This window comes from Pongo pygmaeus, chromosome 1 (genome assembly GCF_028885625.2).
Source record: "Pongo pygmaeus isolate AG05252 chromosome 1, NHGRI_mPonPyg2-v2.0_pri, whole genome shotgun sequence".
Taxonomy (NCBI): domain Eukaryota; kingdom Metazoa; phylum Chordata; class Mammalia; order Primates; family Hominidae; genus Pongo; species Pongo pygmaeus.
Window position 1 is genome coordinate 91,599,814 of NC_072373.2, and position 144,179 is coordinate 91,743,992.

The 144,179-nt window shown below is 37.1% G+C and overlaps 4 protein-coding genes across 4 annotated transcripts; 3 read left to right on the forward strand and 1 right to left on the reverse strand.

Moving 5' to 3' along the window:
* Positions 1 to 8,509: 8,509 nt before the first annotated feature.
* Positions 8,510 to 93,462, forward strand: SPTA1 (spectrin alpha, erythrocytic 1). The gene is made up of 52 exons (XM_054497331.1): positions 8,510 to 8,746; positions 9,894 to 10,133; positions 11,750 to 11,875; positions 13,577 to 13,717; positions 14,513 to 14,659; positions 24,487 to 24,620; positions 25,187 to 25,331; positions 26,722 to 26,876; positions 28,341 to 28,476; positions 28,586 to 28,687; positions 30,794 to 30,931; positions 31,537 to 31,647; positions 33,200 to 33,277; positions 33,423 to 33,578; positions 34,911 to 35,115; positions 36,519 to 36,700; positions 40,153 to 40,396; positions 41,690 to 41,812; positions 45,079 to 45,296; positions 46,117 to 46,209; positions 48,015 to 48,152; positions 49,337 to 49,488; positions 50,109 to 50,295; positions 51,316 to 51,417; positions 52,842 to 52,933; positions 54,135 to 54,279; positions 55,068 to 55,249; positions 57,192 to 57,291; positions 57,401 to 57,598; positions 58,390 to 58,533; positions 59,364 to 59,467; positions 59,813 to 59,975; positions 60,248 to 60,379; positions 62,748 to 62,885; positions 63,069 to 63,173; positions 64,513 to 64,721; positions 65,867 to 65,987; positions 66,595 to 66,716; positions 67,949 to 68,081; positions 74,900 to 74,998; positions 75,717 to 75,885; positions 76,509 to 76,585; positions 81,195 to 81,404; positions 83,701 to 83,997; positions 84,841 to 84,953; positions 86,117 to 86,134; positions 86,585 to 86,636; positions 88,768 to 88,955; positions 89,863 to 89,916; positions 90,302 to 90,448; positions 91,208 to 91,352; positions 92,786 to 93,462. The coding sequence occupies exons 1-52, from the start codon at positions 8,723 to 8,725 to the stop codon at positions 92,909 to 92,911; spliced, it is 7,260 nt and encodes a 2,419-aa protein (XP_054353306.1). The 5' UTR covers positions 8,510 to 8,722; the 3' UTR covers positions 92,912 to 93,462.
* Positions 93,463 to 96,806: 3,344 nt separating this feature from the next.
* LOC129039780 (olfactory receptor 10Z1) lies at positions 96,807 to 97,781 on the reverse strand. Its single transcript, XM_054493646.1, has one exon. The coding sequence runs from the start codon at positions 97,779 to 97,781 to the stop codon at positions 96,807 to 96,809; it is 975 nt and encodes a 324-aa protein (XP_054349621.1).
* A 25,701-nt stretch (positions 97,782 to 123,482) lies between these two features.
* LOC129021987 (olfactory receptor 10X1) lies at positions 123,483 to 124,462 on the forward strand. Its single transcript, XM_054468100.1, is given in 2 exon segments — positions 123,483 to 123,798; positions 123,801 to 124,462. Coding segments are annotated over 2 exon segments (978 nt in total).
* A 14,285-nt stretch (positions 124,463 to 138,747) lies between these two features.
* On the forward strand, positions 138,748 to 139,701 carry LOC129010890 (olfactory receptor 6P1). The gene has a single exon (XM_054445551.1). The coding sequence runs from the start codon at positions 138,748 to 138,750 to the stop codon at positions 139,699 to 139,701; it is 954 nt and encodes a 317-aa protein (XP_054301526.1).
* The last annotated feature ends 4,478 nt before the right edge of the window (positions 139,702 to 144,179 follow it).

Consider the following 144,179-nt stretch of genomic DNA (forward strand, 5'->3'; position numbering starts at 1 on the left):
CGGCATCACTGAGGTTTGCTTGCTCACCACCATGGCTATGGACAGATACCTGGCCATCTGTAATCCCCTTTGCTGCCCCACAGTCATGACACCTTAGCTCTACACTCAGGTGATTCTGGGTTGTTGCATCTGTGGCATTTTCACTCTGCTCCATGAGATTGCTTGGATATCCACACTGCCATTTTGTGGTCCAAATCAAATCCAGAATATTTTCTGTGACCTTGATCCTATCCTGAATCTATCATGTGTGGACACTGGCCCAGTTGTATTAATCAAGGTTGTGGACGTTGTACATGCTGTGGAGATCATCACAGCTATAATGCTTGTGACTTTGGCTTACGTCCAGATTATTGCAGTGATCCTAAGAAACTGCTCTGCTGATGGATGCCAAAAGGCATTTTCTACCTATACTTTCCACCTTGCTATTTTCTTAATCTTTTTTGGAAGTGTAGCCCTGATGTACCTGCTCTTCTCCGCCAAGCACTCCTTTTTCTGGGACACAACCATCAGCCTAATGTTTGCAGTGCTGTCACCGACACAATTATCTGTAGTCTGAGGAATAAAGAGATAAAGGAAGCAATAAAAAAGCACATGCGCCAATCAATGATATGCACACATCATGTCAAATAAGACCAAATACACACCTCTTAATTACCAAAGAATATTTATGCAAATATTTACATTAATACGTTCAGTGTGTTTGTTGCTGCTGTGCTTCCTTTTTTGGTGTACAGGTAGTAAATGATGTTTAGCAGTTCTTATTATCTCTGTGGACTTAGTAAATGTCCTCAGAGGTTGATTAACCATAGAATTCAAAGAAAGTAAGATAAAACTGTACACAGGTCCTTGGTTTATTATTTTTTGAATTCAGCGAGAGTCATAAAATATTGTCTCTCCCCTGAGGTCTTCTCCAGCTTATCATAGAGCAGTAAACACCCATTTCTTTGTTTCTATAACACATTGTTTGGACCCTCTATTTGGCATGATTTTTATACTTTCTTATGTCACAGTTTATATATCTTATGTTTTTCTAATTTGTATGCTACTTGAAAGAAGGTATCTTACTTTGTTTATCTCCACATTCCCAATGCTTAACAGAATGCTTTGCCTGTAGAAACTCGCTATAATAGTTTGCTGAATGAGTAAATGAATAATTAGAGGCAGCCTTTATCTCTTGAAGCTATACATTATAGAAAAGGAAACTCAGACTATTTTCATATTCAACAGAAAATGGCAGGGATGGGGAGAGAATGCGTAACGATAAGATGCAGAGTATATTTTCACTTAAAGACAATTTTTTTTGTTGTTAAGACAGAATCTTGCCCTGTCCCTCAGACCAAAGTGCAGTGGCACAATCTCTGTTCACTGCAACCTCAGCCTCCCTGGGTTCCAGTGAACCTTGAGTAACTGGGATTACAGGTATTCACCACCATGCCCGGCTAATTTTTGTTTTGTTGTTTGTTCTGTTTTGTTTTGTTTTAGTAGAGACGAGGTTTCACCATATTGCCCAGGCTAGTCTTGAACTCCTGACCTTAAGTCATCCACCTACTTCAGCCTCCCAAAGTGCTGGGATTACAGGCATGAGTCACAGCACCTGGCACATAAGAGACAATTTTTAATGGTAAAATGAAGCTATACAACAGGTAATCCACTTAGATTTGTATGACTGACATAAACCTAGATGTTAAATGGGGCTTTCATTAATATCTTGAGACTCTAGTACCATCGACATAGTAATTAAACTTCATAGTTTAGTCATGGCTTTGAAGGCAATGATACATTTAGTTCCACACTTGGCTTTATTTCCTACTTGCCTCTATTCAAATGAGAAATTATATTCTTCCATTGAGCTCTTTTTAAGTTTATTTCCCTGAGTGGGACCACATCACCAAGTATGCTGGTTTTGTAAAGCTTCTGAAAATTTAGGCTTAGATAATTCCCTTCAGGGTTGCTGTAATCAGAGATAATTATTAGCGGACAGGAGCATGAAGCAATTTTATGCAAGATATGCTAATGATACATTGCAAAATTATTCTTTAAGAGATAAGTACTTAGCTTTATGAGAAATTATCCCATATCAAATCCCTGTCCTTTACATTCTGGTTTTCAAAATTGAATGATTCACAATGAAATGTATAAATTTAAAGGCTTAAATGTATGTGGTTGACATTATTCAAATCAGTTTACAATAATAATTATTTTACTATGTAGACTTACATGCAAATGCTTTTTAGTCTGCCACCTAAATTGAGCCATATAATGATTTTCTGGAATAGGGATTAGTCATTACTGTACTTATTATATGCTTAATATATTTTAAGTAATTTATTTTTTATTAAGTAATATATTTTAAGTAAATTTCCAATAATCTGATCATTAAATGCTGGAACCAGAACTTAAATCAGTGTATGTTCTGTTGGCCTAAGCTGTCTTCCAATTTCAATTACATAGTTAATTGCATTAAAGAAAACCATGGTTTTAGGGTTTTTCTTACTCAAAGCAGTAAAACCAAATAAGTCAACGGAAAGATAATAAAATAAATAAGAAAGTGAGAGATGATTAAGATAGGAAAAGAAAAGAGTTCTATTTCATTGATTAGAGAATTATAAATGAGCAATATATACATCCGATAACTTATATATTGCTCAAGTTTGCAGTTCTGAAAGCAAAGAGTCAAGGGACAAACAACCTTAGAAGACCTAAAGTGATAAATCAAGGTGGCTACAGTAAACTGCAAAAGGCCTTGTAAAATTTTTTGAATGACATTACCTACTGTTCTAACCCATTTATAAGTCAAAATTGGAGGAATTTTAAAACAAAAACTATTTCTGGAGAAACACAAAGTAAAAATTTAAAATAATAAAACTTTTATGAGAAAAAATAGTTTTACATTTAAGTTACAATATTTGTCTTTATTGGTAATCAGCAGAAAAAGCTGAACTCCAAAAGATCCACAGAAAATAGGTACGGATTTTAGTGATTCCAGTTGAGAAGACTTTAGAATTTTTGGATATAAAGCATCTCTTAAAGTTTCTGAGTCTAGGAGAAGATCAAACAGATCACTTTGCTCTGATGCCTAAACAGAGGCTGAGGTAAGCTGTTCAGTGCTGATTAAACTATCATGTAAAGTACAGACCCTCCCAGAGGTGATAACCATGGCCAAATACAGCAGCCCTCCAAATTATTCCTGCCCTTGTAAAGTGGTGTAAAATATATCTAAATATATAATTCTCATTTTAAAATCTCTTTAATTTTTGACTTCTAAATGGGCCAGAGCATTTAGATAATACAATTCAAAAAATAGTTTTTTTTTGTTTTGTTTTTTGTTTTTTGCAGATAACTGTATTCACTTTAACTTCACTTCAGGTCCTCTAAGATTATTTACCCCTTAACTTTATTTGAAAATTTACTTATTACTCAAGTTCGTAATTCTCTAATAAAAAAATAGAACTCTTTTCCAATTTTTTAAAAATAATCTGTCTGTAACAAACCCTAGTGTCTCCTGTAACCTCTCAGCACCAATTTATATAGCATAGCATGCGGTTTTTATTCATTTTATTTTATTTATTTTACTTTACGTTATGGGATACATGTGCAGAACATGCAGGTTTGTTACATAGGAATACATGTGCCACGGTGTTTTGCTGCACCTATCAACCCATCATCTAGGTTTTAAGCCCCGCGTGTATTAGGTATTTGTCCTAATGTTCTCCCTCCCCTTGCCCCTCACCCTATGACAGTCCCCAGTGTGTGATGTTTCCCTTCCTGTGTCCATGTGTTCTTTGTTCAACTCCCACTTGTGAGTGAGAACATGCAGTGTTTGGTTTTCTGTTTCTTTTAGTTTGCTGAGGATGATGACTTCCAGCTTCACCAATGTCCCTGCAAAGGACATGAACTCATTCTTTTTTATGGCTGTATAATATTCCATGGTGTATATGTGCCACATTTTCTTTATCCAGTCTATCATTGATGGGCATTTGGGGCATGCAGTTTTATAGATTGTACTTCCTTTTATACTTCCATGGTATTTGCCATCCATTTTTTTTTCCTGAGTCCTTTTAAATAAGGGTATCTATGTGATCAGAGCCAATGAATATTCTTGGGAGACTGTAGAAGTATAAGAAGAAAGTCAGAGGTCCAAGTGTTAAACCACCAAGGTATAAGACTTTTTCATCATGCCCTTCCTTCTATCTCAGCGACATGCCTTGTTATGTGGACTAATAATCATAAACAATGCTTAGAGACTGGAGAATCAATGTTAGTTTCAAGGGACTTTGAGTGCACGATGGGACTGAATTTTAAGTCACTAAATGCCAGAGTAGCAGCCAGAGTACTGTCAGAGCAAACTTTACCATGAATCTCTGCTGTCTACAACGACGGAAAACTCAAGGAACTCACCAGTTTTAATGTATCAAAACTTTCCCCTGAATGTCTCCTGTGTACTTCCATATTGCAGTTTTGCTCTAAAGACTATGATTCTGGCCAGGTGTGGTGGCTCACTCCTGTAATCCCAGCCCTTTGGGAGGCCGAGGCAAGTGGATCACCTGAGATCAGGAGTTCGAAACCAGCCTGGCCAACATGATGAAACCCTGTCTCTACTAAAAATACAAAATTAGCCGGGTATGGTGGTGCATGCCTGTAATCCCAGCTACTATGGGGGCTGAGTCAGGAGGATCACTTGAACCTGGGAGGTGGAGGTTGTGGTGAAGTGAGATCGTGCCACTGCACCCCAGCCTGGGCAAAAGAGCAAGACTCCACCTCAAAAAAAAAAAACCAAACAAACAAAAACAACCAACCAACCAATCAAACAAACAAAAAAACCTCTATGATTCTTATACACTTCGTTTTCTAATGTGGTGAGAAACTTAACATGAGATCTATCCTCTTAACACATTTTGAAGTGTACAATACTGTATTGTTAACACTTATACGACGTGTTGTACAGCACAGCTCTAGAATTCAATCATCTTTCATGGATAAAACTTCATACCTACTTAATACCTATTTTTCCTTCCCTCAGCCTCTGACAAGCACTATTTACTCTGTTTCTATGAGTTGGACTATTTTATATACTTCATATAAGTAGTATCATGCAGTATTTGTCTTTCTGTGACTGGCTTATTTCAGTTAGCATAATTTCGTCAAGGTTCACTCGTGTTGTCATATGTGACAGGATTCCATTTGTTATTATGACTGAATTATTTCAATTGTATATACATGCCACTTTCATCAGTCATAGACATTTCAATTGTTTCCATTTCTTGACTTTTGTTAATAGTGCTGCGATAAACATAAAAGTGCAAAAGTGCAAATACCTCCTTACAATCCCGATTTTAATTCTTTTGGCTGTATACCCAGAAGGGGGACTGCTAGACTGTATGATAGGTCTATTTTTAGTTTTTAGGCAATGCTACATTGTTTTCCACAGTGGCTGCACCATTTTACATTTCTATCAACAGTGTACAATTGTTCCAATTTCTCCACATTTTCAGCAGTACTTATTTTTCTATTCCTTTGAGAGTAGCCATCCTAACAGATGTGAGATAATATCTCAGTATCGCTTTGATTTGCATTTCCCTGATAATTAGTGATGTTGAGCACATTTTCTTATACCTGTCAGCCAATTGTATATCTTCTTTGGAAAATCTGTTCAAGTCCTTTGCTCATTTTCTAATTTTCATTTTTGTTATAGATTTGAAGAAGCTCCTTGTATATTTTGGATTTTAACCTCTTGTTAGATGTATGCAAATATTTTCTTCCATTCCATAAGAGAACTTTTTTTTATTGTTTATTGTTTTCTTTGCTGTGCAGAAGATGTTTAATTTGATGTAGTCCAATTTGTCTATTTTTGCTTTTGTTGCGTTTGTTTCTGGTACCGTATCCAAGAAGTACTTGGCAAGACCAAACAGATCACTTTGCTCTGATGCCTGAGCCGCGGCTGAGGCAAGCTGCTCAGTACTGATTAAACTACTATGTAAAGTACAAACCCTCCCTGAGGTGATAACCATGGCCAGATACAACAGCCCTCCAAATTATCCCCACCCTTTTAAAACTGTATAATATGCTAAATATATAATTCTTATTATATATGATAAAAGTCATGAATCTTTTTCCTTGTGTTTTTTTCCCAGGAGTTTTACAGTTTCAGGTTGTAATTTAAGTCTTTAATCCCATTTGAGTTGATTTTTGTACATAACATAAGGGTCCAATTTCATTTTTTTATGTGAATATGCAATTTTTCCAACACATATGTTGAAAAGACACTTTTATTTCCTTATGATCAGTTCTGCTGATTGGGCCATGCTATTTCTTTTTTTTAAATAAACATTATAGAATTAGTAAGCATTTTTACTTTCTTTTTATTGTGATGATTATACTTTAGTTCTAGGACACATATGCAGAACATGCAGGTTTGTTACATAGGTATACACATGCCATGGTTGTTTGCTGCACCCATCAACCTGTCATCTACATTAGGTATTTCTCCTAATGCTATCCGTCCCCAGCCCACCACCCCCGCAACAGGCTTCAGGGTGTGATGTTTCCCTCCCTGTGTCCATGTGTTCTTATTGTTCAACTCCCACTTATGAGTGAAAACATGTGGTGTTTGGTTTTCTGTCCTTATGATAGTTTGCTGAGAATGATGGTTTTCAGCTTCATCCATATCCCTGCAAAGGACATGAACTCATCCTTTTTTACGGCTGCATAGTATTCCATGGTGTATAGGTACCACATTTTCTTTAGCCAGTCTTTCATTGATAGGCATTCAGGTTGGTTCCAAAGGGCTAATATCCAGAATCTATAAGGAACTCAAACAAATTTACAAGAAAAAAACAAATGACCCCATCAAAAAGTGGGCAAAGGATATGAATAGACATTTCTCAAAAGAAGACATTTATGCAGCCAGCAAACATATGAAAAAAAGCTCATCATAACTTGTCATTAGAGAAATGCAAATCAAAACCACAATGAGATACCATCTCACGCCAGTTAGAATGGCGATCATTAAAAAGTCAGGAAACAGCAGATGCTGGAGACAATGTGGAGAAATAGGAATGCTTTTACACAGTTGGTGGGAGTGTAAGTTAGTTCAACCATTGTGGAAGACAGTGTGGCAATTCCTCGAGGATCTAGAACCATAAATACCATTTGACCCAGCAATCCCATTACTGGGTATATACCCAAAGGATTATAAATCATTCTACTATAAAGACACATGCACACATATGTTTATTGTGGCACTATTCACAACGGGCCATACTATTTCTTTGGTCACAAGGTTATCACATGTTTGGCATTCTTGCTAAGATGATTCTGGAACAGGGAAACAGAACAAACAATGTTGATGGACTAAGAGAAGATTGACTAAAAAAATGAGGAGCAGAGTGCCATGATAGTCACATTGATATAGATTTGACTATTTAAATACTTTCAAACCAAATAACCATAGAATGAAACTTTTTTAGGGACTGTTTTCTCATATAAAAATGGGTATGATAATACTGCCTCACGGAATTTTTAAAGATTAGAAATTAATGTAAATTGATCATGTTAATATATAAATATTTCATAGATGTTGGTTCTTTTCTCTTAAAGATAAAATAATTTCCTCTCCTTATCCCAACTTCAGACAAATGTTCCTCAGTGCATGTGTTATAGTGCAGTATCTAAAATTATGTTCTTTACTACTAAATTTGACTTGAATATAATGAAACTATATGGAAAAGTAAAGTAATCCAGACTTTCAAGAAGAGAATGTAAAGGACTCTCAGTTTTTCTATGTGGGATCCAAGAACAGGGGAAACCACAAATGTAGAATCAAAATCTTCTCTTGTAGATCATGGAAGTTAGATTATTCAAGCTGTATTTACACTGGAATGAAGTTTGGCATGGATAGCCCCACTGGCTTGTAGAAAGGTCTAAGAGCGCCCCACTATTTTCTTTTTTGCTTGTTTGTTTCATTTTTGTAAGTTAGTCTAAAATAACTATGCCTATGGAAAAAGTCTACCTACTTTTGTTCTCCATTAAAATTAATACATACAGTAGGATGATTTATACCATATATATCAGAAGTCAGCCATATTTTCAACTTCTTTGTGACATCATTAGTTTGTCAAATAAGGTATCCTAATTTTTGTTTTACAAAATATTAATGAACACATCATATAACTTTTTTTGTTCCTTCCATTTAAATGATTAAGAGTACAATTAATCAGATTTTTAAAGACCAAATTGATGAGGTTAGGAATAAAATCTTATTTTGTGAAAGACTCTATAGAAAAAGCCAGGATAATTCGTTGACTTAAAGACTGTGAAAAATCTGCAGTTGAGTTGGATGAAGTTGTTGAGCTGTATTTCCTAGAAATATACGGGGTTTTTTTTCTAATTTTTCATCCAAAAACTTTACTTTCATTTTTTAAGTCTTATTGAGTAACTTTGAAAGCCAGAGTCTCCCAAAACTGCTGAGTCACCCAGTATCTGTAAAAGTTAGCAGTTGCCTCAGCTAAGTATGTCTTCTAAAGATAATGTCGATTGTGTATGGCTGATGGGATTCTAGGACCAAGCAAAAAGTTTTTTTCCCCCCCCCCCCACATACTTAACGTTTCTATATTTCTATTTGAATTCGACTGGACAGTTCCATTTGAATTATTTCTCTCTCTCTCTCTCTCTCTCTCTCTTTCTGACACATTTTATCTCGCCAGGTTCTAAACCTTTAGGAAAAATGGAGCAATTTCCAAAGGAAACCGTGAGTACATATTTCTCTTCCATGCAATTTGTCACTAATATTATTAGGAAAGATGTTTCCTTTAAACTTTCTATACTATCTTTCCCAGGAACATTAATAATTATTTTGGCTTTTAACAAGTAGGTAATTTTAATTTTAACTATTTTTTGTGAACAATAACCTTGAGCTTATGTCTGTGCAGCACCAAGACCCAGTAATGACTTAAGTCGGTTCCCATAGAGAATAAGTAGGGAGCTTGAAGCAAAATAACACCTAGTAACAACGTGAGTCTCCATGGAATGATCTAATTCTATAGCCATGCCGGTAATGGCAATTCACAGAGTAGCAATTATACTTAGGAGGAATAATGGGAGATTAAAATTTAAACTTTATGTTAAACATTTTGGCTGAGGTAAGCTAGGGAAAATGGTATCCATATCCAGATGAATGAAGGTGAACCCTATGGTGATTTTGCTGGATATTGTCACAAACAGGTTGGCTCCCTCTCTGGGAAAAGGATACTTATATATTGTTTTAGAGTAAAAGGTTTTATATTTCAAAAATCAATTGCAGACATGCTAATAATTTGAAATTTATGATAATTGGGCAGAAGATAGCTGAACTTTTGATTTATAGTGTTTGTGAGTAAAGCAAGTAAAGAGTAAATATATGAGATTTATTTTTAAGTATGAAGAAAACAAAATTTTCAAACTGTTGCATATACCATTAACTAAACTAATTGCAAGCCATTCTTAATTATTTATTAAATTAAGTTAAAAATAATAAGCACTTCTCAACACCTTTTTAGCCCTTGAAAGCAATAACATTGTATTTCTTTTTATCTATCTGAAATTATGTGATTTTGCTAATTTAAACTTGCTCCATGATCAGTCCAATTTAATTCTATCTGTAGAACTTAAATGCTAGCACAAATTTAGGTAAAAAGTGGGGAGAGTCTTCTGGATAATCAAGAATTTTTAACCTAAACAGTAGCTATGTCTGGTTAAAAATTACATAAATATACTACAGCTCTTCTGACAATAGTCCCTACAGACTTCAGGATATCTGAATATAGGTCCAACATGAGTAAACACCTTGACACATATAAGCGGGGCAACACGTTAAATATTTGAGAACTAGCAATTAACAGAATCTTGTTAACTTGCAGGTTGTGGAGAGCAGTGGGCCAAAGGTTTTGGAAACAGCAGAAGAGATCCAGGAGAGGCGTCAGGAAGTGTTGACTCGGTATCAAAGGTTCAAGGAGCGGGTCGCTGAGAGGGGTCAGAAGCTTGAGGATTCCTATCACTTACAAGTTTTCAAGCGAGATGCAGATGATCTGGGGAAGTGGATCATGGAGAAAGTCAATATTTTAACCGATAAGAGCTATGAAGACCCAACTAATATACAGGTCACTCAGTTCTCTTGATTGCCCCAGAGCAGACCCTAAGATCTCTAGAGAAGGAAATAGGTTTTTCTTTATGTTAATGTTAATGGATATGTGTGGGTACAATTAGATTCCATTTAGAAACAAAAATAAGTCGGTGGAGTGGGAAGTTAAAGAAATGAATTAATAGAAAATCTAAAAGTGCATTTTCCCTTATGAAGTTGGAGAGGTGAGACTGAGAAAATAAGAATCAAACAAAAAGCGGCAGTTTTTCAGTTATTGAAAACACAGAACTGTTTCTTACAATGAACTTCCATTCAGAATATACATTTTTTAATCATTAACCAAGGATATTGCTTATTGATAAGGGCATAGGATACTTTTCATATTTTCATGGTGAAGCATTCATCAATGCCAAAAGTAAAAAATTACATCAATTTTTTTTTCAGATCCAGCACAAATATTATGGTAATGTAAGTGTATATCTGGTTAACTGTAGTGGGAGTGATGTAATAGAAAAATTAGACTGTCTGTTAGAAACAGTAATTCTGCCTCTAAATAGTCCATGTCTTCAACTTCATAAACATCAGGGTGTTATTTGCAAAGGAGATTTATTCTATATAGAATTTGATGGTTACAATACTCATCTGAAATTGATCTATAGGCAAAACAGCAACTGCAAATTCAGGAAATTTCTGACAAACCATGTGATTTTTGATATTTTGGGACATTAAGAAGGGAAATAGAGTGAAGAGTCATCAATGCTTCTGAAGCAACTGTTCTCCACTCTTCTCAGAAAGATAAGAGTTAACCAGGTTAACTAAAATCCAATTTAGTTAACCTGGTTAACTCAATTGCTATTCATGGCTCTTAAGTTTTTCCTAAAATGTTACTCATGGGTCTCAAGTTCTAATGAGAGGTTTCAGTAGAAGTTTGGTGAAAGCTCCTACCCGTTTCTGATCACCTAAAATTATAGCATGTGATACCTGTTCTCTACTCTTCTCAGAAAGCTGAGTTAACCAGAGTTTTTTTTTTTTTCCCCCTAAATTGCTATTCAAGGCTCTTAACTTCAAAAGAGAGGTTTCAGTAGAAGAAATTTGGTGAAAGCGCCTACTCCTTTCTGTTCACCTAAAATTATAGCATGTGGTGTTGTCATAATCAGAAGCAATTGATGTTGGACAGGAAACACCTAGAACAAGAGCAAAATAATGTGCTATATTGAATTGATCAATTTATAGATTACAAGAACAGGCACAGCATGCAAAAAAAAACTCTCAATTTTTTTTAAAAAAAACCATTATTATAACTATCATCTTTCTCATTGTGCTCTACTTCCAAAAAAAATCAGTTATTCCTCTTTTCTGATGAGGAAGGACACTGTGTGTTACACTCTTTTATTCCTATGGCAGTCTATTGAGCCTTTAAAATAAGGCTCGGCATAGGTCATAAGGCTCAACATAGCTCAGGACAGTATTTACTGAAAACTTCCTAAAGCCAGTGGGGACAGGAAAACACTCTTTATGGCCTCTAACTGAGTCTGGGACCCTTTGAGAACCTGTGTTTGGTGGCTCTACATAGAGTGAACATTTCCCATGAAGACTGTGCTTCATTAGCCAAAAACTCTGATTTCTAAACTTTAGGGGAAATATCAGAAGCATCAATCCTTTGAAGCAGAGGTGCAAACAAAATCAAGACTCATGTCTGAACTGGAAAAAACAAGGGAAGAACGATTTACTATGGGTCATTCTGCCCACGAAGAAACGAAGGTATATGTATGGGCCCTTGAAGTTTCCAATTATTGATTATGTAATCAGGGTTTTAATTGATTATATGAGATATAAACCTTGAGGTGGCTGGCTTGTACCCAGGACTCCTGCCTCTTATCTTCCCCTGGGGTTGAGGCAGAAAAAATGATGGGATATCTTTGTGTTTCCTGGTGTGAAGAGAGCTGTGATATTAAAGCTGTCATTAAATGGCATAAAATTCCTCCTATAACAGTGCAGGATAATTTGGCTGAAGATCAAGCCCACTTAAACCTGTTCCACATTATCCAGATCAATTAGTTTTTTCCATTGTTCTTTCTAATTATTTCCTCTAACCTCAATGTCCTTTTCTCTTAACTTCTCCAAAGAAGGAATGCTCTCTCATTTGAATGTTTTCCAAAGTATTTTTCTTTTGTCTATGATGCCTCTTTCTTTTCACGCACCATTCCCTATGACTACTATTGCACCTCTCCAAACTGTCCCTTCTTATTACTTCTAAAAACTCCTAAATGTCATGTATTCAGAAAATTTTCTCTGAACATCTAGAACTGAAGATCATCACTATTTCAATAAGCATTCATACTCTCTAACCTATTATTAATGTAACAGCTATTTTTGGACTCAATCTATGAACTCTTCCAAATGTTTGTGCTAATATTGTCAATTCAGTTTTTTTGTGTGTGAGTGAACTTTTTACTGTTTATGTATTTTTTAAATTGTCAAAACAAATTTGCATTATGTATCTTAAAACTGGGTCTGGTCTTTCTATATATAGCATAAAAATTCTAGCCCATTCTGTCATCAAAATATGGTCAAGGAACACAGATTTTAGCCAGAATAGAATCTTATTTTAAAGAAGAACCCATAAAAGGAAAATTTCAAAACTTGTTTATTTGTATAAACTATAAGTAACTTTTGTATTATGCACAGTTTTGCATATAACCAGCATCTACATTAATTACAATATTTGAGAAATGTTTGAAACATCTTCATTTCTGTCAGAATCACTGGGGCTATAGCAAATGGTACCATTTCAGGGTTTAAAGACATATGTGGTCCACACGCTACCCAGAGCAATGCAGTAGTTGAAAAATATAAGATTCTTGAAGATATGACATAGGTGACAATTTCAGTTATATAAGACAGGTAATACATAATGTTCCAAGTTAATCTGGCATTCAAAGCCCTCTGTAGAGTCTCAAACTGTATAGTCCCAAAACACTATTATTGTTTTGGTGCCAATGATTTCCTTATAACTTATAAAAATTATAGCTCTCACACTTTCTGGCAGACAATTCATGCTAAGTTTCTCCTATGCCTTTGCTATTGCTGTTTGCTCTTCTTAGAACACGCTACGCTTATTATTGACCTGTCAGAAATCTTTCTGCTCCATAAGGCTGAGTTCAGATGAACACTTTTCCATGCTTTCTTCCTCCTTCCCATCTTCTTGTTTGTAATTATTCCATTCTTTAAAACTGCAAAGCATTTTTACAAATTGTTCTCTTATGTAAGATCACATTTGGCTTGGCTTATTAGCTATTTCCATATATCTATCCTATTTCCTCTTTTAAATATTTGTTGAGCAACTAATGCATTAGTAACTAGGAGAAGAATTTTTATCCAGGTCTCTTTCTGCACAAGTCTCTGAGTGTTTCCCTGCTCCCAGTGTCTGTGGCTGAGTGGTTCTGCCCCTCTTTCCTAAAGGCCCATATAGAGGAGCTACGCCGCCTGTGGGACCTGCTGTTAGAGCTGACCCTGGAGAAGGGTGCCCTGTTGCTGCGGGCCCTGAAGTTCCAGCAGTACATACAGGAGTGTGCTGACATCTTAGAGTGGATTGGAGACAAGGTATCGAACTTAAAACAGCAATCACATAGGGCCTCCCACTCCTCTGTCCCAGGTACCCCATAGCAAATTACCACAGACTACTCACAAGGAAGTCAGGTTGTCTGTTCCTGGCCTTTGTTCTTTGGAACAAGAGGAAATTGGGGCCAAAATTTAGGGGTATCTGGAGATTAACATTGTATGGAAGTAAGTCTTAACATATGGATCTGAATATGAAAAAGGCAAGACTTACACAAAGACCATGCAATGAAAGATAATTAGGCTCATCCCTCTTCCACTTTCATGATTTTTAACTCCTTTTCCTATGTTTTTGCTCTTACTCTGGAGTCTGGCTGAGAGTATTAACAGCTCTTTTTCTAATCCTTTGTGTCTCAGTGCCTATAAAGATGGAGGGTTTTATTTTTCTAAATACTTAAGGAATAATTTAATAGTTAGGACTAAAGATTTAGATAAGCAAATGCCAAACAAAATACTTTCGTAGATACTATGTTGAATTGAGTAGAAACAGGATGAATTTATCCCTCATGTTTCAAAACACAAAAGGGTACTTTCAGGGTCTCTTTCCAGTAATGCCACAAACTTGCTAAAGAACTGCCCGAAAGAGCACTTTCCCTTGTGCCAAGGTGCTACCTTAAGAAATATACTTCTGCTGCTGGCCTTTCCCAGGAGAGCTTCTCCCAGTCTCCCCCAGTATCTCCATTTGGGTTATCCTGGGAATGCAAGCAGGAGTTTTGAGTTTTTGACCTACAGAAACTCCTAAATGTTTGCTGGCAACTCAATAAACTTATGTGTCTACAGGAGGCTATAGCGACATCAGTGGAGCTAGGTGAAGACTGGGAGCGCACAGAGGTTCTACATAAGAAATTTGAAGACTTCCAAGTGGAGCTGGTAGCTAAAGAAGGGAGAGTTGATGAAGTGAACCAATATGCCAATGAGTGTGCCGAGGTGAGGTGGGAGCAAAATATTCACTCCGTGCAAAGGGTTTTGATCCTTAAGAATAACTTCTGGCCATTAGTAGATGGATATGAAGGAGATGGGGCATTGTGAGAAAACAGAGGTTGGCATGTCCCTGGAGTAACACACTCTGAGCAGTTTCCTCTCCCCTGTGGACCCACCCCTTACAAGTCTATTGAAATGGAGGGTTGAGAGAGAAAGAGAGAGTGTGTTTTTGTGTGTTTGGAGGAATTAAATACACAATGGGCAGTGAAGCTATTGCCATTTATAGTAGCTCCTGTACCATGCAGTACACTGATTACTCATGTTAATGGGGCGCTCTTTATTTATTTATTTATTTATTCATTTATTTATTTATTTATTATTATTATTACACTTTAGGTTTTAGGGTACATGTGCGCAATGTGCAGGTTAGTTACATATGTATACATGTGCCATGCTGGTGCGCTGCACCCACTAACTCATCATCTAGCATTAGGTATATCTCCCAATGCTACCCCTCCCCCCTCCCCCCACCCCACAACAGTCCCCAGAGTGTGATGTTCCCCTTCCTGTGTCCATGTGTTCTCATTGTTCAATTCCCACCTATGAGTGAGAATATGCGCTGTTTGGTTTTTTGTTCTTGCGATAGTTTACTGAGAATGATGATTTCCAATTTCATCCATGTCCCTACAAAGGACATGAACTCATCATTTTTTATGGCGGCATAGTATTTCATGGTGTATATGTGCCACATTTTCTTAATCCAGTCTATCATTGTTGGACATTTGGGTTGGTTCCAAGTCTTTGCTATTGTGAATAGTGCCGCAATAAACATACGTGTGCATGTGTCTTTATAGTAGCATGATTTATAGTCCTTTGGGTATATACCCAGTAATGGGATGGCTGGGTCAAATAGTATTTCTAGTTCTGGATCCCTGAGGAATCGCCACACTGACTTCCACAATGGTTGAACTAGTTTACACTCCCACCAACAGTGTAAAAGTGTTCTTATTTCTCCACATCCTCACCAGCACCTGTTGTTTCCTGACTTTTTAATGATTGCCATTCTAACTGGTGTAAGATGATATCTCATTGTGGTTTTGATTTGCGTTTCTCTGATGGCCAGTGATGGTGAGCATTTTTTCATGTGTTTTTTGGCTGCATAAATGTCTTCTTTTGAGAAGTGTCTGTTCACATCCTTCGCCCACTTTTTGATGGGGTTGTTTGTTTTTTTCTTGTAAATTTGTTGGAGTTCATTGTAGATTCTGGATATTAGCCCTTTGTCAGATGAGTAGGTTGTGAAAATTTTCTCCCATTTTGTAGGTTGCCTGTTCACTCTGATGGTAGTTTCTTTTGCTGTGCAGAAGCTCTTGAGTTTAATTAGATCCCATTTGTCAATTTTGGCTTTTGTTGCCATTGCTTTTGGTGTTTTAGACATGAAGTCCTTGCCCATGCCTATGTCCTGAATGGTATTGCCTAGGTTTTCCTCTAGGGTTTTTATGGTTTTAGGTCTACCATGTAAGTCTTTAATCCATCTTGAATTACTTTTTGTATAAGGTGTAAGGAAGGGATCCAGTTTCAGCTTTCTACATATGGCTAGCCAGTTTTCCCAGCACCATTTATTAAATAGGGAATCCTTTCCCCATTGCTTGTTTTTCTCAGGTTTGTCAAAGATCAGATAGTTGTAGATATGTGGCATTATTTCTGAGGGCTCTGTTCTGTTCCATTGATCTACATCTCTGTTTTGGTACCAGTACCATGCTGTTTTGGTTACTGTAGCCTTGTAGTATAGTTTGGAGTCAGGTAGAGTGATGCCTCCAGCTTTGTTCTTTTGGCTTAGGATTGACTTGGCGATGCGGGCTCTTTTTTGGTTCCATATGAAGTTTAAAGTAGTTTTTTCCAATTCTGTGAAGAAAGTCATTGGTAGCTTGATGGGGATGGCATTGAATCTGTAATTACCTTGGGCAGTACGGCCATTTTCACGATACTGATTCTTCCTACCCATGATCATGGAATGTTCTTCCATTTGTTAGTATCCTCTTTTATTTCCTTGAGCAGTGGTTTGTAGTTCTCCTTGAAGAGGTCCTTCACATCCCTCGTAAGTTGGATTGTTAGGTATTTTATTCTCTTTGAAGCAATTGTGAATGGGAGTTCACTCATGATTTGGCTCTCTGTCTGTTGCTGGTGTATAAGAATGCTTGTGATTTTTGTACATTGATTTTGTATCCTGAGGCTTTGCTGAAGTTGCTTATCAGCTTAAGGAGATTTTGGGCTGAGACAATGGGGTTTTCTAGATATACAATCATGTCGTCTGCAAACAGGGACAATTTGACTTCCTCTTTTCCTAATTGAATACCCATTATTTCCTTCTCCTGCCTAATTACCCTGGCCAGAACTTCCAACACTATGTTGAATAGGAGTGGTGAGAGAGGGCATCCCTGTCTTGTGCCAGTTTTCAAAGGGAATGCTTCCGGTTTTTGCCCATTCAGTATGATATTGGCTGTGGGTTTGTCATAGATAGCTCTTATTATTTTGAGATACATCCCATCAATACCTAATTTATTGAGAGTTTTTAGCATGAAGGGTTGTTGAATTTTGTCAAAGGCTTTTTCTGCATCTATTGAGATAATCATGTGGTTTTTGTCTTTGGTGCTGTTTATATGCTGGATTACATTTATTGATTTGCATATATTGAACCAGCCTTGCATCCCAGGGATGAAGCCCACTTGATTATGGTGGATAAGCTTTTTGATGTGCTGCTGGATTCGGTTTGCCGGTATTTTATTGAGGATTTTTGCATCAATTTTCATCAAGGATATTGATCTAAAATTCTCCTTTTTGGTTGTGTCTCTGCCCAGCTTTGGTATCAGGATGATGCTGGCCTCATAAAATGAGTTAGGGAGGATTCCCTCTTTTTCTATTGATTGGAATAGTTTCAGAAGGAATGGTACCAGTTCCTCCTTCTACCTCTGGTACAATCCGGCTGTGAATCCATCTGGTCCTGGACTCTTTTTGTTGGTAAGCTATTGATTATTGCCACAATTTCCGCTCCTGTTATTGGTCTATTCAGAGATTCAACTTCTTCCTGGTTTAGTCTTGGGAGAGTGTATGTGTCGAGGAATTTATCCATTTCTTCTAGATTTTCTAGTTTACTTGCATAGAGGTGTTTGTAGTATTCTCTGATGGTAGTTTGTATTTCTGTGGGATCGGTGGTGATATCCCCTTTATCATTTTTTTTTGCATCTATTTGATTCTTCTCTCTTTTTTTCTTTATTAGTCTTGCTAGTGGTCTATCAATTTTTTTGATCTTTTCAAAAAACCAGCTCCTGGATTCATTAATTTTTTGAAGGGTTTTTTGTGTCTCTATTTCCTTCAGTTCTGCTCTGATTTTAGTTATTTCTTGCCTTCTGCTAGCTTTTGAATGTGTTTGCTCTTGCTTTTCTAGTTCTTTTAATTGTGATGTTAGGGTGTCAATTTTGGATCTTTCCTGCTTTCTCTTGTGGGCATTTAGTGCTATAAATTTGCCTCTACACACTGCTTTGAATGTGTCCCAAAGATTCTGGTGTGTTGTGTCTTTGTTCTCGTTGGTTTCAAAGAACATCTTTGTTTCTGCCTTCATTTCGTTATGTACCCAGTAGTCATTCAGGAGCAGGTTGTTCAGTTTCCATGTAGTTGAGCGGTTTTGAGTGAGATTCTTAATCCTGAGTTCTAGCTTGATTGCACTGTGGTCTGAGACACAGTTTGTTATAATTTCTGTTCTTTTCCATTTGCTGAAGGAGAGCTTTACTTCCAAGTATGTGGTCAATTTTGGAATAGGTGTGGTGTGGTGCTGAAAAAATGTATATTCTGTTGATTTGGGGTGGAGAGTTCTGTAGATGTCTATTAGGTCCACTTGGTGCAGAGCTGAGTTCAATTCCTGGGTATCCTTGTTGACTTTCTGTCTCATTGATCTGTCTAATGTTGACAGTGGGGTGTTAAAGTCTCCCATTATTAATGTGTGGGAGTCTAAGTCTCTTTGTAGGTCACTCAGGACTTGCTTTATGAATCTGGGTGCTCCTGTATTGGGTGCATATATATTTAGGATAGTTAGCTCTTCTTGTTGAATTGATCCCTTTACCATTATGTAATGGCCTTCTTTGTCTCTTTTGATCTTTGTTGGTTTAAAGTCTGTTTTATCAGAGACTAGGATTGCAACCCCTGCCTTTTTTTGCTTTCCATTTGCTTGGTAGATCTTCCTCCATCCTTTTATTTTGAGCCTATGTGTGTCTCTGCACGTGAGATGGGTTTCCTGAATATAGCACACTGATGGGTCTTGGGTCTTTATCCAATTTGCCAGTCTGTGTCTTTTAATTGGAGCATTTAGTCCATTTACATTTAAAGTTAATATTGTTATGTGTGAATTTGATCCTGTCATTATGATGTTTGCTGGTTATTTTGCTCGTTAGTTGATGCAGTCTCTTCCTAGTCTCGATGGTCTTTACATTTTGGCATGATTTTACAGTGGCTGGTACCGGTTGTTCCTTTCCATGTTTAGCGCTTCCTTCAGGAGCTCTTTTAGGGCAGGCCTGGTGGTGACAAAATCTCTCAGCATTTGCTTGTCTGTAAAGTATTTTATTTCTCCTTCACTTATGAAGCTTAGTTTGGCTGGATATGAAATTCTGGGTTGGAAATTCTTTTCTTTAAGAATGTTGATTTGCATTTCTCTGATGGCCAGTGACGGTGAGCATTTTTTCATGTGTTTGTTGGCTGCATAAATGTCTTCTTTTGAGAAGTGTCTGTTCATGTCCTTCGCCCACTTTTTGATGGGGTTGTTTGTTTTTTTCTTGTAAATTTGTTGGAGTTCATTGTAGATTCTGGATATTAGCCCTTTGTCAGATGAGTAGGTTGCGAAAATTTTCTCCCATTTTGTAGGTTGCCTGTTCACTCTGATGGTAGTTTCTTTTGCTGTGCAGAAGCTCTTGAGTTTAATTAGATCCCATTTGTCAATTTTGGCTTTTGTTGCCATTGCTTTTGGTGTTTTAGACATGAAGTCCTTGCCCATGCCTATGTCCTGAATGGTAATGCCTAGGTTTTCTTCTAGGGTTTTTATGGTTTTAGGTCTAACATTTAAGTCTTTAATCCATCTTGAATTGATTTTTGTATAGGGTGTAAGGAAGGGATCCAGTTTCAGCTTTCTACATATGGCTAGCCAGTTTTCCCAGCACCATTTATTAAATAGGGAATCCTTTCCCCATTGCTTGTTTTTGTCAGGTTTGTCAAAGATCAGATACTTGTAGATATGTGGCATTATTTCTGACGGCTCTGTTCTGTTCCATTGATCTATATCTCTGTTTTGGTACCAGCACCATGCTGTTTTGGTTACTGTAGCCTTGTAGTATAGTTTGAAGTCAGGTAGTGTGATGCCTCCAGCTTTGTTCTTTTGGCTTAGGATTGACTTGGCGATGCGGGCTCTTTTTTGGTTCCATATGAACTTTAAAGTAGTTTTTTCCAATTCTGTGAAGAAAGTCATTGGTAGCTTGATGGGGATGGCATTGAATCTGTAAATTACCTTGGGAAGGATGGCCATTTTCATGATATTGATTCTTCCTACCCATGAGCATGGAATGTTCTTCCATTTGTTTGTATCCTCTTTTATTTCCTTGAGCAGTGGTTTGTAGTTCTCCTTGAAGAGGTCTTTCACATCCCTTGTAAGTTGGATTCCTAGGTATTTTATTCTCTTTGAAGCAATTGTGAATGGGAGTTCACTCATGATTTGGCTCTCTGTTTGTCTGTTATTGATGTATAAGAATGCTTGTGATTTTTGCACATTGATTTTGTATCCTGAGACTTTGCTGAAGTTGCTTATCAGCTTAAGGAGATTTTGGGCTGAGACAATGGGGTTTTCTAGATATACTATCATGTCATCTGCAAACAGGGACAATTTGACTTCCTCTTTTCCTAATTGAATACCCTTGATTTCCTTCTCCTGCCTAATTGCAAATCAAAACCACAATGAGATACCATCTCACACCAGTTAGAATGGCAATCATTAAAAAGTCAGGAAACAACAGGTGCTGGAGAGGATGTGGAGAAATAGGGACACTTTTACACTGTTGGTGGGACTGTAAACTAGTTCAACCCTTGTGGAAGTCAGTGTGGCGATTCCTCAGGGATCTAGAAGTAGAAATTCCATTCGACCCAGCCATTCCATTACTGGGTATATACCCAAAGGACTATAAATCATGCTGCTATAAAGACACATGCACACGTATGTTTATTGCCGCATTATTCACAATAGCAAAGACTTGGAACCAACCCAAATGTCCAACAATGATAGACTGGATTAAGAAAATGTGGCACATATACACCATGGAATACTATGCAGCCATAAAAAATGATGAGTTCACGTCCTTTGTAGGGACATGGATGAAATTGGAAATCATCATTCTCAGTAAACTATCGCAAGAACAAAAAACCAAACACCGCATATTCTCACTCATAGGTGGGAATTGAACAATGAGAACACATGGACACAGGAAGGGGAACATCACACTCTGGGGACTGTTGTGGGGTGGGGGGAGGGGGGAGGGATAGCATTGGGAGATATACCTAATGCTAGATGACGGGTTGGTGGGTGCAGCGCACCAGCATGGCACATGTATACATATGTAACTTACCTGCACATTGCGCACATGTACCATAAAACCTAAAGTATAATAATAATAATAATAATAATAATAATAATAAAAGAAAAAAAAAAAAAAGAACATCCATGGAAAAAAATAAAATAAAATAAAATAAAATAAAATAAAAAAAAAAAAAAAAAAAAAAAAAAAAAAGAATGTTGAATATTGGCCCCCACTCTCTTCTGGCTTGTAGAGTTTCTGCCGAGAGATCCGCTGTTAGTCTGATGGGCTTCCCTTTGAGGGTAACCCGACCTTTCTCTCTGGCTGCCCTTAACATTTTTTCCTTCATTTCAACTTTGGTGAATCTGACAATGATGTGTCTTGGAGTTGCTCTTCTCGAGGAGTATCTTTGTGGCGTTCTCTGTATTTCCTGAATCTGAATGTTGAACTGCCTTGCTAGATTGGGGAAGTTCTCCTGGATAATATCCTGCAGAGTGTTTTCCAACTTGGTTCCATTCTCCCCATCAGTTTCAGGTACACAAATCAGACATAGATTTGGTCTTTTCACATAGTCCCACATTTCTTGGAGGCTTTGCTCGTTTCTTTTTATTCTTTTTTCTCTAAAATTCCCTTCTCACTTCATTTCATTCATTTCATCTTCCATAGCTGATACCCTTTCTTCCAGTTGATCGCATCGGCTCGTGAGGCTTCTGCATTCTTCACGTAGTTCTCGAGCCTTGGTTTTCAGCTCCATCAGCTCCCTTAAGCACTTCCCTGTATTGATTATTCTAGTTATACATTCTTCTAAATTTTTTTCAAAGTTTTCAACTTCTTTGCCTTTGGTTTGAATATCCTCCCGTAGCTCGGAGTAATTTGATCGTCTGAAGCCTTCTTCTCTCAGCTCGTCAAAGTCATTCTCCGTCCAGCTTTGTTCTGTTGCTGGTGAGGAACTGTGTTCCTTTTGAGGAGGAGAAGCGCTCTGCTTTTTAGAGTTTCCAGTTTTTCTGCTCTGTTTTTTCCCCATCTTTGTGGTTTTATCTACTTTGGGTCTTTGATGATGGTGATGTACAGATGGATTTTTGGTGTGGATGTCCTTTCTGTTTGTTAGTTTTCCTTCTAGCAGACAGGACCCTCAGCTGCAGGTCTGTTGGAGTACCTGGCCGTGTGAGGTGTCAGTCTGCCCCTTCTGGGGGGTGCCTCCCAATTAGGCTGCTTGGGGGTCAGGGGTCAGGGGTCAGGGACCCACTTGAGGAGGCAGTCTGCCCGTTCTCAGATCTCCAGCTGCTTGCTGGAAGAACCACTGCTCTCTTCAAAGCTGTCAGACAGGGACATTTAAGTCTGCAGAGGTTACTGCTATCTTTTTGTTTGTCTGTGCCCTGCCCCCAGAGGTGGAGCCTACAGAGGCAGGCAGGCCTCCTTGAGCTGTGGTGGGCTCCACCCAGTTCGAGCTTCCTGGCTGCTTTGTTTACCTAAGGAAGCCTGGGCAATGACGGGTGCCCCTCCCAATGGGGCACTTTTTCTTCATGAAAAAACTCAAAAATAAAGTAGCAGAGCATATAAAATAATGTTGAGCTATCATTATTTATACATATATATGCATAGGTAATATCATTATACAAGATTATTTCGGAGGATTGAGGAAGGAAAGGAAGCAGTTTTACTTTTATTTACTTAAGAAAATACTTAAGTTTTTGATGTATATATATATAAGTTTACATGTGTACGTAAGTATATAGATGTAAAATAAATAAACTCCAACAGTTGGCTATATTTTGCTTTTCCATTTATAGTTTCATTATGATTGCAGCTCTATAGTGAGAATGATTTTCCTGACTTAATAAAAAGAAGACTTCAGAATGAATGAGTGCTGGAGTAGGAAAATAACCTATGTTTTCCTATTTTTCTTTCAGGCCATATTTCCAGTAGTTTCTAAATTTTCTACCTCCATCACTTTTCTCTTGCTGTGGAAGTTTTTCATTTATCTATTACTGTCTAACTAATCAAGAAATTTAACATCTTACTTGTTAATGACTTTGTGAGTCAGATGATTGAGCTGCTCTGCTGGGCTGTTTTCCTGATGTTACCTAGCATTTTTATGTGTCTGAAGTTATCAGGTGGCTCAGCTGGGGTGAAGAATCTAAGGTGGCCTCAATCCCACGTCTGGGGCCCTGATGAGGATGATTTGGGAGGATTGAGGAGATCTCTGGGTGACCTCTCATCATGCAGTAGACGATGCTTCTTACATACCAGTGTTACAAGAGTATGAGAGTAGAAAATGAAAGTTTTCTTGAGGTCTAGGTGCTGGAACTCATAGAAAATTACTTCTGCTACTTTCTATCAGTAAGCAAGTTAAAGACCATCCAAGATCCAAGACTTGAGGAAACATACTCTACCTTTTGAAGGGATGAGCAGCAAAATAGCATGCCATTTTTTTTCCAATCTATCACAGAAAGAATAAATCCAACACAGCTAGATTATATTCTGTACTCTTGAGTGGGGCCTACACTGCTGTAATAGAAAGAACCATGTACATGAGAAGGAGAATGTAGAAAATTCTGTCTGGAGAGACTTGGGAATGGGAATGAAAATGGAGAGAAACAGGGACAGGAAGAGTAAGGAGACTTAGGCATATGGGAATGCCTCAAAATTGCAAAGTATCAAAACAGACTGATGCTTCCAGCTTAATCTAGTATTCACAGATCTCACTACTTTGGATGGTTTGCAAAAATGCCTGAAATTTTATGCAAAATCGTATGTGAAAGCATGTGTGTATAATTCTGGGAAGAGAAAAATAGCTTTTATTGGATTCTCAAAGGTGTGAGGACCACAAAAAAGTTAAGACCCACAGTACTAGTCTTTGAGAAAATTAAGTCATATTTCATAAAAGGAATTTCCTCTTCTTTTCCTTGGTTTCCAGGATTTCAAGGAGATTTCAAGCATTGACAAGGTGGAGCTCTAAAAATAACATTAGGGCTGGGCAACCTGTGCTAATAGGCTAGTCCACTGCTGTGGGCACAGATACAACATCTGGCAGGTTTTTTTTCTAGGTTTTGGTAATGTACATCAAGTTGGAGCTAGGGAGGAGGGCTATGATGAAGTTCAGTGCCTGGCTACAATGGTCAGTTTTCACTTCTGAAAAAGTATGAACTAATGTAAAATGAAAAGTGTTTGAATAATTTTTTAAATATAATCTCTTCTCTGTGTAACTCCAGTGTTGTTTTCCTTCAACAGGGAAACCATCCTGACCTACCCTTAATTCAGTTTAAGCAAAATGAGGTGAATGCTGCCTGGGAGCGCCTTCGTGGTTTGGCTCTCCAGAGACAGAAAGCTCTGTCCAATGCTGCAGACTTACAACGATTCAAAAGGTATGGATCTGGCCACTGCTTTATGGAAAACTTTGAAGTGCTTTATAAAAACTGTGTCTTTGTATTAGGCTCTTTCCACTTCTGTTAGCAATTAGTGGTCAACACTTCAAACAAAAGTGGATCATGTACTTGCCTTTGGGACAGCAAAGGGGAATGTAAAGAAATCTGTGACCTCCTCTATGGCCAAGGATGTAGAGATTGGAGATCAAAATAACTAAAAAAGTAGCACTGGTGACTTAGGAATGGAAGCGCTGCAAAGGGAAGGGAAGCAGGTTAATAATTAAATGGAAGATGGAGTTAGGAAGAAGAAAAGCATTCCTAAAGAGCTGACCCAGATATGGAACATATCTCTAGAGGCTCAGCTGTCAAGAAGCCCAGGACCTTAACATCTTAATAGAAATAACCATTAAGTAAGAACATTTTATATTACTTTTTGCTAGTATGTAGGAAGAAAGGATAATTGCTCCTGGGTCAACTAGGATGGTCCTTGCTGTGAGTTCTGTTGGACTGTTTGCCCTGTAATGCCTGCTGTCTTCTTTGGTTGGAGCTCTTGTTAATGTCTGCAGGGATGTGACTGAAGCCATCCAGTGGATCAAGGAGAAGGAACCTGTACTCACCTCTGAGGACTATGGCAAAGACCTTGTTGCCTCTGAAGCACTGTTTCACAGTCACAAGGGACTTGAGAGAAATCTTGCAGTCATGAGTGACAAGGTAAGGCGCTGTTAGAGAAATGGCTAGCCCATTGAGCTAGAAGAGGCAATTGTTGATTATCTTGCCTATTACCATGCCTCCAGAGGGCACAATAAGTTCACTGTTTTCAATGGAGAAGAAATTGTGTGCACTTGAATACGCTTCTTCCTTCCAGTTCTTAACTTATACGTGGATACTGGATATACCTTATTTTCATTTGAATTATTTTTATTTAAATATACACATATGTTTTATATGCTCTTGTGATTTCCTAACTTATTTCACAATTTAAAAACAAAACAAATATACCTCCAAGGTTGATTCCTAATCTCACTGAGTAAAATACACCGTGGCCAGACTCTACCCTTTCATCTAACCACATTTTGTTCTGTTGCAGCTGAATCCTGATTCTTTTTGTACTCAGTAGATCAGAAAAGCATTGTCTTCTCCTTTTAAAATAAACTTCAAGACACTTAATGCTAAACCTACCTTTAGGTTTCCTTTTAAAACCTGGAAAATCTCAGGCACACTAGAACTTAGAACAAGCCTATTTTCTTAAATGATTTCCATCCTTTACTTCTTCCCCTCACAAATGTAGCCAGAACGTAAACCAATTACTATTGAGAGTGCACAGGGGAGTCAGCCCACAGAAAGATCCACATTTGCTGTAATTTAATTTTAGGCCTATCCGTGTTTCCAGTTTCTGCAAACTTCCACCATTCTACTTTTTCTTTCATTCTTCCTTTTTGTTGTTGTTGTTTTGGTCTTTTTCTCTAATAATGAATAATAAAACCCATAATTTGACAAATAATGGTGTGGAAATTCCAATCCCTAGACATCATCTGGTTATAGTCGAGTATAATGAAAGGGCTAATAACATGTGAAAAGCCACCCATGTCCACATTTTGCCCTAGTAACCCTGCTCCTCAGAGGTTGTGCTGAAAATGATCCAGCATTACTGAAATTTTCTTGGCCTTGTGGACAGAAATGTCTTTCTGCCTCCCACAGTAATATTTAGGGAAATGGCATAGAGGGGTGGGGAAGGAAAAACTTAGTTCGGAACCTTGCTTCTGACGTTTTCTAGCTGAATGATCTTAAGCAAATAAAATACTTAATCTCTCAGTTTTCACATAAAAGAAAAATAAGAACAATTGCTACCTCATGGTATTATTAAATGAATAATATAAAATGAGAACATTCATGTAAAGTACTTAGCATAATGAGAGACTGAAAATTACTTAGTGAATTGTAATTATCAATATAGTACATTAGTATATTAATAGAAATCTATTCGTATGTCTATGTCTAAATTATTATTATTCATATGACTTTTTATACCTCTCCCACAAAGCTTTGCCAGGGGGAGTCAGAGTACTTGGATTTCCTACTAGGTTTCTTTTTCATCCCAAAGGTGAAGGAGTTATGTGCTAAAGCAGAGAAGCTGACACTTTCCCATCCTTCAGATGCACCTCAGATCCAGGAGATGAAAGAAGATCTGGTCTCCAACTGGGAGCACATTCGTGCCCTGGCCACCAGCAGATATGAAAAACTGCAGGCTACTTATTGGTGGGAAATCCCTCCCCTTTATTGCTCTACCTATCTCTACAGGGCCCACATGTAATAGCAAGAGAAGAAATAAGAGTAAAGGAAGTCAAATAGCGAGAGAATCAGCTCTCCTGCCTGCTCAGTAGAGACGAAAGATTTAAGTTGCCAAAGGAAGTCCTTTGTGACTGATATAATATAGTAGTACCCCCTTATCTGTGGTTTCAGTTAACAGCAGTCAACCACAGTTTGAAAATGTTAAATGGAAAATTCCAGTAATAAATAACTTACAAGTTTTAAATTGCTTATTATTCAAAGAGGCATTATAAAATTTCTGGCTGGTCCACTTTGTCCCACTGGAAGATGAATCATTCCTTTGTCCAGCATATCCTTGCTGTATATCTACTCACTCGTTAGTCACTTAGTAGCAGTCTAAGTTATGGATTGACTGTCTTAGTATCACAGTGCTTATGTTTAAATAATTCTTATTTTATTTAATTGTTCTATTTTATCATTAGTTATTGTTGTTAATCTCTTGCTGTACTTAACTTATAAATCATACTCTATTATAGGCATATAGGTATAAGAAAAAATGTAGTGTATATAGTGTTTGGTACTATCTGCAGTTTCTGGCACCTGCTGGGCATATTGAAATGTATCTCCCACAAATAAAAGGAGACTACTGTGATCAGCATCACACCTCCACTCATCTGCAAATTTCCATCTTCCCCTGCTTGTATTATTGTGGGATGCTATGAAGTGGCTCAAAAAGCTGGAAAAGCAACTGAAGAAACATTTCAAAATTCTGACTCTAGATAAGGAACTGAAAGACATGAAATACAAGCTGAAGAGCATCAAAATAACTTCAGTATTATTTCCTGAATGTGGATTACAAGCTTACAAAAACCCCTAATAACCAGGCATCATTTCAGTATTAATTCTTATGGTTAGTCCTTAAATACCCAGAGGACAGTGCTTGTCATATGGTTATGATTTCAAAACAAAAGATGAGCATTTAACTTTTTAAAACAGGTAACTGTTTTGCAGCTCTTGCTTCTTATTAACAGGGTTAAAGATGAGCTAGATACACGAGGAATCCTAACGCTAATTCTAGTTCTTCCTTCCCACAAGGTGATTCTTATTTATATAGCAACACGTATTGTTTGTTGGTTGCATTGTGAGCACCTTACTCCATTTTAAGTACCTCTAGGGTAGGTGTGACCCTGAGGTGGTGGAGGTGTAATGCTCATGGGTCACATCCCACAGTGACATACCTACCCTAGAAATATAAAACCTGGGGTGAAGGACTTACAACCTGCACCACTAATCTCTGACTGTAAGTAACAGGAAATAATCAGGAAAAAGGGAACCTAGGATTAGAGTAAGGAGCAACTCATACATCTTACCTCAACCCAAACCTAAATCTTTGTTCAATGTCCTTTCATATCTGGTTTCTCCTTCCTGTCTTTTACCTCACTTTTCCCACAGGTACCATCGATTCTCATCTGACTTTGATGAACTCTCAGGCTGGATGAAGGAGAAGACTGCTGCGATCAATGCTGATGAGCTGCCAACAGATGTGGCTGGTGGAGAAGTTCTGCTGGACAGGCATCAGCAGCATAAGGTAGAGAAGAAAGGCTCGCCAGTAGGAGGAGGGGGCAGGTTATTTGGCTGAATACCAGAAATGCCAGGTTTCTTGCTGCATTTTGAGACATTTTGTTTTGTGGCCACAGCATGAGATTGACTCTTACCATGACCGATTTCAATCTGCTGCTGAGACTGGTCGAGACCTCCTGGATGCCAATCATGAAGCCTCCGATGAAGTTCGGGAAAAGGTAATCTAGTTTAATAGAGTTTGTTAAATTCCAATTATATATGTAGTCTTTACATAATCTCACAATAATATGATAATCTCTGAATGGGAAAAGGATAGAAGTCATTTAAACATGTTAATAATATGAATCAAACTTTTACACTGCTTCCTTTCATATACAGTTATCACTTATTATCCATGGGGCATTGGTTCCAGGACCTCCCTCAGGTGCCAAAATCTGCAGATGCTCAAGAAACGGCATAATATTTGCATACGATGCATGTACATTCTCCTGTACACTTTAAATTATCTTCAGATTACTTATAATACTTCATACAATGTAAATGCTATGTAAATAATTGTTATACTGTATTATTTAGGGAATAAGCAAAAAGTCTGTACATGTTCAATAGAGATGGAATTTTTAAAAAATATTTTATACCCATGGTTGGTTAAATCTACAGGTGTGGAGCCTACAGATATGGGGAGTTAACTCTACTGTTTTGCTAAATTGAGTCACTTGGAATTTTCAAGACATGATGTGTGCTTCCTCATTTCTGAGCCTTTATTTCATCAACCCTCTGACTTCTACCTAATTTGAAACCTCCATTCCATTTTGCCTCCTGACATATGCCCAGTTTCGTGACCTTCCCATGCTCATCTCTAGACTGTAAACTCCAGGAGGACTGCACCTGATTCATCTCTGGGTCCCCCACAGTGCCTCTGCATGTTCTTCTTTCCTCTATCCAATCTCAAATTAAGCTGACATTCCTGCATCTGTGATTTTCAAATTTACATTAAATAACAGGACAATCTTAAACACCCAGAATTCCACTGAATGAAGAAATCAGTTTTATCATCATCCTAACCTCCTACATCACAGGGCTTCACCTCTGCACCTTGACCCAGAGAGATTTTGCACCAGTGGCAGAGTCTAGGCACACCTTGGAATGATAGTTACAGTAAGATCCACATGCCTCTTTGCATCTCACTAGATGCCAAGCACAGCCTCTAGCACTGTTCAGTGGATGAGGTTGAGATGACCAAGTTTTGATTTCTCCCAGAACTCTGTGGGGGACATTATAATACAGTTTTGTTTGTTTTTTTTTTTTTTTTAACAAGGCTCTGTCAAAGAAAAAGCAGAACTCAAAGAAGTCCTTAAAAACTTAACAGTTATCCTGGGATTCTGATAGTTTATTCTGCTTTTTTGTTGTTGTTGACAGAGTATCACTCTGTCGCCCAGGCTGGAGTACAGTGGCCAATCTCAGTTCACTGCAGCCTCTGCCTCCTGAGTTCCAGTGATTCTCCTGCCTCAGCCTCCTGAATAGCTGGGACTAGAAGTGTGCACCACCACATCTGGCTAATTTTTGTATTTTGTATTTTGTATTTTATTTTATTTTACTTTTTTTTTTGTTGGCCAGGCTGGTTTTGAACTCCTGACCTCAAGTGATCCACCCACCTTGGCCCCCCAAAGTGCTGGTATTACAGGCGTGAATCACCGCACCTGGCCCTATTCTGCTTTTTTGATGGAGATAATACAGTTGCAGGTGTAACAAGCTGGAAATTCTTAGGCATATGCTTGACCAGAAACAAAGGCTTTTTCATGTGTTTGAGAATGTCTCTTCTCTCTTTCCCTGATGGTTTTTGTTTGTTTTGGGAATAAAATGCAAACTTCTCAGTGTGATGTTTTATGTGCTCTATGAACTTGGATTTCATCGACTGTCTACACTTTTTTAGACACTGCACTTTTCTCTAGCTCACATTACATTATCTAACAATTATTTGCAGTTCATTTGCTTATGGCATTAAGTCCTGATACCCATTCCCTACCTTTTAAATCTCTGTTTGGTATGAGATTTTCCATGCTTTCCCATGCTTCTACTTCCTGGCTCTCTTAATTAGAATTAGTCTTTTTCATTTCCTTATACATATAGTGTTTTACCTCTTTTATGGAATTTATCCCATTCTTCCTATAATACAATCATTTGCTTAAATGTTGGAATCTTAAAAGCCCATTTGCTGTTTATTTTTTTATCCTTAAATGGCTTTGCATTTATTATATGCATAATAAATATAGAATAAAATAAATGAATTATCTTCCATATACATTATCTCCTTCTTTCCAAAGATGGAAATACTTGCCAACAACTGGGCTGCCCTGCTGGAACTGTGGGAAAAGCGTCATCATCAGTATGAGCAGTGCTTGGACTTTCATCTCTTCTACCGAGACAGTGAGCAAGTGGACAGTTGGATGAGTAGACAAGAGGTAACGGGAGGGGTCCATGCCATCTCTAGAAGTCATTTCTCTCACCCTTCATTTGCCACCATGACTACCGTGAGTTCCCTCACAACCACTCCTGTGAGTCAAAGCTTGTCTTGGGAACTAGAGGGTGATCCACAAGAAAAAGAAAAGATGGGCCCTTTCTATAAGGCTCCTACAATTCCCTCATCAACAAAAGCATATATACTTAAATACATAGCAGAGAGGCTTTAACTACAATTGAAATAAAGCAAAATAAATATCAAATTGGTAAAGGGTCAGGAAGAAAAAACTGATGAGTCAGGCAGGGTACACCATAGTGGAGGTGAGTAGGCCACTTGAGGCAGTTTTGAGAGCTCAGTATAATGTCTAGACTGGTTGAGGAATTCCATGTGGACAGACCCAGAAACATAGGTGAGAAAATTGTATGAGAGTGTCAGGAAGGAGGCCTGAAGCTCCTGCTGTTTAAAGTTAATCTCTACCCATTATCATAATGTGTGCTAATTCCCACCTTGTTCCCTCCTGCCTTAGTCCTTGTCTCAGAGATATGCCAAGAGGAATGTTTCTTACTGGTCAGACGCAGCTTAGGTGTGTCTTTCTGTCTTCTACAGGCCTTCCTGGAAAACGAGGATCTGGGAAACTCACTGGGCAGTGCAGAAGCCCTTCTTCAGAAGCATGATGACTTTGAGGAAGCCTTTATTGCCCAGGAAGAGAAGATCATAGTAAGAAATGGGCCCTAGTTTGGGCATTGGCTCCCTCTCTGTATACATAATTTTACACAATACTTGTCCCCAGACAGCATTGCTCCTGTAACTACCAGACATAGCCTGAGCATTATCCATAATCAAGTTGCATCTCTTCTTTCATTGTTGGTGTGTTTATTTGTGTGTTTTTCAAACTCTTTAATTTTATAAACATAAAATGTTTATATAGTGAGAAAGCCAAAACCTAATACTAATCTTTAGGAAAAAAGTGAAAATAGCCAGAAAAATACTTATACCAATTTTTATCACACAATTCTTGTTCTACAAAGGATATTTGGAAAGTTTTTCTAGATGATAGGCCATGTTTTTTTTTTTCTGATGAAGTGTATGATTTTGTTTTATATTTTCTGCAGTGTAAATAGAAATTATTGAATTCTTATTCAGTATAGAATCATTACTTAGAAATTTTATTTTTTTCATTTCTTACTCTCTAGCAATCTTTTAATATAATTTTCTCTTCCTTGGTAACATCTAGATATCTAAGTACTGTCTACTCTTTTCCTTTGCAGCATATTTTTCCTTTATAGTATATCTTTATCTCTGTTTTTCATCAAATACAACTACAGAGTTTTCCTGTGAGCCTTAAGTTACAATGTCCCAGAAAGCTGGTGAATGTAAAGGCAGGACTCAGAGAAGTGAAAGGAAGACTTCATGGGTCCAATACATTGTATGTCTCTGGCTGTTCCTAGGATGCTGCTGACTTTAACACCACCCTTGCCACATACACATACATACCACTACCTCCACCACCAGCAGCAGCAACAACAAAAATAACAGGCAAATTCCTAGTCTTCTCTGTTAATCTTAAATCAATATGGTGAAGAGGTGGAAGTCCAATTAATATCAAGTCCCTCATTAATTGATATGTGTGTCCTTTCTGTTGATTCTCATTGGTCAAAGCTAACAGTGTAAAATAATTTATTGTTTATAAAGTGTTATCATTTATTTTAGATCATTTTCTTATTCCAATCAATTAATTCTGAGCTCTAGTAATTTGGGGGATTTCTGATTAAACAAGGGTGAAAACTTACCTCTACAATTTCTGACTCTTCTCCTATGTAACTGGAGATAGAGATAGAGATATAGCTAGAGCTAGAGATAGAAGGAGATAGAGATAGAGGTAGAGATAGAGATAGAGATATATTTGAGAGATGAATACATGGATAGATAGATAGATGGACAGACTGGCTATGGACATGGCTATATCATTGGTAGTGCTTACTCTTGAAGACAAGAATAAATCAATCATCTCATAGCGACATCTGCATTCATTTACTGTAACCTGTATTTAAAAAATATTGTGGTACAGAGAATGTAATTGACATGGCCTGAGGTATATATTTTGAAATACAATTTATAACAGAAACCTGAATAAGGACTTACATCTGCTGGCCTTCAAACTTCTCTTCCCACATTGCTATGCTTCATCTTTAAACAGCTACCCAAACTGTGGCCACTTACTCAGTGGTCACTGAGGGAATAGCATTCATTTTTATTTTTATTTTTTCAGACTGTAGACAAGACTGCAACCAAATTGATTGATGATGACCATTATGATTCAGAGAACATCACTGCTATCCGTGACGGGGTATGTCCAAGGGCCTAGAGCTTCTGTGTGCCTATGCACCAGAATCAAGAAGAGTTTTGGTGGGCATGGTGACCAGGGTGGTCAGAAAATCTCACGTGTCCATATTTGGTTTTGCTGACAGTAAGTTTGCTCGTGGTTTTTGCAGCTGTTAGCCCGGCGGAATGCACTACGTGAAAAGGCTGCCACTAGACGTAGATTGCTGAAGGATTCATTGCTTCTGCAAAAACTGTATCAGGACTCAGATGACCTAAAGAACTGGATCAACAAGAAGAAAAAGTTGGCAGATGATGAAGATTACAAGGTAGGCAGAGTTTTCAGCAGCTGGATGTAGTCATCAGGAGTTCCTTTCTTTGGAAGTACAGTCTTGAAGTAAAATGAACTTTAGCATTCAGCTGCTGATCCTCATTTTATAGATGACAAAACAGAGGCTCAGAAAAGGGCAATGACTCCCTGAAGGCTATTTATACAGTTAAATATCAAGGATCTAGATTTTGGTTTTCCTATACTCTGATGTTCTTCACCTCTTTCCTCTGGCACAATTTTTGGTGATTCTTAGCCAAATGGGGGAAAGTAGGGAATGTTCCTTATTAAGCTGCTTATTGCCCTTTTCTCACCTTTTCTGCTCCTCTCTGCATCCCTATAGTACGTAAATGTTGTGTCTAATCCCACCAATACATTTAAAGTTTGTGAAAACTACTAGGAACTCAAAAGTAACCTAAATATTTGGTATAATATAAACTTATAAAATGTTGTAGCTGGAAGAGAACAGCCCCTTATTTTATAGTTAAAGAAACCAGGATCTGAGTTGCCCAAAGTTATCCAGTTATTTAGAAGGTGGTTTAACAAAAAGTTAGAAGCATGAACTCTGGAGCAGGTAAACCTGGGCTTGAATTTTTGCTTTAGTTTGTTTATGGAAATTCCTGAATTATCTCTGTGCCATAGATTCCTCTTCCTTAGGGTTGTACTAACACATATATTGCACTCAAAAATATTATATAATATAAACTATTATGTACACACTTGTATGTTTACAAACCTTCACATTTACCATCAGGACGAGAATTAGGCTTTTGATTTCTAGGCCAGTATCTATTGAAAGTATTTATTTTCCTTATATTATTTAGTCTTAAATGTATACTTCTGATCCTTTTGTTCTTATATCTTGATAGAGCTATGAACATCTTATCCTTGCATTTCATTTTGTGAAGCTTGTTTGTATGTGTTTGCATTCACTAGATGAGTTATGGCTCCAGTATATGTTTAATAAACAGATCTCTATATGGGTCAAATGGATGGAAAGTTCATGTATGCGGTGAGGAATGGAAGATAATTTTCACCTTTCATGACAGCTCTGATTGTTAGTGCTTGAATGGGGTGTCATATTCAAAATGATCTTCAAGCCATATCTAAGTCCAGCAAAAAAAATTGCCAGCTTAGTTTGCCATGTCTGCCACATGTAGAAAGAGGGATTCATTGCATGAATTTCTCAAATGCTGGACTAGGAAGGTTTCCCCTTTTATCTTATTGTTAGCATTGTTCATTAGATTTATAGTGAGAAGTAACCTCTTATTTTCAAAATTTCTGTTCCTCATTCTTCAAGTAATGTTTTTTTTTTTTTTTTATCTTATCTCAGGACATACAGAACTTGAAGAGCAGGGTTCAAAAGCAGCAAGTCTTTGAAAAGGAATTGGAAGTTAATGAGACCCTGCTGGAAAACATACAGAAAACTGGCCAAGAGATGATTGAAGGTGGTCACTATGCCTCTGACAATGTGACCACTCGTCTGAGTGAAGTTGCCAGCCTCTGGAAGGAGTTGCTGGAGGCTACAGAACAGAAAGGTAAAAAGCAGAGGTTTTGGTGAAAGGTCATTTTCTAAATTCTGAAATCTACTACATTTATATTTACTACTGTAAATTTATCTGGTGGCCTCTATGAGAAGGTATACTACTCATTTGCTTCCATGTGTCTTTCTTTTATTTTTATTTTTATTCTTTTTTATATCTTTTATTTTTATTCTTTTATTGGTAAAATTTTAAAAATCCAACCTGAATTTATAACACTAAATATTAACACAATTTTATGTTTCCTTCAAGTGTGTAGGGTTTTTTAAAAACATTTTTTTGGCAGTGGCAGGTGAGCTGAAATTGCTTTTGTTTTCCTCACTTTTTTCCTACTTTGTTGTTTTTCTTTCCTTTGAACAAGTATTTTTGAACCATGAGTTTTACATATTTTCTTTCTATAAGCTAGACAAGATATTATGACTCATTAGACATTAAAAGATTGTTGATGTCAGACGTGATTTTCCTACATTTTATTCTCATAGAGCCTGATGACTTGTTGATCTTTTTAAACCTATTTGAAAGTGTTTAGGCTCTGCTATAAGCTCTTAAAACAATCCTACATGTCTTCTTGGAGAGTCTTCACTTATATTTTACCCCTTACTTTGGAAAATGAATCAATTTTTAGTAATTAAAAATAATGAGTTTTCTATTCGTGTGCCCCTTGTTATAAACATCATCTATAAACATAACTTTTCCTTGATTACAGAATAAATATGTCATACTGATTTTTTTTTGGATACCATCCTTAATTTTGGTTTAGAAAAACAAAATCAAACTTGGTATGACAATATATCACTGCTACTCTTCACCATCAGGAGACACAGCAATTCCTTTGCAGAAATAATGGAAATAATTGCAATAAGATCATAGTACAGAATCGATCTGAGCAGAGTGTGAATGAAGACATTTTCTGGAAGACAAAATTGTGGGGAACAGTTGGTGATGAAAGACAGGCACTAAGGGGGGAAAGCAAAGTTCAATGAAATAATTTTATAAAAAGAAACTTACAAATTTGAAACTGAACCAACCTCATTATGCTTCTCCTAGAAAATAGAGTGTTTGGATTTGAATTTCCTTGAAAAAGAGGTCTGGATAGAGAGTAAAAATCACATAAGGAAACACCCAAGATGGTTAAAATCTGACACAGCAGAACTAGATCTTATCAGGCAATATAACTTCTTATTTATTTTTGCTTTGAGAACATTACTATATTCAGAAACAAATATTATCAGAATTCTACAAATTTAAGATGACTTTTTGTGAGACATGTGAGACAGTTATATTTCCCTCTTTGCAATACTAAAATATTATATTGATCCTTCAATTGGAGGAAGGTATATTATAGTGTAAAGAGGAATAGTTACAGTACCTAATGTCTTCTACCTGATGTCTTCTCCCAGGGACCCAGTTGCATGAGGCCAACCAGCAGCTGCAATTTGAAAATAATGCAGAAGATTTGCAGCGCTGGCTGGAGGAGGTGGAGTGGCAAGTCACCTCTGAGGATTATGGGAAAGGCCTGGCTGATGTGCAGAATCGACTCAGGAAACACGGCCTCCTGGAGTCGGCTGTGGCTGCTCGTCAGGTTTGTTGTTAGCTCTTTGGCCAGCCATAAGCAATGGGTGTATATGCTCTGAGCACACTCATTATTAAGCAATAAGTAATTATTACTTATTAATTACCTAATAAGTAATTATTACTTATTAATTACCTAATAAGTAATTATTGCTTATTATTACCTAATAAGTAATTATTACTTATTATTACTTAATAAGTAATAATAAGCAATGGGTGTATATGCTCTGAGCACACTCATTATTAAGTAATAAGTAATTAATAAGTAATTATTATTATTCAGAGAGCAAAAGAGCAAAGAACCAAAGGTAAAAATTCAAAATTTTTAGTAAGCCAACTGCCTTTTCCCAAAATCTCCTCCAATCTAGCCAGGGGTGCTGGGTGCTCAGTGTCTTTGGTCAGAACCTCATGGTTGGTGTAAGGCTTTATTGACTTTTCTAAACATAAACTCTTCTTTCAATCTAGAAATCTGGGTTGTATATACATCCTTGTGGCTTACTAGTTATGTGATCTTTGATAGGTCATTTCACTTTTTGCATCTCAGTGTCCTCACTATCCTCACCTATAAAATAAGGGGTTGGGATAAAGTTGTCTTTTCCTGTTCAGGTATTCTGTGATTCAAAGCTTAAAAATATTTTAAATCTACCTTTTTTTAAAATAAGGAAAATTGAAACCAATAGAAGTAAAGTGACTTTCCCAATGTCACAGCAAAAATTAACAACAGAGCCAGAAAGAACTATGAACTGATGTCAAGGTTGCTAGTTTCAGAGATATTTTCTCCAACATCATACCAGACTCTTATTTAAAATGAATTTATTCCAAAAGTTCCTAGGTTGTGGATATTCTATATGAGGTTTGGGAGATTTCAGTGGAAATCCACTTCTGGCCAACTCAATTTCTCATCCCAGGAATCCTAGCTTGTATTTAAAAATGATTTCGCCATTCCCTAGAAGACCCCACTAATCTGCCTTTTAAAAATACACTTTCATGATGCCTACTCTATGGTCACTCTGAGTTAAATGGAAAAAAAACAGAAGAATCTACAGAAAACAGGAAAAAAGTCATTTGTATACCTTTAGAGATGGCTCTCTGGGGCTTTAAATAAAGTAAAAGACTGGAGTAGGAAAAATCATACAAATATAGCTTTGAAATCTACCCGGAGAACAGAGTTTCAAAGGATGGAAGGGTATAATTTGTTTAATTTTTTTTTGCCTAAAAGCAAACAAAAAAGGCCATCTTGAAGAAGATAAACTGTATGTGTAAGAGCTTAAGAAATAGGAGTGTGTGACACCATTTGGGAAAGTTAGGGTGGCTGGTCACCAGGAATTGGAACTCCTAATGTGGGTAGAGGCAAAGAAATGATACTTGCAAAGGAAATTTTAGATATAGAATGTTAAAGTTGAAAAAGATCTTCACTATCTTCTAGCCCAAAGTTTTCATTATATAGTTTAAGAAACTGAGATCAAAACAGGTGAAAGAACTTTCCCCAAGATCAAATGGCAATGGACTGGCAGCCAAGTATATGAGCCAGATATCCTCTCTCCCTCGCCTGGTGCATCCTGCACTACATTAGAGGTTTTCAAAGAGTACGGTGGATCTATAGTGATGATGATAATGATTATGTTTGAAAATCCTTCCATTATGTTCTGATTTACAAAAATGTCCTAAGAAATGAGAACAGTTGGCTACTGAGGGATTTTAGTTTTATTTCCTTATAAGTTATCTGATTTTTGGTTTTAATTTATTTTACTTTAAGTTCTGGGATACATGTGCAGAAAGTGCAGGTTTGTTATGTAGGTATACATGTACCATGGTGGTTTGCTGCACCTATCAATCCATCATCTAGATTTTAAGCCCTGCATGCATTAGGTATTTAAGCCCTCGACAGGCCTCGGTGTGTGATGTTCCCCTCCCTGTATCCATGTGTTCTCATTGTTCAACTCCTACTTATGAGTGAGAACAGGCGGTGTTTGGTTTTCCATTCCTGTGTTAGTCTGCTGAGAATGATGGCTTCCAGCTTCATCCATGTCCCTGCAAAGGACATGAACTCATTCTTTTTTATGGCTGCACAGTATTCTATATTGTATACGTGCCACATTTTCTTTATCCAGTCTATCATAGATGGGCATCTGAGCTGCTTTTAAGTCTTTGCTATTGTAAATAGTGCTACAGTAAACATACATGTGCATGTGTCTTTATAGTAGAATGATTCATAATCCTTTGGGTATATACCCAGTAATGGGATTGCTGGGTCAAATGATATTTCTGGTTCTAGATCCTTGAGGAATCACCAAACTGTCTTCCACAATGGTTGAACTAATTTACACTCCTACCCACAGTGTAAAAGTGTAAGGCCTCTAATTTTTTATGGAGAAGTGAGTATGTGCTTTAACAAGTTACTGATAGTCCATATTTGTAAACTTTTTTCCAAATTGAGGAGCCATAGATAAAACCCTTTATAGATTGAGCACTGAATGGCAAAATAGCAAAAATAAAACAAAATGCCAGATGTTTCTCTGTATCTAGAAGAACTTCTTTTTTTATTATTATACTTTAAGTTCTGGGATACATGTGCAGAATGTGCAGGTTTGTTACATAGGCATACATATGCCATGGTAGTTTGCTGCACCCATCAACCTGTCATCTAGGTTTTAAGCCCTGCGTGCATTAGGTATTTGTCCTAATGCTACCTCTCACTTGCTTATGTGCCACTCTTATACCCAATGAACAAACAAGAAAAACAAGCAAATAAAAATCCTGGGTACTGTGTCTGCCAGGCCAGGTATAGTTTACCTCACTAATAAAAATGTAGTGTACTATTGTATCTATTTCACCATATAGGTAGACAACTAAAATTTGATTTCTAGGAAGAGCCTTCAAAATCCTGTTTCTGTATCCCTCCTTTCTCAGATATGGCTCAAAGGAGGACAACTAGCTGGTGGCAAGGCATTCCGTTAAATTTATCTTTCTGAGCTTCTGACAATTTTTATAACATCACATTTCATCTCATAGGTATTGTTTCTGCTATGCAACAAACTTAAGCCTGAGAAGTTTCCATTTATTTGCAGTTATAGCTCATTTTAAAGAGAGAGAAAGAATACAGAAGGTGAACTGAGATAGAAAAACACTTCCAGTTTTTTCCTTGGGGCCCAGTTTATCAATACTCTTAAACAATCAAACTCTGCAGTTCTGATTTTTCTGATTTCCTTGAAGCATTCTATAAATATTTTGATGTTTCTAAAATATGTTTTGAGAACTACTTTCGTATGAATAGCCCTCACCTGATGTGGTGGTCCCCAGTGTAGCAGCCCCTCCAACTCCATTTCACTGATTTAATTAGAGATCAGAACAGAGTGCATATGGGAACTGATTTTCCCATGACCACGTTTCCACCACGACAAACTCCTATTACTTCCTACTAAATGATGGGATTTCTTGGCATTCATTCTATTTCTCCCTTAGGATCAGGTGGATACCCTTACAGACCTGGCTACATATTTTGAAGAAATAGGCCATCCTGATTCTAAGGATATAAGGGCAAGGCAGGAGTCCTTGGTACACCGATTTGAAGCTCTGAAAGAGCCACTGGCCACCCGAAAGAAGAAGCTCTTAGACCTTCTCCATCTGCAGCTGATTTGTAGAGACACAGAGGATGAGGAGGCCTGGATCCAAGAGACTGAACCCTCAGCTACTTCCACCTACCTTGGTTAGTACAGCCCGAGCAGGCTGAGCCATTAGGAAAGGACCAAGGTCTATAGATTGAGAGATATCTGGGGTACAGTAGTTGGAGTCTAGAAAGCTTGCTCTTAGCTGTTTCTTCTCACATTCATGAAAATTTGTCCAGTCCTTCATAAAAAGATTTTTAAAAATTATACTAAAAAATTACACCTCCTAAAACTGGACATGAGCAATGCCATGAATTTAGGGCCCCTGGGAAGAGCTAGAGTGCTCAGCGTTTTGTTGCTTGCTCTAAAACTGTGAAGGTCTTTGAACAGTCATGGTTAATGTCTGAGATACTAAGTGTTTGTGTTTAGGTTGTAGCTGGCCCCTTCTTATAAATTATATGAGATTTTTCTTCTGACAATAGCAGGGGTGAAGTAGCAGATAAAGCACATATTGTCCTTTCCTTCAGAAGCTGCTAGTTCACCAGTGTCAAAGCCAGTATACTTATACTGAGGCAGAGAAAAAGGTGTACACAAATACAGTGCAACTTAGTATGCATATTTTGGAAACACCTATGAAAGGCTGGACAATGAGGACAATGAAAGGGTTGGTCTGGGAAAACTTCCTGGAAGATAAAAGCCTGAGGCTTATTGGAAAGGCATAGAAAGTTTCTAGAGAGTATATTTTGAATGGGAAGTAGTAAGAAAGAAAGTTTAGAGGGAAAAGAGATAAAGCATGGTTAGGATACAGGGAGGATAAAGCAGACAGCAGGATTTCAGGATCTTAGAAGATGAAGGAAATTCACAGTAAGTAGTATTTATTGTTTGCTTGTTAATGCTATGCAATCAATGAGGCACTTTTTTAAAGTTATTTCTAATGATTACAAATAGATCTTCAAACCAGTTACACTGTGCCTTTTTCATGATGAGAAAACTTGGGCATAGAAAATTTAAAAACTTTCTGAAGCCCATAGAAATTAGCAAGTAGAAGTTCCTTCCTTGTGCATCACAATATGCTGAAAGACAATTGTGTGCATAATATTGGACATTTGAACTAAGAAGTTACTTGCCTTTGTACCTATTTTTCAACAAAAATAGTGATGTTTTCATTATCTGTTGTATAACAGTGAATTGAAATTTATTAATAAAAAGAGGCCAGGGGAAGAACAAAGATAAGTAGAGTGAATTCAGACAGATGATATAAATTTAAAGAATCTTACTCAATGGTTAGAACTTCAAAGGGAAGAACCTGTGGGTCCAAGAGTTCTAAAAAAGTGAGGTATGCCACTTCCATACACCAGGATAATCCAAAACTTTGAAATTCCTTTCCTCTGCAGGAAAGGACCTGATTGCTTCCAAAAAGCTTCTGAATAGGCACAGAGTCATCCTGGAGAACATTGCCAGCCATGAACCACGCATTCAAGAGATAACAGAAAGGGGAAACAAAATGGTAGAGGAAGGTATGTATGATTGAGATTCAGTTGGACAAAACATCGCCAGGCCAGACCTCTGGGAAGAAGTTTGTACTATCCTAGGGTTTCAAGGGAATTTAAAAATATCTGACTCATTTTCCCACTTAATGATCTTTTGGCATTTCTGACAAATGGGTATATGGTTTTGTTTGTATATTTCAATAACAGGAATATTCCAATCCTGTGAACCACTATTTTTTTGTAAAACAAAAATTATTAAAGTAAAATGTCTTTGTCCTAATCATTAATATGCTTCTCCATAGAAGTTCCAGAATTCAGAATCTAATTTACAAAGCCCTATGAATTAAATCAGGTCTCTTTTCCATATGGGAGCTTCCAGATCTGTGAAGGCAGATCTTAGTTATTCAGTGTTGAACTATTTTTATAGTAAACTGTTCCATTTCTTTAGCTTCTCACTTCATATAGTTTCAATGCCTCTGTTCATTCTTTTCATCCAATTCAGAAATTCCTGATGCTTAAGTATGATGTTCAGTTCTGAACATCATAAGCCAGGTATGGTATAAGCAGTGCAGATTACATTGGGATTTTCCCTCTGTTGATTGAAGAATCAGTTGATGCCAGCCAATATCTAGTTTTCAAAAGTATAGGTTAAAATTCAGTTTGCTGAGCAAAACTTCAGATCCCAACTGAGTGATTCAAACCAACAACTGTAGAAATTCGCCTGTTTTTTAAATCTTCAACTATACTTGTAGATTTTGTCTTCTTCTCTTTTCAGTTCTATCAGTTTTTGTTTCATATATTTTGAAGCTCTGTTATTACATGCATATACATTTAGTATTGTTATGTCTTTTTGATGAAGTTCAGTCTTCACATTATGAAATATCAATCTTTATCCCTGGTGAAATTCTTTGTTCTGAAGCCTTTAGTAAACTTTAATAAAAGCCACATGAGCTATCTTTTGATTAGTTTTTGCATGGTGCATATTTCTCCATCTTTTTGCTTGCACTCTGTTTCTTATATTTAAAGTGGGATTCTTATAAATAGCATATAATCAGGCCTTGTTTTTATTCTATTCAATCTGGTAATTTTTCTTTTTTAATTGTGATATTTAGACAATTTACACTTAGTGCAATCATCAATATGGTTTATTTTAAATCTGGCAAGTTGCTATATTTTTTCTTTTTATCTATCACTTTATGTCTCCTTTAGATCAATTTTGTATTTATTGTGATTCCATCTTATCTTCAAATTGGCCTATTAGCTACAATTGCTGTTTTGTGTTTGTGTGTGTATGTTTATTATAGCGCAGTGATTTTGCAATTGTGATTTGGAGTCCTTTTAGGGTCTCTGACACACTTTTAGTGGATTCACAGAGTTAAAATATTTTCATAATAACACTAAGACTATTATTTTCTTTTACAGATTTATTGTTTTATAAGCATAGAATGGAGTTTTCCAGAGCCTACAGATGGGTGATGATGTCACTGTTCTGTCTAATGGAGTATATACTTGTACATTCTTTTCTTTCAAAGCTTCTTGTTTTGATTTCTGATATGGGAACTATTAATCAGTCTAACTATATAAGCAAAAGATATTTTGCATCCTTAATAATTTTTAAAATTGTAAAGGGATCACAAAAGCGCAGATTTGAGAGCCACTATTCCAGGAATTAAAATATAGTTTTTTTAATCTATCATAGTCTAATTTCAAATAATATTATGCATTTCATGTTTAATATAAGATTCTTAAATTGATACTTCCATTTGTTTTCACCCTTGTGCTATTGGTGTCACATATTTTAAATTTTTACATGTTATAAACCCTATAATTCAACATCATTATTTTTGCTTTGGTAGCCAACCGGTTTTGAATGAGATTATTAAATGAGAAAAAATTCACCCTCATATTTCCCATTTCCAGTGTTCTTCATTTCTTTCTTTAGGTTAATATTTTCATTTGTATTATTTTTCTTCTACTTGAAGAACTTCATCTAACATTCCTTATACTGCAGGTCTTCTATCCATAAACTCTCTAGACTTTTGTTCATCTAAAGGTCTTCATTCTACCTTCCTTTTTGAAATCTATTTTCACTACATATAAAATTCTCGGTTGACAACTTCTTTCTTCCAGTACTTTAAAGATGCGCTGCCTTGTCTTCTGACTTTGCAGGCTTCTGATAAGAAGTCTGCTGTCATCATGATCTTTGCTCCTCTGTATGTAATATGTCTTTTTTTCCCCCTCAAACTGTTTTAAAGCTTTTCTCTTTATCACTGGTATTAAACAATTTGATTATGCTATAACTTGATGGGGTTTTCCTTGTTTCTTCAGCTCGGTGATTGTTGAGCTTCTTGGATCTGCTTTGTTATGGTACTCCTGGGGCAGGATTTATTCGGGGACTGATTTAGAGATGAGCATAATATTGAGATATGTTACTCTTCTGAGGACCCTATCTCATGTATTACAATATTTTTCCACTTTGATGAGTGGAATGTTAACTATTTTCATTCTTAATTGAGGCCTAGAAGTTGTTTGGCCACTGCTTTTAAGTCATTCTTTTCTCACCCTCCAGGATTTCCTTATACATGTGTGCATATGAGTAATCAGACAAATACTCTAGGGAACTTCTCTGAAAAGTTCTGTCTCTCTCTATAACACCCTTCTCTTTGACACTCAGCCTCACAAGTTCTAGTTCTCTTGTCTTTCCCAAATGTTGATCTCTGTGTCCTCAATTCAGCGTGACTGGTGGTTCTATTTGGGTTAACTCCCCAGGCCTACAGCCCAGAAACCTCCCGAGGCATAAGCTTGGCAGTTACAGAACATATCTCATTTATTTCCCTTCTCTCAGGAATCACAGTCCTCTCTCCATTGTCTGAAAATCATTTTATTTTACAGCTTTTCCTGTTTTCTAGTTGTTTAGGGTGGAAGAGCAACTCTCACAATAATAACTCCTTTATGGGAAGAAATGGAAATCAGCTGATTTTTCTGCTTCATTTAAAGAAGACATGATTTTAGACCACTTAATCACCCACACATTAGTATTCTGTTTTCAAGTCTGTATTTGTCAGACAATACCAACCCATTCACCACCACATGCATATCTCCCATTAGTACCTTTTTTTACTTAATCTCACTTAGGATATTTCAATTCCCAGGTAACTCAAGAAAAATATAACATTGACTAAATAAGATACCATTTTTATCACTTCCTTTCTCTTTTCCAAGGTACCAAAAGGATTAGAGTATGGTAAACACTCATGAGGATCATACTCACCTTTTCTATAATTACTCCATAGGACACTTTGCTGCAGAAGATGTGGCCTCTAGGGTCAAGAGTTTGAACCAGAATATGGAGTCTCTCCGGGCTCGAGCTGCTAGGCGACAAAATGATCTTGAAGGCAATGTCCAGTTCCAGCAGTACTTGGCTGACTTGCATGAAGCAGAAACATGGATCAGAGAGAAGGAGCCTATTGTAGATAATACTAACTATGGGGCTGATGAAGAAGCAGCTGGGGTAAGGTGGGGGTGGATTTAACATTGTGAATCCTTAACAAATGCAACCAAATTATCAATTTAGGGTTTGCTTAGGTTGTGGGATAGCTACAGATTCTGCCAGATTATTTGGGGTTTCCAGAGTGGTCGCCTTTGGCCTTCATCTGCTGAGACTCCCTCAGAGTTGACAGGAATCCCAAAAGATATGCTACATTTTTGTCATCCCATAGAGATTCATATATTCTTTAGAGATTATTGAAATCAAAAAAGTGTGATCAGAGTCATAGTCATAATCCCATCCTAAACCTTCCAGAGTAACCTTGAGCATTTATAAATTAATCATGGTTTTAAGATAGAGACACCTTAATTACTTGATTAAAATAAAATTGGATAGCTATGTTGGGGCAAGAAGAACCGCAAAGGTTATAATCACACTTTTTATCCATTTATTTGTTTTGCACATTGTCCTATAGGAAGTTGGTATAGTATTTCACAAACCTTTGGCACTAGAAATAATTGGTATGAATATTTTAAGTTACGCTAATGTCTATCCTATAAAGTAACAGTATCAACAGCATCCTCTTTTCAGCTATAATCTGTGTTGATAAAAATACTTTTGCAAGTTTGAGTTAATTTTGATTTTAGTAAACATATTGAAATTATAATTTATTAACTTCTATTTCCTTCATGCTTGCAAATTTAGGGTTAAAAAGAACTTTATAATAGATGGAAAGTAGCTTTTACCAGGATTTAAGACAAATAGCATAACCCAAAATAATAGTAGTTGAAATAATAGTGTTCCTCCTATATTCATTCTGATGATCTTCCATCAATAAATGCAGGCTCTTCTAAAGAAGCATGAGGCCTTTCTATTAGATCTCAATTCATTTGGAGACAGTATGAAAGCTCTACGGAATCAGGCAAATGCCTGCCAGGTAAGACTAACTTAGTGAAGACAGGATTCATGCTTCCCACCACAGAGAAAAAGAAATTGTCTTTATTGCTGATGTTTTACTTTCTACAACCCCAAAAACAATGACAAAGAAAACACTAAGTTCTATGACCCTTGTATGCAGGAACTGTAGCATCCACAATTTAGCCCAAAGGAGACTTTGTCCAAAAGTTTTTGATAAATGGTATCATGTCTTCATTGATGTATTTTTGGCTTTCCTCTTTCCTTCCTTTTATATTTCTACCCTTCTTTCTTTCTTACTTTTCTTCATTTATATCTCTCCTTCTTATCTTTCTTCTTTATTCCCTTCTTTTGTTTCTTAATTTTCAATGCCAAAACTTATTAAATGTCTACTATATGTAAGTATGAATAAAAAATCCTGATTTGCAGGAAAATTACAGTCTATTAGGAGGCCAAATGTTTAACAGTAAATGCATATAATAGATGTATGAACAGGACAAAGAGTCTCAAAGAAAGGACTCTTGTGTTCTCTTGAAATAACAGTACTGGAAAATAGGAACATTTTCATAAGCTAAGGGAAACCACCTGATGTGAATTATTAAGGAAAGACAGATGGGTAGTTTACTGTGCAGAGAAAGAGTATAAGGGTTTTTCTAGTCAATAAACCATGAGAGCAAATGCACTGAGGCACAAAACAATCAAGTTTTGTGGAAAATGCAATTGGTTAAGAATGTGAGAATGGAAGACGCAATTGGTTGAGAATATGAGAATGGCTCAGGTACAAGGCCAAACTCGGTGTCATGAAGATTAATTGAACTGGAATCAAATAAATGTTATAACAATGTCTACTGTATGTAGTGGTAGAAAAAAGAGACACACTTCTTACCTTCAAGGAATTCTTTCTAATGAGAGGCTGTTAATCCACACATTCAGAGTAAACAAAAGACGTAGTTTCAGTCTGTCAAATCAGTGTATATTTACAGACCTCCTATACTGTGCCTTCACCAGGCTCTGCACAGTGGGTGCCTAAACAAGAACAGAAGGATTTATACATTGTGTGGTATGAGGAAACATGTAACCTAAAGGAGATGAAATCAGAGGGCTCTGTCGGCGGAGGTGCATATTCAACTCCAACCTGAGGAAGGGGTTATGCTTAGGAAGAGGGGTTATGCTTTGCTTGATTTCTCAGAGACATGAAATTGGCAGAAAGTAAAAATCAGAGAAAATTCTACCTTAGAAAGCAGGCTGCTTACTAAACAGAGACACAAGATATTTTTAATGATCTCAGTTAATGTTCTCAATTTTTAAAATTCTGTAGCCTTTCCTGTGCTATTGATCACTCATATCTCAAATAGAAGGTCCGGAGCTCCTGACATAGTAACTTAAAGGCCAGAAGGAGTGGGAAGAATTATCACTGGAGGTACAGGGAAAGGTGATGACAGACAGCAGGTCTTTTCACTTTCTCAAACAATTTTCTGAAATGTTGATGTGTATAATCCTTTTGGACCTTCTTAAGGGGTACACTTCTTAAAATGTACTCCTCCCATTTTAAGAACTGATGGCTTAGAGCATTTAATACGTTTCTGACAAATTATGTATTTGCTTCCTTGCTTTGGGTTTATAGTTCCCAACCTGCCTGTCACCGGTAAGTGTCAGAATGGAGCGGTCTCTCTGAAGACCACATACTTTAATCTCTGCAGCCAAGTAAGAGGTTCCAGCCAGAGGCTCTTTTCTCCTGGGAAGATTAAAGGACTGCTCATCCCTGGTAAGCTGTACAGGGAGATATTTCCAGTGAGTGACTGACACCTGCTTCCTGTTTTTGTTCAGCAACAACAGGCTGCACCAGTGGAGGGAGCTGCTGGAGAACAAAGGGTCATGGCTTTATATGACTTCCAGGCCCGCAGCCCCCGAGAAGTCACCATGAAGAAAGGTGATGTCTTAACGCTGCTCAGTTCCATCAATAAGGTGACTTTTCCTTCTAATCTTTCCATCAAAAAGTGGCTCTTTCAGAACCATCTCTTCCAATTCTGCCAGCTATTCATATTTTTACCATCTAACATTTATTTTATTATTTTATTTCTTGAATAACTATAACTGATTAAGTAGTATTTTTCCTGTAGAAATTTTGCAGGATCCTATACATATCTTTTGGAATTATAATCCCAATGTTGCTGTTAAAATCATAAAGAATTGAAGTTACATAATTAGCCCAAAGATATAGAAAGTATGAGTGGAAATTCTATAATATACTTAAAGGGCTAAGCTGTCTCTTTCTTTCTTCCTCTTTGCTTGTTCCTCTTCTGTGCCAGTATTTCTAGTGATGAAATAACAATGTCTGGGGTTAGAAGGAGCCTACTAAAAGATGAGTCTTGTCAACTTGATTTTCTTTAGATCTTGTGCCTGGGAGAACAGTGATAAAATATTGGTTGAGATTTTTAAATATATTTTTCATAAAAACTGAAGTAATTTTTTATACTCTGATACCTAATTAATCTACAAAAATTCTTAAGAAGAAAAGAAAATAGTTTGGGCTATAGTTATTCCAAAGACAAGTAAATGTTCGGAGCGGCAGATGTTTCATTATCAAATAATGTGTGCCAGTCCCTTTTTTCTTTGTCTAGGCCTCTTCATTATTTTTTGAGGAAATTAACCTCAGAGTTGTGGTAGATGTGGCAACAGTTCAAAAATAAAAAATAAAATAACACTCAGGTATATAAATGTCAGAGCAATTCACATTTTTCAGACCTCTGCAAGAAGAATAGGAGAGAAGACATTTTTGTGCAATATCCTCTTACACAAACGATCCACTGCCAAGAAATCCAGCTAGAGCCTGGCTCCATGTGTGTTTCGTAAATTCCTCATGAACAAAGTGCCCCATCATTAAAAGAGCTGTCTTGGGTGTTTGAAAACCTCTCCAAAGTTAAGGGTCTAACATTAGGTATCAAGTTACTTGATTTTAGGGGCTTGTCTATGCAATTCTTCATTTCAATTCTTGGTCATATATGAAAATTATGTGCCACTCATTAGACATGGTTAGCTTATCTTTGCCATTAACCAGTGCCTGGGCCAAGAGACTTAGTGTTGAAGTCTCTCCCGTCTGTTGCTTTTCCAAGAATTAATGAAGAAGTGGGGATGTGCTCTCCCTTCAGGACTGGTGGAAGGTGGAAGCTGACGATCATCAGGGCTTTGTCCCAGCTGTCTATGTCAAAAGACTGGCCCACGATGAGTTCCCTATGCTCCCACAGCGGCGACGAGAAGAGCCAGGCAACATCACCCAGCGCCAGGAGCAGATTGAGAACCAGTAAGTTCTAGAGCCTGGAGAACTGAACAGTATTTGGCCAGACATTTTTGGCCGATGACATTTCTTCTCATGACCCTGCATCTGTTAGATTTGAGATGCCACAGAAAATTTGAAGATTTTAAGAATTGAAAGTAAACCTAGAATCTTTTAAATGTTTCAATTTCTTTTTGAGGAAAGGCAACCCGAGAATCATTCCATCAATTTCCTGAGGTCAGACAATTCACAGAGCTCTTCTGATTCCCTGTCCCACATTCTTTAAAGGTTATTAAAGTCTCCTGACCTCTATATGAACTTTGTTTACTATGCCAGGCTTTTCATATCCAGTTGTCAGTTACCATGTAAAAATGTCACTTTTATGAAATGGGAAAGGAATGTTGCCGGTCATACTATTGGGTCACTGGCATTTTTACTATTTTTAAATGCAATACTATGTGTTTATCTTTTTGCCCCCAAGGCTGTTTTCCTTCTATGTTTATTTCCTCCTCTCTTCTACTGTTCTTTTGCTTTTGATTTGTTTTCCCTTTCATTTTTGTTCCTTTTTTCTCTATGTTTGTCACTCAGCCTCTACTCTTCTGTATTTTCTCCTTCTTTTATTCCACTTTTCCCAATTCTCCATCCAGATACCGCTCCCTCTTGGATCGGGCAGAAGAACGCAGACGTCGTCTATTGCAACGTTATAATGAATTTTTATTGGCCTATGAGGCAGGAGACATGCTGGAATGGATTCAAGAGAAAAAGGCAGAAAACACTGGGGTGGAACTAGATGATGTTTGGGAGCTGCAGAAAAATTTTGATGAGTTCCAAAAGGTGAGAAAGAGGAACCTTCTCCAGACACCTTTTTGAAGGTTGTCATTGTTTCCTTTTATCCCACAGCGTATCCTACATGATCTTTTAATTTATTTCACACTTGTTAAATATTCTCCCCAAAGCTATTGGCAACTCTGTGGCTGAGATCTCCCTCTAGGTATTGTAGTTGTTAATAATTGGAAGGGAAATGCAGAGAAAACTAGTTACCCTAACTGCAGCCTTCAGTGTCTGCCACTCCAAAATCCTCACCGGAGTGCTGGTCTTCCTGAGTTCTTCACAACTTGCCCTATACTATACTTTGTTTCCAGTGCCCAGGTTGGGATAAGGTATTGTTGTACCATGTGTAAAGTTTAATTATGGGGCAGAGTTTGGGGTGGAAAAAGGAAGAACCTGACTTGACAAATAATTTCTAATTTTTTGCCTACCTAAAACCCTTTCAACATTCTTTCTACCTTAGATTTTTTTCCATTATCTGAACTAGCAATGAGTGTACAGTCCTTCTTTTCTTTCTTTTTCTTTTGATATCTTCCACATGGGATTTAACACACACACACACACACACACACACACACAGAGAGAGAGAGAGAGAGAGAGAGAGAGAGCACTCCCTAGAGCTGTTTCTTACAAGATCTCATAATATAGGCAGATAATAACTCAGTTAAAGAAATCTTTAAAGCTGGAGTTTGTACTGGTAGAAAAGGATGTTACACAGCTCAGGTATCAATCCCTCTAATGGTGTAACTTAATCCAGGGGAGATTTTAAGAAATCTAGAAAAATGGCTATGCTTCATACTGCAGATAAATAATAGTTATCTTGACAAGTTTTGGACAGCCACTAGGTGTCAAGATCTTTAAGGATACTCTTCTCAGTGGTGGATTGGAGGGAGGAGCTTGGTGTGTATTACGGTGATGTTAGCAATGTTTTGCTATTTAGCCAAGTAGGGGCAGAGATGGACAGGTAAGTATGGTAGATTCTTGATTAGGGGATTTACACTGCTTTGGATGAATTTTCCCATTCAGGATTTGAAGACCAATGAGCCTCGGCTAAGAGATATCAACAAGGTAGCTGATGATCTACTATTTGAAGGACTTCTAACACCAGAAGGAGCTCAAATACGGCAGGTAACTAAGGCTCCCTCCATTCCTCCTCACTACCAGGTTGGGCTTTGGGAGTCCTCATTTCACTTCAACATGGAACTTTATATTCTGCAGATCCACTAGAACGTGCAGAAGGTAACAGCAGTGTGGAATTAGCCACAGGAAAGGCCAAAGACAATAGCCCAAATAGTCCCTGTATTTTTGTTGTCTAAATTAACTTAATTAAAGCAGCCTCATTTGTTAACATATATTGAGTGCCCTCCATGCCCTCACATATGTCATTTCATGGATGGGGTGGGAAAGGAGACAAAAGTATTGGTAGCAGAAATTAAGACGTAGCTTTAAGAGGCAGGATTAGGAGGTTTAGATAATATTACACTGGACATTAGGTAAATTAGATTTACATCATAGCTGTAGCTGTATTCTTGTCTGACTGTGTGTCCTCAGACAAGTCTCTTCATTTCTAAAAACCTCAGTTTCTATATCTGAAAAGCAAATATTGGATAGCACAATATCCAAATTACAATATCGAAACCTCTTCTTAATCTTCTGTCCCGGGCTATATCAAATTAAACTAAAGTTTTTCCTTACATGTCCACCCAATAATATAATTGAATTTGAATTGCAATTTTGGAATATATACATTTGAAGTGACCTAAAATTCTTAAATTACAACACATACTCACCTCCCTTTCACTGTCACACACACAAGAAATTCTCAATTACATGAATGCAAAGACAATGCAGATAAAGAAGCTTTGATAGTGGGAAGAGGTTGATCAAGAAAGTTTACTGGAAGACACAGGTTCTGATCAACGTGCTGAAGAAGGAGAATATAGGTCAGTAGAGATAGAGGAGAGGTCATTCTTGACCTGATTCAGATCTGGATCTATGATTCCATAAAAGATCTAATGAACATTAATAAATGTTCAGTCTAGTTCTCTGGATTGCCATAAGTCAGTGAGGATGAGTTTTCTGCCTGTTTTTATAGTGGTTGTTATGGGATAAGAAGGTGAAGAAATATGAAGGGGAACAATGTACTTACCCCCTATAGAAAGTAGGTCTTTAAGAGGCTACCTGGTTTATTCAATTCAGGATACAGAATTGTGTGTCTTAGAGAAATGTGATCACTTCTAACTACCAAGGCAACACTTTCCACTCATTTTTTGGAGTTTACAGTGTAGTCTTTGTAATAGCAAGCACTTATTACTGCTCCAGAGTTGATGGTTTCACCCTTTAACATCAGTTTGGGAAGAAATCACTTTCTCTGCTGCATTGGCAAAAATGAGGCCCAAGCTCAAGCTGTCCAAGAAAGAAGCAAAGCTATGCAATTTCTGAAGAAAATAACGTAAAAACAACTATGGTTTAAATCTTGTCTGGTCTTCAGACACCACTGAGCCATGTGAGTTAGTTCTCCATCTCAAGTCTGATGTTTTTGCCTCTTTTAGGAATTGAATGCCCGCTGGGGTTCCTTGCAGAGGCTTGCAGATGAACAGCGGCAGCTGCTGGGCAGTGCCCATGCTGTTGAAGTGTTTCACAGGTAATAATTATAACTCGAAAAAGCAGTGCTGCTTTAAAACCCACTCACTAAACTTCTAAGTCTATTACTATGGTGGAACCATACTATAGTCTTTCTTTCTGAGATGGAGACAATGTACCAATAGAAAATTAGGTTTTTTAGTAGTATAATTCTCACTTCGCAAACAGGATACTCCCAGACAACTAGCTTCAATTTTCTAAAGCCTAGGCTTGGGCCTTGGAACATAATTAGTAGTCTATATATGTTTCCATGAAAATGAATAAAACTTAGGCTGAGGGCAGTGGCTCACAGCTGTAATCCCAGCACTTTGGGTGGCCGAGGCAGGAGGATTGCTTTAGGCCGAGAGTTGTAGACCAACCTGGGCAACAAAGCAAGACATTGTCTCCACAAAAAATAAAAAATGAAAAATTAGTCCAATGTGGTGGCACAGGCCTATGGTCCCATCTACTTGGGAGGTTGAGCTGGGAGGATCACTTGAGCCAGGAGGCTGAGGCTACAGTGAGCCTTGATCACGCCATTGCACTCCAGCCTATTGCAACAGTGAGACCCCTATCTTTAAAATCAAAACAGAAAGAAAGAAACTTGAAGTTGAAACAAGAGGTTTAAGTAGTTACATTTCTGAACTAGAAGCTGACAGTAGAGGGCAACAGACATCACATTGACTATCAGCTCATTCAACATTTTTCTTGTTTGATTTTCAAACTAAGAAACACAAAGACACATACAAAAAAGTACACAAACAAACAAAACAGAAACCAAACACCTTCATTGTGTATAAATGTATTTTTGATGATGCAGGGAAGGAAAAACAGACTCAGACAGGTCTATGTGTGTAGAATGCTTAAGACAGAAAGCTATGGAATATGATGGTTAAGCATGTGACTGCCGTCAGATGGCCTGGTTCAAGCTTAGGCTCCACCATTCAGCAGTGGTATAATCTTGAGAAAATACTTAACCTCTTTAGTCCTCAGTTTTCTGATCTATATAATGGGAATAGTAATAGTAATTATGCTTCTTGGAGTTGTGAAGATTAAATGAGCCTAAGTTTCTAGCACATAAAAAACAATGATGATAATTGGTTGGGGTTGGGTGGGGGTGGGAGGGTGGTGAGTGGTAGTGATGATAACTTTCTTGTGATCCCCGTGAGCTTGCCTCTGGTACATATCCTTACTTTTGAACTCTCTACTATCTTGTATACCAGAGAAGCAGATGATACGAAGGAGCAGATTGAGAAGAAATGCCAGGCCCTCAGTGCTGCAGACCCTGGCTCAGATCTGTTCAGTGTTCAGGCTCTTCAGCGACGGCATGAGGGCTTTGAAAGGGACCTCATACCCCTGGGAGATAAGGTGAGACAGGTCCTTCAAAGCTTTTCCAACACTTTCCACTTTATATTTAGCCCTATACCAATGCCCTCTTCTTTGGTTCTCTTTTTCAGTCTTGTATTCTTATATTTCTCTTTGTCCTGTGCCATATTTATTCTTGTACACTGTCCCTAAGGCAAGACCATGAAAAGGATATGCCCCATGACCATTAACATGGGGAAAAAACTTGTTAAATTCCTGCTGTCTGAGTGAGCACCCTATATCCCCTTGTCTCTTTGGTGGGTTACAAGTGACCAGATCTTGTGGCAGCTAGGTGGAGGCCAGTAGCCCAGGAGAAATAGCAAATGTCCATACCCAGGATGATCAGGCCAATATCTGAGTATGGTGCATGTTTTTCTTAGCAAGGAATTGAATGAGTTGTTTAATTCTGTTTCAACCCAAAAGTGTACTCTGCAACTTGTCAGATACACTCAGAGGCTTGGCATTATCATGCAGAGCAAAAAGAAGCTCCTCGCATGAAGAATCAAGACCCTTGGGTTTCCTAATTGAGGTTGCCACTAATCAGCAGAGTCACTTAACCACTCTTCCCCACAACCCTCTTATTTTTAAAAAGAAGTATGGTAATGCCGATTATAACTACCTTAGGGAGTTATATGGACTAAAAGGTTGATATTATTTCGTAAACTATTATGACATACTTGTACATCACTGATGTCTATTTGAGGAGCTGAATACTGGGACTCAGGATTCTCCTTTTGCTAAGATTCAGGTGTGTCTCTAGGCTGATTATCAGAGGTATTGTACCTCCCCAGGTGATCATACTGGGGGAGACAGCAGAGCGGCTCAGTGAGTCCCATCCAGATGCCACTGAGGACCTGCAGAGACAGAAAATGGAGCTGAATGAGGCCTGGGAAGACCTGCAGGGGCGTACAAAGGAGCATAAGGAGAGCCTAAATGAGGCCCAGAAATTCTACCTGTTCCTCAGCAAGGCCAGGTAGAGTGGGGTGGGTAATTTCCATGTCTGGCCTCTAAGTAGACTGTCTAGGAGCAGTCTGGGTACAGATGCTGTTCATTGCTGGTTTTGGAGGGCACTGCTATGTTCAAGTCTCACCTCTTGCAAGGCATAAAAAATTTCAGATTTGAAACTAGAAGCAATAAAATACAAAGTTTGAAAGAGTATGAAGCCATCTAGGCCAATTAAGTAAGCTTCTATAATGTGGAAGCTTTTTTGTTCTACTGAAGAGACAGTAGGATTCAGTCTTCTACTGTATTCAGTATTCTGTTGAATACAAATAACTGTGGTAGAACATAATGAGGCCCAAAACACACATTGTAACAAACAGCAGTGTGAATTCAGAGTCGGGTAGAATAGATGATGCACTGTAGATAAAGTAACATTTTATTACACCTTATCAGTCAAACTTTTAACAGAAGAGAAAATAATTCATGTAGACTGAACTGTGCAAACAAAGACATAATCATGAGAAAAGAAGAATAAGCATAAGAACATGTTTGGGGAGGGGGTGGTAAGGAGAAGTATTAAGAGATAAACTTAAAAATATTGGGACCAAATTCCAGAGAACTGTGAATATCTTACTAAAGTCTAGACATTATCACAATCCAAAATTCACCTCTCAAACATATACTTTGTGGAACAGTTCCCACGTTCGGCTCTATCACATCAGTCTGCTGGGAGGAGCATTAGAGTTGAGGGTCCAGGAAGTCGTAGCTCTCAATGCAATGCTTTTCAAGAAAAAAGGAGGCAAATTTTGGCAAATGACTAGTTCCTCTTGGAAATCCCCTCCCCAATTCAGCACTAGAAAGCTATAGTTTTTGACACAGTTTAAATAAATAGCACCCACACCCATTCCAATGGTGCTTCCTTCCATTTATAAAGCTGTACTCCTCAGTATTTCAAAGTAGTGTTCCCACCCCTGAGCAACATTAATATCTTATTTTACCCCTATATGATACTTTTGCTTTCAGTTTTGTTTTTTAATTGCTATTAGTTCCTATACTCTGTTTTTTGTTTGTTTTTTGTTTTGTTTTGTTTTGTTTTTATCCATTCTTAACCTAAAGTATGAGTTCCTAGAAGGCACAGATATGCCTTTTTCACAAGGTTTGGTACTTAGTAAGCACCCAATAAAACTTAGTTGCTTGAATAAATAAATTTACAAAAGAAGAGACCTCTCTTTCCTAGAGCTAAGGGTTCCTATTGAGCAAACAAGAGTAATGACATTCTTTATGAGATGCTTAATTTATCCACCATATATGCTTTACAGTTAATGCGTGGTTAAATTTTGCCTTTTAAGAAGATAGACCTTAGTTTTGCTTGTCTAACTTCCTGACTACTAAAAGGGTAGGGAAATAGACCTTGATTTAATCAACAGTGTGGAGGCCTGTGTGTGTATGTGTATGTTGGCCAAAATATGTGCTAGATTGACCTGAGAATAAAAGTAAAAGGAAAGACATGATTTCTTTGAGACTCTGTAATAAGATGTATCTTCAAACCCTAGAAACCACTTAAAAGGAACAGTAACCAACAGAAATATGAAATATATAACAGTCCAGGATTCCAGAGGTCTAGGTTCTACTGAAGATGTCTGCTTTTAGTTATATCACATAGGCAAATTAATTATCTTTTCTAAGCTGACTTCTTTATCTCCATAATGAAAACAAAAAATTTCCAGAATCTCTGCAAGATTACTGCAAGAATTGAAAAAGATAATAAAAGTGAAGAGGCTTTCAAATACAAGGGATTGTTATCATTAGGTGATATAATAAAAACAGCAAACCTAAGATCTGTAAAGCATATAAAGCCATATAAAAAATGTTATTCTGGAAATGTTTTCTAGAGAATGGAAAACTGTAAGACAAACAGCACTGTAGCAAGTTGCAACATTTTCTTGTCAATTCCAATGTGTCTGTTTATCTAGGGATCTGCAGAATTGGATCAGCAGCATTGGTGGCATGGTATCATCACAGGAGCTGGCCGAAGACTTAACTGGCGTAGAGATCTTGCTGGAGAGACATCGGGTAAAATTACAAAAGCCATAGCCACTGATCAGTTGACCTGAAACCTCTACTAATTTTAAAATTTCCAATGGAGTTGGCCTCACTGATTTCTTCCCCCTTTTTCTCACAGGAGCACCGTGCTGACATGGAGGCAGAGGCTCCCACCTTCCAGGCCTTAGAGGACTTCGGTGCAGAACTTATAGACAGTGGGCACCATGCTAGCCCTGAAATTGAAAAAAAGCTTCAATCTGTCAGGCTAGAGAGAGATGATTTGGAGAAGGCTTGGGAACAACGCAAGAAGATCCTAGACCAGTGCCTGGAGTTGCAGGTACAGCAAATTTCCCAATTGTTAAGCAGGTTCAGTAGTCTGTTTCTCCTATGCAATTTCATATGGTCATTACAGGCTCAGTTTACTAGACTTTCCATGATAAAAACACAAAGGGAGCTCATCTCTGAATTACCTAGCATTGTACTATGCTTTCTATACCGATCATTGTCATATTCTCTGCTCTTTCCTATTAGAAGAGCCAAACAAGATGGTGATCAGTCCTGAGCATGAGGTGGGTTGATTATCATTTGTTAATTGATTGATGAATTGATTGGCTGATTTTTGTTGAGACTCTACTCTGTGGAGGCTCAGAGTGCCACAAAGATTAGTAAGATAGTTTCCCATTTCTTAAATAGTGAAATTAGACATATAGATAAATTTTACTAGTACAGTGAGATGATTATTAATAAACCAAAATGTACGAGTGCTTTGAGGCTAAAGAACAAGAAGTGATTAAAGCTTTCGGGGGAGGTAAGTGGTTGTGTCACAGGCTACCCTGAAGGTTAACATTTCACAAAGTCTTAAGGAAATGACCAGCCAATATTAACAAGGTTTAAGAAGTAGGAAATAGCACCCCAGGAATTGGAGGTAGCTTATACATAAATATAAAGTGTATGTTTGGAAAAGAGGAAAAGTTCCAGTACGGATAAGATTGGTCACATGAGTGTTTCTTGAAAGATGGTAAGTACTCCTTGTAAAACCCTTTGTGTCACGATCATGAAAGAGGTGTAACATCATTTCCTCCACACCACCTGGACTATACCATACTCCTCTCATTTAATTCCTCATAGATGTTCCAAGGGAACTGTGATCAAGTTGAGAGCTGGATGGTGGCACGTGAGAATTCCCTGAGGTCAGATGACAAAGGTTCCTTGGACAGTCTGGAGGCCCTGATGAAGAAACGGGACGATTTGGACAAAGCAATCACTGCCCAGGTAATAATGACTAGTAAAGGAGTTAAAATAATAATCCGTAGTAATAATAACAGAAATCCTACACATTTGTCTGGTTTTATAATTTACAAACATTTTGGTTTACTTTTTTTTTTTTTTTTGAGATGGAGTCTCATTCTGTCACTCAGGCTGGAGTGCAGTGCTGTGATCTCAGCTGACTGCAACCTCTGCCTCCTGGGTTCAAGTGATTCTCCTGCCTCAGCCTCCAGAGTAGCTGGGATTATAGACACCCACCACCACGCCCAGCTAATTTTTGTACTTTTAGCAGAAACAGGGTTTCACCGTGTTAGCCAGGCTGGTCTCGAACTCCTGACCTCAAGTGATCTACCTACCTCGGCCTCCCAAAGTGCTGAGATTACAGGAGTGAGCCACTGTGCCCAGCCCTGATTCTTGTTTGCTTCTCACAGAAAAACTGAGGCAGGCAGGGCAACCTGACACTTGACATTGTTTCACCCAAGTCACAGGCAGCAAGTGGACTCTCTTACTTTAAATCCAGCATTCTAAACTCTGACTTTTAGGATTGATGAAATAGTCATTTCATCATCTCACTCAATACAGGATTCACCCTCTACAATGGTCATGAGAAGTGTCTGTTCTTTAGGGAACTCCGTACCATACAAGTAGCCCGTTATTAGATGTTTCTCCTCCTATTAAGTTGAAACCCACCTCCCTATAAGGCATTTATTGTTTGACCCTGAGTATATCTTCTGAATCCACAAAGGATACCTTCATTCTTTTCTAGGAGGGAGTCTGGGATTGCACCAAGGGCCTAATCTCCAGGCATCTGGGCTCTTTCCTTTTCCTTTATTTAGGAAGGGAAGATCACTGACCTAGAACATTTTGCTGAGCGCCTCATTGCTGATGAACACTATGCCAAAGAAGAGATTGCTGCTCGGCTCCAACGTGTACTAGACAGGTCAGGCCTGAGTGATTGTTTTATGTGCTACAGGAAGATGTAGCAAACTGACCTCTTTGCTAGCATTGAGATGGGGGAATACTCTGACTTCCTGTCATTTCTAGGTGCCTAAAACTATCTTGACACCTATGCAGACTTTCTGACTTAGATTTATAGAATGAAAGACATGAAAGATGAAAGATACCTTAGAAATTAACTGGCTTTAGCACTGCATTTTATAATGAAAATAATAAGACTATGTGAGAAGAAAAGAGGCATGTTGGCAAATGGGAAGATTTATGGATATGGCATCAGAGCATGGGAAGGGTAGAGGAGGGCATAGAGTGATCTGGCTCCATCCTGTAGGTGGAAGGCTCTCAAAGCACAACTGATTGCTGAGCGGACAAAGCTTGGAGACTATGCCGACCTAAAACAATTCTACCGAGACCTTGAGGAGCTGGAAGAATGGATCAGTGAGATGCTGCCCACAGCCTGTGATGAATCCTACAAAGACCCCACTAACATTCAGGCAAGTTCAAAATAGGAACCTTGGAAAATTTCACCATTCCGAGCTTGTTGGTTGGATAGTCATCACCCTTGATACTTTAACACTTTCTGACTGTTGAGGCTACCATGCCTGCTCTCAGAGACTTCAGAGTCTGATGTGGAGCAGGTTCTTCGGAAGTCACCATCACCTCAGTTATGATAGAAATATTAGCCCTTCCTTTTAAATAAAATTTACCTTATCTTGTCTCCATAAATAAAAAAGATAATATAATTTCTGTTTCGTTTTCCCTTCAGAGGAAATATCTGAAACACCAGACCTTTGCAAATGAAGTCTATGGCCGATCTGACCAGGTGAACGGCGTCATCAACCTGGGGAACTCCCTGATTGAGCGTAGCGCTTGTGATGGCAATGAAGAGGCCATGAAGGTAAAGCTCAGGATGAGTTTTGGGCTACAAAGTCACATGAAGAGGAACTGTTTACTCTTTTTTTTTTTTTTAATTTTATTATTATTATACTTTAAGTTTTAGGGTACATGTGCACAATGTGCAGGTTTGTTACATATGTATACATGTGCCATGTTGGTGTGCTGCACCCATTAACTCGTCATTTAGCATTAGGTATATCTCCTAATGCTATCCCTCCCCCCGCCCCCCACCCCACAACAGTCCCCGGTGTATGATGTTCCCCTTCCTGTGTCTATGTGTTCTCATTGTTCAATTCCCACCTATGAGTGAGAAGATGCGGTGTTTGGTTTTTTGTCCTTGCGATAGTTTGCTGAGAATGATGGTTTCCAGCTTCATCCATGTCCCTACAAAGGACATGAACTCATCCTTTTTTCTGGCTGCATAGTATTCCATGGTGTATACGTGCCACATTTTCTTAATCCAGTCTATCATTGTTGGACATTTGGCTTGGTTCCAAATCTTTGCTATTGTGAATAGTGCCACAATAAACATATGTGTGCATGTGTCTTTATAGCAGCATGATTTATAATAGTTTGGGTATATACCCAGAAATGGGATGGCTGGGTCAAATGGTATTTCTAGTTCTAGATCCCTGAGGAATTGCCACACTGTCTTCCACAATGGTTGAACTAGTTTACAGTCCTACCAACAGTGTAAAAGTGTTCCTATTTCTTCACATCCTCTCCAGCACCTGTTGTTTCCTGACTTTTTAATGATTGCCATTCTAACTGGTGTGCGATGGTATCTCATTGTGGTTTTGATTTGCATTTCTCTGATGGCCAGTGATGATGAGCATTTTTTCATGTGTCTTTTGGCTGCATAAATGTCTTCTTTTGAGAAGTGTCTGTTCATATCCTTCACCCATTTGTTGATGGGGTTGTTTTTTTCGTGTAAATTTGTTTGAGTTCTTTGTAGATTCTGGATATTAGCCATTTGTCAGATGAGTGGATTGCAAAAATTTTCTCCCATTCTGTAGGTTGCCTGTTCACTCTGATGGTAGTTTCTTTTGCTGTGCAGAAGGTCTTTAGTTTAATTAGATCCCATTTATCATTTTGGCTTCTGTTGCCATTGCTTTTGGTGTTTTAGACATGAAGTCCTTGCCCATGCCTATGTCCTGAATGGTATTGCCTGGGTTTTCCTCTAGGGTTTTTATGGTTTTAGGTCTACCATGTAAGTCTTTAATCCATCTTGAATTAATTTTTGTATAAGGTGTAAGGAAGGGATCCAGTTTCAGCTTTCTACATATGGCTAGCCAGTTTTCCCAGCACCATTTATTAAATAGGGAATCCTTTCCCCATTGCTTGTTTTTCTCAGGTTTGTCAAAGATCAGATAGTTGTAGATATGTGGCATTATTTCTGAGGGCTCTGTTCTGTTCCATTGATCTACATCTCTGTTTTGGTACCAGTACCATGCTGTTTTGGTTACTGTAGCCTTGTAGTATAGTTTGAAGTCAGGTAGCGTGATGCCTCCAGCTTTGTTCTTTTGGCTTAGGATTAACTTGGCAATGTGGGCTCTTTTTTGGTTCCATATGAACTTTAAAGTAGTTTTTTCCAATTCTGTGAAGAAAGTCATTGGTAGCTTGATGGGGATGTCCTTGAATCTATAAATTACCTTGGGCAGTATGGCCACTTTCATGATATTGATTCTTCCTACCCATGAGCATGGAATATTCTTCCATTTGTTTGTATCCTCTTTTATTTCATTGAGCAGTAGTTTGTAGTTCTCCTTGAAGAGGTCCTTCACATCCCTTGTAAGCTGGATTCCTAGGTATTTTATTCTCTTTGAAGCAATTGTGAATGGGAGTTCACTCATGATTTGGCTCTCTGTTTGTCTGTTATTGGTGTATAAGAATGCTTGTGATTTTTGCACATTGATTTTGTATCCTGAGACTTTAATGTTCCATTAGTAGAAATATAAAATATGTTGTGTGACCATATCACAGAACAACAGTCTTCCCTCTGACTGTTGCACAAAGAAGGAGAAAAGGAGTTATGCCCAGACCTTATCACTCCCATCATACTCAGTACCTGGAACCCTAAGAAAGCTTCAGGCTTAATTCCAAAGTCTTATCATGCTTGTTTTACATTTTGGCATTTGTATGTCAGTCTCTTTACTCAACACAAGACCCTTTTTTAAACTTTCTCTTTTGTCCAACAACTCCTATTGTTTTCCCAGATAAAGTATAACTGGTTTGAAATGTATGATATTCAAGTATCAGCAAATTTTGGCTAGTTCCTGCCTTCACAACCTTCCTACATTATTCTTTCAAGTAGTCACAGGGCCCAGGATCCTAAAGATTGTAATGACTCCTCACTGTCCTTGGGTTAGGAGCAACTCGAACGGCTGAAGGAACATTGGGATCATCTGCTTAAGAGAACAACTGACAAAGGGCAGAAGCTCAATGAGGCCAGTCGTCAACAGAGGTTCAACACAAGCATCCGGGACTTTGAGTTCTGGCTCTCAGAGGTAATTGCACCCGGAAAGAGTAGAGGCACAAGAGTTTAATACATACTTGTCAGACAAATGAATTTATACATGGGCAATTTCCTTGAACTTTCCTGGGAAAAGTTTGGGGACATAGCTGCTGATCTTATTCTCCTTAAAGGCAGTTTCACCTGGCAGCTTTATTACTTATTTCTCTATTTTCAGGCAGAGACATTGCTGGCCATGAAAGATCAGGCCAGGGACTTGGCTTCAGCAGGAAACCTACTCAAGAAGCATCAGCTATTGGAGACAGAGATGTTGGCTCAAGAGGTAAGTAGTGCTGGGATTCCTCTCCTCTGGGCAGAATAGAAACATTTCTGGCTTTTCTCCCTCCTGTCTTAGGAGACCATTTGAAAACGTAGCCTTGCAAAATTGTTCTTAGTGTTCTCAACCAGCAGTCATTTTAACTAGGTAAAATTAATGGGCTGTGAAGACATTAAAACTGTCACTGATAATCAATTATCACTAAACTGTAGACTCTAAGATTCCAGAAAGTGGACTCTAAAAACTATCTTTTTTATCTTTTACTGATGCATACATATAAGCCAATTATCTTTAAGCTATATATTTGATCTGGTATTTGAAAGAAAGTAGAAGTTTACTTTATAGAATTACAAACAAAAAATCAGATGGGGGCATGTGAAATGAAGTTGAACTACACATACACTCTGGAAATCCTGTCAGGGATTCCAGTTGCATCCTAATAGCAACCAAAAATTTGTGCTGAGAGCAGTGATAAAAAGGCTGACAGTTGTTAATTTTATACTAAAGAATTTTATAATTATCACTTTACTTGATAATACAGACACACACAGAAAAGGCAGGAAGTCAAAGGCCTTGGGACTTGGTGATGTTTCCTGTGACATCACTAAGGGCTGGGTTAGAATAGGAGTAGACACAGAAGAGATAGGTGTGTTCAATGGGCAGCTAAGAATGTTGCCCATAGAGTAGTTCTTGCTGAATATTGAATCAATCGATCTGTGGCTGCCAAAGTTGGTACTGTCAAATCAATCAATCTGTGGCTGTCAAAGTCAGTATAAGACAGTCTTGTATGGGAACAAATGATTGCCCACCAAGATTTTCCTTTTTTTTTTTTTTTTTGGTACCAGTTCAAGCAATTCTTCTGCCTCAGCCTCCCAAGTAGCTGGGATTACAGGCACACGCCAGCATGCCCAGCTAATTTTTGTGTTTTTAGTACAGAAGGGGTTTCACCATGTTGTCCATGGTGATCTTGCACTCCTGACCTCTTGATCCACCCGTCTTGGCCTCCCAAAGTGCTGGGATTACAGGCATGAGCCACCGCACCCGGCTGATTTTCTTTTTTAGCTGAGGAGAGAAGGCAAATACTGAAAACATCAGAAGGAGAAACAGGACACAGGCTAAATGTACAGTTTGAGTAATGTAGTCATGCTACCTCTATTGCTCCCACATATGGCCCTTCTCCAACCTGAACATATGCTAACATGTATAACACATAATCAAACTCCATATCTTTAAAAGCAATCAATCCATTTGGCCCAATCTTTGAGCCAGACCAGCTGTTTTTAAAGCGTGGGATCTGAGTAATGCCTATACTATACTATTCACTGAGTATCCTGAGACTTTCTAGGATGCACTCAAGGACCTGAATACATTGGCTGCGGATTTGCCCTCCAGCGGGACTTTCAACGTTGATCAGATTATGGAGAAAAAAGATAATGTCAACGAGCGTTTCCTGAATGTCCAAGACCTGGCAGCTGCACATCATGAAAAATTGAAAGAGGCCTATGCCTTATTCCAGTTCTTCCAGGATCTAGATGATGAAGAATCCTGGATAGAGTATGTGCCACCAGCTCAAAAATGTGTGAATAATCCAAGCGAGTAGATAATCCACCAAACTTGTTCCAATTTATGCTGAAATGAAATATGTAATCATTTCTTGAAGATAGCATTACTTCATGTTTGCCTCAGCTTAAAGTTAACATTGGTTTTATTTTTCCCAAATTCCCTTACTGGATGCAAGCCAGAGAAAGAGAGGTGTGGAGGAAGTGAGGAGCAGTTAACATACGTGACAGGAACAAAACTAAGAAGCCATCTGCATTTGCTCTATAGTTCATAGAATAATATGCAATACTCACAGAGACATCTGGACATTTACACAGCTGATCAGATCCTTGTCATTCTATATCTAGTATATTTTATATGACACTGAATTGGACACTCTAGAGAATGTTACAAAGTATCTGTCATGGTTTCATTACTCATTCTATTTTTGTTGTAAAATATGATTGGGAAAATCTTAGCAAATTACAATATTTTGCCTACTTCCCATTTAACCTGCCTCATCATGCTTCTCTTCTACAAAGCTGCTTGATTATTATGAGTAATCAATAAATTAGAGAGAAGCACAGTGCATAAGGCAACAAATAACATGTTTTAAAAACCTTTTTGGGTAAGACCATAAGATAGAATAACCTCGTCCATGTAGTCTTCGACTGTGCTTCGTGGTGATGCTCAAACTTTTTACACTTGGAAACATCCCAACTGCCATGACTCCTATGAAATCAGCTCTTTATACCCATTCTAGCTGAATTTATTATTGACATTAATAAATGAAAATAACAAAACCTGTGGAGGTCATATATAATTTTCACATTTTTTTGAAATAGGAAACATTAGTGTATATTCTTGATCAAAAAAGAGAAGATACACAGGTGGACAAGCAGAGGGACTAATGGAAAGGCTGTTACAGTTGTGCCTATGGTGGAGATCAGTATGTTACTTTAATTTGTGTTGGCTCAGTCAGAAGTTTTGCTGCAAGCCTCTTCCACTAATTATATTTTTGGTCATTGGCACCAGGGTATTTCAGAATTTACAACCACCTCCCTCACCACCAGCCACACACATAGTCATAGAAAGCTATTGCTGCAGGATGACATTAGATGTCTAGACTCCAAACTTTCTGTTTTCTTCCTTGATTTTAGGGAGAAGTTGATACGAGTGAGCTCCCAGGACTACGGGAGAGACCTTCAGGGCGTTCAGAACTTGCTGAAGAAGCACAAACGCCTAGAGGGGGAGCTGGTGGCACATGAGCCTGCCATCCAGGTAGGAATAGAAAACCAGATCTGAAAATATAGAAACCATCCTACAGCAACCCCTTGTGTTACAGGTGAATAAAAGGGTGCTACAAAATGTGAAAATAGGATGTCAAGGTCAGAGAGAGTTAGTCAAAGAGTTTACAAATATTCTTTTCTCTTCCACATTTAGTCTCCTATAAGTAGAAGAGTTCTGAACAAGAACCCATGCTCTTCCCTGCAAGGATCACTTTTAACACTCCTGGGGAGTGATTGACAATTGGGATGCAGGTTGGGACATCTGGGAAAACTGTACTTGAGCCACCTGGGAAGAAGGCAACTCTGGGTCTGACTTGGCAGCAGGGTCACTCTGTGACCATGAATAGACCAAAAAGCAGATTATGGAGAGTAGACTAGTGCAAGTACTGATATATTTGCAAAATACTTGGGAAAGTTTAGCATAGCAAATCTTCTTGCAGCTTTCATCATTCTCCCTGGACTTTCAGGACCCTTACAAAGTCCCATGGAGTTTATAAATAATCTGGAGGGTAGGATGGGCTAGATGCTTTGCTCAGGGACTATGGCTAAATGGGGAGAGATTGTGGGGTAATGGAACATGAATTGGGGTTGTTCTTCAGAATGTGCTGGATATGGCAGAGAAGCTGAAAGACAAGGCTGCTGTGAGGCAAGAGGAGATCCAGTTGCGGCTGGCTCGGTTTGTTGAACACTGGGAGAAGCTCAAAGAGTTGGCCAAGGCCCGGTGAGTGGGGTACAGAAGGCCCAGTTCCCTTCCTGGATTTTGGATATTGGGCAGGTGTTGGGAGGATACTTAAGTGCCTGCTCAGCATTGTCTACTATCCCCAACTACCTATCTATCTCCTTAAGTCCCTTCTCAAATGCCAAGTCTACACAAAGCTTTCCTCCATATACCCCAGACACAATGATCACTGCCTCTGTTCTAAATCTACCTCTCCTTCTGCATTTACATGCAGCTGTCTTTTATTATTGTTTTCCTACATGTGTTATCCTTCATATCAGGTTACTAGCCACACATCTGTTTTGCTTTATCTCCCAGTTTTAATACTATATGCAGCCCTTAGTAATGTAAGGATGAAGAATTATTTTCCCCTGTAGCCATATAGCCAATTTGAACCACATACACAATGTATCAGTCCGTTCTCACATTGATATAAAGAACTACCTGAGACTGGGTATTTATGAAGAAAAGAAGTTTAATTCACTCACAGTTTCATAGGCTGTACAGGAAGCATGATTGGAAGGCCTCGGGAAACTTGCAGTTATGGCAGAATGCAAAGAAAGAAGCACATCTTAGCAAGGCAGGGAGCGGGCAGGGGCGGGGACAGTGCTAAACACTTTTAAACCATCAGATCTTGCAAGAACTCACTCACTATCATGAAAACAGCAAGGAGGAAATCTTCCCCCATGATCCAATCACCTCCTACCAGGCCCCTCCCCTGATACATAGGGATTAGAGTTCAAGGTGAGATTTGGGTGGGGAAACGGAGCCAAACCATATCACACATATAGCCAAATATAACAGTTTCTGTCTGTAGTTCCATTTTTCCTGGGGGGCTAAAAGGGAGATTCTGGCACTTTGTGGTGTCTTCATCATATACGAAAGAAGGCAGTGCTCAGAGTAGAAGGAGACATTGTGTCACTGCTGATATTCTCCAACACTGAAGTCATCATTTCCCTTTTTTTGTTTAGGGTGGGTTTCCTCCCTCCAACAAAGTTTCTTAAGACAGTAGATGGTGCCACAAAATGAACTTCTAGAGCAGGTGTCTCCTCCATTTCACAGCAGATCTTCACAGCTGAGCAGTAGGCACATATTATATTGTGTTGAGACCCACTTCAACTGGCTGCCTTGTGAGAATAAGCTGGTCTGCCTGAGTGAGATTATGCCACCCCACTGTACTCCCACTGCTTACCAGTTTGTTCTTATCCTCACTGGGGCTTGCCACCTTGTTATAGAGGACTTAAGTTGGAAGAATCCCTAGAATACTTGCAATTCATGCAGAATGCTGAGGAAGAGGAAGCTTGGATCAATGAAAAGAATGCTATGGCTGTCCGAGGAGATTCTGGAGATACATTAGCTGCTACTCAGGTGAGGAACAGGAAGAATTAATCAATTTTCGTCTCTTCAATTTGGTTATCTTCTTGGATAGTCGATATTTTTACCTGTAATATTAGGACATTTTTCTGGTGAAAGAAGATGAAGGAAATACGAATAATCCTGACAGTTTTAAATACGAAAAATTAAAGTCCAAGCATGTAAGTGACTTGCCCAAGATTATGGAACCAATCAGGCGTGAAGGCAGGACTCAAATCTTAATTCCATAATCTGTGATCTGTCTATGAGTCAAAGAAATAATGGTTAAAGACCTTTCCTTACAAGTTAGATCCCTTGTAGATTATAGATTTTGAAAGGATTCCCTTAAATTTTCATGTTACATTGATTTGGAAAAAAATCTTCTTATGTCTGGACATTGGCTGCAGTTTCAACAAAATATAATTTTATAAAGAAGGGCTTACTGGACAAAATAGTTCCACAATTTATAGACATCCTTTTAAATGCAGGATTGGGTTTCTCTATAAAGAAACAAACAAGTAATCAGTGTGATCTTGAGTTAATGTAAATTTTGACAGCTTTTGAGAGTGATTACAAAACAATAATGTATTAGGAGTTTGGGAACTGTGCTTAGTAACCCTAAAAATTGGGAATTTACCAATAACTCTTTGTAGAGATTAATTCACTTTAATGTGATGACATAAGGAAAGGCTTAGACTTGCAAAAGATAGCTTAAACCTATACAACATATAATTCAAATTATCATCTCCTCTTATTTGTAAGTCTTTTGGATCATGCATGTGCACCCCACTGCACATGTTCAAGCATTTTAAGACTTCCTATCAAATGCTCTCAAAGGCTTCCTTTTCTTTAAAACAGAACTTTTTCTTTTTTCTTTTCTTTTTTTTTTTTTTGAGATGGAGTCTCACTCTGTCTCCCAGCCTGGAGTGCAGTGGTGTGATCTTGGCTCACTGCAAGCTCTGCCTCCCGGGTTCATGCCATTCTCCTGCCTCAGCCTCCCGAGTAGCCGGGACTACAGGCGCCTGCCACCATGACAGGCTAATTATTTTGTATTTTTAGTAGAGAAGGGGTTTCACCATGTTAGCCAGGATGGTTTCAATCTCCTGACCTCGTGATCCACCCGCCTCGGCCTCCCAAAGTGCTGGGATTACAGGCATTAAAACAGAACTTTTTATTTTGAGAATTATAGATTCACATGCAGTTATAAGAAATAATACAGACAGATCTCATGTCCTTTACCAAGTTTTCTCTAATGGAAACATCCAGAAAAGCAGTATATCATAAATGGGATATTGACATTGTCAAGATTCAGTTAAGATTCAGAAGGCTACCATCATCACAATGATCGCTGATGTTGCTTTTTTATAGCCACCTCCTCTTCCTGCCTCTTCAAACTGTGGCAACCACTAATCTGTTCTATATTTCTGTAAGTTTGTCATTTCCACACTGCTATACAAATGAAATCATATAGTATGTAACTTTTGAAGATTGACCTTTTCACTCAGCACCATACTCTGGTGATTAATTCTGGTTATTGTGTGTAACAATAGTTCATTCCTTCTTATTGCTGAGCAGTGTCCTGGTATAAGTATATCACAGTTGAACCACTCACTTGTTGAGGGGAGTCTGGGCTGTTTCCACTTTTTGATGACTATGAGAAAAGCCACTATAAATATTCATGCACAGATTTTAATGCAAACATAAGTCTATTTCTCTGGGATAAATGTACAGGACCCCAATCACTGAACCATATGGTAACTGCCTATTTAGCTTTGGACCAAAAAAATAAAAAAGCCAAATTGCTTTCCTGTTTGTATGGCTATAACATTTTACACTCTTAACAACAATGCATAAATGATGCAGTTTCTGTGTATCCTTGCTAGCATTCTGTGTTGTCACTACTTTTAATTTAGCCATTCAAATAGATATATAATGATATCTCATTGTAGTTTGTATGTGCATTTCCTTAATGGGTAATGATGTTTTACATTTTTTGTCATGTGTTTATTTGACATCTGTATATTTTCTTCAGCGAAATGTCTCTATTTTCTAATTGAATTGTTAGCTTGTTCATTTTGATTTGTTTTATTGTGACAAGAACACTGAACATAAGATCTACTCTCTTAATACATTTATAAGTGTATAACATATTATTGTTGACTATAGATACAATGTTGTAGGCTGTATAGAAACATTCTCGAGCGTTTTCATCTTGCTTGACTAATTTATGCCTTATGATTAGTAAACCTTCAATTTTTTTCTCAGCCTCTGATAATTAGCATTCCACTCTTTGATTTTATAAATTTGTCTACCTCATATAGGTGGACTCATGTAGCATGTATCTTTCTATAACTGGCTTATTTTGCTTAGTGTAATGTCCTCAAGGTTCATCTATGTTGTCATACGTTGCACAACTTTCTTATTTTTTAAGAATAAATGGTATTTTATTGCATGAATATACCACATTTTTTTCATCCATTCATCTGTTGATGGACATTTAGATTGTGTCCATATCTTGGCTATTGTTAATAATGCTGCAATGAACACATGGATGCTAAAATCTTATTGAAATCATTATTTCCTTATCCTTTTGGATAAATACCCAGAAATAGAATTGCTGGACCATAGGTAGTTTTATTTTAAATGTTTTGAAGAATATTCATGTTGTTTTCCATAACAGCTGTGCCATTTTGCATTCCCACTAACAATGTGAAAGGGTTTCAATTTCTGCATATCCTCACTAACACTGGCCTTTTATGTTTTGTTAATAGCCATCCTGACAGGTGTGAAGTGATATCTCATTGTGGTTTAATTTGCATTTTCCTAATGGTTAATAACGTGAAGCATCTTTTCATATACCTGAGGGGCATTTACATGCCTTTTTAGGGAAATTTCTATTAAACTTCTTAGCTCATTTTTATTATTTTTAAATTTATTTATTTCAATACTTTTTTAGGTACAGGTGGTTTTGGTTATATGGATAAGTTCTTTAGTGGTGATATCTAAATTTCTGGTACACCTATCACCCGAGCAGTGTACACTATATCCAATATGTAGTCTTTTATCCCTGACCCCTTTCCCACCCTTTCCCTCAAGTCCTCTAAGTCCATTATATCATTTTAATGCCTTTCCATCCTCATAGCTTAGCTCGTATTTATAAGTGAGAACGTGACATTTGGTTTTCCATTCCTGAGTTACTTCACTTAGAGTGGCCCCCCCAACTCCATCCAGGTCACTGCAAATGCCATTATTTTGTTTTGTTTCGTGGCTGAGTACTATTCCATGATGTATACATACCACATTTTCTTTATCCACTCATTAATTGGGCAATAAGTTGGTTGATTATTTTTGCAATTGCAAATTGTACTGCTATAAACACAAGTATGCATGTGTCTTTTTCATAAATGACTTCTTTTCCTTTGGTAGATCCCCAGTAGTGGGATTGCTGAATTGAATGGTAGTTCTTTAAGGAATCTCCATACTGTTTTTTATAGTGGTTGTACTAGTTTACATTTTCACCATCAGTATAAGAGTGTCCCCTGTTTACCACATCCACACCAATATCTATTATTTTTTGACTTTTTAATATGGCCATTCTTTCAGGAGTAAGGTGATATCTCATTGTGGCTTTAATTTGCATGTCCCTGATAATTAGCGATATTAAACATTTTTTCATGTTTGTTTTTAGCCCATTTTTAAATCAAGTTATTAGGGGTTTTTTTACTTTTATTTTTATTTTTTATTTACTTTTTAGTATTGAGTTATATTGGTTCCTTATATATTTTAGAGATTAACCCCTTATTAGAGAAATCATTTATAAGTATTAACTGTCATTCAGTGGGTTGCCTTTTCACTCTGTTGATTATTTCCTTTGCTGTGCAGAAGTTTTAGCTTTATATACTCCCATTTGTTTATTTTTTCTTTTTGTTGCTTGTGCTTTTAGTGTCATATCTATGTAATCATTGCCAAGACTAGTATCATGAAGAGTTTACCCTATGTTTTCTTTCAGGAGTTCTACAGTTTCAAGACTTACATTTAAGTCTTTAAACAATTTTGAGTTGATTCTTGGGTATGGCATAAGGGTCTTATTTCATTATTCTGCAAGTGAAAAGCAGTTTTCCCAACACTATTTGTTAAAGAAGCTGTCTATTCGCCATTGTATATTTTTGGCACCCTTGTCAAAGACCAGTTAACTACATATACATGGGTTTATTTCTGGACTCTCTATTCTGTTTCATTCATCTATGTCTGTTTTTGTGTCAGTACCATACTCTTAATTATTGTAGCTTTTTAATGTATTTTAAAGTCAGGAAGTATGATTCCTTCAGCTTTGTTCTTCTTTGTCAAGATTGATTTGACTATTTGTGGTCTTTTCTGATTCCATATAAATTTTAGAACTGATTTTTCTATTTCTGTGAAAAATGTCATTGGGATTTTAATAGGGATTTCATTGACTTTGTACATCACTTTGGGTAGTATTCACATTTTAACAATATTAAATCTTCTAATCCATGAACACAGAATGTTTTTCCATTTGTTTGTGGCTTCTTTAATTTCTTTTATCAATGTTTTGTAGTTTTCAGTGTATAGGCTTTTCACCTCCTTGGTTACATTTATTTTTATATATTTTATTATTTTTGATGTGATTGTAAAAGGAATTATTTTCTTAATTTCTTTTTCAGATAGTTTATTGTTTACAATTTCTAAACCGACTTTTATGTTTTAAGTTTTATTCTGTAACTTTGCTGATTGGTTTACTAGTTCTAACAGTTTTTAATGGAGTGTTCAGAGTTCTCTGTATTTAAGATTATGTCACTTGCAAACAAAGAAAATTTTACTTCTTCCTTTCTTATTTAGATGCCTTTTACTAGGACTTCCAGTACTATCTTGAATAGAAATAGTGAGAGTGAGCATCTTTGCCTTGTTCATAAACTTAAAGGAAAAGCTTTTAGTTTCACCATTAAATATGATGTTCGCTGTGGGCTTTTCATACATGTACTTTATCACGTTGAAGTAATATCCTTCTGTTCTTAGTTTGTTGATGGTTTTTATCATGAAAGAGTGCTGAATTCTGTCCGTTTTTTTTCAGAATCTATTGAGATGATGATTTGGTTCTATCTTTTATTGTGTCAATGTGTTGTATCACATTTATTGATCTGCATATGTTGAACCATCCTTGCATCCCAGTGATAAATTCCACTTGTTTGTGGTATATAATCATTTTAATGTGCTGCTGGATTCAATATGCTAGTATTTTGTTGAGGAGTTTTGCATCTATATTCAATAAGGATATTAAGGATATTAGGCCCTCTATATTCAGATAGATAGATAGATGATAGATAGATAGATAGATAGATAGATAGATAGATATTTTGTCTCTCTTGATAGATAGACATATCTATCTATCTATCTATCTATCTATCTATCTATCTATCTATTGAGAGAATTATTGCCTGGCTTTTATATCAGGGTAATGCTGACTTTGCGAAGGTGTTTAGAAATGTTCCCTCCTATTAAATTTTTTGAAACAGTTTGAGAAGAATTGGTATTAATTATTTAAATATTTGATTTAATTCATCAGTGAAGCCATCTGATCTTGGGATTTTCTTTGTTGAAAGGTTTATTTCTGATTCAGTCTCCACAGTAGTTATAGGTCTGTTTGGACTTTCTTCATGATTTAGTCTTGGTAAGTTGTCTGTTTCTAGGAATTTATCTATTTTCTCTAGATATTCTAGTTTATTGGCTTATAACTGTTTGTAATTGTTTCTTGTGATCTCTTCTATTTCTCTGATGTCAGTTCTAATGTTTCTTCTTTTATTTTTGAATTTATTATTTGAAAATAGAAGGTGAAGGTGAAGATGTTAAAGATACTTTATTTCATGCAGTATACATTTATAAAAACGTGATTCATTCAGGCATTCAGTCATACAAAGTCAATCACCTTTCCAATATTCATTTACCGTTTCTTCAGAAAATGAAATGTAATACAGTCATAATATATAATGTAGTCCATCTTGTTTTACAATGAGTAACCATCTTATTTTAGTGCCTCAACACCATGAACTGAAAGTTCTTTTATTTTCAAAAGGGATTTTGAAAAAGTATAATAGTCATAGAAATTCTGTTTCTTCCTTTAACCTGAGTTACTATGTTGTATAGGAAAAAAATTGACAGAGTGCTGTTATGACAAGAGGGAGGTGAAGGCAGTAGTGGGAGCAGTGGCAGTGGTGGGTGGTCACAGTGGTGGTGATTATGGGCTTCTATAGATATTTCTCTGGAAGGTACAACAGAAGACAAAGTACCACTCTTCATGCTTCAGCCTCACTTCTCCTTTCATTCTGCCAGCTACACAGACATCATGTTTCCAGAAAGCAGTCAGAGAACTCTTGGAGTAATAGTCAATGGCAGCTCCATGTTCCCCTTAACTTCTCTTTAGGATCAGGGCTTAGTTTAGGATGTTCTTGATACTAAATTTTTTTCTGCTAGACACATTGTTTCATTGAATTAGATAAATCTCAATATGGAGGAATCTTTATATATGACCCTAGTCAACACCCTTATTCCAAAATCAAAATAAGATTAGTCACATAATAAATTAGAAAGAGTGTCACTTGTATATCTTTGACTCTTTTTTCCAGTAAGTTGCACTCAGTGACAAGTGAGAATTTGAGAAAGCAATTGAGTATAGTTGTTCCAGAAAAAGTGGGCATTCACCTAGTCTGCCAATTTCATTGAATCAACCCTAGGGAATAATATCACAGTAAGGCTGAATATGGGTGAAAATAGATTTTCCAGCTTTGGATATCTTGATTCTCACCAACTCGTTTATGCAGAGCTTGCTAACGAAGCATGAAGCTTTGGAAAACGACTTTGCTGTCCATGAGACCCGAGTACAAAATGTGTGTGCACAAGGAGAAGACATCCTAAATAAGGTGAGCCAGTTCAGGAATTCCAGCTCAAAATTCCATTCTCCAAAAGGGACTGGCCCAAGTGTAGAAATGCTAAGATCATATGCAGAGAGCAGTGCTAAGATCATATGCAGAACTTTAACAATCTCTTCTAAACTGCCTTTTGTTGTTGTTGTGGTTAGCAAATAATTATCCATTCAATTGCTGTAATTCTTTTTTCAAGTTCTTATACATACACATTTCAGTTTTCCTTAAATCCTTTGTTGACATCTTGTTGTCCTATACAGAACATGGTGTTTATAAAAGTCTTATCACTAGCTTTGGCCATAGAATATTATAAGAATTTGAAGAAATTGCTTTCTAAGCCTCTAAGAGGAAAACAACACTGAAACCTCTTTTAAATTTGAGAATTATTTCTTTGTTTAAATGTAGTTTTTAATAAATCCTCATTGATCTAACTGCTGTATAAATACCATTAAACAGAGATGACTCCCTACCTCCTAGAAACTTACACAAACTAAGAAGGTCACACTTACACAGACAAACATGAGAAGATCATCCAAATGCTGGAATGGAAATGACCTTCTTGGACATGAATGAATAATAAAATAATTACACTAGACCAGAGGACTGTGGTTATGTATTTGAAATGAGAGAGATGAGTGCTTTCTATTGGTACTAATGGATTCACATTTCTAGCCCTGCACATTCATAAATATATTTGTCTCTCCCCTTCTCACAGGTGTTGCAGGAGGAAAGTCAGAACAAAGAGATTTCTTCTAAGATAGAGGCTCTGAATGAAAAGACACCTTCTCTGGCCAAGGCAATAGCTGCTTGGAAGTTGCAATTGGAAGATGATTATGCCTTTCAGGAATTCAACTGGAAGGCTGATGTGGTAGATGCTTGGATAGGTATGATGTGTCAGGTTCAGGGTCCCTTTGGTTTGAGAAATCCTAGTAAATCCTATCCATGTGTAGAATGGTCTCTGGGACTTTTACTGTATGAAAGGAGGTGTTTCCATCACTACCCATTACTATCCTTTCTGGACAGAATTACACTCACATTTGCGCACACACACACACACACACACACATAAACACACACACACAAATTGAGAAAGAGATAGATTTGATGATGCAGTAATTATGTACCGTAACTCCAGAGAACACATTTTTGGGGAATTGGAGATTTTGTGTGTGATATTCAGAAAGGGAAAGCCATAGCAAAATGTCCTAAGAAACAGTCTAAAATGTTTATTTGATTTATTTACAATTCATGTCTAATCTACAATTTCTCTTTTTTTTTTCTACGAAGCACTCAAAAGCTCTCATGACCCTAGCTCTGTTTCATTAAGTTTTATCCTGCCTAGGTAGAAAAAAGATCCATTAGTCCCACTGCTCACATATTCCAATGAATCATCAACTTTGAGAGTCAAGAAGCTTTCTTGTTGTGTATTGTAAATATTCCTTTTCTGCTTCCCAGGACTCAAACAAGACCAAATGTCTTTCTCTTCTTAATTATTTTTGACTTTTAGCTGATAAGGAAACAAGCCTAAAGACCAATGGCAATGGTGCACACCTTGGTGACTTCCTCACTCTCCTGGCAAAACAGGTGAGATTGATAGATGTTAGGTAAGCCCAAGACCTGATTCACACAGAAGCTCATCCTCCATGATTATTTATTTCTGAATTTTGGGATTTTATTGTCTGTAGCCTTTGTAAGATTTTCCCTTCTTAATATTAATAATTTCCTAATTATTATTTTTCCCTCTCTCTCATGAATCTTGCTACTGGGTTTTCATCAATTTTTTTTTAGAGAACCAACATTCAGCTTTTTCATTTTTCTCTGGGTTTTTTTTTTGTGTATTCCATTCCATTAAAAGCTTTTAATATCATTATCTTTTTTTACTTTATTTGGAATTACTTTAATGTTTTCTTTTAATTTCTTGAGATGTACAATTAGATTATCCAAATTTTAGCCTTTCATCTTTTCTAACATATGGATTTTAAATATATAATTTTTTCCCAAAGCAAAGCTTTAGCTGCATTCTGCAAATTTTGTCATTTCTTTTATCATTCAGTTAATTTTTTTTTTTGAAATTTCTTATTTGGTTTGTTCGATTATCTATTTATTATTTGGTAGTGCATTATTTCATTTCAAATATTTGGGACTTTTCTCATCTTTCTGACATTTATATCTAGTTTAATTCCACTGTATTTTAAAAATATATTCTATATTTTTCAGAAACTTGATTTATATCTAGCAACAGTCTATTTTGTTGTATATTGTATGTACATTTGAAAAGAATGTGTATTTTGCAGTGCTTTATATTACCAACCAGATTTTCATTTTTAATCATGTTTTTTAAATACTTCATTATTTTTATAAATTTTGAGGATAGGCTAAAAGTTGTGTTGACATTTTGAATTGTGAAATCATCTTGACAGACTGATACCTTTAATTACAAAATGTTCCTCTTTATCTTGAATTACATTTCTTGATTTAAAGTGTACTTTTTCAGATACCAGTATACTGCACCAACATTTTTTTAGTGTCTGCAGAAATATCTATTTCCACTTTTTAGGGCCTTTTGAAACATTTTTGTCTCCATATTTTGTATGTGTCTTTTGTAAATATTGTATAGTTGGGTATTACTTTACTTAATTTGATAATTTTATGGAAAAAGTGAGTCTGTTTATATTTAAAGTATTATAATTAACTCATGAACATTGGTTTAAAGCTATAACTAAACACCCTCTGCCATCCAACCCCTACTTTTTGGTCAGGGATTGAAATGATCCAGGACATAATTTCAATTTCTTTGAAGACTTACCTTTTTCACTTTGCCCCTGTGGCCTTTCAGGCATTTCAATGGAAGCCCTTTAACCAGGGCTGCTCCTACCTGATGGGTCCTGAAGTCAGCACTGTGTCACTACTGAAAATTCTAGTTAGGATTTTACATTTTTAGCTACCATTTCTGCTTGGTTTCTAGACTTGTGTCCTATACAGTTTTGGCATCTAAAATGCTTTGAGGGGAAAATACAATATTGACTACTTTTCTGCAGTTTCCTTATTATAGCCCCTCAAGTCCTGGCTGCCACAGTTACCCATTATGCCAAGTTATATCTCTTTAGCTCCATGAGATTGTCAAATGGTCTGAGCAATGCTTACTCCTCACCCTCTAATGCTTCCATGTATAAGAACTTGTACAGCTTATACTTTAAAGGGAATTGTGGAGAGACTATTATTTGGACTTCAATTATGTTCCCTTCTGTCTGGAATTTTAGTCACTTGAGTTGTAGCTACCTATGTTTCATTCTGATCCATTTCAAGCAGCTGATTTTTTGTACCTTTATCTAGCTATTAATAAAGTTGTCCAATTAGTCAAATACAAGCCACTCTATCAAAACTGAAAGGGGAACTTCCCAAATTTTGTGTGATTTTGATATCAATGTTTCTGCAAAAAATGTATTTGTATAATTGGCACATCTAGGATATCTTTTGTTAGTGTATGTCCAAAGCCCCTACTAGTGCACTGCCATTAATTAGAACAAAGAATATAATAAGTAATATAAGAGAGTCTTGGAAAGGTGTGTGCTGTAGGAAATATTTCACTTTTACTGTGAAAATTTAGAATGTCATTTCATGCTCCAGTATTTCCTTAATATTAATGTATTAGTCCATTCTCAAGCTGCTAATGAAGACATACCCAAGACGGGGTAATTTATAGAGAATAGAGGTTTAATTGACTCACAGTTCAGAATGGCTGGAGAGGCCTCAGGAAAATTACAATCATGGTGGAAGGGGAAACAAACACATCCTTCACATGGTGGTAGGAAGGAGAAGTGCCAACCCAAAGGTGGAAAAGCACATTATAAAACCATCAGATCTCTTGAGAACTCACTATCATAAGAAAAGCATGAGGGTAACTGCCCTCGTGATTAAATTATCTTCCACTGAGTTCCTCCCATGATGTGTGGGGACTATGGGAACTACAATTTAAGATGAGATTTGGGTGGGGACACAGACAAACCATATCATTCAACCCCTGGCCCTTCCAAAATCTCATGTCTTCACATTTAAAAACACAGTTATGCCCTTCCAACAGTCTCCCAAAGTCTTATCTCATTCCAGCATTAACTCAAAAGTCTGAGTCCAAAGTCTCATCTGAGATAAGGCAAGTCCCTTCTGTCCATGAGTCTGTAAAATCAAAAACAAGTTAGTTACTTCCTAAATACAATGAGAGTACAGGCTTTGGGTAAATATACTAATTCCAAATGGGATAAATTGGCCAAAGCAAAGGGCTACAGGCCTTATACAAGTCTGAAATCCAATAGGACAGTCATTAAACCTTAACGTTCCAAAATGATCTCTTTTGACTCCATGTCCCACATCCAGGGCACACTGAGGCAAGGGGTGGGCTCCCATGGCCTTGGGCAGCTCCACCCCTGTGGTTTTGCAGGGTACAGCCTCCCTCCTATGTGCTTTCATGGGCTGGCATTGATTGTCTGCAGCTTTTTCAGGTCCATGTTGCAAGCTTGTTGGTGGATCTACCATTCTGGAGTCTGGAGGACACTAGGCAGTACCCCAGTGAGGACTCTGTCAGGGGCGGGTGTTCCAATCCCACATTTCCCTTCTGTGCTGCCCTAGCAGAGGTTCTCCGTGAGGACTCTGCCTCTGCAGTAGACTTCTACCTGGACATGTAGGTGTTTCCATACATCCTCTGAAATCTACAAAGCTCCCAAACCTCAATTCTTGACTTCTGTGTACATGGAGGCTCAATGCCACATGGAAGCTGCCAAGGCTTGGGGCTTGCACCCTCTGAAGCCATGATCTGAGTTGTACCTTGGCCCCTTTTGACACGGCTAGAACAGCTGAATGCAGAGCATCAAGTCACTAGGCTGCACAAATCAGGGAGCCCTGGGCCCAGCCCAGGAAACCATTTTTCCCTCCTTAGCTTTCTGGTCTGTGATGGGAGGGGCTGCCATGAAGGTCTCTGACATGCCCTGGAGACATTCCTCCCCCCTACCCTTTGTCTTGGTGATTAACATTCAGCTACTTGTTACTTATGCAAATTTCTGCAGCTGGCTCGAATTTCTCCGCAGTAAATGGGTTTTGCTTTTCTATTGCATCATCAGGCTGCAAAATTTCCAAACTTTTATGTTCTGCTTCCTCTTGAATGCTTTGCTGCTTAGAAATTCCTTCTGCCAGATACCCTAAATAATCTCTCTGAAGTTCAAAGTTCCACAGATCTCTAGGGCAGGGGCAAAATGCTTCCAGTCTCTTTGCTAAAGCCTAGGAGGAAAGGCCTTTATTCCAGTTCCCAACAAGTTCCTCAAATTCCATCTGAGACCACCACAGCCTGGATTTCATTGTCCATATCACTATCAGCAATTTGGTCAAAGCCATTCAACAAGTCTCTAGGAAGTTCCAAATTTTCCCACATCTCTTTGTCTTCTGAGCCCTCCATGTCTCTAGAAAGTTCCAAACCTTCACATATGTTTCTGTCTTCCTCTGAGCCCACCAAACTGTTCCAACCTCTACCTGTTATGCAGTTCCAAAGTCACTTCCACATTTTCAGGTATCTTTATAGTAGCACTCCAGTCTCTGCTGTACCAATGTACTGATTAGTCTGTTCTCACACTGCTAATAAAGACACACCCAAGACTGGGTAATTTATAAAGAATAGAGGTTTAATTGACACATTTTAGCATGGCTGGGGAGGCCTCAGCAAACTTATAATCATGGCCGAAGGGGAAACAAACACGTCCTTCTTCATAAGGCAGCAGAAAGAAGTGCTGCACAAAAGAGGGAAAAGCCCCTTATAAAACCGTTAGATCTTGTGAGAACTCACTCACTGTCACAAGAACAGCATGAGAGTAACTGCCCACATGATTCAGTTACCTCCCACTGGCTCCCTCCCACGACACGTGGGGACTAGGGGAACTACAATTCAACATGAGATTTGGGTGGGGACACAGTCAAACCAAACCATATCAATTAATTTTATATCTAACATAAAATCTAATTGTAAAATATACATAAACTGGAGCTTTCAGCCCCAAATGTTTGCTTACGTCTCTAAGTTATATTTCCTTTTTCTTAATCATCATCTTAATTCTTGCCTAGCCTTATCTATGATTAAAATCTGGTGGAACCCAGATGTGAATGACCCTTGCACCATTTTCCTGTTCACGGCCTCTCTCCTGATCTTTCTCAGGACACTCTGGATGCCAGTCTGCAGAGTTTCCAGCAAGAGAGACTTCCTGAGATCACTGACCTGAAGAACCAACTGATTGCTGCTCAACACAGCCAGTCTAAAGCCATTGAAGAACGTTATGCCGCCCTGCTGAAGCGCTGGGAACAGTTGCTGGAAGCCTCGGCAGTCCACAGACAGAAATTGCTGGAGAAACAGCTGCCTCTACAGAAGGTTTAAAAAAATTACGAGGCGTGATCAGTTCTCTGTTACCTGTATATTAGCCATCAGATTCGGAAACAGATATTGGAAACTCAGTTTGGATAATACAAAAACCTTTTATTGCATTGAAAGATGTTGGGAAGACATTCTTACTGAGCAAAAAGTAGATTGAAAAGAAGCTTTAAAAAATTTTTTTAGATTGATTGATTAGTTGCATAACTAACTTGAGATGGAAGCCAGGCAAATATAGTGGAAGAGGTGGATGGAACAAGAGGATGGGAGGTCTTTGTGTATGATAGAATTAAAACTGTCAGGCAAAAGTCAAGGTTGTCCCTGTGCTTTTCCTAACCCAAATAAAAGGAGCACTGGACAAGTTGTCATAAAACATGTTCTCACCTTATATCAAGCTTTCCTAGGTTGAAGACCTTGTAAAAGTCACTTAATATCTCTAAACCTTGATATCCCCATTTAGAAAATGGAGTAGCATCACCATTCTATTCTGCCTTTCTGTTATTACTGTTAAAAAAGATAATGAATCTAAAAGTGTAATATAAACCCCTAAATTCCATATAAATATGTAATCAAAATGTTCCTTCAAATGTTGGCTGCTAAGGCATTGGATGTTGATCATAAAAATATCAATAATGGAAGGAGACCAGGCGCAGTGGCTCACTCCTATAATCCCAGCACTTTGGGAGGGCAAGGCAGGCGGATCACTAAATCAGAAGATTGAGATCATCCTGGCTAACACGGTGAAACCCCGTCTCTACTAAAAATACAAAAAATTAGCTGGGCATGGTGGCGGGCACCTGTAGTCCCAGCTACTCGGGAGGCTGAGGCAGGAGAATGGCGTGAACCTAGGAGATGGAGCTTGCAGTGAGCCCAGATCACGGCCACTGTGCTCCAGCCTGGGCGACAGAGCAAGACTCCGTCTCAAAAAATAAATAAAAAGAAATCAGAATGGTCAGTGGAATTACTGAGCACTCCTAGACCCTAAGAATCATTGTACTTGGTAACAAATTAAGTCAAGGAGTTAGGGAATTTAGGAAATAACACATGAGTAAAAGTCAAGTTAGATTCTTAGTTAATTTCTACACTTTTGAAAAACATAGGGCCTACATCAGATAAATCTTAGGTGAAAAATTAAAACAATTAAGTGGGCAACTTTACACATATATGCACATTCTACATAGGAAGCTCCTTCATATTTTTAATCTTCTTTTAAAAAAAAATTTCAAACTGCAACTACTTTTGTTATTTTATTTTCTGGTTACAAAATACTTATAAAATATTCACTCAATCTATAATATTATGAAAAAGATATTAAATACTTTATAGGTTTCTGTGTCCTTTCTGTGTAGAGGTCATGCTAATTTTCTCTATATTGATCTATTTTGGCATATAGTTTAATACCTTTGAAATCCTCCCTCCATTTGGGCCAGTTTTCTTCTTTTTAATTCTTGTATTTGGGAACAAAAAATTCATTTTTATGTTTGCTCAAGACAAACCTCTTTAGAAATACAATCTGCTGACCCAAAATCTGTGATGTATTTTAAGTATAAAAGTATCTTTGATTACTTGCTGTTTGAAAAAATTCATGCTTTTTCTGTCATTCAGTAATACAGAAAATTCAGAGCTATTCAGAGCACTTGGATAACGTCAGACAGTAATACAATGATACATATATTTGTGCTAAGGATACAGGTTAGAGGGTAGAAAATAAGTTTAAGCAGTGGTTTGAAAAGTTTTGGGCATAAAATGAGGTCTGAACAAGGTTTAAAAGGAAGGTAGGAAAATGACATAGCCTTGTCAAAGAGAAGTCAGCTGGGGGTGGTCTACAGAAGCTTGTAGGATAATAAGATAAAGGAGATAACAGATTTTCTTGGTTTGTTTATTCAATTATTATTTCATCCATTCATTCAATGCTTTTTTTTTTCATGTTTACTACCTGCCAGGTAGAACTGGAGCATAGACTTTAGAATAAGAAATCATATAATTGAAAACTACCTTTGCTACTTTTGGAATTTTAAAACTGAAATAATTTTAGAAATAATTTGACCTCCCTCATTTGTAATTGATGGAAGACTTAAACAATTTCACACAATGAGAAAATGCCAGAACCAGGGCTCGTACCGCTAACTCACATGTTCAACCATCAAAGTACACAGTTCCTATTGGTTTTAGTTCTGCCCTTTTAGATTGGTGGCCCTGCAGATATTTAAAGACAGGCATTATTTTTATCCTCAATCTTCTTTCTGCTGAGAGGCTTTATCAGGAAAGATGGTAGTGTCTTTTTTTCTCTCTGCAGGCTGAGGACCTGTTCATGGAATTTGCACATAAGGCTTCAGCTTTCAACAACTGGTGTGAAAAGGCGGAAGAAAACTTGTCAGAGCCTGTGCACTGTGTCTCCCTGAATGAAATTCGGCAGCTGCAGAAAGACCATGAGGACTTCTTGGCCTCCTTGGCTGGGGCTCAAGCAGACTTTAAATGTTTGCTGGAGCTAGACCAGCAGATTAAGGCCTTAGGTGTGCCTTCCAGCCCTTATACCTGGTTAACAGTGGAGGTGCTGGAAAGGACCTGGAAGCACCTATCTGACATCATTGAGGTAACCTGGAACACAGCAGAAACTTCCTTTCACTACAGTAAACATAACCACTTTATTATCCAAGTAAATAGACTTTTGAGATAGAAGGACCACTATTAATAACTATACTTGGACAGCAGTCATGAAACATGACTGTCTAAGAAAAAAACTGGAAAAAATGTTTATAATAAGTATACCCTATGCCCCATAATTTGGGCAGTTTCCTGTTTCTGAGTATTGAACAATGATTCTGAGAAGCAAACAGAAGCCCTAAGATATGGTTCTAATGATGAGCAATGAAAAGTTCATGAGGCTTGTACATGTATTCATTGTCTACATAACCCCTTCATTCAAGGCATTTTCTTTTTTATATACACCTCCAAAAGTGCCTTGCTACGTATGTATTTTTAACTTTTGTCTGTGTTAATAATGTTCATTATTGAAACTATGAAACATAAAAAAGTGTAATAGAAAACTAAGCACAATGTCACCATTTTTAGATAGTAACTATTGTTTCTAAGGGTAGCAGGCCCTTTAAGGCTGCTTTTGTGTTCATTTAAATTAAATTTCCCCAAAAGAAATTATAAAGAGGGGGAGTTTGCTTTTACTACTAGCTTACTTGTTATGGGACTTGGTCTCAGAGGACCCTGCAAGTACTCTTGGGAAATACACAAGCTATCTTCACATTTTAGAGGTGAGAGAGGTAGGTTGACTGCATGAAATATGAGCACACAGGCACATACCTGTGGAAGATAGGTTAGACTTGAGAGAGGAAAGATATGCAGCTAAGCCTACAAACCAATTCTCTTATGGCAAATAAAGGCCTTCAATGTCAGTCACGTTGTCTATGATTTGGGGTTTTAGGAACGGGAGCAGGAGCTGCAAAAGGAAGAGGCAAGACAGGTCAAGAACTTTGAGATGTGTCAGGAGTTTGAACAGAATGCCAGTACCTTCCTTCAGTGGATCCTGGAAACCAGGTGTGCTATGGTACATCCCAAACCATGACCCCTATGCCACCGCCATTTGCGATAGGGATGAAATACATGCTTGAAGGGAAGAGGAGAGACTCCAACAACATGTATTCTGCCCTAAAGTCACCATATCTTGCCTATGCTTTATATTTGGAGTCAACTGTTTTCTGGATCAATTCTTGGAAAACCAAGAAATGACAATTTCATCCTCCTGTTTATTATGTACACTTCTGTATTCTCTTCTTGATACTCTCACGTTTCTTTCTGTTGCCTGTAATTTCAGTCCAAAATAATAACAATTTCTTATGTTTGCATGCCATATTGTACTTTACAGAGTACTTCCATATCCATTACCTCACTTAACTGTCAAAGCAACCTTGAAAAGCATACAGAGCAGCTCTTATTAGCTCTGTTTCCAAGTTTGGAAAGTTCAGTAGATAAATTTACTTGCTCAAGGTCACATATATATTTACTGGCACAACCAGAAGCAGAATCTTCTATGAATACCTCATATGAAGCTATTCTGTTGTGTACCTACTAAAGTTCTAATGAGAATCAAGTGAGATAATTTATGTTAATTGTGCTTATTAATAGCAAACTGTTCTGTACCTGAAATAACATATGTCACATCTTCTGGGGTAAATGACCTTGAAAAAGGAGACTTAGAAGAAGTAATATGTTAGAATACATGCTCAAAGTTGTATCCAGTAGGTGGGTCAAAACTGTGGTGTTTTGAGGGTTAATGTGGTGGTTTAGACAATTCATGATATATACTTTTCTACATACTCACTGACAATGATAAATGAACAAAAAGAAATCCTGTACCATGTCTAAACCATCTGACAGAAGGCAGAGAAGACACAGGACACCCTTCTCTTCCTCTTTTCTTGGTGACTTCATCACATCCTGGTGGTGTGTGTCCAACACCAAGCATATTCCTTGACATTGGTGCTCCTTGTCCTGAAGCAAGGAGCTTTATGGGAGACTCTGAACTTCTCAGAGTGGGAGAGGCCTTGGGAACCAGTGGGTGGACAGATTGATGTTTTGTGGCAACAAAAGATTTAAAATGTTTCATAAATCTGAGGAAATGAGATCTTTAAAGTAATCCATTTTAACATATCATCTCCCTTTTCTCTCATGTGATTCCTGTTCCGGACCTCCATGTCCAGGGCTTACTTTCTGGATGGGTCAGTATTTTATGTCATCATCATGTTCGTTTTATTATATTATTCTGGAAGAATTCGTTAAGAAAGACTTAGTGCTGAGACATCTTCATTCCATTGTAATCTGGTAGTATGTAAATAAAAATGTGGAGTGAGAAGGAAAAGCTCATTATATTTCATTCTGCCCTTATACTTCATTAGATGGAATCTTGCCTGCATTGCTTAAGTGTGTATTTAAGAAGAATAATTAAGAGGGGTACGTGAAATCCTTCTCCTAGTCAGAGAAGAACTAGGGAAAGTCTTCCCTTCTCATCAGTCTGGCAAGGTTGTGAAAATTTGGCTCTGTGAAATTTTGCTTCATGGAAGCCACATAACCTTGGAGAAATTGAAACAGAGGAGCTTTGAGTTGGTATGCATGTATGAAATATTGACCTGTGATGTGATGCATAACGATTTCCTTCGGTTCTTAACTAGATCATTGCTCAAAGAAACAGGAACTCTGGAATCCCAGCTGGAAGCAAATAAAGTAAGTATTGTTTTTTCATTAGCTGAAGATATTGCCAAAATTATAAGGGTGTAAAAATAATCACTTAAGGGAAGCCCAGGTGATACTATTAGGTATGTATCACCTAAAGTCCATTTTAATCATAGGCCACCACATCATGAATATAAACCTCAGTCTACTTAAATCTCTGAATATCAATTTCTGTATCTACACAATAGAGTTAGTACCCATTGTAGAGTCACTGTTTGCCCTGAAGAAAGGATTTCATGGGAGACTCTGATCTGCCCAGAGTGGGAGAGGCTTTGGGAACAGTGGATGGGTGGGTTCATGTTTTGTGGCTACAAAGGATTTAGAACATGATGATGAAGTAAAGGAGCAAATGTAAAAGCGCCTAACACTGGCAAATTTCTGTTATTATATGATGTAGTAAGATGATACAATTGAATCTAAACATCTCTTGACAATTGAGCGAAGTAATGGGTTAGAACAGTGTTTCTCAACATTTTTTTTTTACTATTATTCTTGCAGGAGAAAAAAATTAAGTAATTACATTTAATTTTTTTCTAACAAAAAAATGAAATACTAAAGAATACCATGTCAGGTAGTTTTGACTGTCATCTCACTTGAGTTAAAGTGGCTTTTATCAAAAAAACAAGGAATAATGGATGCTGGTGAAGATGTAGAGAAAGTGGAAATAGTACAGCCACTATGGAAACCAGTATGGAAATTCCTCAAAAAATTAAAAAGAGAAAGACCATGTGATTCAGCAATCCCATTACTGGGTATATATCTAAAAGAAGGGAAATTAATATATCAAAGAAATATCTGCACTCCCATGTTTATGACAGGAGGTAACAGGGAGACTATTCACAATAGCCAAAATGTGGAATCATCCTAACTGCTCATCAATGGATTAACTGATAAAGAAATCATGGTATAGACAATGGAATATTATTTGCCCATTAAAAATGAAATTCTGACATTTTCAGTAACATGGATGGAAATGAGTCATTATATTAAGTGAAATAAGCCAAGCACAGTAAGACAAATATTGATTGCATGTTCTCACTCGTAGGTGGGAGCAAAATAAAATGGATCTCATGAAGATAGAGAGTATATTGGAGGTTACTAGAGGATAGGAATGGTAGGGGGAGATAGATAGAGGAATGAAGAGAGGTTGATTATTGGATATAAGTGTACAGTTTGATAGAAGAAATAAGACTAGTAATTGATAGATCAGTAGGGTGACCATAGTTTACAATAATATATTGTATATTTTAAAATAGCTAGAAGAAAATACTTTGAATGTTTCTAGCATAAAAAGACAAATATTTAAGGTAATAGACATCCAACATATACTGATTTGATCTTTACAAATTATATGAATGTATTAAATTGTCTTGTATACCCTGAAATATGTACATCTATTATATATAACTGAAACTTAAAAAAAAGATGTCAGGCAAATTTGACCTTTGAAGGGCTACAAGCTTTGTCATATCCCACGTTTTTTTCACTGCACTCCACAATCATCAGAATAAATTCACACTTACCCTTATGAGCAATATTCCCTCACTGAGAAAGCATGGGCAAGATGCAGAAATTTGGCATAAAACATGTCTGCGTGGCAGGAGCAGCCCATGAACATCATCCCAAGTTGATGAAAGCGGCCCAGGAGTGAACATTGTGGAGTTTAATTGAGCCTGAGAGCTCAGCCACAATCAGTGTTGCAGATAAGTCCCAGCGCAGATCACTGTGAGCCAATGATGATACATGGACTCTGGAAATTTTATTTTTCTTTATTTGCTCTCTTGATAGATGACAGATGATAGACAGACAGACAGACAGACAGACAGATGATAGATAGAAAGAATATATAGATATAGATGCATGTGTGTGTGTGTATAACTACTAACTCTTAGATTTATATATTACAGAATACCAGAATGACAAGTTTTATTCACCTAAACTTCCCATTATTTTATAAATGAGGACTATAGAAGTGAAGTGGTTTTCCCGAGTAGTTCATCTTTTCACAGAGAACAAGAAGATCCCTGAAAATAAAATCAGCCCGTTATCTCCTCTTCCACCTCTAGGTTTTGAGCTGGTAACCTGAGCAACTGACTGTCTCTCTTCTCTGTCATTTTTCCAGAGAAAACAGAAGGAGATCCAGGCGATGAAGCGTCAACTAACCAAGATTGAGGACCTGGGGGACAATTTGGAAGATGCTCTGATCCTTGATATCAAATACAGCACCATTGGATTGGCTCAGCAGTGGGACCAGCTCTACCAGCTTGGGTTGCGGATGCAACACAACCTGGAGCAACAGATCCAGGCCAAGTATTGAGGGCATGTGGCCAGAGCAGGGAGGGGTGCAGGTGGTGTTAGGTGTTAGGACCTTAACTAAGGGCGAGAGTTTGGTGCACCAGATAAAAGAGTTGCTTCAGAGAACCAATATTCTGGGTCTTTACTGCCCCACGGAATGACCATTTCTCTTTATACTGAAATCCATCATGAAACAAAAGACAGTGCTCTCCATCCACCTGAGCCTACTCATCACCCATTTGGACAACAACTGACTTTTATACCCAATTTCTCAGATCCAATTTCACTATCTTATGTAATCTCTTAGGAAACCATTCCCTTTCATAGAATTTTATCTAAAATGTAATGTCTAGAATAAAAGAAACATTTAAAGTGTGGCCAAATAGAGCAGAAGGGCAGAAATTCATTTTCTAGATAAATTCACTATATCAAAGCAGCTCTAGGTCTCAATAGCATTTTGGCAACATTTTTATCTAGATTAGGATTGGCAAAGTTTTTCTGTAAATGGTCTGATAATAAATAATTTAACTTTGTAAGGCACATATATTTTCTGCTGTAACTCCTTGATTCTGCTGTTGTAGTGAAAAAAGCAGCTATGATAAGTGAATGACCACGGCCATGTTCCAATAAAGCTTTGTATATGGACATTGAAATTTAAATTTTATGTAATTTTCATGTTTCAAAAAATTTTCTTTTGATTATCTTCAACCATATGAAAATGTAAAATCTACTCTTGGCTCATGGACTGTACAAAAGCAGGTGGCAGCCTAGATTTGGCCCAGGGATTATAGTTTGCCAACTCTTGAACTAGATGACTCAAATAGCATATTGTCCATTAAAATTCCTCTGTCATCCATGTGGCTTGTGTTCTGCTAACCTGTGTTTTATATACAGGGTAAATTCATGTTTTTTTTTCTTTCAGGGACACCATAGGTGTGAATGAAGAGACTCTAAAGGAGTTTAGCACAATCTATAAGTGAGTATAATTTCATAGTTAACTGCTTCTTTGTTTTTCAGACTATTCAGAATGAGTCTACAAATAATGTTTCTCTCACTCTATGAGGCTTGGTGGAATCTTAAATGAAGATCTAGATATGCTCATTAGCTCCAGTCATGGCTTTCTGTGAGATTTTCAGATTTCAAAAAATACATTTCTTCATTCTCAATGTTTTATGCTTTTCTCTCTATCCATTAGGTTAAAAAAAATGTACATGACACAGACAGGCTTTCTATTCAGTCCTCTGGTAGTTTTATGACAGGTCAATAAAGCTTCAGCTGACACAATAAAACATATTTTTTTCTGTTTTCACTTGGTTTTTCTATTGAGCTTGATAATTTTTTTTTCTTTTTTTATTCTTTAGACACTTTGATGAGAATTTGACAGGGCGCCTGACTCACAAAGAGTTCCGGTCCTGCCTGAGAGGACTCAATTACTACTTGCCTATGGTGGAGGAGGATGAACATGAGCCCAAGTTTGAGAAGTTCCTGGATGCTGTGGATCCAGGGAGGTAGGAACAAGACTAAGGATCAGGCCGCAGCAGGGATGGGGGTTTGGAGGGAGAAGCACAGAGAGTAAAATGATCCATAAAACATGAAATTAACTCATCTGAAAATAGGAAGAAATAGGCAGCTATATATGAATTAGGCAGCTCTTGGTGCCCTTTCAAGATTAGCTCAGCAGTGAATGGTGCTAACTTTAACTCAAGGACTAGCTTTACAATTTCTCCAATTCATGATTTATGTTCAATCTACGAATTTTAGCTACTTTAGAGGATGAGACTAGAGAGAAGAATCCCTTCATGTATGTGAGATTTTAAGGAGACATAGGTGATTCAGAGACCAACACATGGGATTGGGGTTGTTATATGCTTATGAGAGTGTGTTAGAATCATCAAGAGATCAAGTTACTGTTAGGGAATAATTTTTGCTAATACTAAAAACCAAAGAAGACCAGAAATTATTTGAGGACTGGTGCTGATAGGAAATTTCAAAATTCACCGAGAATCAGGCTGAATGACACATGTCGAAACAGAGTCTGGAGCTTAGTAATATTTAGTAATATTTGGCTTAGTAATGTTTGGCTGTAAGAGGATGACGAAGGGGAGCCAAAATGGAGAGCATAACCCATCTCATCCCAGAAAGCTTAGTTGGAAGAGGCACTTGGAGAATCTGGCTTTCCTCTGTTTCTGAGACACTGAGTAGGATAAAAAAGGGGCCTTAATTCTCTGTCTTGAGAAGGCTCAGCTCCTGATCCATTTCTCCCACAGGAAGGGCTATGTCTCACTGGAGGACTATACTGCTTTCCTGATTGACAAGGAGTCAGAAAACATCAAGTCCAGTGATGAAATAGAGAATGCCTTCCAAGCCCTGGCGGAGGGCAAGTCATATATTACCAAAGAAGACATGAAGCAGGTCCGATTCTGGTTGCTTCCCTTACTACACTGTCATCCTAATTTGAATTTTGGTCATTTCAGGCCCAGTGGCCTACTTTGAAAAAACCCACCCACTTTTTTTTTTTTCAGACCTCCTCTTTCACAGGATGTCGTTTGTTTTGGTAACCACTTCATTTTGTCTTGACCCAACTAAAAACGTACTGTAATACTCTATTGAATGTGAGAGTCAATTCAAAATCTGCAACTCAGTTTTTAAGGCTATTCCTTTTTTTTTTCTCATTAATTCAAAGAGCATTTATTGAATGCTTACTATGTTCCAGGCATGAGGAGTGCAAACTTTAGTAAGACACAGTCCCTAAATTCAGGTGTAGTGGAGAAGACAGAACTTTCCAAGTTAAAGACACTGTAACAGAAGCAACCATATCTGTCATGGGAACAAAGATGTGGGGAATTTTATTACAACCAGAAGTAATCTCTCTTCTCTCTGATTCCAAGAGCTTTCTTCATTCCTCTCCTTAAAATACTTGCATCAGGGAAGGTATCATCTATGATTAACACAGGGTGAGTGTTGAAGGACATGCAGGAACTCATCAAGTCACCAAAGGAAAGCCTAAGTGTTTCAGGCAAAGGCAAGTGTGTGTGCAAAGGAACTTGAAAAAACATGTTTTCCTAATACCTAAAGCATAAAGTAAGAAGATAGTAACAGGAAGTGAAAGGGAAAACAATTAAGCAGAAACCAGATTACAAAGGGTCACATACATGATGGTATCATTTTACACAAACTCATCCAATTGTCTAAACTCATCAAACTGTACACATTCAAGGTGCAATTCTTTATCAATCATACCTTGACAAAGCTGTTACAAAAAGAAAATGATGTGGTCTTCCGGACACTATCTAGAGCCCACCATCCACCCACCCACAAGCTAACTTATTGGAGTCTCTAGGGATCCACTTGGTAGTCAAACAGCACAGCGAATAGAGGAACTCTTTGGCATAAGAGGATCATAGGTTCAAGTCCCAGCTCTGCCACTTTCTGGCAGTGTGACCACTGGTGAGTTATTCTACCTTCTTGAGTATTTTACCTTACTCATAAAACATGCTAGTCCCCACATCTCAAAGCAGCCAGGAAGATGAAATAGATCAAGTGGTCAACAAATGTTGTTAGGCATATAATTTCTTCTATTTAACAAAACAACTTTAGGGAATGAGATTTACAGAATAATCAAAGTGAGTAAGCTCTCTTTTCCAAGAAAGGGCTGAGATTAAAAGTTAAATTACTCATTAGAAATTATAAATTTATGAGAAAAAAAAATTGTGTGTAATAGAAATAGGGCTTGCGTCTTCCAGAGACTCTCCATCTCCTGCATTTAGGGCGTAATATGGGAAGCCCCAAGGAACCAGCTATTTTGAATCCCTATAACTGTATTTTTCTCTTTTTATACTTTTCAGGCCCTTACCCCAGAGCAAGTGTCATTCTGTGCCACACACATGCAGCAATATATGGACCCACGGGGTCGAAGCCATCTCTCTGGCTACGACTACGTTGGCTTCACCAATTCCTACTTTGGCAACTAATAAGCAGCTCCTCGTGGATCATAGAAAATCTTAGTGTCGTGGGAAATTTACTGGGGGGTAAAGAGTACAGGCAAATGTGGAAGATAAAGATGGCCTCGTGTGTGTGTGTGTGTGTGTGTGTGTGTGTGTGTGTTTGTGTGCATATTACATTTATTGTAGGATCTTAAAAAATCTCAAGGGTAGGAGATAGAAAGGTTAATAGAGTTGGAGGAGTGGAAGCTATTTTGTATGCAAGTAGTCACTGCTGAGGGGTGTCAAAGTTTCTATTTTTATTTGTTCTGTTTTGCATGTCTTTATCATTTTGCTTTATTCCAATTATAGAATAAAGTAATTCTTTTTAAAAATATTTTTTGGGGCAAAGTTAAGTAAAATGTTGAGCTTCTATATTTCTGAGAACTGTACTCATATAAGAGCGGGCAGCTAATTTTACTGTAAAGAAGGGCCATGGTATAGTAGATAAATAAAATCCAAGGCAATTTTCAAACAATTTTTTTTAAACTTTGGAATGTGTTTAAATTTAAATTTGAAAATAAAGATATTTGATTTTCTGGCAAACATGAATATTTTAGTTTGTACAATGAAACAACACACAGATCAGCATAGCAACTGTTTTCTTCTTGTTTTTTTTTCCATACTTCAAAATTATTGTAGATGTTATTACTCTCAGAATGACAAAATTCCAGCATAGCAGGGCTTTCTCTTGTCCTCCAAGCTCCCGTATTTTCTCTTAAGTTTTAATGTAATAAAAATAATACTTCAATATCTTATTAAAGTAATAGTTAATATAATTATTGATAAAATTAAGAATTAATTTTAAAAAAAGAAGAGGTGATACTATCTTCAAAAATTTCCAGGCCAGGTTTATTCTGAATAGGTTTACATGCCAACATTCTGATTTGATTTATAAAACGTAATGGTGTCATTTGCTGGTGAGAATTCTTAGATCACTTAATTGCTGTGTATAAAACTGCTAGCATTCTGCACAAATAGTCCCCACTTACCAGTCCATTCATGTTGCCACCTGATTACCATCTTAAGTCTCAGTCCCTTTCTCTGCATAGAAATGAATCTGTGCAGGACAAATCCTGTTATAGGAGACTTTTTTAAACAAAAACTTGGTTAAAGCTAAAAAGTTATCATTGATACTAACAACATACAGGTATTTTAGTGATTCTTTTCTTAAATAGTCAAATACTATGGAATATAACAAGCAGAAAGTATTTTCAAAATTAATGTTCACAAATGTCTAAATTGTCTGATTATAAGTTACCAAAAATAGTACAGTTAGAAAAGATATAGGCCATCGAAAATTAGCATCGTTTAATATCACACTTACCACGTATGGATAGTCTAAAACTGTTTGTGCTGAAAATAATCACAAGCAAATGTGGATGTGATTCCATTCCCCCAATGCTAACCCTGCCAAAAATTTTCAAGGCCTAAATCAAATTATTAGTCATGTAGTGGGTCAAATGTGTGTACCTGGAAGAAGAGTTTGCCCTTTTTAAGCACATAGTCACATATTTAATCAAGAGAGGAAATTTGAATCACCAAACAAGATTTTGAAGACTATTATGTTGTCCCTATTCCAAATCAATTGTTTCAAGGTAGAAACAAATAGAGATAGATTCCAGAAACACCTATTTGGAAAAATCCCTCCAAGTGATTTTATACCCTTCCATACTTAAGATTACTACATGTGGAAGTTAGACCTTTAAGTATTACTTAGCAATACTTGAAACATCCTTACTAACCATTGGTCACTGTGCATTTAGGCAATGTTATGCTGGGCAGACTGAATGAATTGGTGAAATGAATTTGCTCACATGGCGTCAGTGCAATGAGGGATTACTTCTTCCAATATTCAGAACTTCAGAGTAGATGGCCTTTCTCCCCTAATGAGGCCCTTTTGGCTATCTGACTAACTTATCTACTTGTCTTCATCCTGTTCTCTGAGCTCTAGCTTCCTTCCTCTCAAATTCAGTTTTCATCAAATTCCAATTAGAGGATGTGTTTCTTTCCTGAGAGCATGAAAAAATATGGATTTCCGTCTGAAAAATATCTTCTCAGCCTAAGGTCTTTCCTTGTCTCTCAAGCCATGCCCCACTTCTATCTCACTGCCAAATCCTATGAATTCTACCTTCTCAAAATCTCATGTTTGTGATTTCCTTCAGTCTCTGAATGTCACTATCCATATTCAAGCCTCTTTGCCTTTCTTTAAGCTGATATCCATGGGTTTCTTGCTGATCTCCTTGCCTCTGGTTTCTCTCTGCTGAAATCTATCATCCCCTTTGCTGCTGGATTAATCTTCCTGAATCCCTTCCCAGATGCCTCTCTCTGTTCAACATTTTACTGTGCCTTATCTCCTATGGACAAAAGGACCATGTCTGAAGCAAGGTATTCAAATTCTTTCAACAAGTAAGTCTTGACTCAAACTAACTTCTCAGCATCATTTGTGAGGTGTTTCCAGCCCCTCTGAATAACTCACACACTCTGAAACAGGCCTATATTGTCTTACCATCAAGCCTTTGGCTATTACGTTCTTTCTTCTGAGAATGTACTTTCTCCCCAGTCAGTGCATTCAAAGCTCACCCATCCTTTAGGAACAAGTTCAAATATTATTTAAGACATGAAGTCTTCTCTGATCCTCCACCTAGAGTAAACTCTACCTAAACTAAAAGCCAATATCTTTTTCCTTCACACATTTTAATAGTAGCAACTGGAATTTATTGGAAGATCACTATGATCCAAGTGTTGTGCTAAATTCTTTGTATGCATGATCCTGTTTAGTCACCAACACAAAACTGAAGTTACAACCATTGTAAAGATAAGAACTCGGAAGCTGAAAAAATGTTAAATAACTTACCTAGAGTCACACAGCTAGTAAGTTGAAGAGTTTGGATTCAAACTCCTGCCTGAAGGTCTTGTGAGTTCATTGCACTTTCTCTAATAATGTCTGCTGCTATATATAACCACATTATATGTGGAAAGTAAAATAGGCAGAATAGATAGTTCTGCAATAGATTCAAAAGAACAGTATCCAGTTTGGTGAGTGACCCAAATGAGAAGGGTCTTTGACACTCAAGATTCTGAAGCTACCAGAGAACGTTAACAATTATAAAAAAAATAGGAAGTAAATATATTTTCTGAAATAGAATCCACCCAGCTTGGAAAATCAATTAAAACAAAAAGGGCAAAGTAACAGAGTCAGAGATAGTGAGGACAACTATATAAAATGATGATTCCATGTTTTTGCTACTGTCAATAGCAAAATGAGGAACCTATAAGCACATGTGCCCCACTGTATATGAAATAAAAGTTGAAATTAAAAAAAATAAAAACATAGAAAGATGAAAGACACCCAGTGGGGGTAAAAATGACCCACCTGTTCATTTAACAAAGCTTTAAACTAACCTGTCAAGCTGATATTCCCCAGGTTTCAAATCTTGGAAGAACATTACAGGTCAAATAGTCTGATTATGTAATGATTTTAGAAATCTCTACAGTATCCCTGATGGGCTCCTGCCAGCCCTGCCTTGAATTTGAACACTCCAAACTTCCCTCATTTTGTTCAGCTCAATTAAAAAATTCTTGATTATGTTAATTAAATTTTTAATTCTTAATGGGTTTCAGTAACTAGGGGTGGCATCTAGGAGGCTGAAAGTTAAAATTCAGATTTTGGGCTCATTTTGAGTTGTGCACAGTGAGCAGAGCAGGAAGCCCCGCCTCCGCATTCCAAGCAGTCGGGGGGAAGGGCAGGAGGCAGGATAAGGCTCTTCCAGAAGATTGGGGGTAGGACAGCTTTGGCCTGAGGCCTTGAATACCTGGCCCTTTGGCTTGGGTTCTTGGTCTATGCCCAGCTTACACAAAAGAAAGTGTCCTATTGGGGTAACCTTCATCCTTTACCCAGCAATCTCCCTCTGAAAGCATTCCTCAGAGCTGTCTGTACAGCCGTATTCCTTAGACTATAAACAATGGGGTTAAGGAGGGGGGTCACTACAGTATAGGTCATGGCAATAAGCTGATCTCTCTCAAGAGAGTAGCTGGCTTTGGGCCTCAGGTACATGAAGGAGGCACAGCTGTAATGAATGATGACCACTGTGAGGTGCGAGGCACAAGTGGAGAAGGCCTTCTTCTGCCCCTCAGCAGAGGGGATCCTCAGTATTGCTGCCAAGATGTAGGCGTATGAGATGGTGATGAAGAAGAAGGAGACCAAGAGGACCAAAAGACTGAGGATAATGATCCTCAGCTCACTCGGGCCAGTATCCCCACAGGCTAGGCTCAGCACTGGTGGCATGTCACAAAAAAAGTGCTGGATTTCATGGGAGCTGCAGAATGAGAGGTGGAAAATAACTAGCGTCATTCCCAGTCCAAAGAGGTATCCAATCAGGAAGGAAGTAACAACCAGGTGGGCACAGAGGGTAGGATTCATGCGGCTGGCATAGTGCAGTGGAGCACAGATGGCCACATATCTGTCAAAGCCCATGGCAGCCAGAAGGAAGCAGTTAGTACAGGCCCATGAGGCAGAAAAGAACATCTGGGCAGCACAGCCCACATAGGAGATAGTCTGGTCCCCCATAGCCAGGCCAGAGAGCATCCTAGGGATGATGCCCAAAGTGTAGCAGGTCTCAGAGAGGGATAGGAAGGAAAGGAAGAGGTACATGGGGGTGTGCAGATGGCTATCCAGCCTAATAGCTATGATAATGAAGACATTGCTGGTCAGAGTGACGAGATACAGAGAGAGGAACAAGGCAAAGAGAAGGAGTTGCAACTCCCCAGAACTGGAGAAGCCCAGGAAGACAAAATCCCTCCAGGAAGTTACATTGGTCTGCCCCGTTCTGAGAGATATATCCCTGATAGATTTGTTCATTTCTTCCACCTTGCCAGTAGATGCCCAGCTTCTTTAAAAGGTGGATGATATGGATTCTTTTTCTCTTGTTCCTGTTGTAACTTAAAAAGGAAGCTCTGATTTAGACTCTACTCAAACTTCAAAAAAGTATTTGTTAAATTAGACACAAATGTGTGGGTCCATTCTCATATGACTGTATGTACATATACACATACACAGATGCACAATCACAGACATTCATATGCACATACTTGCACACAAACATATATATGACTACATACATGCAGGTGTATATATGCTTTATAGCATTCACACATAATTATGCATATCTTACACATTCAAAACTATAAATTGTACATTTGCTATGAATGGCCATATCCACAAATATATCAGGCATGCACATACATTACAAACACATATGTATTTAGATAGCATGCAAATTTGTAGATACACACATCACATATAAAGATACACACACCACATATACGTTTATATTGTCTTTATACATATACTGTCACATAAGAAAACACATATGGACACACCCATATTGCTTGTTAGAACTTTGCGGGGAGGTGGGGAAACTTGATCTTGATGGATTTTGTTTTATAGATCAGGTAACAAAGATCAAGAGACGTGAAGTGACTTTCTTGTAGTCACACAGAACCAGGATTAGAAAACAAGTATGGTGAGTCTTAATCTATCCTTATTTTCCCCATACAATGATGACTCTCTTTAGAGACTATGGAACACACACTAATATGAATATGGAATAAGAAATAGTTTGTTCAACAATAATCACTGTATCTATACAACCCCTCTTCCAAGCCATTTTACCCTTTCCAAATTACTTGGGCAGAGTAGGGCAGGCTCCTTTTACCTGTGAATCTACGTTGAGCACTGAAGAAAAAGTCAGGGCTCAAGGCAGGTTGTGCAGCAGGCATCTTTCAGCCCAAAATCAGGTACTGCTGCCTCCAAAAACTCTACTCTAAACCAAAGCGTAAGTCAAGGGAGAATTCTCCACTCACCTGAACAGACTCACACTGACCTGAAGAGGCTCACAAAGCAAGTCCTGCCTTTTAGCTTCCATGCACTAGACTGCCTCCCAGCAGGCTAGCCCACAGGAGAAAGACCTGAGATGCATCTTGAAATCTCCTATTCTGAGCAGTGTGATGTCTCCAAATGACACCAAGAAACCTTCTTCCAGACCCCTAGTTCCAGATGGTAAATAATATCTTCTTCCATCCAAACAGCTTCTTTCTCAGAGGATTCTCTAGTCCCAATGGGTGCTGTCTCAGGAAGCACATCTAATTGTGTTTTTTTGTCATTAGTTGGGAATATCCTTTTGGGGAAAGCAGAAAGGGGAATGTGAACAAGAGATACTAGGATCATGATTTAAATGATAAGTATGGTATCGTGCTAAATATTACACTAATTTTTTCACAAGATAAATCTCTTTAAAAATTTACAGCAGCCTAGTGAGATAGTGTTAATAGTTACACTTTATAGAAGTGTAACTGAGCCTAATAGACTTTAAATAACTGGTCCAAAATTACAGAACTAAGGACTTATGCTTATAAATTTATACCATAAGATGTATAATTTAAAAATGAAACAAGAATTCAGCTGTTCCCCACTGTTGTCTCAAGAGTTTGATATAACTACTTTGGATATGTGTCTGGTTTCAAAGTCATTCTGAAGAAAATTCTGATCTCTTTCAGGGTCAATTTATTCCTGCATCCTCATTTGTCTATTCCATTTTTTTCTCAGATGCATCATTTTAAAAGCAACTTTACCTTATTTTCATTCTCTTCCTTTGTTTCAACAATGCTGCAATATCTGCATCCAGACATGTGATGTACTTTCCACCTTCAGATTGTTCTGAAACCTTAAAACGTCCCAAAAGTCTACCTACAACTAGGTTAATCTGACTTGTCACTCTTAAAATGCGTGTCTCTCTGATATACTAATGGTGTAAATAGTTGCACCTTCAACATACATCTTCACTCATTGACTGATTTAATAGAAACAACAATGATAATTGGCAACATGTATTCATCAACAGATATCGACTAATTTCATTATATAAATTTAATAAAATATGTATTATTATTATTGTTCCTATTTTTCCGATAAGAACACTGAGGCATGAAAAATATTAAATAACTTACCCAAGACACAGTCAATTGGTGATGCAGTAGCAAGTAGACTTAAGAAGCCTTTCTTTTGTTTACCATACTATTCCCAGGACCCTGCTTTGGGGTTAGGAAGACCCAAAAGATGAGTTAAATGTTGGAACAAAATAACAATTGATTTTATAACTATTTTTCTTGCAATGTTGTTTCAGTTGTTGATCTAGCAATTACAGCATGTATTTTTAACATAATCTACTTAAACTTAACATTGAATTATTTCCAGTTAAATGTAGAAAATTTGCAATGTCTTAGTCCCAATTATGTAAATCTACTAACATGTTGTCATAATTTTTGAACAGGCATATGCTATTATAAAGAAATTAAGAGACAATTACGTTTGTGCATAATCTTTTATATTTAACCAATGTTTATCATTTTCAGTGCTCCTCATTCTTTCCTGTATAATCAGATTTTATGTTCCTTCATCCTTAAGGATTTCTCTTAGTATTTCTTATGGTGTAATTTTGCTAGCAATACATTATCTACATTTTTATTTATTTGAAAATATCTTCACTTTTTCTTTATTTGTGAAATGTATTTTTACTGGATATAAAATTACCAGTCATCAGGGTTTTTCTTTCATCTTTCTATGCCATTTTCAATGTCTCTGTCTTCAAAAGTTTCTGTTGAGAATGCTACCTTTAATTGTATCATTTTTCCACTCTTATGTAACGTGTCATTTTTCTCTTGTTGCTTTAATATTTTCTCTTTACTATAAGAAATTTAACTAAAATGTACTTGAAGGTACCTTATGTGTTTCTCTTACTTGTGGCTTCTTGAACATCTTGAACTAGTGAATTAATATTTTCCACCAAATTTGGGAAGTTTTCAGCTATTATTTCTTCAATATTTTTCTTTATCTTTTTATTTTTTGTTTGTACAAATGTATAGGGTACATGAGATTTTTTTTATATGTACATAATGCATAGTAATCAACTCAAGGTATTCAGGTCTTCTGTCACCCTAGTACAATACATTTTTGTTAAGTATAGTCACCCTATTCTGATATCAAACATTACTCCATCTCGTTGTATATTGGCACTGGGTAATAGTTATTATTGTGTCAACTTGATTGGATTGAAGGATGCAAAGTATTGTTCCTGGGTGTCTCTGTGAGGGTGTTGCCAAAGGAGATTAACATTTGGGTCAGTGGACTAGAAGAGGCAGACCCAACTTCAATGTGGGTGGGCACAATCTAATCAGATGCCAGTGTAGCTAGGATAAAGGCAGAGGGGTGTGGAAGGACTAGACTGGCTGTCTTCTGGCCTCCATCTTTCTCCTATGCTGGATGCTTTCTGACCTCGAACATCAGACTCCAAGTTCTCCAGCTTTTGGACTCTTGGGCCTGCACCATTAGTTTGCCAGGGGCTCTCAGGCCTTCAGCCATAGACTGAAAGCTGCACTGTCAGCTTCCCTACTTTTGAGGTTTTGGGACTCGGACTGGCTTCCTTGCTCCTCAGCTTGCAGATGGCCTACTGTGGGTCTTCACCTTGTGATTGTGTGAGTCAATACTTCTTAATAAACTCCCTTTCATATATACATCTATCCTATTAGTCCTTCTCCCTAGAGAAACCCTGACTAATATTATTTAACAGAATTATCTTCATGCAACCCTTCCTTCTGACCTTTCCCAGTATTTTTATCTTTCCACTATCTACTTCCATGGGATCAAATTTTTTAGCTCCCACATAGAAGTAAGAACATCCAATATTTACTTTCTGTGTGTCTGGCTTATTTTACTTAAGATAATCACCTCCAGTTCCATCCATGTTGCTGCACATGGCATGATTTCATCCATTTATGCCTGAATATTATTTCAATGTGTATATCTACCACATTTTTGTTTTTATGCATTCATCCATCTATGCACACTTAGCTTGATTGCATATCTTTGCTGTTGTAAATTGTACTACAATAAACATTTGAGTGTAGTAGTTTTCCCTTTGATATATCCATTTCTTTTCCTTTATGTAGATATCTAGTAGTGAGATAGCTGGATAAAATAGCTGAGAACTCTTCATGCTGTTTTCATAGTGACTGTACTTGTTTACATTCCCACTAGCAAATGTGTGAAAATTTCTCCACATCCTCACCAACATGTTGTTTTTAATGACAGCCATTCTGACTGAAGTAAGATGATATCTCATTGTGATTTTGATTTGCGTTTATCTGATGATTTCTGGTGTTGACCATTTTTTCATATACTTGTTAGCCATTTGTATGTCTTCTTTTGAAAAATGTTTATTCATGTTCTTTGCCCACTTTTTATTTTATTTTTTTTTAACTTTTGTTTTTTTTTTCTTTTATTATTATTATTATTATACTTTAGGTTTTATGGTACATGTGCCCAATGTGCAGGTAAGTTACATATGTATACATGTGCCATGCTGGTGCGCTGCACCCACCAACTCGTCATCTAGCATTAGGTATATCTCCCAATGCTATACCTTTGCCCACTTTTTAATGGGATTATTTGGGGTTTTATTTCCTGCTGAGTTGTTTGAGTTTCTAGTATATTCTGGATATAATTTCCCTGCAAGATAAATATTTTGCAAATATTTTCTCCCATTCAAAAATTGCTCTTTGCTTTGTTGATTGTTTCCTTTATTGTGCAGAAGCTTTTTAGTTTAATGTGGTCCCATTTTTTTGTTGTTGTTGTCACCTGTTCTTTTGATGTCCTAGTCATGAATTATTTGCCTAAACCAATGTCTAGGAAATATTTCTCTAGTTTTGTTCTAATGTTTTATCATTTAAGGTCTTATGTTTAAGTCCTTAATTAATTTTGAGTTTATGGTGAGAAATAGGGGTCTAATTTCATTCTTCTGCATGTGGCTATCCAATTTTTCCAGCACCATAAATTGAAGAGCATGTCCTGTTTTCAATGTAAGTTCTCACTGGCTTTGTTGAAGATCAGTTGGCTCTAAGTAGGTGACTTTCTTTCTGGACTTTCTATTCTATTCCATGGATTTTTATGTCTATTTTTCTACAAACAGCATGCTGTATTGGGTACTATATCCTTGTAATACATTTTGAAGTCAGGTAATGTGATGCCTCCAGCTTTGTTCTTCTTGCCCTGAATTGCATTAGCTATTCAGGCTTGTTTGGGGCTTTACATAAATTTTAGTATATTTTTTCTTGTTCTTTGCTATTATTTCTTCCCATCCATGAGCACGGGATGTTTTTACATTTGTTTGTGTCATCTTCAATTTCTTTCATCAATGTTTTATAGTTTTCCTTGAGGAGACCTTTTACTTCCTTGGTTATATTTATTCCTCTGTATTTTTTGGAGGAGGGTAGCTATTATAAAGGTATTGCCTTTTGATTTCTGTATTGGCTAGATAATTATTGATATATAGAAATGCTACTGAATTTTGTACATTGATTTTGTACCCTGCGACCTTACTGAATTCAGATCTAGTAGTTTTTGGTGGAGTCTTTAGATTTTGCTATATATAAGATTATATCAACAGCAGAGAGGGATAATTTGACTTCCTCTTTTCCAATTTGGATGCCTTGGTTTCTTTCTCTTTCCTGATTTCTCTAGCTGAAACTTCCAGTATCATGTTGAATAGTTTTGGGGAAAGTCGGCATCATTGTTTCATATCTTAGAGCAAAGGTTTTCACATTTTCTTCATTCATATGATGTTAGCTGTGGGTTTATCATATATAGCCTTTATTATTTTGAGATATGTTGCTCCTATGCCTACTTTGTTGAAAGTTTTTATCATAAAACAATGTTGAATTTTAGCAAATGCTTTTTCTACATCTATTGAGATGATCATATGGTTTTTATGCTTCATTCCATTAATGTGAAGTATCATGTTTATTGATTTGCATATGATGAACCATCCTCGCATGCCCAGTATAAATATGTTGATCATCATATGTATATTTCTTATGAGCTCCAAGATTCCATTTGCTAGTATTTTGTTGAGGATTTATGCATTTGTGTTCATCAGGATATTGGCCTGTGGTGTGCTGTTGTTGTTGTTGTGTCCTTATCTGGTTGTAATATCAAGGTGATGCTGGTCTCACAGATGAGTTAGAAAAAAATTTCATACTCTTTAATTTTTTAGAATAGTTTCAGAAGAACTGGTATTAGTTCTTTGTACATTTAGCAGAATATGTCTGTGAATATATGTGCTTCTGGGCTTTTCTTTGTTGTGAGACATTTTATAACCAATTCAACTTCCCTACTTGATATTGGACTGTTCAGGTTTTCTATTTCTTCCTGACTCAACCTTGGGAGGTTGTATATTTCCAGGAATTTATCCATTTCCTTTAGGTTTTCCAGTTTGTCAGCATATATGTCAGCATAGTGTGTGATGATCTCTTGAATTTCTGTCGTACCAGTTGAAATGCCTTCTTTTTAATGTCCAATTTTAGTCTTCTAAGAAGTCTTCTAAGAAGAAGTTTGAATCTTCTCTCTTCTTTTCTTCATTAGTTGAGCTAGTGGTTTATCAATTTTGTTTGTCTCTATAGAAAACTAACTTTTCATTTTGTTGACCCTTGTAATTTTTTAGTCTCTATTTCATTTACTTTTGTTCTGATCTTTATTCCTTCTTTTATTCTGCTAAATTTAAGTTTGAATTGTTCTTGCCTTTCAAGTTCCTTGAGGTGCATTGTTAGACTGTTAATTTATCTTTCTATTTTTTTTGATGTAGGCATTTATTGCTATAAACTTCCTTCTTAGCACTACTTTTGCTGTATTCCACTGGTTTTGCTGTATTGTGCTTCCATTTTCATTTGTTTCATGATTTTTAAAAAAATTCTTCTTAAGGTTTTCCTTAAAGCCAGTTTTTTCTAAGCAGCATATAGTTTGATCATGTTTTTTTAATCCATTCATCCACTCTATATTTTTAAATAGAAAATTCAATCCATTTACATTCAAGGTTATTAGTAATTGTGAGGCTGTCATATCATTAGTTGTTTTCTGTTTGTTTTCTATATTCTTTGTTGCTTTCTTTTTCCTATATTGACTACCATTGTGATTTGGTGGATTTCTGTAGTAGTATCATTTGAGTCTTTTCTCTTTATCTTTTGTGTGGTTGCTTTACCAGTGAGTTTTATACCTTCGTGTTTTTCCATGATGTTCTCCTTTTGCTTCCAGGTTTAGGACTTCCTTGAGCATTTCTTTTAGGGTCAGTTCAATGGCAATGATTTTCCTCAGCATTTGCTTGTCTGGGAGAGACTTTATTTCATCTTCATTTATGAAAGATAATTTTGCTTGACATAGCATTATTTGTTGTTAGCTTTTTTTTTTCCTTTCCACACTTTGAAAATGTCCTATTCTTTTCTGGCCTATAAAATTTCTACTGAGAAATCCACTCTTTATCTAATGGATTTTCCTTTATAGATTACTAGATGCTTTTCTCTTCCAATTTTTAGGATTCACCTTTTTTCTTTGACTTTAGAAAATATGACTATAATGTGCCATGGGGAGGCACTTTTCCCATTATATCTTGCTAGGGATCACTGAGCCTCTTATATCTGAATGTCTACATATCTTGCTAAAGTAGGAAAGATTTTAGCTATCATTTGTTAAAATAGGTTTTTGAGTTCTTTTATTGCCTCTTTGCCTTTGAAGACACTGATAATTTGAGTATTTGATTGCTCTATATTATCTCAAATGTTACAAAGGCTTTGTTCATTTTTTTATTATTTCTTTATTTTTGTCTGGCTGGATTATTTTTAAAAGACCTGTCTTCAAGTTCTGAGGTTCTTTCTTCTGCCTGATCTAGTCTATTGTCCACACTTTCAAATGTATTTTGTATTTCCTTCAATGAATTCTTCAGTTCTGGAGTTTCTATTTGGTTTATTTTTAAACAGCCTATCTATTTCTTATTTACATCCTTTATTGTTTTTGTAGCTTTTTATGTTGTTGTTCACAATTTTCTTGATCTCACTGAGCTTTTTGAAAACAAATATTTTTAATTCTTTTTCCTGAATTTTGAATTTTTAAAAATTTAAAAAATTTTTTTTAAATTTAAGATCTATTGCTGGAGATTTAACATGTTTCTTTGGAAGTGTTATATTTCCTTGATTTTTCATATTTTTTATGTCTTACATTTATATCTGCTCATCTGATATAACCATCGCTTCTTTCAATTTTTTAATTTACTTTTGTAGGGGAGGACTTTTTCCTGAAGATGTATCTATGGTGTTGGCTGTGTAGGGTACTTTGGCTTTGAATCTAGGTGTGTGCATTAGTGTAGTCTTTGTGTGATTTCTTTGCTTACAAATAGGGTTAGTGGCATTTCCTTGGTGGATTAAGGCGTGGTTATTAATGGAGGCTGTGGTAAATGGTGCTGCAGTCTAGGATGCCAGTTGGGCTAGTCATCAGTCCCCAGTGGTGGCAGCTGTGGGCTGAGAGTGCCTATCTTTATGCACCAGGGTGGTATATACTGACACCTGTGTTAGCAGTTACTGGCGAGCCAATTATTTGGCTTCCATGTGACTTATTTGGATTCAGTAGTGGCAGTAGTAGACTAAGTGAGTGGTGAGGTTCTCAGGACACAGGGAAGCTGGCATGGTGTGAGTGACGGCAATAGCTGTGGTTTGATGATTCTCTGGGTCCTGTATGGTGTGTGTTAATGTTGGCACTGAATGTGATGGGCTTTGTGGGGCAGTCTTCAGGCCTTCAGGTAGGTGCCATCTGAGGTGGTGATATGGTTTGGCTGTGTCCCCATCAAAATCTCATCTTGAATGGTAGCTCTCATGATCCACATGTGTCATGGGAGGGATCCAGCAGGAGGTAATTGAATCATGGGGACAGTTTATTCTCACGCTGTTTTCATGATAGTGAGTAAGTCTCATGAGAACTAATGGTTTTTTTAAAGGGCAGTTCCCCTGCACATGTTCTCTTGCCAGCTGCCATGTAAGATGTGACTTTTCTCCTCCTTCACCTTCCACCACGATTGTGAGTCCTCCCCAGCCATGTGGAACTGTGAGTTCATTAAACCTTTTTCTTTATGAATTACCCAGACTTGGGTATTTCCTCATAGCAGTATGAAAATGAACTAATACAGGTGGTAACAGCTAGAAGTTTATATCAAAACTTGGGCACCCAGGAGTGCTCAGGTGTCCAACATGGTGGATTGGATTGGGCAATTTCCAGGACTTCAGGGGATGTGATCTTGGGGTGGGGAGCAAAACCAGGCTTGGTCGCCCAGTGCTCCAGCACCACCAATGATGAGAGCAGGCACTAGCCTGCTGGGAGGGGCAATCATCAGGCCCCAGGTGGAGTGTTCAGTGAGGGGTAGTACCATCCTTGTTGAGGCCCTGCCAATGGAGAGGGTTGGGCCATCCTCAGTGACCAGTGCCAAGGCCAGAAAAGAGTGTCCCTCTCATTCCCCTGTCTCAACAGAGCTTGCTTCCCAGGCTTAGTGGTGATAGCCCATGACTAGCTCACACTCCTGCTCCTGCTACAGAAGCCCCAACCAGCTAGTGACCAAGTTTCAGTGGCAACTTGTACCCCACTCAGATTCCCATCCCATCTCTGTCCTGGTAGCACTTGCTTCCTGGCACTGGCAGCTGAAGCCCACACCTTTTTCACTTCTTAGCTCCAGTGTTGGGAGTAACCCCAGCTAATTATTCTATTCCAGAAGTGATAGCTTGAATTTCTGAAATACCTCAGTCCCAGCATTTCTTGGCCCCAGGAAAGCATGGGAGTCTGCCAAAGATTAGTTTTGAAGCTGGCATTTTACTGTAGCCAATTATGTCTCAGACAGTGTGTAGGACCCATCATGAGTTCTCTTTCTGGAACAGTTCCATCCCACAGTCTCCCAGCAGCTCCCTATGTTCATTTTAGGAGTTGGGAGGATCAAGGAATTCTTTTGTGGCCAGGTTTGTATGATTCCATTGTACAAATGTGGGCTGCTAGAAGTCTCTCACTTACCCTTTGCCCATGATTGGAAGTCACTCCTGGCTCCCAGTTGATCTTGGCCAGGCACACTACCACTCTCCCTTCTGTTTCTCTGCTTTTGATGTTTCCTGTTGCTTCTGTGTTGAATTCCAGTGTTCCCTCTTGGACAATGCATGTGCAGTGTGACTGTCTACATGCTATTTTGGTTCTTCTAAATGAAGGATACAGGCATGAAATTCTTCTGGTCAGCCATCTTGAAGTCTTCTTTCTTTTTGTCTTTTTCTGAGATTTCAATTACACATATGTTGGATCATTTAATATTGTCTCAAAAGTCTGAAAGAGACTGGGCATGGTGGCTCACACCTGTAATTCCAGCAATTTGGGAAGTTGAGGTAGAAGAATGCTTGATTCCAGCCTTGACAACATAGTGAGACTCTGTCTCTACAAATAATCAAAAAATTAGCCTGGCATGGTGTCACATGCCTGTAGTCCCAGCTGCTCAGAAGGCTTAGGCAAGAGGATTGCTTGAGCCCAGAAAGTCAAGGATGCAGTGAGTTATGATCACACTTTGGCCTGGGTAACAGAGTGAGACCCTGTAAAAAAAAAAAAGGTCTGATTTGTTTACTTCATTTATATTTTCTCTTCTGTATTTTTTCAGATCAGATAATTGCTACTGAAATTGCTTCAGATTCACTTATTCTTTTTTCCACTATCTCTAATCTGTTGTTGAGGCAATTTCATACCCTTTGCAGTTCAGCTATTGTTGGACTTGTAAGCTCCAGATATCCAATTGGTTTCTTTTTATAATTTCCACTGCTCTACTAATTATGTACATGTTTATTCTTTATTGGCATATTTTCCTTTTATTCTTTGAGCATATTTCTAAAACACCTGAATGTGAAATACTGCAAAATGCAAATTTTGAGTTCACTTGAAATCAATTTCTATAGGCTATATTTTTTCTTGAGTATAAGTAGTTTAGAAAACTTTTGTATTAGTAAATATTTTTGGTTGAAAACCAAACATTTTAAAAAGAAATTGTAGTAATTCTAAAATCTGATTTTTTTGGGGAGTTATTCTTTTTTTGTGTCTAACAGGCAGTTCATTTTTCTGGACCAATGCAAAATATTTATCACCAACTGCTTGCAGCAATTTATGTATTTCTTCATGTTGTTTGGCTTCAAGATGCTGCTTTATTTCTGTTATCTTTCTTTTCTAGTCTGGCCTCTTGATTATCTCCACTGAATGTATAGTTTAGCTATCTGCATATAGTTTAGCTGGCAGCAAATATTTGTACAGAATTTATCCTCGGATCTTGAGACTCTTTCTCTCTGTATTTTCCTAGATCTGTAGTTCCTTTAATACTTCTGAATTCTGCTGTCTAACAGCTTAATCCAATATGGTGTCTGCTTGCAGCCTTCAAATCTGTATGGTACCAGAAGAATACACTCAGGCAATGCTTATAAACTATCAAACTCACAAATATTACCAAGTGCCATTCAGTCTTTCAAGAGTATATTCCTTTTTCCTTGTCTATGTGTTTTATCTTCCACTGAGCTCCCCATGATAAGGCAGGGCTTTTGCAGAGATAATAGTCAGATTTGGTATTATAGCTCTTCTGTAGCTCTCTCATTTACAAAATGGCCCTTCTAAATTTCCAATTTTGTGTCTGCTTTAAACTCTATAATCTGCCCTCGTGGGGGTTGGGTTGGGTATGCTGGAGACTGTTCCTAAACAATAAAGCTTCAAACCCACAGTTCTTACTGATAAGATAAAATAACAATATTTTAATATTAACTGCTCCTCAAGTTCATGACTGCCTTGTTTTTTCTAATGACTTCAAATCGTTTCTAATGCTTTTGTCCATGTTTCATAATTTTTACCTATGGGAGGAATAACTGGACCTTTTCACTCCATTCTTACTATCTCTATTTTATTTCATATACAACATCCCTATTCCCCATGTTTACTGCTTAATATCCTTTTCTCTCAACTCATGTCTCAATCTAGGAGGGCCACCTAATATTAACTGGGCTTATCTGAGTACATACGTCTCTGGATGCAGTAATTGGTACAAGTGGTGGGCAAATGAAGAAAGCCAGGCTAATAACTGTCTCTCTCTCTTTTTTTTTTTCATAGTTTATGGCCAAAAAGTAATACACAAGTTCAATAAGGAAACATTTCTACCTTAATAATAATAAAAACAAAAATTGTTTTGTTTATGAAATGCACCTAAAAATTGCTTAAGGGAAAATTTATAGTTTAATGTTTTTTTAAATTTCAACTTTTATTTTAGATAGAGGGGATATATGTGTAAGTTTGTTACATGGGTGTATTGCACCCAGGTAGTGAGTATAGTACCCAATAAGTAGTTTTTCAACCCATGCTGCCATCATTTCCTTCCTCCTCTGATAGTCCACAGTTTTCTATTGTTCCCATGTTTATGTCCATGTGTACTCAATGTTTAGCTCCACTTATAAGTGACAGCATGCAGTATTTGGCTTTCTGTTCCTGCATTAATTCACTTAGGGCTATGGCCTCTAGTTCCATCCATGTTCCTACAAAGGACATAATTTTGTTCTTTTTTATGGTGGCTTGGTATTGCATAGTGTATTATGTACCACAGTTTCTTTAGCCAATCCACCATTGATGGGAACCTAGGTTAATTCCATGTCTTTGCTATTGTGAATAGCATGGTGATGAACATATAAGTGCATGTGTCTTTTTGGTATAATGATCTATTTTCCTTTGGATATATATCCAGTAACAGGATTGCTGAATTGAATGGTAGCTCTGTTTTAAGTTCTTTGAAAATTCTAAACTGCTTTCCATAGTGGCTGAACTAATTTACATTCCAACCAACAGTATATAAACATTACCTATTCTTCTGAGCCTCACCAGCATCTGTTGGTTTTTGAATTTTTAATAATAGCCATTCTGATTTTTGGGAGATGGTATCTCATTATGGTTTTGATTTGCATTTCTTGGATGATTAGTGATGCTGAGCATTTTTTCATATGTTAATTGGCAAATTGTATGTCTTCTTTTGAGAAGTATCTGTTCATGTTCTTTGCTCATTTTTAATACAATTATATGTTTTCTGCTTATTGACTTGTTTAAGTTCCTTATAGATTTTTAGATAGTAGGCCTTTTTCTGATGGCATAGTTTGTGAATATTTTCTCCCATGCAGTAGGTCTCAGTAGGTTATCTGTCTACTCTATTTATAGTGTTTTTTATTTTATTTTTATTTTTGGCTGTGCAGAAACTCTAGTTTAATTAGGCCCATTTGTCCATTTTTTGTTTTCATTGAAATTGCTTTTGGTGACTTAGCCAAAAATTATTTGCCAAAGCCAATATTGCAAGGGTTATTTCCTAGATTTTTTACTAGGATTTTTGTAGTTTGGGTCTTACCTTTAAATCCTTAATTCATCTTTAGTTGATTTTTATATGTGGTGAAAAGCAAGACTCCAGTTTCAATCTTCTGCATACGGCTAGCTAGTTATCCCAGCACCATTTGTTTAATAGGGAGTCCTTTCCCCATTGCTTTTGTTAGTGTTGTCAAAGATCAGATGGTTGTAGGTGTGAGGCTTTATTTCTGAGTTTTTTTCTGTTCCATTCATCTATGTGTCTGTTTTTGTACCAGCACCATGCTTCTTTGGTTACTAGATTCTTATAGTCTTATAGTTTTATAGTATAGTTTGAGGTTTGGTGTTGTAATGCCTCCAGCTTTGTCTTTTTACTTCAAATTGCTTTGACTACTTGTGATCTTTTTTTGGTTCCACGTGAATTTTAGAATACTTTTTTTCTAATTCTGTGAAGAATGATGTGGTAGTTTGGTAGGGATAGCACTAAAATTACTTATCCGTTCTAGTGGCCTTTTGGTGGAGTCTTTAGTGTTTTCTAGATATAGAATCATATTGTCAGTGAAGAGAGATGGTTTTAAATTCTGATATTAGTAAAGAAGATAGTAATAAAATAATAATCTAAGCTTAAAGTTAAGAATGTAAAAGAAAAAGTAAATTTAACCCAAAAATAAGGAGAAGGAAGAAAATATTAAGGATATGAAAAGTAAACAATTAAAAAAGAGCAAAAAGAAAATCGGCAATATCACAGTTTGAGTCTTTGCGGTTCTTAGAGAAATTGATAAATCCCTAAGAAGACTGATCAGGAATAAAAAGAAAGAAATTGCAAAAGCAGTGATGAAAGAAGGAATATTAATTCAGGTCCTACAAATATTGGGAACAAGTTATTGTCAATAAATGAGAAAACTTAGATTTTAACAAATTCTCTTAAAACCATAGCCTACCAAAAATAAAAAATATGTTTAAACAATTGATTTTAAACTATAAAACTTCCCAGGATGAAAACTCTAGTCCAAGGTTGTTTTATTACTTAAGAAAAAAGATAAAACAAGCTTACACAAATTCTTTCAGGAAATAAAATGTTGGAGAATCATTAATATCTCATTTTATGAAAACAGAATAGCACTAAAACTGAAACCCAAGAAGCATATTATCAGAAAACAAAATTAGAGACCACTATAATATATTAAAATACTTTCAAAAATGTTTCTAACAAAATAATAGAAAACATATTACATCAATGTATATAAAGGATAATATTCCATGTCAAAGGGGATTTATTCTAAGAGTGCAGGACTGATTTACTTTTTGAAAATACGTTAGTATAATTCACTACACTAACAGAACAAAAGGTGAAACATTAATCTATTCATCTCAATATTTGTGAAAAAATGTATTTGTAAAAATCAATATTTATTCTTGGTAAATACTTTGTTTCTATGAAAAACATAAAGCTAACATCACACTTCAATGCAAAATATTGAACTCCTTCTCCTAAGATGTCCATTCTTGCCAACTATGTACAATATCTTATTAAAAGCCCAAACCAGTGCACTAATGCAAGAAAAAGATATAAAAGGTACAATTATTTGGAGGGAATAATTAAACTTTCTTCATTTGCAGATGAGGTGACTGAGTACCTAGAAAATATCACTACATCTACAAAAACAGCTACTAGAACTAATAAGTTCATTTTGCAAGATCTCAGGTTATGATAGATTGATAGGTAAATAAATGGATGACAGATCAAATCAATTTTTTATATTAGTAACAGAAATAATGAAATTTTAAAATGTCAATTTTAGTAGCATCAAAAATATAAAACAATTAGAATTAAATTTAACAAAAATGATAAAGTATCCTATACTTAAAACTATAAAATTAATGGGTAAAAATTAAGTTAAACCCATATAAATGGAGATACATGTGATATTAATTTATTTAAAAACTCGATATTGTAAACATATGAATCCCTCAAACTTATCCATATATTTGATGCCTTCTTAATCAAAATTCCAACAAACTTTGCTATAGAAATTAATAGGCTAATTCTAAACTCATACATATATCCCAGTTTTAACTTCCACAAATGTGCCTGTGCAATGAAATGAAGAAAGGAAAATCTCTCCAACAGATGGTGCTAAAATAACTGCATTTTGGTATAAGAAAAACAAAACCAAACCCCTAATTCCTATTTTGTTTTATATACACAAGTTATACAAAATGGAGCACAGGCCTAAATGAAGAAACAAATAAATATAGAGTGGCTACACTACAACATAGGGGAATATCTTCATTATCGTAGGGTAGGAAAAGATTTTTTAGCCAGAACATAAAACACATAGACTTAGAAAATTAACAAATGAAACTATGAAAATTAAAAACTGCTCATCAAGGAGCAGAAAGGCAGAGGAAATTATATAACTACTTTAAAAGAAATACCCATTTATATTTAGCTAAACATAGATGAGTATATATATTTCCACAGAGTTGTAGAAATAAGTTTTAGTGTTTAAATCATAATAATGAAAAACTAGAAATAGCCCAATGTTCATAAGCAAGTAAATAAATAGGTTGTGGAATATTCATACAATGAAATAATACCTAGCAATTAAAATGAATCAATATGCAACAGCATGGATAAATCTGAAAAACATGTTGAGTGAAAGAAGAGAGAAGCAACAGAGTACATATACAGTATGATTCCATGTATGAGTTTACAGAACAAGAAAATGTTATAATGGTTACAGAAATCAGCTCAGTGATTGTCTCTGGCATTTTGATTGGAAAGGAACAGGAGGGACCTCTCTGGAGTAATAAAAATGTTCTGGATCTTGCACTCAGATTTGATTTCCCATGCGCATGTGTTTGTCAACACTCACTCTACACTCGTGATCTGTGTATCCTACTGTATTAAATAACATCTCAGTTTTAAAATACGTTGTCTTCTTGATGTGAATTGCAGATACAAAAGCTTGACAAGTTCTTCTTGGAAAATGATTCTTTTTTAAAAATCTTAATTTAGTTTACTTCAATCATTACATTTTTCATAATTATAAGACAATAACAAAACCAGGAAATTGATATTGCAATATGTGTATATTTTTATGTTATTTTATAGCATGTGTAGGCTTATGTAACCTTCACCAAAATCAAGATGTATTCCATCTCTCCTGTGCTACTTCTTTATAGTCACATTCACCACCTACCCTCACCATTAATGACCACTGACAAACACTAATTTGTTTTCATTCTTAATAATTGCTATTTTCAGAATTTTATATAAATAGAATCATAAAGTATGTGACCTTTTACAATTTTTTCCCTCAACATAACACACTTGAGAATCATCTAAATCAATATCAATAGTTTATTCACTTTTAATGCTGAGAAATATGCCATGATATGGATATACCACAGTTTGTTTTACCATTCATCTATTGAGGGACATCTTTTAATTTCCAATTTTGGGCTATTACAAATAAAGCTGTTATTAACATTTGAATACAGGGTTTTGTATAGATGTAAATTTTTATCTCCCTGAGAGAAAAGCCCAAAGTAATTATAAGGTGGTATGGTAAGTATACGTTTCATTTAAAAAGGAACTGATAAACTGTTTTTCCAAAGTAGCTACACCATTTTGCATTCTCACCAGCAGTTTATGAGAGATTCTTTGTATTCACAGCCTTGTCAGCACGTGGTATTGTCGCTAATTTTTTTGGGTTTTTTGCTGTTGTTTGTTTACAGTCCAACATTTATTTTAGGTTCAAGGGGTATATGTGCAAGTTTTTTACGTGAGTAAATTGCTTTTCACAGGGGTTTTACGTACAGATAATTTTGTAGCCTAGGTAATCAACATAATACCTGACAATTTTCCAATCCTCACCCTCCTGCCACCTTTCACCCTCAATTAGGCCCTGGTGTCTATTTTTTCCTTCTTTGTGTCTATGTGTATTCAATATTTAGCTCCCACTTACAAATGAGAACATTCAGTATTTGGTTTTCTGCTACTATGTTAATTCGCTTAGAATAATGGCCTACAGCTTCATCCATGTTGCTACAAAGGACATGATCTCATTCATTTTTTTTTCTTGATGATAATCTTTTTTTTATTATTATTATTATACTTTAGGTATATCTCCCAATGCTATCCCTCCCCCCTCCCCCCACCCCACAACAGTCCTCAGAGTGTGATGTTCCCCTTCCTGTGTCCATGTGTTCTCATTGTTCACTTCCCACCTATGACATGGTGTACATGTACCACATTTTCCTTATCCACTCTACCATTGATGAACATCTGGATTGACTCCATGTCTTTCATATTGTGAATAGTACTGTGATGAACATACATATGCTGGTGTCTTTATGGTAGAATTATTTATATTTCTTTGGGTATATACCCAGTAATGATATTGCTGGGTCAAATTTCTGCCTCTAGGTCTTTGAGAAATCTCCAGGCTACTCCCCACAGTGCCTGAAGTAATTTACATTACCACCAGCAGTGTATAAGCATTCCCTTTTCTCCACAACTTTGCAAACATCTGTTATTTTTTGACTTTTTAATAGCCAGGAAAACAATTTTCCATTGAAGAGAGAATCAATAAATATTTGCAGTTTAGAGAAAATATACATTGTAAAATTACCTTGGTTTATGATGCTTTTTAAAATGAAATGTGATGTTCACTTTTGGATGAGTCAACTCTGTTTTTATGACTGTCATAAACCTAACTCTTATTTCCATTAAAAGCAAATATGTGAATTGGTGTTTAAGTTAAATAAAATACTATATATGTTAGTTCCTAAAAAAGACATATGTTCTTTGAGACAAGTAAACTGCATTACAACTATACCTCTATGTGTCTTACTTATGAGTTCGTATTCTTTTTGATGCTAAAAGCTTGAAATGAGATGATTGTCAGAGTTAGAGCATTTGTATCTGATATTCAGACAATTAAATGATATTAAGCTGGAGCTGTTGGCTAAACTGACAATTTAGTTTTCCATTAAGGGCTCATGCTTTAATGGAATACTGAAAACACATATCACTCATCAACTGCCAAAAATGTTTACTTCTTTGCTAAACATGTTTTTCCCTGTAGGTAAAATGTCACTTTTTCTTGCTAATTGCAAGATATTTTTGTCTTTAGTCTTTTGGAATTTCGACTATGATGTGTCTTGGTATAGAATTATTTGGTTTTATCCTGTTTAGTATTTGCTCAACAACAACAAAAGAAAAAGTAAATGGAAATTTTCTTGGTTTTTAGCATGATGAGCTATTTTCTGTTGGAATCTGGGTATTTATCTTGTTATGACACTTTGGATCTCATTTAAACCTTCTGTTTTTTGTTGTTGTTGTTGTTGTTTTTAGTTTTTTTTGGAGACAGTCTCACTCAGTCTCCCAGGCTGGAGTGCAGTGGCACAATCTCGGCTCACTGCAACCGCCGCCTCCCAGGTTCACGCCATTCTCCTGCCTCAGCCTCCCAAGTAGCTGGGACTACAGGCCCCTGCCACTACTCCTGGCTAATTTTTTTTTTTTTTGTATTTTTAGTAGAGACAGTGTTTCACCATGTTAGCCAGAATGGTCTCAATCTCCTGACCCCGTGATCCGCCTGTCTCAGCCTGCCAAAGTGCTGGGATTACAGGTGTGAGCCACCATGCCCAGCCTAAACCTTCTGTTTTACCTTGCTTCTTCTAACACTGCTCCAACAGGGGAAAGTGGGAGTGCTAACGTTTGCTACTACATTAGGCTGGAAGTCCAGATTCTCCAGTCAGCCTCTGTTGACTTCAGGGACAGCGAGAGAATCCTCCTTACTGCTGAGCTGGGTGGGATTTCCAGCTCCCCACTCTCTTTTGCTTACCCTACCTTGACCATTCTGAAGGGGTGCCCCTTTAGGGCTCCCTTAGCCTCCACTGACATCACTGAGGATTATGTTGGGAATGGGTATTTGGTGTCGTAAGAATTGACACTGAGACAAAGGATCTCTCAGCAAGGCTAATTTACTTCCTGCCGAAAGGATGCCACTTGCTAGCAGCCTTGCCACAAGAGCACACATGAACAAAGGAGACAAGGTCATTTATAACCTGATGCATCCACCCTACGGTTGTGTCCAGTTTCCATCAGCTGGAACAAGACCTCACATTCTATCCTTGTCCCGATTGGCTAGCAACTTAGAACTTTCCAAAAGAGGTGAATGTGTCTTCACCTCTTTTATATATATATATGTATATATACATATATGTATGTATGTATGTGTGTGTGTATTAGAAATGTTCAAAACTATAAGTAAATGTTGAAAAGTATAAGTAAAGGTATAAGGCAGTCAACCAAAGATGTATACACATTATATATATGTGCATGTGTGTGTGTGTATGTGTATTAGAAATGTTCAAAAAGAAAAATAAGATATATTTTAATAGAAGATGTAAAACAACAAATTACTGTTGCATTTAAATTGTGTTGAATACATTTTTTTAAATGATCTAAGTTAAAACAGTAATATATATAATATATGATAGGTAGGTATTTATCTCCATATGTAAATAAATATTTAGCAGTCCCCAATATAAAGGGAACTTCCCAAGCAGATCTGAAATAACTTGAGATATTACTTATTATATTTTTCATTTCTGTAATCCCATTTTGTTATTGCTTTTATAATTTTTTTTTTCATGTTTCAAGGAAATTTGTAATTACTTATTGAATCAATCTTATGGAGGCTACTTTAAAATCATTTTCAATTCTACTATCTGGTTCACTTGGTACTGGCATCAAATGGTTGTCTTTTCTCACTTAATTGAGATTTTATTTGTTCTTGGTATCAGGGATGATTTTCAGTTGAATCTTGGCATGTTTAATATTATGGTAAGGTCTCCATATTTAGGCTTAGTGCGTAGGTTCTGGAAACCATCGCAGGCCTTGTTGACATAGACTCTGGAGCCAAAGAGCTCACCACCTATCAACACTGGGCCAAGAGACAAGTTGAGCTTCCCAGGTTTTTCTGGCAATGATCATCCTGCTACTGTCAGCTTGTGTGAGGCAGAAGATAGACTGCTCTTCTAGGCACTGCTGGCCATGCAACTATGGGCAGATGAGGTCTAAATAGCTGGTGCAAGATGGAGATTGAATTAGAATTCAAGCTTTCTTGGTATTGAAGCTACGAACAGATTAGAGTTCTCATTGCCATTGGTGATGAGTCTCCCTGTGAAGCCTCTTTTGGGCTTCCTTTTTCTTTTCCTTTGACCAAAGACAATGGATTTTACCTTTCCTCTCTTTGTTTTTGTCTGTGCCTGTTGCCAGCAAGGTTTTGAGCTGTAGGGCTTTCCACATCCCAGTCTGGGATGAAACATAAAATAAATGAGAGATAAAATAAATCCTAGGGAGCTTACTGTGGTGTTGTTCTTCAAGTCCTGAGGTATGTGGTCAGTCCACCTTCTCTTTCTTTTTCACCTTTTAGAGTCATTTTATGATTGTTTATTGAATTCTTTCCAGGTTATTTGGTTGTATTTAGAGAAGGACAGAAAAATAGTGAATATACATCATCTTATCTGGGAACATGAATAGATTAAACTTTTCAAGAGATTGACAAATTATTTTTCAAAATTCCGGACTATTTTATCACTTACACATCTCTAAGAATAGTGTATGAGTTACAGTTCTTTCAAATCCTCACCAATACTGGTATGGTCAATCTTTTTTTCTTAATTTTAAGTACTTGAACACTTACGTAATAGAATCATATTGTGTTTTTAATTTGTATTGTCTAATAAATGATAAGGCTGAGTATCTTTTCAAGTACTTATTTCCCATCTAATTATATCTTCGTACTGAACTGCTACAAGATAGTACAACCTATAGTACAACGGAAACTGGAATTTCAACTCTATTTTATTTATTATTTTATTTATTTTTAGAGATGGGATCTCACTACGTTATCCAGGCTTGTACCAAACTCCTGGTCTAAGGCAATCCTCCCCATCTTAGCCTCCTGAGTCACTGGGATTACAGGCATGAGCAAACACCACTGACTTGCTGCTTATTTTTAGAAGTCTTTCCTAACACCCCTACTCTATATGTCTTTCTGACAACCTGGTCCAGTTGTTTTTATCTTACCTCATCTAATCATTGTTGTAGTTCTCAGCTTACTACAGTGCTGCTTACTACAATACACTTTTCATGGGCACAATCTTCTTTCTTCCAAAGAAGTATAAACCTCTTGTAAGAAGATATCATTTCTTGTATTTTTCTGAGTTCTCCTGCAATGCTTGGAGCAGTCTTTTATACACTGTAGATCTTTCTTAAGTACCCAGAAAGGGAGTCAGTGATGAAAAGGAAATAGTGAGTATATTTGTGGTGAGTGGTGTCAATGAAATCCAGAACTACGCAGTAGTTAAGATAGCAAAATATATTTTATTCAGGAGCTATTGCAATAGAGAAAAACAGATGTCCATTTAATACTGGGCTCAATTTTGAATACATTGTGGAAAAGTGGGAATCCATAGCCAAAAGATGGGTAGTGGAGTCAGTGACTAGGACTCCAAATCAGGAGTAAGGAGGAATTCTCACTGAACTGATGTAACAGGACACTTGCTGAAGACAGGCCGGGATGATTAGATATTACCCAGAGGATGGTGGAGGATGAGGAGTTTTATTAGATGTTGAGGTGACTGAATTCACCTCAAGGGTAAGGGATTCTCTCCAAACTGACTTAGCAAGGTTCTTGCTACAACTAGATGCTACAGACTCAACAAGGATGGACAATTTGAAGCCCAGTTGAGAAGAGACCTTAAAGGAGTGTGACTAAAGTCTGGTCTAGGTGAGCATTTTTGACAGCGAAAGAATGAATCGAATAAGCATTAGGGTTGCAAATTGTATTCACCCTCCCTGCCAAAACAAAACTTATAAAGTAGCAGAAAGCATTGTTTATGGGCAGGATATAAACTCTGCAAGTTTAAAATCTCCAGAGACTCCCAGAAGAGTTTTACAAGTCACATGTTACACAAGGCACTGTAACTAATGAGAGCAAATTACAAAGTTGGGTGAGGAAGTTATCTGCTTTCTCTGATGAAAGAGAGAGGAATCCCTTAGGATCTCCTAACCAAAACCAAACTTCTAGAGCTCAGGAATCTCAAGCACTTACAATAATCAAACTATATCTCTAAATCAATAGAAAGGAATGTTCTAAACCATTGTAATTTTGTGGGCAGTGAGGGTTGATCACATCACATGTGGCCTAACCTCACAACTCATGTCACAGAACTCTAAAGACATAGAATATTAAAGCTTGCATAAACTCAGGACCTTTTTTCTTACTTCCCATCTGGAGAAACTCAGCAGATACAGAAGATACAGCAGCTTTCCCAGTGTCACTAAGCTAGCATCAGTGTTTTTCATATTAAATCAATCTCAGTCTCTTTTGAGTGGTGAAAAAAGTATGCTTCCAGCAATATTGTGAAGTTTATCTTTTGGAAGAATATAATCGTGACAGTGAATTGGCTTTGGAGCCTGATAAAATAAACAAGGTAGGAAACTATTCTAGATGGTTTTACTCTCTTCTCCTCATAACTAACTGTCACTACAAAAAGAAAGCGTCATTGGGATAAAATTATATATCTTTTCCATATCACCATTTCTCTTTGGAAAGTGTGTGTGTGTATGTGTGTGTGTGTGTGTGTATATATGTCACATATATGTCATATATGACATATATATATGTCAGTGGATTCATAACCCAAATTAAATTTGACACAGGTGGATTTAGGGACAACTTCAGAGATAGATGAGGTAGGGTGGGACATAATATCCTCATAACACACACACACACACACAAAAAAAAAATCACGCACACATTTAGAATATACCAGAAGTAGAGATTCTGACATTTATACTCTACTGCTGATGATTCACCAAGGAAATATTTAGCACACAGTCAAGTAAGGACTAGATAAGGAAAGACCTATCTTGGAATTTGTATTGGTGATTATTTGCATTTTCAAAATGCTTATGAATTTAATGGTGACTTTAAAAACAGCACCTCCTCCAACCCGCTCGCTGCCCCCTAGTCCCTGCCTCAAATTCCAGGGCTGTGTTGGAAGAGGTAGAACACATGTAAAATCAGACTTTTTTCTGGTAGTATGTTAGAAAAAGCTTGGGTTTTGTACCAAGGACATCAAGTACTAAAATAACTTATTGTTTTGCTAATCTATTTCATATTTACCCTTTGCTATATTTAATCCTTCAGTTCTAGAATCCACATAATTTCCTTTCTTACAGAGTTACTGTGAAGGGTCAAGAGTGCTTGGGAGCATTGGTGTATGAAGCGCTCTACTGATAGGAGGAATTTTTTACAGTGGCTTAGGAATAAGCAGAAGGAACCTATTGAAGCCTAATATTTCTGGAAGGAAAAAGATGCCTCTGAAATAGTTGAAAATGTAGCAGAATGCTGATCATAGAGAAAAGTGGAACAATCATCTGCAAGTAGATTTGGAAACCAAAGATACTCGTACTGAATGTGGTTACTAAAGAGGCTCACACCAAAAGGCCTCAAGAGGAAGCCCCGGGTTATAATAGACATGGTCCTCTATAATATTCCCTTAGGTAAGAGAACAGAAAAATGGTCTTCTTATTGGGAAATGACTGCTCACTAAGAAAAGTAGATACAGTGAGTGAAAGGGAAACAGAATGGAGAAAGAGTTGATAAGAGATAAGAAAAGATTAAGTCATGTGATTCATGTATGACTGTCAGAGAGTAAGAATCTTGTAAAGTCTAAGAAGACAAAGAACCAAAGGGACCTTTAAAGTAGAGTCCAAAGCGTTGTGGATTATTTTAGGAACCACTTATAATTCAGACCATTTTTCTACTGTGTCTTCTGACTCTCAGTGATAAGTTAAACTCTGCCATGAGAATGCTTAATCTTAGCCTAAACAAAACCTAATTAGAGTGGAAAGTCTGTTAACCTCCCTGCTCAAAAATCAAATGCTATACAGTGCTGATAACAAAGGAAAACAAAAATCATTTATATACTAAGCACTTTTTTGAAGATTAACTCATCCATCTAACATTCACCAGGAATTATTACCTTCTTAAAGTGCTCCATATTATTACTCTGAAAAATACAAAAATATAAGACTTATGGTCTCTTTCTTGAAGCACTAAGCATTGATAAATGAAAAGAATATACAATTCAAGTCAAAACTCTTTGCTTCTAGTCACAAATATGCCACTTCCGAGACATAATTTTATTTCTAAAATAAGTAAAGTAATCACACTTGTCCTACCCATTTCACAACTGTCCCATGCACTTTATATTTATGCTGTGAAGATTAAAATCAATAAACATTTGAAATAATTTGGAAAAATATAAACTCCACAAATGCTAGTTATTAAATATGTTGACATATGGGGCAGGGAAAACAGTAGCTCAGTATACTACAGGGCTGAAACAATGTGTTAAATATAAGGACTAACAACATGCTATAGAAATCAGAGGACTATGAGATTAAATCAGATGTAGCATTATTGAAAAATTTATACAATTATTAAATGCCACTTATTTTCTTTGAATGCTGAGCTGGGAATTAACAAAATAGACACAATCTCAATTGCCACCTGCACTATGCTTGTATAGTCTGCTTATCAAAACCATCTACAGATTTAATTAATTTCTATTAATCCTAAGAGTCCTAGGCTACCCTATCTTTCTTCTTTCCCTCTTCTCAGAGCAGAAATAATGACACATTTTTTTTAACTTTCTTTTAAAATTCTAGGACCTAAATATATTCTCTGAGAAGAGTTAATGACTTTGGGCTTCTCCAACAATTGCAAGTGATTGTCCAAGTTTTGTCCTAAAATTACTCAGAAATCAATTCTCAATATTTACGCAGTAAATATTTACAGACCATACATTGTGTGGAAGTTTCTGTGTTGGACCCTGACTCTATTAGCCACTTAAAAGTTTTCTCTGTATTCAGAAGCTCATCCAAATAAAGCTCACCTAATGCATCTGAACCTCCTTTATCTGAGCATCAACTGGAGTGTTTCCTCCCATATTATACCACATGCTCATAAAATCCTTTTAAAAATAGGCCAGAGCAAGCCTTCTTGTCATATACATAGTGATGTCATATACTAAGTCATCACTAATTAGCTGCTGAATAAAGGAAAAAATGAATGGATGAAAAATGAGAAAAACAGATTACTTACATATACATAGTTTTGCTAAACTACAAGAAAAAGCAGTTGGTAATTGTAATTCTGATGATTTATCTTAGTCATCACAATTTTCCTTTGACGGTATCAAAAGATAATGGAGTTGAATGTTTATTGTTGTTTCTTTCAAATTTCAGACACTCAAATGATGAAGATCAACCAGACAATCCTGAAGGAATTCATTCTTGTTAGTTTTTCTGTGTACCCACATGTACAGACATTTCTTTTTGTGGTCTTCTTTTGTCTCTACCTTCTCACCCTTGCAGGTAATCTGACCATCATGGGTCTAACGTGGGTGGACAGGTCCCTCCACACCCCTATGTATCTCTTCCTTAGTGCACTCTCCTTCTCTGAGACCTGCTATACACTGACCATCGTCCCCAAGATGCTGGAAGATCTACTAGCCAAGGACAGAGCATTTCAGTCATAGGTTGTAGCTTACAGATGTGCTTCTTCTTGGGACTTGGTGGCACAAACTGTATCATTCTCACTTTGATGGGATATGATCACTTCCTGGCCATCTGTAACCCTCTAAGATATCCACTGCTTATGACCAACATTGTATGTGGACAACTTGTGGCCTCTGCTTGCACTGCGGACTTCTTTATCTCTCTTACAGAGACTGCACTGATATTCAGAGACTCTTTCTGCAGACCCAACCTTGTCAAACACTTCTTCTGCCATATGCAGGCAGTTATTAGGCTGTCCTGTGTAGACAGTAACCACACAGAATTCATTGTAACACTGATCTCAGTGTCTGGCTTGCTGGGTACCCTTCTGCTCATCATCCTGACTTATGTCTTCATTATTTCTACAGTCCTCAGGATCCCTTCAGCTGAGGGCAAGCAGAAGGACTTCTCCACCTGTGCCTCCCACCTCACCGTGGTTATAATCCACTTTGGTTTTGCGTCTATTGTTTATTTGAAGCCAGAAGCCTCAGGAGATGACACACTCATAGCAGTCCCTTATACTGTCATTACCCCCTTTCTCAGCCCCATCATATTCAGCCTGAGGAATAAGGACATGAAAAATACTTTTAGAAGAATGATGGGAAACACAATTGCCTTGAAAAAATAATCTTGGGTTGTTGCTGCTTGTTTGAAGAATGGCTCAATGTCCCCAGAATTCAATAGGGACATTTATCTTGTGACCCCTGGAGAAACCTATACCATTTGCCTTGTTCCAGAGGTTGGGATGTAAGAAGCAAGTGACACAGACTGGGAACTAAGTAGCCACAGGCATCTACTTAGCTTGTTAGAGAAGCTGTCCAACCCTTCTACTATCCAGTATCAGAAGAAGAATGTCCCTGCATATAAAAGATTCTGATAATCAACTTCTGGGTGTCCTGCACTATTCATGAATTGAGTAAAAAGTGTGGAAGGAAAAAACAGCATATAAATCCACTGCACTGAGAGATGCTTTAAATATCTAAAGATGTCAACCGTGGCTCAGGCTTGTAATCCCAGCACTTTGGGAGGCCGAGGTGGGCAGATCACTTGAGGCCAGGAGTTTGAGACCGGCCTGGCCAACATGGTAAAACCCTGTCTCTACTAAAGATACAAAAATTAGCTGGGCATGGTGGTGGGTGCCTGTAATCCCAGCTACTCGGGAGGCTGAGGCAGGAGAATAGCTTGAACCCAGGAGGCAGAGTGAGCAGAGACCATGCCATTGCACTCCAGCCCGGGTGACAAGAGCAAAACTCCATCTCAAATAATAATAATAACAATAATAATAATAATAATAATAAAAGATGTAAAAGTTAAGGATTTTTTTAGGCAAATGTTAGGAAGCACTGAAATGCACCCCCCGTGAGACAAATCATTTCTGATAAGAGATTTAAGAGTATTGATGTAATTTTGAGTTCTGTTACTTATGGGAATGTTATGAAATAAATGAAATAATGGATAAATTTATTATGCACATTAACTGATTAAGTTTACTCCTGACCATGACACTCTTTCTTTGGGATTATTTTCATGACACAGGTGCAGACAAAAATCTCTGCTACCTTCAATCTGCAGCCATTACTTAGTGACAAGTGTTTTCTTTTGCTTTGGTTCCACTCCTGACAATTGGTTATTCAATCTAGGGAAGCTAAAAGTCTCAAAAATAAATACTATCTACTCCCTTATTATGGATGCAGAGGATGTTACGTCAAGTCTAGACTCAAGATCCTGAATCTAAATTTGGACCAATTAGCCTGCTTGTGCCTGATATAGTGACTGTGGTGGGGATTGCTAGTTGCCAGAAATAAGTAAGTAAATGGATGCTGAAAATACCCAAAGACTCATGCCCATATGGGCACTTGCTTTATGACAAGTAAAGCATTTCAGTACAGTGAGAAAATGATAGACTTTCAATGTAACTGGTGCTAGGAAAATAGCATATCCATATGGGGAAAACAAAATCTGAAAAAAAAATCAATTTCTGGAAATCGAAAACTAAATTTGAAAAGTGAAGCAATAAAACTTTTAAAAGGTAATGAAGAAGATATCTTCACCAACTTGGGATAGAAAATACTGTTTAAACTGTATGTAAAATTTTTAACTAAAATGAAAAAGGCTGATTAAATCAAAATTGAGACATTTTATTCATCAAAAAGACACTATTGAGAGATTGGAAAAGAAAGCCAAATCATATAGCTATAAAGAAATTTCAGAGAGTGATAAGTACGAAATTTAGGATCATAATTACTTTTAGAAGGAGGGTCTGTGATGGGGCAGGATGAGGGGCACATGAAAAACTCCTGATGGGCAAAGTTCTTCTCCTTGGTCTAGGTAGTAATTGCAAAGGTTTTTGCCTGTGAAAGATTCACTAAGCTATGTATTTGTTTAGATAATTTTCTGTGTTTACAATTTTATTTTATAATGTAAGGATTAAACAAAGCAATGCACAGAAAAATAAGTCTGTAACATGTAACTGGCAAAGGCCCTTATTTGGTATATACAGTCATGCATCACTTAACAATGAGGATGTATTCTGAGAAATGTGTCACTTTGTGATTTTGTCAATCTGTAAACACCACAGAATGTACTTACAAAAACCTACAATGCACATAGACTGTATGATATAGCCTAATGTTCCTAGGCTACAAATGTGTACAGTATGTTACTGTATTGAATACTGTAGGCAGTCCTAACACAGTAGTGTTTAAGTATCTAAACATATCTAAGCACAGAAAAGGTACAGTAGAAATACTGTTATATACTCTTGTGAAACCATCATTGTCTTTGTGGTCTGTCATTGACCAAAACATTATTGTGTGGTATATGGCTGTATAAATAATTTCTAAAAGAAATAAAATTCTCAAAAAATAAATTAAAAGACACTAGAAAAATTTCTAAGTGATGCAAATAGATCCTTTATAAAAGAGAATATCCAAATGTTCAATAAATACTTTAAAAGGTGCTTGGTCTCATTAGTAAGTACGAAAATGAACATTAAAACCCCAATGAGGTACTACCACATACTCACTTGAATGGCTAAAATTAAAAGGCTAGATTAACGAGTGTCAAAAAAGAAACATGAAGCAACAAGAACTCTTCAGTGCTCCTTTTTTTTTTTTTTTTTTTTTTGAGATGAGTCTTGCTCTGTCGCCCAGGCTGGAGTGCAATGGTGTGATCTTGGCTCACTGCAACCTCCACCTCCCAGGTTCAAGCGATTCTCCTGCCTCAGCTTCCCAAGTAACTGGGATTATAGGCACCTGCCACCACGCCTGGCTAATTTTTGTATTTTTAGTAGAGACAGGGTTTCACCATGTTGGCCAGGCTGGTCTCGAACTCCTGACCTCAGGTGATCCACCCACCTCGGCCTCCCAAAGTGCTGGGATTACAGGTGTGAGTCACCATACCTGGCCTTCAGTGCTCTTAATAAGAGTGTATACTTGTTCAGTCATTTTAGAAAATAGTCTAGTATTATAAACTTATTTTGGAGATTCTCATACCCTGTGGTTAAACTTTTCTACTCTTATGTGCATGCCCTAAAGAATAGTCTGCACATATGTGTCATAAGACATACACAGATGTCCTTAGACACAATATTTGCAAAATGGCAAAAGCCAAAAATTACTCAGCTAATATACTACAGAATAGATAGAAAACTTATGGCATATTCATGTATGTATCAGCATGCAGTAATAAAAATGAATAAACAATAGCTATATACTTCAGCATACATGTGAAACTCTTTTTTTCCTTTTTATATCATGTCTTTCTTCTATAATCTAAGATATTATTATAATTCAAGACTTGTCTCTGACCCAATTTCTCATTAGGGTTTTCTAAATTGTTATACCCAAGAAATTTCTTTAATGGGAAGAAATGAAAATATTCTCTCCTGTCAATAAGCAACATAGTAAGACATTAATGAAGAATCAAAATAGGAGATAAATTACTTCTGTTCTGCATCTAAATGTAGATTGCTTTTTGTGAAAAAAAAGTCCATTTGTCTCCTCCATATATATGAATAACTCATTCTGTTCAAGACACTACACTAACCATGAGGAAAACAAAAACATACAAGATATATTTTTTTCTCTCAAAAAACTTACATTCTACTAGTGGGGAGGCTAAGAAATTATGATGCAATATGAGTTAAGGTTTATACAGATTTATGGGAGCACTCAGGAGATACAGTACCCACATAAGATCAGTATAGAATTTACCCATATTGTTGGCCAACATCCCCAGAATAGACTGTTCCACCTGAATATCATTTAATACATCCTCTAAACAGGAAAAAGAAAGAGCCAGGAGGAACCCTCTGACCTCAGTAATCATTCCTCAGTAATCAGATCGCAAACACTGACCTCAGTAATCATTCCTTCAAAGAAGTCTGAATTTTATTGAATTACTCAGTAGAGAAATTTATGTTCTAGGGCATTTTGGAAACAACGGAGCAATCAGCAGGTAATTATTAGATTAAAAGCTGGATGTAGTCAGGAAAATGGACAACATAATCTCTGCCAAAATTATTGTCACCCTAAGGTGACTAGGCATATGTGTGTCCTCTGAAAAGCAACATCAAAGACTTAACACAGCAGAAGTATAGAGGAGGATAGACTTTACAAAAATAATCCAGCCAGTAATTGAACAAGTAAACAAGCAAATAATGAAAACAAGACCTAGTGGGGAGAGAAGGAAGAAAGACCAGTAACCAGAGTTTCTACAATATATTATACAAAATTCCAGTTTCCAATATAAACTATAAACTATGCAAAGAAAGAGAAAAATATGACCCATACTAAAAAAAAAAGAAAATCAGACAACAAAAACTGCTGGTGAGAGTGTGACTAGATGCCATATCTAAAAGACGGACTTCAAAGTAACCATTGTAAATATATTTAAAGATGTAAGGAAAATCATGATTAAAGAAGTAAAGGAAGACATATGACAATATCACATCAAATACAGAATACCAACAGAGAGATAGAAATTATAAATAAAAAACCAATTAAAACTCTGGAATTGAAAGTATAACCACTGAAGAGAAAAGTTTACAAGAGCACTCAACAACAATTAGAACTAAGAGGAGAATAAAATAATGAACTTGAAGTTAGAGTGATAAAGATTGTGCAGCTCAAAGGAAAACGAGAAAAAAAAACATGAAAAAAATAGAGCCTTAGAGAAGTCTGGGATGCAATTAAACACACCAAAACTGGTGTAATGAGGGTACCAGGAAGAAAGAGCAAAGAGAAAGGGGAAGAAAGAGCAAAGAGAAAGGAGAAGAAAAAAATATTTGAGGAAATACTGGCAGAATACTTTCCAAATTTATTGAAAAACATAAAGCTACACATCTAGGAAGCTCAACAAATTTCACATAGGATAAATGCAAAGAGGTACACAAAAAGACACATCATAGTAAAAATGCTGAAAGTCAAAGACAATGAGCAAATTTTGAAAACATCAAATGAAAAATGGCTGGTTATTTACTAGTCAGCCCCAATAAGTTTAACAGATGACTTTTTAGCAGAAACAATGAAGACTAAAAAGTGGGATAACATACTCAGTGTTCAAAAAACAAAACAAAACTTGTCAACTAAGAATTCAATCTCAGGGATTTTAAAATTGTCTTCATTTAAAATAATCAAAAACTGGAGGCCAGACGTGGTGGCTCAAGCCTGTAATCCCAGCACTTTGGGAGTCCTAGGGAGGCGGATCACCTGAGGTCTGGTGTTCAAGACCAGCCTGACCAGCATGGTGAAACACTGTCTCTACTAAAAATACAAAATTAGCCAGGCATGGTGGCACACACCTGTAATCCCAGCTACTCAGGAGGCTGAGGCAGGAGAATCACTTGAACCCAGGAGGCAGAGGTTGCAGTGATCCAGGATCACACCATTGCACACCAGCCTGGGCAACAGGAGGGAAACTGCATCTCACAAACACACACACACACACACACACACACAAATTGGAAACCACCAAAATTTTCTTCAAGAAGAAACTACTTAAACTGTAGTATATCTATATCTTGAAATATTACTCAACAGTGAAAAGGGACAAACTGTTGATAGAAACACACAATCTAAATCAGTCTCTAGACAATTATGCCAAATGAAAAATATCATTAAAGGTACATACTATAAATAAATATAAATAAGAACCAAATGAAAACTCTAGAGTTGAAAGTATAATCACTGAAGAGAAAAATTCACAAAAGCACTAAAAAATATATGTATGTACCTTTATAAATGTATACATGTATATTTATAAATCCATACAGCTATGTATATACATATATATTTATAAACACATACTATATTTATAAATATATAAATATTTACATTTCAGTTTAATTTCTGTCTTTGTCACATACTAGGTTTGTGATTCTGTCATATATATATATACACACAGAGATATGTGTGTGTGTGTGTGTGTGTATAGCATCCTTCAAATGAAGCAATTATCAAAATTGAAAATAGATTAGTGGTTGCCAAGCTGCTAACGGTTAAGAATGTGGGTGAGAGAAAATTTCATGTGCCTAGAAAAGAGCAACAGAATGGAATCACGTGGTGATTGACATGTTCTGTACCTTCACTGTAATAAAGTCAACATCCTAGCTGTCACAGCATAGTATAGTTTTGTAAGATATCACTCTTGAGGATAACTGGGTAAAGGATACATGAGCTATTTCTGTATTATTTCTCATAATTGCATATGAATCTACAGTCATCTAAAAATAAACTCAGAATCAATATGATCTGAGTTTAATTTCTGTCTTTGCCATATACTAAGTGTGTGATTCTGTGATAATCACTTACTTTTTTTAAGCATCATTTTTACCTCTTTAGCAGGATCATAATTTCTTGTATCTGAAACTGCCAGTAATAATATATATTCTCACTACAAGCTTAGTAATAGAACTCTCTGGAATTTTAGCTGAGTACACAGATGGCCAGTTACATACTACATTTACTAGCTTTCTTTGTGGCCAGGTTTGACTATTAAGTGACCAAGTTTTTAATCAATGAGATGTAAGTGGAAATGATGGGTGAAACTTCTATATCTCTCTCTGAAGATCAGTTTCTCTCTTGGCTTTCCTGATGGCGAGGATATAGGAAAACAGAACAGTGCCTTGGACTTCCAATAGAAGCCTTCTATTGAGTCTGGGAGGACCAACCATCTGCCTGTGCTTTTTACAATCTTGTGAAGTCAAGCTGTTCCACAGGCCCTGCCAACTATGGACCACTCATCACTGTAGGGCTATATGAAAGAGAAATAAATTCTATCTTATTTAAGCGGTTGTATTTTTGTACCAATCTAAACTTGGTAGTTTAGATTATAGCTACATTGTATTGCTAAGATAATTAAATAAAATATGTATAATGTTTTCAGTAAATGGCAATTGTGTATTTTTTGCACCGATAGGAAAAAGTGTAAAAACAGCTTCTTCTTTTTTATTTTAATACTTTTTTCTTGTTTTATCACCACCCTCACCTTCCCGAAATTGTCTAGCCCCTTAACTTCCAGAAAACACTGTACTCTTACAATTCCTTTCTTGGAAAATTTTTGGCCTTTTTCCTTCTTTGGTCTGCATTTCTCAAGCATTTCCTTTCCATCTTTCTCTTTCTTTTTGTTCTCAACTCTGTTCCTCTGGTTACATTTATCAGTGTGATTTTACATATTTATTAATGCTGACTCCCAAGTTTATAAACTGAAGACAGACTTAAGATCCAAGCCAATATTTCTGATTTATTGCTGCATATATATGCCTTTCCCTTGAGCTTAATATGTTAAGACTGAACTCATCCCTGGCTTTTTCATGTTGTTCTCCCTTCTGTGTTTTCTGAAAGTCACCATCTCCTTACCACTTTGAGCTAAAATCTTGGCAAGAACTGCATTTCTCCAACTCCTTATAGCATCATTTAATCTTTTGCAAAGTATTTACTTATAATTCTATTGTTCTGCAGTAACAACAAATTATCATTATTGCCAAGAGAAGAGAGCCATCATTTTTACTGCAGGCACTTCCTCTCCAATATTGCATCCTAAACAGGTCATCTGGGCTCTGCTTGAACACTTTCGATGACATGCTTCTTAGCGCATACCCCACGAGGGACCCTACTCCATTTGCTACGGTTCAGTAGACCAAGAAGCAAAGAAGCAACCTGGGTATGAATGACAGTCAGGAAAACTAGAGTGGTAAGAGAAAGAAAACCCCATTATTTTCAGAAATAGACTCAGATCTGAGGCAGGACTCGGGAATTCACAAGCACTCCTCTACACATCTTCCCAGCAATTATCCTGAGATCTTCCCCATGCACCAAGTTTTATTTACAAAGGGTTGTAAAGAAGGGCAAGCAGCAAACAGGCTTTCCTCATGGAGCTTGTAGACTTATGGAAGAGAGATAAAGCATCTCTCCCTCATACATAAGCACAAACAAGTAATAAGAGGCAACGGTGAACAGAGTTTAACAAATAAACATCTTCTCAAAAAATGTAATAGTCTAAATAACCTATCAGAATTAATTTGTCCATAACTCTTATTTTATTGTGTTATTTCCTCAACAAAATTTTAGTCTTGAATTATCATTATATCTAGGCTCCTCTTAGGCACTTCTGAAAATAGGGTTTGTGGAAGCACTACATGGATGACACTCAGGCAATGAACCCGAGGACTTTACTCCACTGCAGTGCACACCCGTGTCCCTCTGGACAATACTTTTTCATTGTATCACCTATGCCCTAGAACAAATGGTCCCTGAGGTGACTTGAACACAGTCTTGTTGGGGAGAGGTAGGTCACCATGACAATGCATACTAAGGGGCTATGTCCCTGATGAGAATAAAATAAGGGAAATGTAATAAGGGCTGGCTACTGCTGCCTCTGTTTGCTTCAGGACCCCATCTGCAAACCCTCAGCCCTACCATGCCACAAACAACTTAGATACCAGCATGAAGTATCAACTTTATTGAAGAGTTTCTAGGGCAAGCCATACCTGCCCAGAAGCAAAAGTTAAGCAGCCTATTGACAAATATCAAAAGGCAGGGTATGGGTGTGAATGCGGAAGACAGGCTAGCAAAGAAGTAGGTGAACTTCTTTGACAAATTTTGTCCTTATTCAGGTTAGACACCCTCAAATCCTTGAGGGTTGAATTTCTCGAGATATACAATGTGCTTAAAATTTGAAAAAGCTTAATCATTTGAACATCTCAGAGTGAGTACCCTGTCATTTTAATCTTTTGCTCATGTGTTTATGATTCTAGAGATAGCACCTGAGAAATGCATCTGAAATGTTCACAAGGGTGAGGGATTTTTTTAAGTGGCAATGAGGTAAAATGTTAGAGATTTGTAAAGGCATTGGTCAGGGCGGGAAAATATGTGTGGGAAAGGGGAACCCAGAAAGCAGAAAGCCATGATAAGAGAGGCAGAAGCCAATCTTTGTGTGTTTAGGCTGTAGCACTTCCCTTGCCCTAAGGCAAGACCCAAAGAAATACCTATCATATTAAGTCTACATCTACGAATTCAAATGAGATTTAAAAAAAAAAAAAAAGCTATTGAATGAATTTGACTGCCATATGCACAGAAGACAAATAAACAAACAAAAACCCTTTATTGTTATGTAAATGAGTCCACTTGGCTATACCCATGGACATTTACTTGTTTCCATGGAAGATGTACAGGATAGAGGTTAAATTTCCCACCATACCTTCATAGTGAGATTATCAAAGTTTATTCCACTTCTACAATTTTCTAGATGTATGAACTTGAGGAAAAAAAATCACTCATCTTTCTGTGTCATTTACAAATAGAAATAATGGTGCTTAAACTCACTGGGCTGTTGTGAGAATTATGAAAAATACTCACTACCCTGCACAGAGTAATCAATTATTATTATATCTTCTTTATATGCCTTGTAGATAGAGACAAAGACAGTAATTATAATAATTTCAGACAGTCCTCAGTTGTTAATTCACCAGTTTTTTGGTAGGTGCATTAAGATTCTTCAATTTGTCATGATAAATGAGGAATTCAAGAGAAACAAAGAAAAACAAAACAGATGGTTTTCTCTGGGAGTGGGATATACCTTTGCACAGGGCTCTGCCCAATGTGTCTCCAGATGAAGGCTTGTGTTGCTTCCAATAGAGCACCACTGAACACCAGGCAATCTACTACTAACCTTCACTTATGTAACATCTAGAAGGTAGAGGTTAAACAGGAATCCAGGCAAATGTGCTGGTGTGAATAGCTAATTTGGAAGATCCAAGTGATATCTACATGGTTTCAGGCCCACAGAGCTATGGCATCACCAATGTGCTTTACAATAATAAGTTGTTTCATATTATGGGCAAATAATTCTCAGGTAATTGTCTCTTTTAATGTGATATAATCTAATGAAGTAGGAACGACAAATATTACCAGCAGTGGCAGCAGCAGAGCTATTTCACAAATAATAAAACAGGTTCAACATTCCACCCCTGAAATGACATTCTACCTTTTAAATTTCCAAGTTCTTAAAGTATTACCTTATTTATTTCTTAACTAATTTGATAAATATGCATCAGTTATGTGTTACGGCCAAAGCAATGAACTTAACTAGAATAGAGCAATGAGTGAGATCTCTGCTACCAAGGAGGAAAAATCCAGGAAGATACATAGCTACCCCATAGATCTATTAATAGAGTCATGGTCATAATAGCAGCTGTGAGTGTGAAGGACCTTTTGCACAAAGTCCTCACAGAGGCACTGTTGTTTATTATGTTTATTCATGTGCAAAAGACCAGAGGTAAAATAACAGAGTGGTGCCTTGAAGAACTCTGCTGCCACTGGAGGAATAAATGAGAGGAATGGAAAACAGGAGTAAAGGGGAGGGTAATGTTGAAGGGGAGCATTCAAAGGCAAATAAAAGATAAATTGTACAATAGCATCAATATCGTCTAGTCCTGAGAAGACCAACCCATAAAGAGCTGTTCTTGGTTCTGAGGGAAAATGCAACGGGAGAATTCTTCAAGGTGTTCCCCATTAATTATTACTTGGAAACTAAGTTGCCAAATGAGAAGGGTATGTTTAAAGAGATCATCACTGTGTGACTGCTAACATTGCAGGCTAAGCTGTACTCTGCTGCCCTGATGGTAGAATCCTCCCTTGATATAAAAATTTTGTAGCACTAATAGAGGAGGAAGGGCTCCCAGACTGATGATGGAGAACACACACCTAGAAGTTAAAGCAAGTAAGAAACAAAAAAAAAAGAACAAATACAAGAAGAGTTCAGTGGGTACAGTGCTGTGATTTGCTCAGAGCTACAGAGGGGATCTGAGTACTGTGATTCAGAAGTAGTCTATCGAGGAGGGCCTCTTCAAAAAGGGAGGGCAGACTGGGAACAGGAAAAGAATAAAAGAACAGACCATTTCTAGTTGACAATAGGGGCTGAAGTTGCCTTGGTTGGAGAAGAAAGTTCTCCGCAGTAGCAGGCCAGGTTAAATAGCAAAAAGGGTTCAGTTTTCAGCAACTGAGCTTGAAACTCGTGAAGATGATGACATAATATAACTGAGGGGTGGGCAGGAGGTAGGGGTATAGGCACCTCTGGGCACAAGGGAACCAACTTGCCGTCTTGTCTTTGAATCAGCAATTTAAGCCACTGTAGGCTACAGAGCGGGATTGGCTTCGAACAAACTTGTGAACAGTCAGTAAATTTCTAAGGCTGCTTCCCACCCTTCACTCCATTTTCCAACAACTTCTCTCCCACATCCCTCAGGACTGACCCTGGTAAGTTGGAATTTCAACCAATTTTATTCAGTGCAATAACTGGAAAAGAACCCTAGTTTTCCTTTAGTTCAATTACCTATATTTTCAAAGTATAATATCAATCCAAATGATGTAAATTCAAGACTAAACAAATGAAGACTGAAATTCATTCCACTAATATTTATTGAGTGCCTACTATGATTTGCTACTGCTCTGTTACACTGATAATAGAGGGGTGAGGACAGCCCCCTTTCAGATGTTCTGTCATTGTTCAGTCCGCCTTAGCAACTCAATTCCCTTACCTTGTCTCTTGAGAGTTTCCAGCCATCATTTTCAAGTTCTTCTCATCCTCTGTTATTACCTACTCCTGAGGCATGTTGGGCTTCCTTCCTATCCTGTCCCTAACCTTACCACGCATATCTTCTCTTTAAACTCTCACTCAGAAAAGCATCTGATGCATTAAAGTCACTGTTTCCAAACTGGACTTTTTGGACACTTGAGGGTATAAAAATAAAAATAAAAATAAAAATCTTCCAATGTCCAGCCAAGAATAGTTCCAAAGGACTGATTCTCTCATCTTCAACTCCTTTAAGAACTCTTAAAATTGATCTGCTAGAGAAAGTGTCTTTTCCTTTCCCACTTCTCTTTTCTTTTTTTTAACAAGGAAAGGCATAGCAAAATCTTGCCATATGGAAGTGTCCAAGAGTGTAAGTTAATGCCAGTGCCAATGTCAGTGTTGAGAAAGTAAAGGGCTAATAACTGGGTATCAAATCCTTTTGCAGGTTAGTGGTTTGCAATCTATTTCTTTCAATGCAATTGAAATAGAAGCTAAACAAGTTGTCAGCTAATAGATGAATGAACATAATTTTTATGATATGTTACTGAATATTTTCTGGCACACAACTAATAAAAAGTTTAAATAATCTAGTGTTATTTCTATAACAAAACAAACTTTCAATCATGGAGCTATGGTACATCAATATCACTTATATGTGAACTAGTTTTCTTAGTGTTTACACCTCCAAAATGAAAATTCAGAGTAGAATCAATGCTAAAATGTTTCTCATTGTGGTAATAAGTCTTACAATACACACAAACACTGGACAAAAGCATAATATACATTATTATGAGATAGTTTTCCAGTAAATTTAAAAATTTTTGTCCAATATATTTTTAGATGTTTTATATATTTATATTTATATTGCTTTAGGTAAATGTATGCTAATTATATAACAGCTAGAGAAAATCTTTTATAAAGCACTCATAGTCTTAAAAGTACAGGAAACAATAAACATGTAGGTAGATACAGAGAAATCAGTAAAAGACTTGCAATTATAAATATATTACAATACCATGAATTGTGACTTTGGTGAAATAAATGATTTAAAATTTCCAGTTTTAAAAAGATATGCTCATTTGTGTACTTGTTTAAACAAGTATCAGTAGATATCATTACCATAGCACTGATATTTAGATTTCATTAGATTTCATTGAATACATAAAGAAGTAATCTAATAGTTTCATTTAAAAGTTCATTTCTCATAATGCAGTAAAATATTAGACTCCCTGTGGCCACATAAATGTCTGATAAAAAATAGATGTTGTGCCTGTAGTCCTACCTACACAGGAGGCTGAAGTGAAAGGATTCCTTGAACCCAGGAGTTTGAGTCCAGCCTGAAGAACACAGCAAGGACTCATCTTTAAAAAAAAAAAAAAAAAAAATTTGATGTCAAGTTAAAACTATGCAAATTAGTATATCATTTTTTAAGTTTCTTAGAGGAAAATAGTGTTTAAAGACAGGTACTTAAATCACACCAAAAACAAAAATGCTTAATGACATGTCACCCAATCTCAAGTCAGACTTGTAATTTTACCAGGGTCTCCCTGGAGATGTCAGGTCACTGGCAATGTTAAAAGAAGACTGGAAAAGCATAGAAGAATGGTTGGGAAAATGATTTCCTCTTTCATTTTCCTGCCTCACCAGTTGCATCAGTTTCCCATGGCTGCTGTAACAAACTGCCACAAATATGGTGGGTTTTAACAACAGAAAGTTATTTTCTCACAGTTCTGGAGGCCAGAAATCCAAAATCAGTATCACTTGACTCAATTCAAGGCATAGGCAGAGCAGCACTCCCTCTGGAGGCTCTTGAGAAATTCTTCTTGCCTCTTTTAGCTTCTGATGACTGTGGGCATTCACTCAAGATGAAGATCTTGTGGCCAAATCATTGCAGTCTCCAAGGCCAGCATCCTTAAATCTCTCTCTGCTTCATCTTTACATTGCCTTCTCCTCTGTGTGTCTGTTTCAAATTTCACTCTATCTCTATCTTGTAAAGACATTTTTCATTGTATTTAAGGCCCACCTAGAAAATCCAGGATAAGCCCTCCATCTCAAAGTCCTTAATTTAATCACATTTGCAAAATATTTGCCATATGATGTAACATTTATAGATTCCAGGAATTAAGACATGTACAACTTTCAGAAGTTCAATTTTTTAACCTATTATACCTCCTGGAAATAAGACTGTCTAATTCTAGCACTACAAATGTATTCAAAAATATATGTAAAGTGAATGGAAAAATAACTATTCTCTGGACCAGAGCTTCATTATCTCCTTTGTATTGAATTGTCTCTCTATTTGGAAATGAATATTTTTCAAACCAATCTTCATACTGCCATGTTGCCTTGCATTATAGTTCAAGCAATCTCCCTGAGTTATTACTTCCCCTTAGTACAATTTCCCTTGAGAAATAAGCTTGTAGGCTCTAGCTTGAGGTCACGCCTTCTTTTATTCACTCATTCAACAGATACTGAGTAAAGGTGCTGTGGGCTTAGGAGTTTATTGTTGTTTCTAAGGGATGTAAAGGAAGAGCATGTCCTGGATAAGAAAACAAGAATCAAAATGCCAAGCAGTTCTGAAATCACTCAGAAAGTATTTATCAAATACCCACTGTAGTTAAGATCGCTAGGTAATTGAGTACTCAGGTCTGTTAACTTTTCCTATAAGGTGAGAGAAAAAACAGCAAAGTGAAGAGGAAAAATGATATAATAATTAATATACCACTAAGCATCGTCAGTGGTTATAACCTGTGAGAGTATGTTGGTGGTTTGTTGCACCTATTTTTCAAACCTCTTGTTCTTCTTGTGATTTATTTTAGGCACCCAAGTGGACAGAGAGCCATGAGAAATTTGAGTGGAGGCCATGTCGAGGAGTTTGTCTTGGTGGGTTTCCCTACCACTCCTCCCCTCCAGCTGCTCCTCTTTGTCCTTTTTTTTGCAATTTACCTTCTGACATTGTTGGAGAATGCACTCATTGTCTTCACAATATGGCTCACTCCAAGCCTTCATCGCCCCATGTACTTTTTCCTTGGCCAACTCTCTTTCCTGGAGCTATGGTACATCAATGTCACCATTCCTCGGCTCTTGGCAGCCTTTCTTACCCAGGATGGTAGAGTCTCCTATGTAGGTTGCATGACCCAACTGTACTTCTTTATTGCCTTAGCCTGTACTGAATGTGTGCTGTTGGCAGTTATGGCCTATGATCGCTACCTGGCCATCTGTGAACCCCTCCATTACCCTAGTCTCATGCCTTCCAGTCTGGCCACTCGCCTTGCTGCTGCCTCTTGGGGCAGTGGCTTCTTCAGCTCCATGATGAAGCTTCTTTTTATTTCCCAATTGTCCTACTGTGGACCCAACATTATCAACCACTTTTTCTGTGATATTTCCCCACTGCTCAACCTCACCTGCTCTGATAAGGAGCAAGCAGAGCTAGTAGACTTCCTTCTGGCCCTGGTGATGATTCTTCTCCCTCTATTGGCTGTGGTTTCATCATACACTGCCATCATTGCAGCCATCCTGAAGATCCCTACTTCCAGGGGACGCCACAAAGCCTTTTCCACTTGTGCCACTCATCTGGCAGTGGTTGTTATCTACTACTCCTCCACTCTCTTCACCTATGCACGGCCCCGGGCCATGTACACCTTCAACCACAACAAGATTATCTCTGTGCTCTACGCTATCATTGTACCATTCTTCAACCCAGCCATCTACTGCCTGAGGAACAAGGAGGTGAAGGAGGCCTTCAGGAAGACAGTGATGGGCAGATGTCACTATCCTAGGGATGTTCCGGACTGATATACAACAGGTCCTGGGAGAGGCGAAAATAGCAGAATCTTAATAGGGCCTCCTCAAGGAATCAGAATGGGCTTAAAGGGAACATAAATATAATTTGCCAACATTTTCTCTAAATATTGTCTGGGACCTTCTGATACAAAGGAAAGTTTATGAATCATTTATTTTTTACAGGGGTTTTCAAACTAAGGTTGGACTAGCTACAGAAGAATTACCTGGGAATTTGTTAAAATAAAAATTTCCCCCAAAAAACATGTGGAGAGTCTTACTGAGTATGTGTGGAATGTAACCCTGCCGTGAATAATTTTCAAAACTTCCTGAGAATTCCTATTTCATAGACAGTTTGGGATTCCCTAGTCTAGACCAAGCCCATTATTTTATAAGTGAGAAAATATAATATGAGAAAAAAAGGGAACTTACTGGTGGACATGCCAAGAAAAAAATTTGGTAGACTTCAATGTAACAATTTCAAATATCCAGATTCTCAAATCCCACTTTCATAAGAAACTGCACAAGTATGTTATACCCCAAGACCTAATTTCATATCATCTTATCTGCAAAACTCATATTCACTGGAAGTCAAAGCAGAGAGAGATGCAGTGCTGATATTCAGCCATATATTCATGACTCAATATGGCTAACTATCCTCTCCATCTCCCTTCTTTGAATCTCAGGGGCATATGAAGCTGGTTGACTTAACAAATATTGACCAGGTAGTAGGTAAAATGTTCTAGAAAGCTTATATACAGATCTTCTCCTTCGCTATGGCCAGCACCTGTTTTAACTAATTAGTGCCAGGGCTATACCGATTGTGAAATATTTTAAATTGTGTTCCTAGTCAAAGGATTGTAAGAACAGAAAATGCCTTCATAAGAAAGAAAATTGAAGAGCCATAGATAGGATGCAGATATCTCTATGGCAATTGGGATGTCTCAGGTTCATAGCCTGAATCATAGGTATTCTAGCAAGTTCCTTTGATTTTTGGAAAGTTACTTGAATTGCTCAGAGAAATTTTTCTTATCTTGAATCTAGGCTCATTTACGCAAATTTCTGCATATTGAACCAAATTCAATGATTATTTAGATGTGGGATATGTGAAACAAAATAAATATGCAATAACAATAAATATGCATATTGGAACAAATTCCAATAAACACGGATTGTTGGTCAGTGCACATTTGCCTATTCTGAGACAGATTTTGAGGGAGAAAAAGACATGTGTCCATCAATGCAAACTACTTTATCAACAATCATTTTAGATTTTCCAGTATCAAAAACAAAATAACAATAAAAGATCTGATACTTAAAACAGTTTAAGTTGTTTTGTTTTCATAAAATTTCTAAATAGCCTTAGAAACTGCTCTGAACATAGCTCAATTTACATTACATTCTCCTCTCCTTTCATAGAATTATGAGAGACATGGAGTTCAGAATTCAGACCCTAGAACCAGCAAATTTCAATTTGATCCTGGCTTTACTAATAACAAGTTATGTGATCATAGGCAAGAAACTTTACATCTCTGCTCTTAGTTTCTCTTTGATAATAAAAATAATACTCTTTTCATCGTATGAGCTTGTTGTGAATATTAAATAAATAACACATATGTGGGCAAAGGGTTAGCATTTTTTTTCTCTTTCTTTATGGATAAATTTGATCTTGGATTAATTTCTAGTTCTGGTTCCCTAGAAACCTAATAAACATTACTACACAATATTACTTATGGCACAAATTATCTCTGAGCAGCAAATGACCTCTGGACTGGGAGGATGATGAATGTGTTATAGATATCTAGTGGGAAATAATAGCTTCAAGCTACTTTTGTAACTTGGCATGTCTTTTGCAGGGAATTCTAGAAGCTATGGATGCCCATGAAATTGTTACAAGTGATATAGGCGCTTATAGGGCTTGAAAATTCCAAGTTAAGGTGGACTCTGCACCCCTTGATGAAAATCTTCTGTCCTCCTACCTGAGCTAAGACTTTAAATGACAGAGTCTATTCCTTCAACTGCTTTCAGGACTTCTTTTCTGTAAGAGAAACTCCTAAAACTGCCCTTCTGGAATGTTGGATTTGCTATCCTGTTTCCCTGAGTTAATTTTATGCCAGGTGAGGCCTTTGATAGTGTGTGAGTTTGTTTGCTGGACCCTAAGAAGACCTTCTGGCATGTAATACTGTTAACTCACAGTAAGCATTTAATAAATGCCAAGCTCCATCATTATTATCATTTTATCATTACAAATATCACGATATGCTTTCTAAAGGATATGCCTGTTCCATTAATCATGTATTAAACTCAGTCTTACTCAAACTGAGATTGGAGAATTGGCTTTCTCTAAGACACATATAGAAAGGAAAGCTCCAAGCAACTTTGTAACTATGTGGAATAGGTAACAAGTTAATCAGAAAGTTTAGCATTCCCAATTATACAATCTAAAATTGGGCCAAGATGTCATCAGATTGAGTCAGTGAAGTTCCTCCTTTAAAAAATGATTAAAACATGCTATTTCTATGACTCTTATGATGTCATAGTCATATTTTTTCCCATTGGAAGATCACAGTGCTTTGGATTTATTCTTCCTCTACTGTGAGAGCTTCCTGTAGTGCATTAATTGGTGTTGGTGGGTTTCTAACTACTTACTTCATAGATTTCTTCAAATATTCTATTTTACTCCAACAACAGTGCTTTTAATATAAAACATGCTTTGCAAATGGTTCTTATTTGCAACTCAGTTTCAATTAAGAAAATAAATAGTTGTTTTTTGGTTGCCTGGCCAAAAGTGACCTCATTTTTCATTGCTAGGATAACCTAATTTTTTGAAGCTGAAAACATGCCTGACCCAGGCAATAAACCTACATCTCTGCCATACAGTTGATATCTCAGCTTCTCTTGAAACTAAGACTGGCTATGTATCTAATATTTTCCCAATAAAACATAAATGGAATTCTGCTGGAGAGGTTATCTTTTAGAGAGAAAGAGGTGGCTGGTGCTCATGCTAGCACTGCTCCTTTTCCTTTTCTGAACCTGGATTTGATGCCTGGAACTCCAGCAGCCATCTAGAAGGTAATAAATATGGGAGGAGAGTTCAACACACTAAGGCTAGAGATGCAGAAATATATAAAAATCATGGGTGTTTAGTAGTATGGCTGAAAAATTGAACTAGGTTGGTGCAAAAGGAATTGTGGTTCTGGACTGTGAATTTTAAACCATTATAACTAGGCTCAAACACATCTTTATTAACCAAAATAGGAACCATCAAAATCAACACATTTTTGCCAATGAGAAATATGTTTGTTTATTCCTGTAGTGTAAAATTCCATGCTTCAGGGTTTGATGAACTCTTGGAAAGCATTTTCTGCATCCTGCTGATTGTGGAAGTGTTTTTCCTGCAAAAAGTTGTCAAGATGCTTGAAGAAGTGATAGTTGTTTGGTGACAGGTCAGGTGAATGTGGTGGATAAGCCAAAGCTTCATAGCCCAATTCATTCAACTTTTGAAGCATTGGTAGTGTGACATGCATTTGGACGTTGTGGTGGAGAATTGGGCCGTTTCTGTTGACGAATGCCGGCTAAAGGTGTTGCAGTTTTTGTTGCATCTCATCGGTTTGCTGAGCATACTTCTCAGATGTAATGGTTTTGCTGGGATTCAGAAAGCTGTGGTGGAGCAGACCAGCAGCAAACCACCAAACAGTGGCCATGACCTTTTCATGGTGCAAATTTGGCTTTGAGAAGCGCTTTGGAGCTTCTTCTCCATCCAACCACTGGGCTGGTTGTCGCCAGTTGTTATATAAAATCCACTTTTCTTCACAAGTCACAATGCGTTTGGCCCAGGAACTGCTAACGAATGTACAGTGCAGCAGTGGTTCAAGAAGTTTTGCAAAGGAGACGAGAGCCTTGAAGATGAGGAGCACAGTGGCTGGCCATCAGAAGTTGACAACAACAAATTGAGAGCAATCATCAAAGCTGATCCTTTTACAACTACATGAGAAGTTGCCAAAGAACTCAACGTCGACCATTGTATGGTTGTTCGACATTTGAAGAAATTGGAAAGGTGAAAAAGGTCGATAAGTTAGTGCTCCATAAGATGAGTGAAAATGAAAACAAATAGTCATTTTGAAGTGTTGTCTTCTCTTATTCTATGCAACAACAATGAACCATTTCTACCAGGTGTTATACTTACTGTCTCTTTAATGTTGCAATTCAAAAGCCTAGCCAGAGAAAAGCAGGTTATTTTTTTCCAGACATGATATCTGCAATTCCAGTAACTACTACTGAGGCTGTTTTATTTTATTTTGATGCACTTTGCTTTGTTTTATTTTATTTTACTTGATTTTGTTTTGTTATTTTTTAAGGTTCTTAATTTGTACTCAGTGCAGCCAGCTTTTCACCAGATAAAGGTAACAGAGAGGGAACAGTAAAGTAGCATGCAGTGAAGTTTATCATTATTTATTTATTTATTTATTTTTGGCCATCTAATTTGTTTTTAA

Bases quoted from the DNA above. Each gene is read 5' to 3' on its own strand.
- SPTA1 (XM_054497331.1), top strand. From the start codon at position 8,723: ATGGAGCAATTTCCAAAGGAAACC. The intron at 48,153-49,336 runs GTGACTTTTCCT...CTCTCCCTTCAG, and splicing joins TGCTCAGTTCCATCAATAAG to GACTGGTGGAAGGTGGAAGC. The intron at 66,717-67,948 runs GTGAGTGGGGTA...ACCTTGTTATAG, and splicing joins AAAGAGTTGGCCAAGGCCCG to AGGACTTAAGTTGGAAGAAT.
- LOC129039780 (XM_054493646.1), bottom strand. From the start codon at position 97,781: ATGAACAAATCTATCAGGGATATATCTCTCAGAACGGGGCAGACCAAT.
- LOC129010890 (XM_054445551.1), top strand. From the start codon at position 138,748: ATGAGAAATTTGAGTGGAGGCCATGTCGAGGAGTTTGTCTTGGTGGGT.